At 57.3% G+C, this 136,245-nt stretch overlaps 7 protein-coding genes across 26 annotated transcripts in view; 4 read left to right on the top strand and 3 right to left on the bottom strand.

Annotated features, from left to right (window-relative positions):
- LOC115642969 (cdc42 effector protein 2-like) overlaps window positions 1–5,709 on the bottom strand; it is a 12,619-nt gene extending 6,910 nt beyond the window's left edge. The window contains exon 1 of one of the 3 annotated variants that reach the window (XM_030546694.1): window positions 5,648–5,709. The gene's annotated coding sequence lies outside the window, so the exon portion shown is untranslated. Of the gene's footprint in view, window positions 1–376; window positions 429–2,407; window positions 2,456–5,647 lie in introns of those variants that run through there. The other 2 variants (XM_030546695.1, XM_030546696.1) reach the window with 2 other exon arrangements.
- Window positions 5,710–7,978: 2,269 nt separating this feature from the next.
- ZC3H4 (zinc finger CCCH-type containing 4) lies at window positions 7,979–40,307 on the bottom strand. Of its 6 annotated transcripts, none has more exons than XR_003998263.1 (15): window positions 40,132–40,307; window positions 25,293–25,518; window positions 22,899–23,009; window positions 21,859–22,081; window positions 20,307–20,449; window positions 20,058–20,154; window positions 19,762–19,907; window positions 18,031–18,144; window positions 17,491–17,602; window positions 16,439–16,548; window positions 15,661–16,022; window positions 14,382–14,758; window positions 13,835–14,086; window positions 10,322–12,831; window positions 7,979–9,882 (listed from the first exon to the last, which is right to left on the bottom strand). XR_003998263.1 is itself a non-coding variant. In XM_030546644.1 (15 exons), exons 1-14 carry the CDS (start codon window positions 40,290–40,292, stop codon window positions 11,327–11,329), a joined length of 3,939 nt encoding a protein of 1,312 aa, XP_030402504.1. In that variant the 5' UTR covers window positions 40,293–40,307; the 3' UTR covers window positions 7,979–10,462; window positions 11,279–11,326. The 6 variants fall into 6 exon arrangements, 5 of the variants coding, with proteins under 5 accessions (XP_030402504.1, XP_030402505.1, XP_030402503.1 ...); XM_030546644.1 differs by having other exon boundaries at window positions 7,979–10,462; window positions 11,279–12,831; XM_030546645.1 differs by having other exon boundaries at window positions 11,279–12,831.
- A 4,121-nt stretch (window positions 40,308–44,428) lies between these two features.
- Window positions 44,429–69,025, top strand: SAE1 (SUMO1 activating enzyme subunit 1). 2 transcript variants are annotated; one of them, XM_030546666.1, is made up of 9 exons: window positions 44,429–44,551; window positions 52,469–52,580; window positions 54,194–54,367; window positions 55,736–55,878; window positions 56,511–56,610; window positions 60,516–60,621; window positions 63,838–63,982; window positions 65,862–65,931; window positions 67,338–67,525. In XM_030546666.1, exons 1-9 carry the CDS (start codon window positions 44,451–44,453, stop codon window positions 67,428–67,430), a joined length of 1,044 nt encoding a protein of 347 aa, XP_030402526.1. In that variant the 5' UTR covers window positions 44,429–44,450; the 3' UTR covers window positions 67,431–67,525. The 2 variants fall into 2 exon arrangements, with proteins under 2 accessions (XP_030402526.1, XP_030402525.1); XM_030546665.1 differs by lacking the exon at window positions 65,862–65,931 and having other exon boundaries at window positions 67,338–69,025.
- Window positions 68,452–74,332, bottom strand: LOC115642958 (predicted GPI-anchored protein 58). Its single transcript, XM_030546667.1, has 4 exons — window positions 72,852–74,332; window positions 72,028–72,289; window positions 70,064–70,242; window positions 68,452–69,330 (listed from the first exon to the last, which is right to left on the bottom strand). The coding sequence occupies exons 1-4, from the start codon at window positions 73,290–73,292 to the stop codon at window positions 69,211–69,213; spliced, it is 1,002 nt and encodes a 333-aa protein (XP_030402527.1). The 5' UTR covers window positions 73,293–74,332; the 3' UTR covers window positions 68,452–69,210.
- Window positions 74,333–88,727: 14,395 nt separating this feature from the next.
- On the top strand, window positions 88,728–100,971 carry CCDC9 (coiled-coil domain containing 9). 4 transcript variants are annotated; one of them, XM_030546698.1, is made up of 15 exons: window positions 88,728–88,937; window positions 89,538–89,567; window positions 89,930–90,034; window positions 91,352–91,498; window positions 91,904–92,170; window positions 92,887–92,970; window positions 96,214–96,390; window positions 96,661–96,848; window positions 97,091–97,143; window positions 97,617–97,728; window positions 98,030–98,108; window positions 98,313–98,709; window positions 98,928–99,056; window positions 99,367–99,440; window positions 100,058–100,971. In XM_030546698.1, exons 1-15 carry the CDS (start codon window positions 88,743–88,745, stop codon window positions 100,073–100,075), a joined length of 2,055 nt encoding a protein of 684 aa, XP_030402558.1. In that variant the 5' UTR covers window positions 88,728–88,742; the 3' UTR covers window positions 100,076–100,971. The 4 variants fall into 4 exon arrangements, with proteins under 4 accessions (XP_030402558.1, XP_030402559.1, XP_030402557.1 ...); XM_030546699.1 differs by having other exon boundaries at window positions 89,535–89,567; window positions 98,316–98,709; XM_030546697.1 differs by having other exon boundaries at window positions 89,535–89,567.
- A 4,881-nt stretch (window positions 100,972–105,852) lies between these two features.
- On the top strand, window positions 105,853–106,530 carry INAFM1 (InaF motif containing 1). The gene has a single exon (XM_030546653.1). It carries the CDS (start codon window positions 105,853–105,855, stop codon window positions 106,528–106,530), a length of 678 nt encoding a protein of 225 aa, XP_030402513.1.
- Window positions 106,531–119,351: 12,821 nt separating this feature from the next.
- C5AR1 (complement C5a receptor 1) lies at window positions 119,352–132,204 on the top strand. 9 transcript variants are annotated; one of them, XM_030546684.1, is made up of 3 exons: window positions 119,352–119,462; window positions 119,903–120,014; window positions 122,935–126,686. In XM_030546684.1, the coding sequence occupies exon 3, from the start codon at window positions 122,955–122,957 to the stop codon at window positions 124,026–124,028; it is 1,074 nt and encodes a 357-aa protein (XP_030402544.1). In that variant the 5' UTR covers window positions 119,352–119,462; window positions 119,903–120,014; window positions 122,935–122,954; the 3' UTR covers window positions 124,029–126,686. The 9 variants fall into 9 exon arrangements, 6 of the variants coding, with proteins under 6 accessions (XP_030402544.1, XP_030402547.1, XP_030402546.1 ...); XR_003998267.1 differs by lacking the exon at window positions 119,352–119,462 and adding an exon at window positions 128,913–128,999 and having other exon boundaries at window positions 119,741–120,014; window positions 122,935–125,938; XR_003998268.1 differs by lacking the exon at window positions 119,352–119,462 and adding an exon at window positions 128,913–128,971 and having other exon boundaries at window positions 119,741–120,014; window positions 122,935–124,083.
- The last annotated feature ends 4,041 nt before the right edge of the window (window positions 132,205–136,245 follow it).

The following is a 136,245-nucleotide window of genomic DNA, read 5'->3' as shown; positions in this document are numbered from 1 at the left end:
GCAAAATTACACCTTACTTCCTGGCTGAATTCATCTAGCTTCAAACTCCAGACAGCGGCTTGTCTGACCTCCCTCTGCGAGCCTGACGAGCCCGCCAGGAAACGTGTGTTCCCCTGTGGGCAGCGCCAGGCTGGGACCCCGGCACCCCTGAACCGTCCCTGTGCTCAGCTAAGCAGCTGGAGCTCTCGCCATCTATCACTCCCAGGAGCTTTCGAACCCGTCGGTCATTCTCCTGGCCACCCCAGTCGACCAGCGGGCCCCAGAAGCGGCCCCAGGCTCCCAGCAGCGTCGCACCAGGGCCAAACACAGGGGGAATCACCTCTCTGCTCCTGCGGGAGAGTCCCATTTCTCCATCCCAGGGTCTCTGATTACTCACCATGACCCCCAAACCTTTGTCAGGGTCCCTGCTGGCCAGGCAGCATCCCCTCCCCCGTCAGAACAGGCGGACGGAGGCTGTTCTCTGTTCCCAGCCATCCTCAGACACATTAAAACGCAGTGTTCGCCTGTGTGCAGATGGCCAGGAGATCCGCATGGCTCTGTGCCAGTCACCCAGGCTCTGCTTCGTTTCTCTCCCCTCGTTTTCGTGCCATGGGCAGTGACTTGCTCAGGAAGGGGCTGCAGCAGAGCTGGGACAGAATCCAGGTCGCCTGCCCCCCTGACAGACCCTTCACCACACAGCCACCCCCACGTCCCTGGCCCTCTCCTTCCTGCCTGGCCCAGCCTGCAGCTGCCATGAAAAGCCCCAGGGCTCATGACCCCCAGCCATGAGGTTCAGGGACCTGGGACCAGGGGCCAGCTGGAAGCTCCTAGCCCACTGTCACTCATAACCAATATATGGGGGGGGGGCCACTGCCCACCGAGACCCACCTGGCTCCCCCTCCGCCCAGCCTCCTTGGGGGGGTATGTTCCTGGCGGAGAAGAGCCAGTGCTCGGCGCTCCCCCCACCCACAGCCCCGCTGGGCCAGGGCAGCTTAACAGTGGGAGTGCCCCCCACCCCCGGGGTTATAAATAAACCGCACGCCCGGGAGCGGAGCCACCTTAACGCACGGGGGGGGAGCATGGGGGACAGAGTCCAGACTGGGGTCTAATCCTGCCCCCAGGGCAACACTCCCCCCCCGCGGTGTTCTGGGCTCTGGGGCGTGAAGGGAGCAAACAGAGACATGGGCCTGGGAATCTGCCCCTGGCAGCGTCTGGAGCTGCAGCCCCGTCCTCTGCCAGCCCCAGCCCCTGGCCTAGGTCAGCCCCCCTGCCCCGCCCCGAGAGACGGCGCAAGAAAGGGGTTCGTGGGTGCAAGCCCAGTGCGGGGGCACAGGCCAACACTCCCAGCTCACCCCCCAACCCAAACACACTAATACACCACACACTCCCACACAGCAACACACACATACACATATCCACAACCAAAGCCGGCTTACACGCACAACACACCACACTAATACACCACACACTCCCCCACAGCAACACACACATATACATATCCACAACCAAACCCGGCTCACACACACAACACACCACACTAATACACCACACACACCAACACACACATACACATATCCACAACCAAACCCGGCTCACACGCACAACACACCACACTAATACACCACACACTCCCACACACCAACACACACATACACATATCCATAACCAAACCTGGCTCACACACACAACACAACACACTAATACACCACACAGACTCCCACACACCAACACACACATATGCATATCCACAAACATGATTCACACACACAACACAACACACTCCCAAAAACTCTAACATGCACACACAGCACATAAAGGCACAACCAAACCCAGCTCTCTCTCTCTCTCTCTCACACACACACATACACACACACCACACCAATACACCACACATCCACAAACTCTAATACACACACACTTTAACACCATCACACATGCATATTCACACACACACACACACATCCTGACCCATCCCCATCCACCAACACATAAATACACATATCCACAAACCCGACTTGCACATACACAGCGCAACACACTAATACATCACATGCCCACAAACTCTAACACCAAAAACACACACACACACTATTGCATATCCACAAACTAAGTCCCTGCCGTGTTAACACACAAGCACAAAGATGCACTAATATGCATGCAGAGCACACACAGTGACATGCACCCACATGCAATGACATGCTCGTGCACACCCTGACACACACACACGCACAAACGCACACCCTAACAATACACACACAGAAACACACACCCTAACAATACACACACTGACACACACACACACAAATGCGCACTGACAGACATACACACCCCCCCCACTAACAACACACACACACACCCTGGCAGACACACACATTGACACACACCCTCACAGACACACACACACACACACACACACACACCCCCTCACAGTGCAGAGGCGGCGGCCGGACCCGCTGCGCTCCAGCCCGGGTGGCTCCCGCTCGGGGGTCCCGCGGCCCGGCGCAGAACCGGGCTGGCCCCGTTCAGCCCCCGGCGATCCGCCGCCCCTGGCCGGACCCGCGCGGGGTCCCCTCCGGCCGAGACCCCGCGGCACCCATGGGTGCTCGGCCTGTCGCTGGCGGGGTGGGGGCTGGAGCCGGACTTGCCTGGTGCTGCCGGGCGCTGCCCCGGATCCGGCTGCTGGCGCGTCCTGCGCGGGGCTGGCTCCGCAGCCTGGAGCCGGGCGGGTCTCGGAAGCGGAGCCGGGAGCCTGGAGCCGGGAGCCGCAGGGCGAGGGGCAGGAGCAGCCTCCGCCCCCCGCCCGGGATCGCCAAGCCACTGACGTAACGCCCCGAGCCTGGCTTAAATCCGCGCCCGCGGCCCCCCCCAAATCCTGGGCCTGGGGCTCAGTCCCCGAGAGTGACTCAGCCTGTGTGCGCGTGCAAATACGTGCGTGTAACCGCGCAACTGTGTGTGCACAAAGCCATTGCAAACCTGTAAGTGGAAGCATGTGTGCAAACACGAGTGTGCAACACTGGCCATGCAAGCACATGTAAGTGTGCACGCGTCTGTGCGGTCAAATGTGTGTGTGCAAACGTTTGTGCACGTGTGTGCAGATGGGAGAGGGTGCCCCCGTAAGTGTGCAACGCATGTGCAGATGAATGTACGATGTGTGCAAACGTGTGAGTGTACAGGCATGTGTGAGTGTGCCTGATTAGCAGTTGTGGGCAGGGCTTGGGAGGGACAGGCCGCAGGTAGGGGGGCTGTGAGGGGCACAGGCCGGTTCGGGAGGGGTCTGGGGGCAAAGAGTGGGGAGCTGTGTCTATGGGGGGGTCACACAGACCCATATATCTGCTGAACTTCCTCGTCCCCTCTACAGGGAAATGGCTCCCTCCTGAGTCTTCCCTCCCTGGGGCGCGGGTGAGTCAGGGACCGAGACTGTCTCACACATGGGTCCCCCCGCCCCCCCATAGATGGACAGACCCAGTCTGCTAATCATGGGCTAATAAGGCAGGGCACGTGGTCTAGTGTTGGGGCAGGGGCGGGGAGGCTGGGAGCCAGGACGCCTGGGTTCTCTCTCAGCTCTGGGAGGGGAGTGGGAACTGGGGGGGCTGGGAGCCAGGACTCCTGAGTTCTCTCCCTCTCCGGGAGGGGAGTGGGGTCTGGTGGTTGGGGGGGTCTGGGCAGCCCAGAATTCTGGGTTCTCTCCCCCGCTGTCACTCACTCGGTGGGCAATGATGAACATTCCTCTGCACCTCAGTTTCCCCATCTCCACGGAGTGCTGTGCCCGCCCCCCGCGGGCTGGGGGGATGTGTGGAGTGTGTTGCTGGGGCAGGGCAGCTCTTGGCCTCGCAGCCCCTGTGGAAGAGGCACCAAGCCCCCCGGCTGCGACAGAGTGTGAGGCCCTGGCACTTGGGGGAGGGGGGCGGCTGTTTGGACCCCACAGCGCAGAACAGGCCCTGGGCTACAGCGAGCTCTGACTGGCAGTGACCTGGGGGGTGCTGAGTGGGGCTGTGTGCGTGGGGTGCCCTTTGGGAGGAGCTGGGTGGGGTGTGGTGCTATGGGGCAGGGGCGGGGGAGACATTTGTTCTGGGAACTGCAGGATTTTCCCCTTTGGCTCCTGCAGAGGAATCCCAGGGATGGGAAGTGCCTCACGCCCATCACCCATTGGGGACAGGAGGGGGAGAGGAAGGAGGGGGCGGTTTCCTGACAACATAAAACAGGAAATTTCACAGGAAATTAAATTGCAGCTAAACAAAAATCCCTGATCCCAGCTCCCAGCACTGGCCAGACCCATCCCCCTGTCCCATTCAAACCCAACCAACCCCCTCAGCTCTGCCGGTCCCCTCACTCCCGACCCGCAGCCCCTGCTAGCCCAGCCCTGCCGGTCCCCTCACTCCCGACCCGCAGCCCCTGCTAGCCCAGCCCTGCCGGTGCCCCTCACTCCTGACCCTCAGCCCCTGCTAGCCCCCCTGCCCTCCCCAGCTCTGCCGGTGCCCCTCACTCCCAACCTGCAGCCCCCACTAGCCCAGCCCTGGGCTCCTCCCCCAGCCCTACCGGTGCCCCTCACTCCCAACCGGCAGCCCCTGCTAGCCCAGCCCTGGTATGCCCCCCACACCCATAGCTGCCCACGTTCCAATCTCAGCTGTCGGCAAAGAGTGTTTATGATTCCCAGCAGCTCTAGCTGCCCCCTGCCATGAGCCGTGTAGAGTCATGGGGGTCCACTCAACACGTGGTCTGTACTGCTGCCCTGCGCGATGCTCGATGCCCAGCCAGAGTGGGCACCTCCCCACAGCACACAGCAGCCCTGCTCACTATGGGAGTGATGCCGTTGGCTCAGATCGCTGTCTCAAGCCTCTTTCCCCAGCTGAGCCTTTGATTCTAACCCCATACACCAAATAGCACAATCCAGGCCCCTGAAATCACGGGACTTGCTTGAATCGTAACCAGCACTGGCACCTGCCTCTTTGCCTCCTGGTGACCATTGGGGGTCCCCTTTCCCAGCTTCTCTCCCCAACCCGCAGGGACAGAAACAAGCCCTGTCCAGTTAAAACCAAGATTCTTGCCTCATCCCAGGACTCCAGGAGCTGGGGCTTTCACAAAACACCAAACACGGTGAGAGTTGGGAACACCGCGGAGGGAGCAGCTACTAGAGCCCAGCCTGTGGGGAGCTGCACTGCAGCAGCGGCTGTTTAGTGTCCTGATCCCAGCTCGGGGACAGTGTGGGGCATGGGGGGGGCGGCCTGGAACCCTTCTATTCCCAGGGCAACACCCGCAGAAGTGACAGACACCCTCTGCATCCCGCGTCCCCGCTGGCCCCGTCCCCAGTCCAGGGATTAACCTGCTGCCCAGGGGAAGAACACATCAGTCTCCAGCCTGAGCCAGGGCACCCCCTACGCACACCTGCCCCAAGCGCTGCTCCCATCCCAATCTGCCCTGGAGTCCTGGGTCTGCTGGCATGGGCATGGTCACGACGGCTGAGTGGACAGAGACTGCGCCATGTGCTGGGGTGATTTAGAGGGCACTGGGGCCAGGGCCACGTCCCCCAGCAGCCTGGTCCCCCAGCGCTCCCTGGCCGTTGTGGGCTTGCACATCCTGGCTGCAGAGTGGCATGTTCCCAGCCTCCCCCGCAGTTAGAAAGATGGTTCTGGGCTTGTCCTGGCATCGTCCGCCCAGTGCTGCCCCTCACCTGCCATTCCCACGCGGCTGAGTCCAGGATGAAGGGCCATGGGGCCTGGTGAGATTACCCAGCGCTAGCTGCTGAGGCACTAATCCAGCACAGGTTTGGAGCTTCATTAGGTCCCTGATCCATTTTCCCTGTAAGCGGATGAGCGTCTATAGATAGCAGCCCCTCAGGCGGGGGCTGCATCAGCTCCCTCATGGGTCAATTAGTCTAATGAGATGGCCCACAAAGACTCTGATCCCAGCACACCAGGCACCAGGCCAGAATGAGATTAATTTCCCAGGGGGAGGGCAGACAATAGCCATCTCCAGTGCAGATTGTGGATCGACCCAGGGCTGAACGACCTGGGACATTCTGGGTGGGGGTGTCAGAGAACTCTGAGCTCCAGGGCCCGTGTGCTGGTCTGTTACATAATCGTCCCTGTGCAGTGACCTAACCAGGCAGGACTGTCTATGCAGCAAAGGGCTCCGTGACCTTGGAGGAGCATGACCTGGCTGGGTCAGACCCCGTCCATGCTCTGCACCCTAATGCACGAGTGTCCCTTTTGCACCTGCTCCTACAAATCCCCCCTACGCAGGGCACTGACCCAGGTCTGATGGGCCACTTGCCAGGATTCGGGCAAAACAGCCCTTTGCTTAATCTCACCCCACCCCTCCCGACTGCATTAGGCGCTGAAGCACCCGGGCAGACGCCATCAAACGAAGGCAAGTGAGGTGGGCCAGGTATGAGGTCATCACTCAGTATGAACAATCCACCCCGCGAGTGACACCGTTAACCTGACCCACCCGCTGACCCAGTGCAGACAGCACTAGGCGACCGGAGAAGTTCCCTGCCGACCCGGCTACCCCTCAGGGAGGCGGATTAGCCATGCAACAGGAGCAGGCCTAGGCAGTGTCTCCACTGAAGTGCTGCAGCAGTGCAGCTGTGGTGTTTGAAGCGTAGACGAGCTGTGACAGTCACAAAGCCCCGTGCAGCTCCACCTCTCTGCAGGCCCGGGCTCCTGTTGCTACCAGCCGGGCGTGTGCGTGTCAGGGAGCTCCCGGCCCCTCTCCCACCCAAGTCTAGGAGTAACTTAGGGCACATCTACACTGGAAACGCTGGAGCGCGGCCATGGCACCTCAGCGTCACACTGCCTATGCGTCCCGTGAGCTGTTCTCGCGCCCCCTCACACTCACCAGGCCCTGCTGCTGCCTGCACCATCTGGGACCCCCATTCTGGCCACTGTGGGTCAGATCCTGCTTGGCTATGGGGACATTAAAGCCCCAAGCGTCGGCCGGGTGGTGGTAGGGAGGGGTCACGGCACCATCTAGAGGGAGCTGGGATTAGAAGCAATACGCAGACACGAGGACGACTCTCTGGGTGTCCCACACCTTGCAGCTAAAGGTGGGTGTAAAAAGTTTCTGGGATCTGATTTCCTATTAGCTGAGACAAGATGGGACCAAGCTCTTCCTCAGGTCTGGGAAATGTCCTCAGTGTCACAGCTCAATTCCTCCTAGCTAGGCTGTTGAGAGGCGTGTTTCACTCTCCAGCGGCAGTGATTAGATTGCTTGCCAGCTCAGGAGAAATCCCACTTCCCTGCGCAAGGCTCCTGGGCCCTGTTCTCTGCTTCTCTACAGCGAGCGAGATTTTCAAGTGAAAGGAGTCTGAAGGCACCGGCAGCTCTCGTGGGCACCCTCCACGGAGGAGATCCACAACTCTGCCTGAAGTATTCAAAGATGCTAATGACCATCAGGACCCATCTAACCCTTCTGGAGGGGCCAGTGAAGGGCCACTCCCTACAGTCCATTCCCCATCCCTGGTGCGGCGATTCCCTGATACCGTGGAGATGATGCTCAGTGGGAGAGGTGTGAAGATCAAGTGCCTGGTTGTGAGGTGCTCAGGGCAGAGAGACATACAGGTGCTTGGACAGACAGCAAAGCCACCTCCTCCTAACAACTCTTTCCTGAGAACACGCTCCATCCCTTTAACCCTGCGGTTATTTGTGTGCCGTCAGCACTCCGATATTCACACCCAGGGTTACTGCTCTTCTCTAAACAATGTTACATGCCTGAGTAAGACTGGGTTAAAAATAGAGTGGGAACATGTCTACAAAGTGCATTCTCCCCCCCCGCCCCCCACAACTGTTAAACACAAAAACAGTGACCTGGGTTTAAACTCTTTCCCCCGTTCTTCACTCCATGGAACAGTCCTGCCCAAGAGTGTTGCAATGAGACAAGACGGGATTTTTTAACTCCCCCATGAAAGTGAAGGCTATAATTTGTTAAGGGCTATCAGGCAGGACTGCTAAACACACACAACTGTAGTTAACCCATGCTCGAGCCAAATGAACCAGAAACCTTTAAAATAACTGCATCCTTTAATGGCAGGAATACAATTATAGATTAAAGAGCTCACAGGAGAAATATAGATGACATTTTTGGAAGACAAATGTGCAATAAAAAAAGGAAAAAAACACAAAGCCATGCAATGAAACAGTCATTGTAAAAATACCAATACAGTATATACATATTTGCATCAACAACTTCAATTCTGAAATAGTATTTACAGTTTATTACAACCTCAGAGCATTATTTTTTCCTCTTAAAGCTCTGGCAGATGGAAAAATATTAATGGATTAAAGACTGGTGAGGTTTTATGTTATGGGGAATCTATTCCAAAGTAGAGCATCATCACTTTTCATATTCTGGACAGAGTTCAATCTGTTTTTTTTATTTCTGTTACAAATGTTTAGGGTTATGGTACAAATGCCACTGATTTTACATCCCTCTCCCTAAAAGCAATCTCACATGGCGGAACACGACACAAATGATTTATTTCACTTCTCTCTTTTTTGTTAGTGATACCAGCCAAACTCCAAAGCCAGGAGTTTGTATGTCCCACTTCACTGCAGGTTGGGAGCTGAGGCTACACCAAGAGAAGGCATGAGGTGAACGACTGCAGCAGTGCGCCAGCTACTACACACACACAGGCCAGACTGATTCACTGAAAACTAGCACACAAATTCAGGGAGAGATGCAAGCAGAAATTCGAATAGGTTCGATCTCCATTAGACATCCACTTATCGAAGAGATCAGCACAATCCATTGGCATCTGAGTTTTCTGGACTCCAGCTGGGTTAAGAGACATTGTTTTGAGTAAGTCTGATATAATCTTTTGCCTCAAATTAAAGCGGGGTGCAGGAAGAAGTAAAACAAATAGCGTCCAAAGGGAAGAAGACAAGTAATTAACACCAAACAAACAAAACAAAACTTCAGAGTCCAGACTGGATTTTTGTAATTGAAGAGTTATTTTGGCATTATTAATACTAATCTCACATGCACCATTAGCTGTAGAAGTTTTTCAAAACAAATTATAACGCTTACAGCAAAACTGAATGGGTTTTTAAGGAGCTGTCCCACTGTTGGGACAATTCATCCTAAAGCAGATTCGATGACGGCAGCCAGTGTACTGAGAAATGTTTTTCCTCTCACATTGCTCCTTATGCAAACACCAGCTCGATGACAAGCCACTGTGACATGATGCAATGGATGAATTCTCAAGGCAGAGAGGTACAGCCCCTTGGGATCTATTCTGCAATAGAACAGGACCCTCTCTTCTGGTGAAGGTGGGTCAGCTGGGATACCCTGGCACCGGATCCTCCTCTAAGCTGGTGTAGCACTCCCTGGTGCGAGGCTCTGGGGAAGGAGAGTTACGACGCGCACACTGTGCCTTTAAAACACTCACCATCACCAAATATTTGGGGTCTCTGACAAAAGTTCTGGCTTGTGCCTTGGTCAGAAGAAAGCGCTATATACTCAGTTCACACTCCATAGACATTTTCCTGATAGTACCACAGACACTGACCTGGCTGAAAGTGTAAAGAAGAACACACCTGGCTCAGCCATGTTTATAAAACTGTTTTTAAAATATTTAACTTTGTTTCCATTATTTCACAGGAATTGATACTGCATTTTGGTCATGTACATTGTACAGATCCATGTCTCAACATATGGCTAAAAAGGTGCAGGCATTTTAGCTTTTCCTTGGTTCAGTTTATGCTTTAAAGACACTTTGCCTAAAATGTCTTCATCTTCCAATACTTGTGAGCATGTTTGCTACAGGCTTTGCAGCCAAATACTTGGGAGTGTGGGGTACTACCAATATTCACGTGACGAACGGCGGAATCCAGTTAGCTCCACAGCGATACCACTATCGAAATACCAAGCAGTAGGGTATTTTGATAGACATAGAGTAACCAGAGGCTACCAAGGGGAGCATGGAAAGGAGGAAAAAAAAAAGTATTAGTACAAAGATCTAGCACGTTTGAGACAAGTGCGGGGCTGAGGGTTGATCAGGGAACCATAAACTACAGACTTGTCTCATCTGTTGGGAAAGTTTATAAACCTGTTACCCCCGTTACCCACTGAAACAGGTTGGAGCAAGAACACTGAGCCACAGAAAGGAGTCACCCTAGATCTTCCTTCCCTCAACAACCATTTTCATAACCACAGACTCTACTGTATCCCATTCATCTTTTGAAAATCTTGATTAGCTGTCACTCAGGTCCCTGCCCTGGTAGCTGCTTTTCCCTGCACACACTGAAAGCACAGTTCATTGTACTCAACACTTCCATCACCACATTTGTTTCTAAACACACAATGAATCAGAAAAAGTATTCAGCACCTAACATCGCTTTCCTACCTTTCCTAGAGAACAGCCTCTCTTCGTAGTGTGGCACTATTCGACAAAACTCTGCCTCCTAAATGCACAGCATGCAGAGTTCACCCGTCCCATCTGGAAGGAGATGGGTTTTACCCCTGGTGGGGATCATCTACTGAAAATCTTAGAACACAGATTTGTGTTTATGGAAAAACCGTCCATACGCAAAATACATACAAGTGAAATCTGATTGAGATTAATAATTTAATTTCAATAATACAACCTTTTTTTTTTGGTAGACTGCACAACTTTTTGGGATGCAAATATTCCATGGCCATCCACGGAAGGTCTCGAGAATGCGAGTCCTGTTACAACCCAGCTGGGTCTTACAATCAAACAACCTCCAGGAAATGGCATAAAATATTTACATAAAACAAAAGCAAACAAAACCCCCACAATTACAAAAATAATCCCACATGGTTATGTTTCCATGGTAATTCTGTTCACTGTACTAGAATTTTAAAAAAGACTATGATACAAATACTTCAGTTAGTTACATTTTAGAAGTGAACACATTCTACTAATCCGCATGGCTCACAGCTTTAATCTGCTAAAAAACACGTATGAACCACATTTCTTTGCCATCCAGTCTGTCACTACCCTTGTCCTGAATGTAGTACTGGGGAGATGATCGGCTACTGCAAAGAGAGAGGACAAAAGGGTGGCGTGACAGATCAGCCACAGCTTCCCAGGGAGATTTCAGACAATTAATTATTTTCCGAGAATGATTGCAATTGCATTTTGAAAGAAAGCTCTAAAACAAACTATGGGGGTAGTCAAACAAAATGCTGATTATTACTGCACAAGGATACTTTGATTAGTCATTTAAAATTAATCTTTGAGACTATCGGTTACAGCACTGACCAGAACCAAAACGATTTATATACATGTTCTATGGCTAAAGTGAGCACGAATGGAATAAAAAAAACAGTTACCAACCCTGCGCGCTGTTCTTCAATACATGGATGCAAGGTCAGTCCCTTAATACTACTGGCAGAATGGTGAAGCTGTGGGATCAAAGCCCTTAAAAACATCTTTCAGAGACCCAGCATCCTGCTGCTCACTGTCCTGGGCAGGACTGTTCCCTGCAAAGGGGCTGCCTGACCCAGGCTTTGTGGTCTGCTTAACCATGCCATAGACAGAGGGCACAGGGAGGTTATGAACCCCTGGCTGAGGTGCAGTCTCCTGGGCAGGTGTGGAGGAGGCTGTGGGGGTGGCGGAGGAGGCCTTGGGACGCGGCCTGTTATAACTATTGTATCTGTCTGTTGCAAGCTCAGCGCTTGCCTTCTCGGCCTCGGGCTGGTCCAGCGCAGACCTGCGCACAAACAGAGGCTCCTTGGCCTTGTTAGCGGTCTTGCTGGCCTCTGGGCCTTTCAACGATGCAGTCCCTTCGCTGGGAGACTCTGCGGCTTTGCCACCTGAACTGGGAGTCCTGGGGTCATACAGGCTAATCCCACTGAGCACACTGCTTTGGCTACTGCCTTTGCTTAGTCCGCCAGCCGTCAGCAGCCTGGGGTCGTAGGGAGCAATGGTGGGAGCTGTCTCGCTGCTGGGCGTGGTAGCAGCTGTTGGCTGAGCTGGCTCTGCAGGTTTAGCTGCTCTGGCAGCTGCTGGCTCTGCTGGTTTCTGTAACCTGGGATCGGCTGAGGCTTTGCGCATCCGAGGGTCACTCGGTTTATCGCTCTGCCCAGGCCCTGGACTGCCAGACGCATTCACAGTCTTTAATATTCTTGACAACAGCTCAAAGTCAGGGATGTTGGTGCCAGAACCGGTGGCAGGCTCTGCTTGGGCGGCTGCCCCTCGTTGTCTGGGGTCAGAAAGGCCTATATTTTGGGGCCTGTTGAGTCGTGGGTCAAGGGCAGGTAATGACTGGAGAGCAGCTGGGACAGGAACAAATTCTTGCTTTGGGACAGGCAGTGGAATCAGATCCTCAGGGCTCCACAGGACCATTCGGGCAAAGTTTGGCTTGTTCAGGATCACGTCTTTCTTTATGTGGCTGAACTGCTGCAGTTGAGACCTGGGGTCCCGCAGAGCGTGGGCTGGCAGTGCGTCTAAGGGGATATTGACTGGTTTGTCCCTTAGTGCTCTTTCCCCTTCCTCCTCCTCAGGAACCAAGGCAGCCTTCTGACTGGCAGCAGTGCTGGAATGAGGAGCATCCAATTTCAGGGCAGGCATGGGAATGTGTCGTGCTAGTCTCGGGTCAGTGGGCCCTGCCTCTCCAGTGCTAGATGGACCACAAGTATCAGCATTTCGAGACAGCCTGGGATCCCGCAGCACACGTGGATCCGCAGGCCGACTGCTCCCTGCTGGCTGGGCCTTCTGCAGGCGAGGGTCATTCACACCTGAGGATGGGCCGATACTGCCAATGGTTTCTCCATGGGATGCCTGGGCATGAGGCCTGCTTGAACTTTGCTGCCTTAGCGTTTTCAGTATGGAAGTGACGCTACTTCCACCATCATCCTCATCACTGGAATACCAGTTGCCAGGATCACCTGGGAACAAGGAGAAGAGAGTAAGCAAATACCACAGTGTGCGCAACTACAGCTAAGCGCAGGGTAACTGGTTCTGGGAGGGTCACACTAACACACAGCTCCCTCAGCTCCTTGGCAGCTCACATTTCTGCAATGCTGCAAAGGGGGATCCACAAACACTTAGCAGGCACCCGACCTCACCAAACCACATTGGCTTTGCTGGCTCTTTCAGCCAGCTGCTCTTATTTCTATAGCGTACTCTTCCCATTCTTCCTCTCACCTATTTCTTCCTTCATGACTTTCGGCGCTCACCCCAGGCCGTCCCTATGAAGGGAGTTTCTGAATCAGTGCTTGGGAGATTTACTGGGAAAAGACCCGAGTGCATGTTCTTCAGAAACCTCCAGTGCCCTTCACTACAAAACCGAGATGGCCACCTGCAGATAATACTTCCCTAGCTCCCATGCGGGGCCCACGCTGGCACCAGGCGCTGTCTGTTGAGATCACGATCTCTATCGCTCCTCTTTTTGTTTTAAGATTTGTCTCTTGTAAAATAAAAGCACAAACTCCATCGCCAGCCTGAGCTGTCGAGTATGTTCCAAGAGGAGCTGGGGACAGAAGGGATGGGATGCAGAATGACATTCCCACAGGGCTGCCATTTGGAAAACAGGGAGAATGTCTGTCCCCCAAGACACCTTAACCCTCATAGGGAGGGGCTGGGCAAAGACAGGTCTGGGATAGCATTCTTGTCTCTGTCACCGAGAGACCTGCAAGCATAGGAATGTTGCAAGCACAGCATGGAAATTCAGATGTGCCAGTGCCCACAGTCCACATGGAGGGGGAAGGCAGCAACCAACTCCAGTCAACCAGAAATGGAGCCACTGGACTCTGGGAGGAAACAGGCCAAAGGCCTAAGCCAGGGTAGCAGGTTAGGCGGGTGTGGAGCCCCTGGGGATAGGGTAGCTTGTGCAGGGGCATCCTTCACGGACACATCTTTGAACAAGTCCAGTGCTGCTCTGCCACTTGCCTTCCTCATTCTCTCGCTCCTGCTTACTGCTCTCGGCCAGTCTCCGAGCCCTCTCCTCCTCTTCCTGCTGCTTTTGCTGGATCCTTAGGTACAGGGCTCTCTGGGCTGATGGCAGGAAGTCAGGGATGTTGGCGGATGGTTTGTGTAACCCTGAAGCCCCTCCTTCACACAAGGAGTCAGGTTCCAAGGACTGGTCAGGGAAAAGATGCTCTCCCAGAGGCTCGTCCATATCCTCGTAATTCCCATAGTCCTCTGCCATGGAAGGAACAGGGCAAACATTCACAGTCACACGACACTGAAGTTATTTCTCATACAGCTGAATATAGCAGCCAACACTCAAGAAAGCAGTAAAGAGTGACTTATGCCCATAAAACCAGCCAATGTTTGAGTCTTGGCTGGTGCGAGTTCTGCCCAGCCACCCAGAGCAGCACGTTAAGTGCTCACAGGCAGCTAACATCGCATGTTCAGCCCTCCCTGCACCAGACCAACTCCTGTCAATCTTGGTAAACAGAGACAACCCAGGGGACAGCTAGTAAGAGGAACATACCTGGGTCACCCATCAAGCCAGGGTCCATCTCCAGGCCCTCTTGCTGTTGGTAGAAATTATCGTAGAAGCTTTGCGCAGGTGGGCCAGGGGGCATCATTCCAGAGTGTGGAGAATCGTCCGGGCCATATGGCATCATTGGGGGCCTGGGACCCATTGGAGGCCCAGGATTCATCCCAGGGCCCATAGGCATGTCCGGGTGCATGTCCGGGTGCATGTCGGGGTGCATGTCCAGATGCATGTCAGGATGCATATCTGGGTGCATGTCAGGATGCATATCCGGGTGCATGTCAGGATGCATATCCGGGTGCATGGGTCCTGGCATAGGCCCAGGTGGTCCACCAGGCCCAGGGAAGCGGGGAGGTGGTGGAACTGGGTGCCTGGAAGAGAACAGAGGGAAATTTAACTTTTAAAATGCAAACTTGAGATCAGTCTCTTTTCCCAACAAAAACCAGGGCTTGCAGGAGTATCCCCATCAGATGGGAAGGACAGGCATGGTGCTGCAGGGAATGCCCATTGCTGCATGCTCTGCTTCCTGCAGGAATAGATCATGTTGTTTTAATGCACCCACTGGCAGGAGCTGCCAGAAAAGCCTCATTTCCACACAAAAGGCACCTATTCCACATCTCTCAACTTCAACAGCCAGCTCTTTAATGTCGAGTTTCAGTAGCAGCAGGACTGTGTCCCCAGCCCTTCTCTACACTGCTATGAAATGGCAGCAGGATGTTGAATTCACACAGTGCAACCCCCTCCTGCCTAAACCACCATGCCATGGCACAGAGGTCTCTCTGGGCAAGGAAGACAGGCTAACCTTGTAGCAAACCAGATGTCAGGAGCAGAACCTTGGCTGGCCCCTTTCCGAGCCTACTCCGAGAGAGAGCAGGAAATACATAATGTTCAGATTACACTGTCTCAATGACTGCACTAAGGGGTCAGTAGCACGCTGTGTGCCGTGAAACCACACACAGGTTCCTATACACCCTGTACCATGTCTAAAGGATCCACGGAGTGTCCGAGACGCATGTAGGGAGAATTTTACTACTATGCAAATAACACAAAGAAATTCCATATATTAGCTACATTAAATAACGAGGCTGCAAGTGGGAATGTTTTGGTTGTGACTGAGAGGGGCTGTGGATGAATTTCATCCTGTAAAATTACTTTAAGAATATGAATCATGACCTACCAACAGCACACACAACCCTCCTTTCCTATTCCTGACTCTCCCACTGAGCATTATTCCTTTAGTACAGCCGTAAGTAGTTGGGAGGGTCATGCTTACCGCACGCCTAGTTTCTCCGCCAGCTGCCCCGTAGGCCGTACCACAATCTCAAACAGAGATGGGATCTTCTTATACATGTCCTGCTGCTGCTGAAGCTGCTGTGGTGAGAGAGGCTCATTCGGCGGTGGTGGCAGCTGTGGTGGCCCTGGTGGTGGAAGAGGGGGTGGCGGAGGAGGCGGTGGTCCTCCAGGAATTGGCCTGCTGTTGGGAGAAGTTGGAGCTGGCGGTCCAGGAGGACGAGGGGGTGTGGGCAGCAGGCCCACTCCAGGTGGAGGTTTCGGTAATGGATTGATGCCCTGTTTCTTTAGCTCTTCAACTTCCTTCTCATCTTCTGCACCTGCTTCTGCATCATCAGCCAGCATCTGAGGGGGAGAGAGAAATGAGAGGCAGTTAAAAGCAAGGCACTAAACAGCCCATGTTGGTATGAGTTTGCCAGGTTTTGGCACGGCTGGTTAGACCACAGCCTGGGCCCGTGTTTCTCCAGTGCTGAGGTTCCATATGAGAGTCTGCCAGCACAGGCTTGTCTCTTACTGTACATTAAACTAGTGTTCTAGCAAGCTGAAAATGTCCCAAATGATGGGGCTTCTGCTCTGCAGAGTCAGACCAGGCTCCCTGCACTTCCCTTTTCAGAATTCAATCTCGGAACTTCAGATGACACCGTCATTACCCCATCTTACAAACTCCTCTTTCCCTGCTGTGAAAGTCTCGCTTGGGCAGCAGAATCAGCCAAGGCAAGAGAGCCACTCGGAAAGGAACCTGCATTAACATTCCCTTTTACCTTGTCCAGCAGCTCCCGTGTTTCATCTGTGAGCGGCTCATGGGAAAACATGCAGTCGTCCCCATTGATACAGTTCCCAGTGGTGTGGAACAGTTTACAAGGAAAGTCTCGTACAAAGTGTTAAGGAAAATAAAACTCTTTTGAGTAATTTATAAGATAATCTGTCAATGGGCAGACAGGTTTTTTTAACAATGCTGCACCAATGGTACATTTTTACTAAGCATGTGATATCTCTACAGTCCCAACACTGAAAATAAAGCACAACTGCCCCACACTCCACATTCTCCTTTTCCAAAACTCATGCAAACCCACCTGCTCTGTGCAGCTCTGTGGCCTGAAGACCCCATTCCCTTGTGCTTACTCCATACTGTATTGTTCACAAGCTGAGCTCGCCTTCACTCGTGTCCCTGCAGCTGTCATACACTGTTAAAAGCCTACACATCTTAAGGTATACATCTTCCACACACTCATGGCTAGTCCTAGCCTCCATCCCCCCGGGGAAACATTAGTGTAGATCTTCATCATGGGATCCTCCCCTTCCTTTCTGACATGCTCCGGTGAGCAGTGAAATAATGAACATGCCATCACTGGCATCTGAGTCAGCACTCACCGAAATGAATGGGGCTGTTCACACCTCAGCATTCAGGCTCTCTGCAGGCTCATGCAGGCATAGGTTACACTCAGGGTAGTCTCTCCCCTCATTATTGTTTCAGGCTCTCTGCAAACTTAGGCAGACGTCTCTGCATCAGTTAACTCAGATCACAACATGAAAGATTTGTCTGTAATTCGAACAGCTAGCGATTGACTTTTTTTAAAACGAATGAGAGGTCTGTCTACACTGTCAGCTAGCCCTTCACGGTCCCCTCCCACAAGTGGGTGCACCTCACATTCTGGGAACCAGTATCACACGAGCACTTGCCTATAGATCGTAGGCTGCTTGGTGCAGGGACCTATTCTTCTGGCCCTTTTTTCCCTGTTGCACAGGGCTGCACACGACTGACTTAGCCACTGATCTCTGTGGTGAACATGCAGCGAACAAGAGGAAAGGATATCATGCATGTAAGGGCAATTCTCCGCCCTCGCACAGTAACCAGTGATGTAAAACTTGCACAGTTCCCGCTTCTTTGGTAGCTCGATATCATGGCTGAAATTGCAATGCTCCCCCTGTACAGAAAAAGTACAACACCCACACCGTTAATGGAACAATAAAGCATACATGATAACAGGGGGCAGCTAACACCTATAAGGCACTTGTAATGGAGCTGATTCTCTGCTAGAGTTCTGGTCCTGAAATCCTTGAAAACTGGGCTCTGTGTACCACCGTCATCTTGTGTTTTTAAAATCGGAGAATCAGAAAGCAGAAAGTAAAGCGTTTGACTCAGATTGGTGTTTGCACGCTTGATTTTCCTTACACTCGATGTAACGCTCCTAGTACTCAGCATATTATCACTTTCAAATGTATTCTAGACTCTATGTTCTAGACCAAGGATCACATACATCTCAGTTTATATCTTGTACAGACCTGGATGCATTTTAGGTACTAAAGAAATGCTTAACAGTAAAGTCAAAGCCACCATTAATTATTTCCTTACCCAGGTACACCTGCCTTCCACAAAGTATTTGCAGATAACTTTTCCTTTTTTGTCCGACTGCTGGTGGGGTTTATCATGGTCATTCCGCCTGTAATTTCCACCACCTCCTCCATCCTGCAGGAATTGTAAGGGCGTAGTTAACAAGGATGAGGAGACAAATCCTAGCCATGGAAAGAAATTAACCTACAATAACCTCCCTACAATATGCATTTTGAAGTGCACATGAAGGTCTTGCATGAAGGGGGCATAAGACTCGCAGCCTGACTGACTGTAGCTAGATGGAGAGACAGATTTCAACTTGGTTTGTCAGTCAGCCCATCCGAAACTGAAAAATTCATCCTGCCTAGAAAAGGGATTATTGTCACGAAGCCTGGACCAGTCCCATTTTTACTCTGATGGGAAATACACAAATATGAAGTCTAGACTTTAGGCTCATTTCAAGGTATTTCAGAGATCATCTTTTCGGTGGGTGGGGAATGGGGGTCATTTTTCTGACTGTAAGGTCAGTGCATACACTTAGTGACATGAATCCTAATAAGGGCTCCCTGAGATGCCGCCCTCTTTTTAGCATTAGTTGGTTCCAGTCAAACAGTGCTTGAGAGCACTTCTCAGCCCAGACAAAAACAGGCAGAGGAGCCCCTTGAAAGAAGGGAGAAAACCGATGCCCGGGGTTCAGAAATTGGGCTGCTTGGAAGCTTGACTGCCAAGCACAGGAGTATGTGACCGATCAGCAGCCTCCTGCCATCGAAGTGCAGCTCGGATGAGAAAAGTGACTAGATAAAAGGAGCCCTGTCCTCGTGGCAGGTCTGCTCTCTGTGCTGGTTCGGTGTCACTTTACTGAGCAAGATCAAGAGTTACTGGCTTTACTCCTAGGGGGCCCTGCAGAGCCAAACCTGGTGGGAAAGAGAGCTGGGATGTGCTCTGCTCTGTGCCTCATCATCAGGACTATTCATTATTTCTCAAGTTCTGTACTCCAATGGGGTTGCAGAAGGCCAAGGGCTGGATCTTTACTCTTGGCGATGATGAATGAGATAGAAGGAGGAGGGCTCTGAGCCTAGGGCAGTATGCAGCGCTGGCGGGCAGAAAAAGCCATCTTTATGTGCAAACTGACCACCTTTGTTCTGGGTGCACAGAACCCTGGGCGGGCTCAGAAAGTTCCGTATTTCAGAATTCAATACATCCAAGTGAAATTATTTCTGGGGAACCCTGTCTGGTATGTTGGAGAGAAACCCCTGGGCATCTTTTCACAGGTAACCCAAGTGCAGCTAGACCCTGTGGAAGTAGAGCAAGAACTGACAGGGATTTCAATGGGAACGGTCTCCTCTGCGAGCAAGAGTCAGGCTTACTGTAACCCTAATAACGCGAAATCTGTAGAAGTGAGGAGCGTGTGAGGCGAGTGGGAAAGAACTGTGTGAGAAGTTGTTGTGACCTTGTGTCGATAAATATGGAATGTAAACTAGAGTCTAAATAAGTAAAGAAATTAAGATATCAAGATGACCTATGTATAAACAAAATGCAGCTGTTGCTTATTATTGTATGTTAACAAAAGGTATAAATGCTGCTGGAATTGTTTACCTGGAGAGAGACCTGCCTAGGAGGGGGAAACTGCACTCTCTCCCTCTATGCAACTGCTCGAGAGAATAAAGTATCGGACTTTGCTGCACCCAACCAGAGAGTGAGAACTGTATTTTTCTCCGACAACCCCCAAGGAGACAAGGCAGAGCTGCTTACCCCTATGTCTTCATCATAGTAATCGTCATCCTCATTCATTCCGCCACCTTTCCCCATTCCACTTCTGCTCCCACCTCTTCCTCTTCCCCTGCCCATCCCCTTGCTTCCTCTCCCTCTGGGGCCACGTCCACGCCCCCGATTTAAACCTGAAATAGAGTAAAACAGCATCATTATTTATACTCCTCCCCTCAAATAAAACCTGACCATTATGATACCACAGGCTGGTTCTACTCTCCGGATTGCGCAGAGCCCACGAGCACCATCTAATTCACTCTGCTCTGGGCTCAGTCATGTACCTCGCCCTCTGCCCTCTTTGCTCCTCCGGTACTGGTTCAGCTCTTTCGAATAGTCGTCGTACTCCTCGTCACCCATTGGCTCTTCATTGTCACCATACTGCAATTCAGAAAGAACAGAGCGCTCAGGGCACCGGACTCTTGGCCCAAAACTGACGCTCACCCACCGCTTCTAATTCCAGAAAGGAATGTTCTCCCCCTTAACGCTCGCCACCTCTGGGGAACTCAGATACAGTCAGTAACAGGCCTTACTTCCATTTCTTCCTCATACATCTCCTCCTCCTCTTCCGGATGTTCGCCTCTCCCTCTCCCACGGCCTCCTCGGCCCATGCCTCGCCCTCTCATTCCACCTCTGCCTCCACGCCCTCGGTATCCTCGGCCTCGGCCTCGACTGCCTATAGAGCAAGCAAACAAGCGTCACTCTACTATCGCAGTACTTGAACACTCAGACAGCCACGTGGCACCACATCTGACGGTCTTTGGAGTAGGTACCAAGTCAGTTCATAGGAGTAACATGTAGTCTCACTTCCAGAGGACAATCAGATCAGCTTATGACAGAAAATGATCTCTCAGTTGCTGCTAGTGAGATCAATGAGTTTGCGAGGGCGTGCTGGGCTTTTTTAAGTCTACTAATACAACATAGGGTCACTTTCCTAAGGAACACAAACGTAAGCGCATACCTAATTGAAAGGAAAGTCAAAGGCATTCCAGTAAGGGTTACCCATCACATTTAAATAGTGAAGAATATGGAAAAGACAATACATGCCGGGTACAATATCTGTACCATGCTATCAATCTGTAACCAGAAACCATCAATCTGTGGTACTTACCTGCCCCCCATTACCACAGTATCTGAGCGCATCACAATCTCTGTGTTTATCCTCACCACACCACTATGAGGGAGGGTAGGGCTACTCTCCCCACTTTAGGGTTAAGGTTAGGGTTAGGGTTAGGAAAACAGAGCTTCAGAGAGACACAATAACCTGCTCAAGGTCCCACAAGAAATCTGTGGAAAAGCAGGGAACTGAACTCAGATCCTCCGAGTCCCAGGTTATCACCTCTACCACTCAGTGACCCTATCTATATATTACATACCAGGTTAGTAAAGACATCAAAACACTCGCCTCCTCCTTATAAGAGCAGGTTCTGTGTATTTTAGACTTTTGAAAGAATAAGTTTTGGTGCTATTTGACTTTAAGTGGGTTAATGCTTTTTAATATTCTGAAGCAATTACTCTTAAAGTGGCTAAGACGTAAACATTTTAAAGCAGCCATTGTGAATGCAGGGAAATTAGCGCACATAAAATTTCATCCCTCCTCCAAGATCAGCAACACGCTACACTTCAGAGTTTACTCTGAATGTACTTTAGCAGGATGAAATCAGACTTGCCGTGTTAGTCTGACTTTGTTTTCTTTGCACATAAAGGACACACTTTTTTTTTTTTAACCTCACCTGTATTTTAAAATCTATCTAGACATGAGAGAAAGAATGCATCTTTAAATATAAAGCTACAAAACTGGGATCTGGCCTTTGCCCTCACAGAGTAAAAGATGTAAAGAAATGGCTGTCTCTGGGTCTCACTATGCAGCACTAATGAATTATTTTGGCCTGGCCATTGCAATTGAAGCAGACCTCTGTTGTACCTGGGCTCAGAGTGGGCACAGCAGTCCACCTGCATGCAGCCAACTACAAGATCAGAGCCTTACGTGGTGACTGATCATCAACCTTAATAAGCAAACTGTTGTAACACGTTGATTAGAAAAGTGGCTTGGCCTGGGAAGCGTGTTGGCAACGGCAGCCATACCTCGCCCCCGATGTGTCCCTTCCTTAGCTCTCCGGTACTGGTTCAGCTCTTTTGTGAAGTCGTCATACTCTTCTTTCCCCATGTCTTCATCTTCATCCCCCTCGAATTCGCCATAGGCCTCATTCTCGTAATCCTCATACATGCTGTAATTCTTGCTCTCCATTTTGGAGTAGCTCTTCTTTGGCAAGGGGGCACTGTGAGAGGACTGATACTGCTGGTGAGACTGAAAAAAGTAGACAGACAGGAAGGGTTAACAATGAAGCAAAGACCAATCTGAAATAGCATGGTGATGGCTGACGCACAGCAGGTCCCTGGGGCATGTCCTCTTTCCAGACTTGCCAAGGAATTGTGGAAGTAAAGCAGTCTTTATTCCACAGCCCCCTCATGGTTTCATTTACTACCCACCATGCATCCCTTCCCTGGCAGCTTTCTCCCAGGGCCTTCAGAACTCTGTAGAGACAGACAAGCTCCTCATGAAGACTGTACATGCAAAGTGCGGTTACAAGGGGTGTAAAGGAGCCATCAGACAGAACTAGGAGACGACACTGAAAGGTGAACTCAGGTCATCTCCTTTCTCCCAGCCACTACTCTACAGGATTAAAGCCTGGGAATAGGTAGCTTCTTGAAGAGAGAATCACCAGTATTCGTCAGGGTCCTCTCTGGATTCAAAGGCCCACAGCCTCTGAAAGAAAACCACACCTGCTTCAGGCTGAGTTCCCAATATAACTGCATGCAGCACCTGCATTTATTTGCTCATTTCCTTCTGCTCTTTCCTGTCTCTGTTGGGAAGTGGTTGTTTCATGTTGACAAGCGAAGGCCAAAGGGGACATTGGATGTAATGATTTAATTTTTAAAAGACATGGGAAAAAATGAAAGATGGAAGGGGCTCAGCGTCTGGAGGCAAATCCAGGAGTCCATAAGACTGGCCTTCAGCCCCTGCATGCAGCAAGACAGGTCTCTATGTGCAAAGCCTGCAGCATTTCCAACCCAGTGCAAGAGAGAGCAGCTTTTTCCACAATTGGCTGATCGCAGATACTTACAAGAGGGTAAGGAGGGCTGTATTCCCGGTACTTTCTGTGCCCCTTCTCACCGGGGCTGAAATCAGAGTCCTCGCTATAGTCAGAGAAGTCTTCACTGGAAGATGCATGGCGCTGCAAGGCATGGCAAACATATTGTATGATTTTAGTACAGAGGCTCTTAAGCTCTAAGCTTGAATTCCAACTCTGTGGCCAGGCATCCGGACTGCCACACACAACATAAAAGAGTCTTTCTTAAGGAAACTCAGATTCTGGCTTGCAAAAATCTTGACAGTGTTCCTTGAACTGAACATTTATGATGCAAAAGACTTCTACTGTATTTCAAACTTCTCTGTAGATTCCGTCCCAGTTGGGAACGTTACCAGTTTGTTTCATCAGTTTCTAATGAAAGCAATTCATATTACACTGTCTGTTAGCCTGAGGGTCTCCTAAATGTCTTTGACTTTACAAGCCAGATATTTTAATTTACCATATACTAGTCTCTTGCAAGCACAGGTGTTCACAAAAAAGAGATTTAGTTTCCCAAATGAAACTTTTTTCCTTTCCATTCCACCCACAGATATAAGCAAACACAGAAAAAGAAGAGAGATTCCTTATTAGGGTATCTTCTACCTCCCCCCCCCCCGTTTGTTTACTTGTTACCTCCTGCTGGATGATGTCTAATTTAAACAGCAAGCTCATATTTCCTTGTAGGTGCGGTACAATGCGCCACCTGATGCCATAACGATGGACTATGTCCATACGGCAGGGCCTAAGGCAGGGAGACTCTGCCTAGGATACTACAGCTAATATGTTCTCTACAACAGTGGTTCTCAACCAGGAATCCGGGGTCCCCTGAGGGGCCACGAGCAGGTTTCAGGGGATCTGTCAAGCAGTGCCAGCATCCGACTCACTGGGACCCTGGGCAGAAAGCTGAAGCCCCACTGCATGGAGCTGAAACCCGAGGCCCTGGGCTGAAGCCAAAGCCTGAGCAGCTTATTCATAGATTAGATTCATAGACTCTAGGACTGGAAGGGACCTTGAGAGGTCATCGAGTCCAGTCCCCTGCCCTCATGGCAGGACCAAATACTGTCTAGACCATCCCTGATAGACATTTATCTAACCTACTCTTAAATATCTCCAGAGATTCCACAACCTCCCTAGGCAATTTATTCCAGTGTTTAACTACCTTGACAGTTAGGAACTTTTTCCTAATGTCCAACCTAAATCTCCCTTGCTGCAGTTTAAGCCCATTGCTTCTTGTTCTACCATTAGAGGCTAAGGTGAACAAGTTTTCTCCCTCCTCCTGATGACACCCTTTTAGAAACCTGAAAACTGCTGTCATGTCCCCTCTCAGTCTTCTCTTTTCCAAACTAAACAATCCCAATTCTTTCAGCCTTCCTTCATAAGTCATGTTCTCAAGACCTTTAATCATTCTTGTTGCTCTTCTCTGGACCCTCTCCAATTTTTCCACATCTTTCTTGAAATGCGGTGCCCAGAACTGGACACAATACTCCAGTTGAGGCCTAATCAGCGCAGAGTAGAGCAGAAGAATGACTTCTCGTGTCTTGTTTACAACACACATGTTAATGCATCCCAGAATCACGTTTGCTTTTTTTGCAACAATATCACACTGTTGACTCATATTTAGCTTGTGGTCTACTATGACCCCTAGATCTCTTTCTGCCATACTCCTTCCTAGACAGTCTCTTCCCATTCTGTATGTGTGAAACTGATTGTTCCTTCCTAAGTGGAGCACTTTGCATTTGTCTTTATTAAACTTCATCCAGTTTACCTCAGACCATTTCTTCAATTTGTCCAGATCATTTTGAATTTTGACCTTGTCCTCCAAAGCAGTTGCAATCCCTCCCAGTCTGGTATCGTCTGCAAACTTAATAAGCATACTTTCTATGCCAATATCTAAGTCGTTGATGAAGATATTGAACAGAGCCAGTCCCAAAACAGACCCCTGCGGAACCCCACTTGTTATACCTTTCCAGCAGGATTGGGAGCCATTAATAACTACTCTCTGAGTACGGTTATCCAGCCAGTTATGCACCCACCTTATAGTAGCCCCATCTAAATTGTATTTGCCTAGTTTATCAATAAGGATATCATGCGAGACCGTATAGCTTACCTTAATGGGGCTCCCTGTGGCATGGGGCCCCATGCAATTCCCGTTTGCTACCCCCTAACCCATGACTTTTATATGCAGAAAAGCAGCTGTTGTGACACAGGTGGGCTGTGGAGGTTTTACAGCATTCGGGGGGGTGGGCTGAGAACCCAAGCTCTAAAAGGTAAGTATGTAAATGCAGCCATTGGAATCACTAGATATGTAGCCTCTTGGAGGAGTGGAGTTGGGATCCCTATTACCATACCTGGCAGGAATAAGAAGACCCTGGAGGTTTGCTTACTCACTTTGTGCTTGGATTTCCTTTTCTTTTTTGCTCTTCTTTTCTCTTTCTCTCGCTCTCTTTCTTTCCTCCTCTTGCGCTTCATCCGCCGATGAGCCTTTTCTTCATCCGAGTCACTTCTGTGCTTCTCTCCCTTCTCTTTCCGGCCCCTCTCATGGGACTCAGATGCATTCTGGGGCTCCTCTCCCCCATCGTCCTCCAGCTCGCCTTCTTCCAGCTCCCCATCCTCCCTGCAAAGCAAACACCCACATTGGCATTTCACTCCTGACAAAATCACTCAAGGCACTCAAGCCAGCTGGACATCTTGGGGTTTCCTAAATCTAAAGGTAACACTAGTCCCAAATACCTTGGTTTGAGGACTTCAATAACTCAGACATAGGTTAGGGGTTTGTTGCAGGAGTGGGTGGGTAAGATTCTGTGGCCTGCGTTGTGCAGGAGGTCAAACTAGATGATCATAATGGTCCCTTCTGACCTTAAGTTTATGAGTCTATTTGACTTTATCAATCTGTGTCACTGGAACATACAAAGCATACAAAGAGCCTATTTAAATCTCTCTCTCTCACACACACACACGCGCGTGCTTCAGACCAAAGTTCCCAGTTAAATAAAAACAGGAGAGCTCTATTTAACTGATCACATCTATGCACATTTTTAAAAAAATGAAAGCCTATAAAATAATTCTACTGAATAACATATGATAGCAGAGACTGAAAAATTACAGCTTCAAATCTTAGAGAACATTATCACAAATTCAATCAGCCTTAGAATTAAAGTCAATATTTTTCCAGAAATCATGTGGTCCCACAGAAGATAAAAATAAAACAAATTATCAGAAACCCCATTCTTCCTGTTGTCTATCCTAATTATTATAGGAAATCCGACAAATCATGTACTGAAGAAGCATCTAGCTCCTCTTCCAGGGGTTTTACAAAGGCAACTTCTTCTTACCTAAAAAGCATGTGTGTGTATAAATTTAAACAAACAACATTTGGTTTCATCTATAATTATCCGGACTTTTGCCAGGAAAGAACAGCTATTTGAGTCCCCATTTCCAAGTGAGAATGCTGCCTTAAGAAAATTTAATTTGTCTCTTAATTTTGGAAACACACGCACTGCTGCTTCCTGATCTTTACACCACATTAGGGTTCACACATAACTACAGTCATCATGAGATGAGATAAAACAAACCAAGATCTTTAATGTCCTCAGAGGATTTTCCAGTCATATTCAGTTTAAGAATTACTGGGGTTTGTTTAAGTGAAGCTCTCTCTAAACTCACAATAAATTGAATTTACGAATCAAGTAAGAGTGCAAGCAGTACTTGAATTCTCTTTTTATACAGCTCACCCCTTCCCGAATCCTACAAATTCTCACATTCTTAATCTTGCTCTAATTTTCTCTCTCTTCTAGGCCATGTCTACATCTAAAATTTTGCAGCGCTGGTTGTTACAGCTGTATTAGTACAGCTGTATAGGGCCAGCGCTGCAGAGTGGCCACACTTACAGCAACCAGCGCTGCAAGTGGTGTTAGATGTGGCCACACTGCAGCGCTGTTGGGCGGCTTCAAGGGGGGTTCCGGGACGAGAGAGCAAACCGGGAAAGGAAACCAGCTTCGCCGCGGTTTGCTCTCTCGGTCCCGGAGCCAGCCAGCAAACCGCAGGGAAGGAGACCTGCTTGCTCGGGGTTCCGGGACCGAGAGAGCAAACCGGGAACGCCGCGGTTTGCTCTCTCGGTCCCGGAGCCACCCAGCAAACCGCAGGGAAGGAGACCTGCTTGCTCGGGGTTCCGGGACCGAGAGAGCAAACCCGGAACGCCGCGGTTTGCTCTCTCGGTCCCGGAGCCACCCAGCAAACCGCAGGGAAGGAGACCTGCTTGCTCGGGGTTCCGGGACCGAGAGAGCAAACCGGGAACGCCGCGGTTTGCTCTCTCGGTCCCGGAGCCAGCCAGCAAACCGCAGGGAAGGAGACCTGCTTGCTCGGGGTTCCGGGACCGAGAGAGCAAACTGGGAACGCCGCAGTTTGCTCTCTCGGTCCCGGAGCCACCCAGCAAACTGCAGGGAAGGAGACCTGCTTGCTCGGGGTTCCGGGACCGAGAGAGCAAACCGCGGCGAAGCTGGTTTCCTTTCCCGGTTTGCTCTCTCGGTCCCGGAACCCCGAGCAAGCAGGTCTCCTTCCCTGCGGTTTGCTGGGTGGCTCCGGGACCGAGAGAGCAAACCGGGAAAGGAAACCAGCTTGATTACCAGAGGCTTCCTCCTTCCACGGAGGTCAAGAAAAGCGCTGGTAACTGTCTACATTGGATTACCAGCGCTGGATCACCAGCGCTGGATCCTCTACACCCGAGACAAAACGGGAGTACGGCCAGCGCTGCAAACAGGGAGTTGCAGCGCTGGTGATGCCCTGCAGATGTGTACACCTTCAAAGTTGCAGCGCTGTAACTCCCTCACCAGCGCTGCAACTTTCTGATGTAGACAAGCCCCTACACTCTGACCAAAGCAGTACATACTTATCACTGTTCAATTCTTTATTTAAAATGATTTTGAGTACGATGCATGGATGGAATTTTATCCCTGAGTTTGGAGAACAGGATGTATATGTCACCAACTTAAGGGTAACCCTTTCCTCAAATGCTTTAGTAGCACGCAGTACCGCAGTGAAGGGAAACTTCCGAGGGAGGTTCCCCTTCTAACCCATCCCTTGTTGGGAACTCTAGATAGGGTATAGGGCACAGTGGCAATGCTGTCCCTCAAGTAGCTATCAGCATGTCTGCTTTCACAGGGATCTTTCTATGTTGTCTTCATTGTTATTTATTTGGCAGACGTGCCCAAGAGTAGCTTGGGGCTGTGCAGACATCTTGGAAGGCACTGTCCCCACCCCAGCGAGCGTTCAGTCTAAAATCCATTACAAGATCTCCCCCTCCTTTTCTGTTAAAGGCAAAGCACAACAATAATGGTGCCGTTACTACTTTTCAGTGGCAAGAATTCAAACAGAAACAGCTTTTAGGACAATCATCTTTGCCCCCTCTACAAAAACATCTCCTATTAATTTCACTGCTGTTGAAAGATGCGAAGATGGACAGCCCTAGAAACTGAAACCGAAACAGTGCCTTTAGCTGCAGATCAGGTACAGAAGCAATGGTACAAAGTTCCACTCTCTACATGGCCCCCTGCTAATGTGTCTCACCCCTTCCACAGAGAGACGAGCTCTGGGGAAAGAAGGGACTTCAGTCATTCCACCTCCATGCTGAGAGTCTGCCACCAAGGGGCCTGGTCTGTTTGTGATTTTGGGGAATGATTTATCTGGATTTTACAAATGGTAAAAGGGCATCCCCCCATCCTCCTCCAGGACTCTGGATGCCCTTGGTAATTTCTACATTACATAAATGAACAGAGTAATCAATACCACCAGATTAAATCAAATAACCCACTGATCATGTAAACAGAAATTAATCGACCCCCTGTTACCACAAGCCCTGCTCAACACCAATCTCCCCGCAAGGCCAGGGAGGACAGACAGTAGAGTGGCCATATTTCCCAAAGGGAAAATGGGACACCACACGGGGCTGGCTTGAGCCCTCTCCCCACCCCAGCACGGGGTTGGCCTGAGTGCCCCTCCCCCGCACAGGGATAGCACCAGCTGCTCCCTACCCCCCCCCCATGAGGCTGGGGTCACTGGTACCCCCGTCTGTCCTCTACCAACCCCCCCACAAGACGTTGGGGTTGCTGGAACCCTGCCTGCCCCCTGCACAAGCTGTGCCCCCCTGCAAGGGGCTGGCATCTCTGCTCATTCCCCCACATATTCCTCCCCACAGCACGCCACTTTTTTGACAAAAGTGGGCATCGGTCCAGTTTTCTCTTGCCAACTGATCAAGTTGGTAAAAGCAAAAGGGACAAACGCTCACTTTTGCCAAAAATGGGACAGCCGAGACAAGGTTTAAAAAAGGGACTGTCCTGGCCAAACAGGACTTATGGTCACCCTAACAGACAGGCACTGTAATACACCGTTAGGTTAATGGGGACCTCGGGAGGATGCCAGTTCTAAAGTCCCACGGCCTTAATAAAAAACATTCTGCCAACAAACCCCTCCAGCCTATACTGACGAGACTCCAGTTCAGGTGCCTCCTTTGACTGCAGCTATGACAGTGTCATGGGGAAGAGGCATTTCTTAGACAGGGAGATCCCAGACAATTTACAGCTGTATAAGTCAAAACTAACATTTTAAAATCAATCCCAAATTCAACATGCAACTACGGCAGGTCATGCATCACAGGTCTAATGTACTCCCAAAAATAAACACTGATTAACAAGCAAGCCGACAAATTCTGCACCAGCTGCAGTTTCCAAATAGATTTAAGAAGTATCTACATGTAGAGTACATGACAGTATCTGATTTCAGAGGCAGAGATGACAGTGGCAGAGTCTACATCTGAAAGGAACAGGAACAACTTCCTAGCTGCCAAAGCAGCTATAGCTGTTACCTGCTCCTCTAGCAGCAGGTAGGAATCTCATTAGACATCGCCATCCCCAGGTCAGGAACCAGGTCAACCACAGGTAGTCGCACACCTTGAAGGGACAGAAAGAATTCCTACCATCTCCTCTGGTAAACTCACCAATCCGACCAACATCACCACAGTCTTATCTGGTTGAATCTCAGCCACTTAGCCCTCATCCACACCCCAATGTCTCCCAGACAGCGAGCAATGCAGTTAACACTTCTGAAGTTATTTTGAATGGACTAAGGCCCTGCAACTCATTACACGGACAGCTGAACGGACATTAGAAAACAACATTTGGTCATCTTCCGCTAGGACTGAATGGAAACCAGCTCTAGCCGCTTAGAGACCAAACACCCCCGATCCCACCATTGCCAATTTCTCTGAGTCATCCATTCCCACTATAATCCAAAATTCCAATCCTGTTTTGGTTTGTATTTGCAACATTTGAACAACAGATTTGTTCAATTCACAATCAGCCTTGCTGCAGGTCTACCTGTTCCTGCAAGCATGTGGAATTTTGAAAGGCTCGCACCAGCTGAATAAACTTCAACTAGCCACTGAAAGTACTCACTGCCCATGCAAGGTTCATGTTCCACACATCCAAATGGCACAAAGTGAGAATGCCTGGATCTGGTGAATTCAGACTGTATACACATTTCAAATAATAAACGTATAAAGCCAATGAGAAAAAAAAGGTTAAATAACTGTCATTTCCCCTTGCAGTAGTCATTTTCCTTTGTCCCCACAACAATTACCTCAGACACTCCAGAATCTCAAAATAATGGTTCAGTACAATACCAGGTGCCTGACAATCCTTTCTCCATCCCACAACAAATTATGCTTCGCTACTAGTTAAAAACAAAAGCCCCTCTAAGGTCACCAAATCTCAGCAAGTTATGATTTCCAAGGAAACACTTCCAAAGTTTAACCGCACATGTAACAAATCAAAAACATACGAGACACTAGGAGTACACATAACATGGAAGATTTTCCTCCCTTTAGAGCAGTCAGAGAGAAGGCAAGAATCCCTGAGTTCCAACATTGTATTTGCCTTGGGAGTGGCTGGTTGGTTTTCATCTTCCTCTGTAGCACTGAGAAGGCACTCTGTTAGGATCAGCCAGGAGAATCCTCCATGACTGATTTTCTGCAATCACAAGGGACCCAGGACACTGGTGAATCTAACTCCTTCTAGAAAGTAGGAAAATCAATCCTGGACTAGATGAACCAACATTTTTCATGGAGTTGCAGCTAATTTAAAATGGCAGCTTCACAAAGAAATGAAACTGTGTTTAAACTTTTATACTTTTATAACAGGTGTGTTGTAAACAAGACATGAGAAGTCATTCTTCCGCTCTACTCTGTGCTGGTTAGGCCTCAACTGGTGTATTGTGTCCAGTTCTGGGCACCACATTTCAAAAAAGATGTGGAAAAATTGAAGAGGGTCCAGAGAAGAGCAACAAGAATGATTAAAGGTCTTGAGAACATGACTTATGAAGGAAGGCTGAAGGAACTGGGGTTATTTAGTTTGGAAAAGAGAAGACTGAGAGGGGACATGACAGCAGTTTTCAGGTATCTAAAAGGGTGTCATCAGGAGGAAGGAGAAAACTTGTTCACCTTAGCCTCTAAGGATAGAACAAGAAGCACTGGGCTTAAACTGCAGCAAGGGAGATTTAGGTTGGACTTTAGGAAAAAGTTTCTAACTGTCAGGGCAGTTAAACACTGGAATAAATTGCCTAGGGAGGTTGTGGAATCTCCATTTCTGGAGATATTTAAGAGTAGGTTAGATAAATGTCTATCAGGGATGGTCTAGACAGTATTTGGTCCTGCCATGAGGGCAGGGGACTGGACTCGATGACCTCTCGAGGTCCCTTCCAGTCCTAGAGTCTATGAATCTATGAATACTAGCATCCCAGAAACAACGGAAACCCCATTATTTCAGACATTTACATGCAGAAAAATAAAAAAACTAACAAGAACAATCGTGCACTGGGCTTCAAGAGACTCAGGGTATATCTACGCTAAAATGCTACTGTGGCACAGCTGCACCATTCTAGTGTAGACCCGTAGTAAATCCTTCTTATCAATAGGTGGTAGCTAGATTGACGGAATACTTCCATCAACCAAGCAGTGTCCAGCGTGTAGCTGGATACAGTACCAAAAAAACCCACACCAGCGCAGACTGTCTTGTGAGAAAAAACAAGCTGGGCAAGCTATTTAGAGTATTAATATGCTCCTATGGCAACTGCTGATGAGCCACTATTTTAAAGGCCTGCTGTGGTATGGAAAATTCATTCAACAAAGTATGTTTTGGCATGCATGCTATTATCCACAGGGAAAAATGACTATTCCCATTAGCACTGCTCTGCTTAAATCAGAATTACCTTCCCTGAAGCACCTGCCAACTGGGCATTGCAAGGCTGCTCTTCATTTCCTACCTTCCCTGTTGGCTTTAAACAGGAACAAGTGCTCCCATCAATATCAGGTTGCAATTACCCTAATTGCAATTCCCAGCAGTCAGAACAACTGTCATTTTTGTTGAGTAAAGTACACAGTTCTTCAGCTCCACTTTGAATTACTTTGACCTATGTACAGTTTGGAGAAAAGAATGTATCAGCCTGTTCTATCATGGCATTTGTGAATAACAAATGCCATGAAAAACAAGAGGCCAATCTGGAAGTAACTGTAAAAGCCTGTGGCTACTGCGAGGCAATTTGTGAAACACTTGCTGGGACTCTAAACAGAACTAATTCTGGTGAAACAAGTTACTTCATCATAGTACAAAAATTCAATAGAATAAAAGAGAGTCTAATAAATCACTTTGATACAAATGTTTAGATATCAAGCAAAATCTTGGGAGAAATGGCACAGCATAGCAACCACCATGGGGCCAGGAGCCATATATTCCTGAATTCCTTAACTTGGGTTCTGCCACCGACTCATTTTAGTAGCTTTGGTCCCATTATTTAATCTCTTAACCCAGCATTTCCATGCAACACTGGTGTCCTGCACGACGTGAATAAGTGTTCCGTGAAAGACCCTTGCACTTGATTTTTGTACTCCTTTATACGCGCTTTCCAGTTAGAAATTCTTAGTTCAAGTTATTTTAAATTTGTATTGTTGCTTTGTTTTGTAAAATAAAATATATTTGAGCATAAATAATGCAATTTTTTTACTTGAAAACCAAACGACTATAAAATAATATTATAAGTGTTCTATAATAGGCTAAAAAGTGTTCTGTGGCCAACAAAGTTTGGGAAACGCTATCTTAACCTCAATTTCCCAGTCTGTAAAATGGAGATTATAATACCTACCTCAGAGAGAGCGTGTGAGAGTTAATTCATTAGTGTTTGGGAAAGTGCTGTGAGCTTCTTGGACAGAAGGACTCTAGAGGGCTTAATATTATTTCACCATTAACTTTGGTTTTGGGTTTTCACACAAACAAAATAGAAAATAACATCAGAATCTGAAATCTGGCAAATTATAGTGGCACCTGAAAGTTAGGGTGAGTAAAACTATGAATTAAAAAGTTTGAATAAAAATGATTATAAAGTGCCAAGGCTGTGCTAATTTCATAAGCTAGTTCACCATTTGCATTCACTGTGGTTATATAGTAAAGAAGCCAAGTTGGTAAAATGGCTAACATATTTGTAGAGAAGAATGCTGACTGTGGGAAAATCCTTAGCTAAGTGTGTACCCATCCTGTGGCCTTCCTATAGTCTCTTCAGACTTCTTCTATCAAGGGCCGTCTCCAGTACAGAGCGTGCTGCTATCTTAGCAGAATGCTGAACTTTATCCATAGCACTACATCTATGACCTCACAATCATAGTAACGACCTAAACACAGTACTATGAACCAGCTGCCACCTCAAGCAGATACAGTGTTATAAAGGTGAACTCTCTCATATGACAGCAGCAGAGAAAACAAAAATATTCACACCAGCATAAATCCGAAAAAAAAAAGTGTGGCCTTTTGGAACACAATTTCAAGTTGTCTGTTTTCTTCTTTTTTAATCATTATATTGTAATCAATTTAAAAAGGGACACCAGGTGTTTACAAAGATTTTTTAAATTATAGGAATAAGTAGCAAAAATTATACATGGTTTTTATGTAAAAACAGGAAAATTGGAGTATGCTCAAGGTTTTTCACTGCCACATACTGTTAGAATTTACAGAAATGAGAATGTCACATTTATCCAAAGTATTTCAGAACTTTGACTGACTTTTTCTGATGAACTGAAGTTGAACAGGTGTTTAGTCGCACCAGGTGTGTTTGTATCTATGCACATCTGGAATGTTAAATCATCCCTTGGGATTATGGGGATTAAAGCGCTATAATGCAATATTATGCACAAAAGAGAGCTAAGAAAGAATTTTACTCAGAATAATCTTGCACTTGTGAGCTGAATACATCCCCTGCCCTTAAATATTCATTTTTTGCCCTCTGTTTTAACAATAATATCTGTTTCATGTGAATACAGGAAAAAACAACATGTTTTATGTAATAGCAGCATTTCTACTATGCAAAAGTGTCTACTAAAAACAATTCAGGTGCTTTTTAAAAATAATTCAAAATGGCTTAGAAAAATTAAGGGATAAATATTTACAAAGTTCTATTTCATGTAACTAAATACTTGGATGAACTTGGAAAAACTCGTATGAAACTGACAAATTATGAGAACATTTTGCACAGTGGACATAACTGACAGCTGTAACTGAGATAATTTACTAGTTATGCTAAAGATTTTATAATTATTTTCCTCATCACAGCTACAGAAGTTCGTCCAGAATAACATGCTCTCCCTCGTCTGCCAACTTCATGTGAAAACAAGTGGTTTTACTATCTATGGAAGCTGGAAATGGAAGAGAAGGAAGTTTGTCTGACTCAAGGGAAAGAAAAAATTGCTCTATAAACCCATCTGTTACAAAACACGGGAGTATCTTATTTACGTTATAAAAAACAGCTTTATCCAAAGTGTTGGTCCCAGGGGAGGAGAATTAGGATGGTGATTAATATCTGGGCTGCCAGACTACTATAGAAAACCTTCCTTTTTACAATAGTTATTTGCACAACAGGTGCAGTTGAGCATGAAATCCCATGTACAGTGTGATCTGTTTTAGTGGAATGGACCCACAGATTACAAAACCTGAACGTTAACATAGAAAGAAAAATGGCTACAAGGTAACTGAGGTCAACATAAAAGAATGCAAAAAATGTGGAGAAAATGCATCTTTTCAAAGCAATAGAAGGGGTGGCTTTGTTAGAAAATGAACCACAAACACAGGTTAACAGGAAGTTTACTGGACTGAAAAGTCTGCAAGATCTAATCTCACAATCATGAAATATTAATTTCTAATCTTGCATGAATTTAAGCAAAATATATGAAAACCTAGCTAGACTGCATAGCACATTTCCCTATTCTTGGGATAAATGTATTTCTTCTACCTCAAGAAAGGTATGATCAGGAGGGTTTAAGATGAATTTTGTTTTCTATTAATAATCTGATTTTTTTTTACAGCACATTCCATAAGGGAGGAAAAAAACTACACAACAAAATCAGCAAAAAGAAGAGCAGCTGAAAACTAGCAAGAAAGCCATTACACAAGCTGAATATGCAGGGAATAGAGAAAACTTCATGTGAGAGTGGGAAAAGACTATTCTAGTTGAGAACAAGTGTCCAGTCATGCAGTGGTACATTCATAGCATCTTTCTGAACAAGGTTTAAAAGGCTTTTTCCTGGTTTTGCAGTATGTACAGCAGGGTGGAGATCTTTTGTTGTTTTATGGTGCTTTGTGGCTCTTTCTAACGTGGGCAGTGGCACACTGTCTTAGGTTATTACTTGAGTTCTGTAAAGGCCATCGAAGGCCTGGATGGACAGGACATCTCTACATTAAAGATGGGATTTTCAAAGGAACCTAAGAGAATTACATGTCTATCTCAATATGATTTGAAGTCCTACCTCCCTCAATACAAATATTGGTTAATTTACTAAAACCCTGAGAGACTCGGTACAATCCTGAAGCAAAAACGGAACTGGCCAGAACCTGCCTCTTTTCTGCTCCTTCAGAGTGTTGCCATCTTGGATTTTTACCTCAAGATGGTAACAGTGTGAATAAGGTCAACTGAGAAACCAGGAGGATATTCACTTTGCAAACTGGTGTCGCCTCAAGAATAGAGTGTACTGTGTTGCCTACAGAACCACTCAGGTTGAAGCAGAAATTCCATCCCAAGTTTCTCAGCCTTTCTGCAAACTGCCTTCCATTCAATGCCTTTCTTCAATCTGAGACATCAACTGTGGGTTCTCCACAGGGAGTTCTACTAGACATTCCTCTCAACCCAAGGTAAAACACTCATGTCATTCCTGAACAGGGGTCTCACTCATAAATTCATGGAGGTTAAGTCCATTAATGGCTCTTAGCTGGGCTGGGTAAGGAATGGTGTCCCTAATCTCTGTTTGTCAGAGGGTGGAGATGGATGGCAGGAGAGAGATCACCTGATCATTACCTGTTAGGTTCACTCTCTCTGGGGCACCTGGTATTGGCCACTGTCGGTAGACAGGATACTGGGCTAGATGGACCTTTGATCTGACCCAGTGCAGCCGTTCTTATGCTTCTCTGCTTTTCTTTTCTATTTTGAAGGGACTTTTATACTGGGGAAAACTTTCACAAACTGCTTTAAAACATAATCCAGCTCTCACTTGGCATGTGTTTGCCCTGATTGCTAACTATTGAAGTCACTGAGTTTAGACAGTTGGCTCCTTCCCACCCGTTACTCGATCCTGCAGTGAAGTAATAATGTTCTTTTGATATTCTAGACACTGCTACTGCACTAGATGATGTCACAAACCCAGGAGTATAACAAGGCTATTGGAAATGACACTGTTCTGGGGTTTAGGATTTGCTTTAATCACTTCTCAACTGGTGCCATAAAGTACAGCTAGACCGAAGGACCAACACTAGTTTTTGCAAGGGCTGGTATCTTGTGAAGCAGCAGTTGAAAAATAAAATACCTTATACCCAAGCTTTCAACTTTCCAAAGGGGTACACATCACTTCTAATCCAACCGGTCACAGGATACCAGGTGATAAGACTAAATCATTCCAAATGCCATCTTGCTTCATCTATCTGCACTTCAATTCTCACCTGACATTATTAGTGACTAATTCAGGAACTGCTAAAACTAGAAATCTTTGCCTTAAACCATCTGGAAGAAACCAAGTAATCAAAAATATTAAAAAACATTTAGGCATGTGTTGAATTTACTACTAAAAGTAATTCCATTGATTTACTCATAGCAGTAAAGTTAAACCCATGCCTATACGTGTGATTGGGGCCAGAGTCTTGAGTGTTGGATTACAGTCATGACAGAACTGAAAATGCAAGATTGTAATCAGAAGAAAACGTTAAAAGATTGAGTGTCACTTCATTTACTAACATTTAAAAAACTCCAAAACTTGAATGTTCATTTTGTGAAATCTCTCAACAATTCCACAAAACTTGGCAGTTTAAGATTCTACTGCTTCTGATTTTACAACAAGTCCTATTTCCATGAAGAAGTGGCACATTAGCCCAATAAAGTGGAAATTAGTATAAGATTCTCCTCCACCAAATATCTAGTTTCTCAGCTGCATTTGGCCATTCTAGTTCCAATGACAGTGGATATAGAAACTCCTCATGACATCAGTCAATAGTAGATTAAGACTCAAAATTTCAGATTTTGCTTGGAAAAGGATCTACTACGGAGGCATAAAAATTAACTTTTATCTATATTTTGTGGAACAACTGAGAGGTTTAACATGAAGATTTTATAAAAATAATAATAATATGGCTTTAACAAATTAGGAGAAATCCATATTGTCAAGTCTCACTCCTCATGAACTGTCAGGGCTAGAAACACCTTAACCAGGTATGTAAACATTTTCCAGCTCTGACCCTGGCCCATTGATCAAAGAGACATTTCAATCCCTATGACATCATAGCATAAGTAAGCTGCCAGAGGTAGGATGTTAGGGAGAAAGGTCCTATTATAAAATACATCTAAAATAATAGCAAACGGAATAATACAAGTAAACTGCATTTTTACGCCCCCTCATTTTACTCAATTGTGAAAGTCCCCTTTACAATGCACCATTTGCAACAAAAATCCTCCACTAGCCTTTGACAACGGATTATGAATGTTTGTGCTGTTTTATAATTGACGTTTTCTAACAAATGTACACAAGTTTCTAATTTTTTTTTTGTTTTGCAGAGGAAGAAGAGTAAACAAGGGGGAAATGAAACAACACAATTCCACATAAATATACTTGTGCGTGCTTTTAAGAAACTAATTTTGTCTTTTTCACACAAAACGTAAACTGGATGGAATACTCCAGGACAATATGTGTGGTTTTGTTCAATATGAAGACAGAAGGAATGACTGAGGATTTTTTTGGGAGGGGGGGCAGTATATCGTACACTGAGGGAATACATGAGCTAATTTATTTCATGTAAGTATTGTGAGGAACAAACATATGAACTTTTCATAATACACTGGATAAACAAAGGGATCATGGAAACACAGGCAGAAGAGAAACTACGACATTGTAAAACAGATTCCTATAAACGGTGTGCTTATACTGTACATCACTACTTGTCCTCCTTAAACTTCTCCAGGTATCAACTATAATACTGTAAAAGGGGATTGGGGTGGGGCGGGGGGGGAGAGAATGTGTGATGACATTTGGGAAACAGTGATTTCTTTTGCCACAATTTTTTTTGCACACTTGTGAGTTGATCACCAAATATTTTTAACAGGACAGTCTGCCTGCTTTCAACATAATGGAATGAGGATGGAGTTCGCAAACAAAGTAATGGATCCACATCCTGTTTCTAGATGGAATCAAGGGGTTTGGGCTAGCTGACCTTTCACTCTGGTACCCGTGCCGTTTAAACGTCACAGCAGACCTATTTTTGGAGAAAACTGTGTGTTTTTGTGACTTTTTTTAGTTCACATCTGTGGGGTGCATAAATCTAAAAGTCAAGTCAACACAAAGGGGCAGAATCCCGCTTGGTTTGTATACATACTGTATTAACTCATTCCTTACATGAAATGTATCAAAGAATGGTCTCCGGACTTTTTTTTTGGTGGTGGGGAAAAGAAAGGAAAACGTATAATTGAATTATTCAATAAAAGAGAATACTTACCACCCCAACCCCTGCATCACATGAAATACAGAACTCCTTAGAGAGGAAGGCAGACTAATACATACAAGCAGCTCTCTGTACTACACAACTGCCTTCATAGGGGAGTGGGAAAGGGAGCATCTCTCTCTCTCTCTCTCACAAACATACATGATTAAACTGTTTATTTTTGTGCACTGCATACAATAATCTCTGGCTCTACCTTTTCAAATAACAGCAAGTGCTAATACTAACAAAAGGAGCAGTTGCACTTATGTTTCTTTGGCTGGGGAAAGGTGCTTCACATACATCTCTGAGAATAAAAGGAGAAAAGGTTTTCCTGGGGGACTATAAACCTTTCAGTACCTTGATAGACTGGGATCACTTGAGATTCCAGCTGTGGAAGGGAGTCTTTCTATATAAAGAGGGGAGGGGAACCAGGGGGTATTACTGCCCAACACATCCCATACCACTACACACTCCTCATTACACCCAGGTGCCTTTCTGCCCGCACTGCACTCCCTAAAGCCCCCCTGTCGCCTGCAGGGCTCCATGAAGCCACTGAGAACAAAGGGGACATTAATGAGGCCAGGACTGCCCAGCTGGGCTATGGGGTCCATGGCCTCATTAAGGAGTCCACAAAGCCCTCCCTCAACCCCTCCAAAAGCTGGAAAACCAGAAGAGCCCCCCCGCTCCCCCTCACTGCCCTGGCGCCAGCAGCTCAGCTCCCTGCCAGGCCTCAGGACCAACCCGCTGCCCCCCCCCCGCCCCTAACTGCGCACCCCTCAGCTAACCTCCGGCTCCCCCGCCCCCCAGGGTCCTGCTCCCGGGCTGATCTCGGGCCCTGGCCCCCAGCTCTCCCCTCTTCCTGTGACCCCTGGTGCTGCGCCCAAGGGAGCCCCATACACCGCCCCCCCCGATCTGGGCCCTGCCCCCAGGTCCCCCTGCTCCTGTGAGCCCTGGTGCTGCGCCCAAGGGAGCCCCGTACACCGCCCCCCCCGATCTCGGCCCTGCCCCCAGGTCCCCCTGCTCCTGACCCCGCTCGCAGGCCCTGCCCTGCCTCAGGCCCTGACCCCGGGGCCCCCCCGTCTCCCGGGGGCGCGCAGCTGGCTCCGCGGGGCCCCCCCAAACCTGGTCCGGCGGGCCGGACGGACACACGGACAGACAGAGGCGCTCGGGAGAGGCGGTTACTGGACCTTTCGTCCGGGCCGTGGTGGTGGTGGAGTTGTGGCGGCGGCCGGGGGAGGCCGCAGCTGCCGCTGTCGTGGTGGTGGCAGGACGGAGATGGGGGGGCGGAGTGCGGGCTGGGGGGGGAGGCGGCGGCGGCGGGGGGGACACTCGGGCTCTCCACGGCCATGGGGGGGCACACGGGGCACAGTCACTGTACGGGGGGGTCACTCGGCGCGGCCCCGCGCTCCGCGGCGAAGCACACAAAATGGCGCCCGCCGGGCACGCAGCCGCGCCGAGGCAGCGCCCCGCGCGGCCGGCGGAAACGGGCGGACGTTGCCGAAGCGGAGCCGAGCGGGGCCGGAGATGGCCGAAGCGGAGCCGAGCGGGGGCGGGGCCGCGCCGAAGGGGAGCGGGCGGCGGCGGAGATTGCCGAGGAAGGGGGAAGCCGGGGGAAGTCAAGCGAAGGGAGCGGCTGCCAGGGAGAGCTGGCCCCAGCGGGGGGGGGGTGACCTGTGTCTGGGCCACTGACCCCGCCAGGCACCCGGTGCCCCCCGCTGAGCTCCCTCCTCTGCACCATGCAGCCCCCATCTCTGGGTCATTGACCCCCCCCCGCTGAGTTCCCCCCTCTGCACCCCCCCATCTCTGGGTCACTGATCCCTGCTGAGCTCCCTCCTCTGCAGCCCCCATCTCTGGGTCGCTGACCCCCCCCCGCTGAGCTCCCTCCTCTGCACCCCCCATCTCTGGGTCGCTGACCCCCCCCCGCTGAGCTCCCTCCTCTGCACCCCCCATCTCTGGGTCGCTGACCTCCCCCCGTTACCTGGTGCCCCTGGGTCACTGACCCCCCTGCTGAGCTCCCCTTCTGCCCCTGCACACCCCATCTCTGGGTCACTGACCCCGCCAGGCACCCGGTGCCCCCCGCTGAGCTCCCTCCTCTGCACCATGCAGCCCCCATCTCTGGGTCGCTGACCTCCCCCCGTTACCTGGTGCCCCTGGGTCACTGACCCCCCTGCTGAGCTCCCCTTCTGCATCCTGCACACCCCATCTCTGGGTCACTGACCCTGCCACGCACCCATTGCCCCCCGCTGAGCTCCCTCCTCTGCACCCCCCATCTCTGGGTCACTGACCCTGCCACGCACCCAGTGCCCCCCGCTGAGCTCCCTCCTCTGCACCCCCCATCTCTGGGTCGCTGACCCCCCCCTGCTGAGTTCCCCCCTCTGCACCCCCCATCTCTGGGTCGCTGACCTCCCCCCGTTACCTGGTGCCCCTGGGTCACTGACCCCCGCTGAGCTCCCTCCTCTGCACCCAGCACCCCCCATCTCTGGGTCACTGACCCCCGCTGAGCTCCCTCCTGTGCACCCTGCATCTCTGGGTCGCTGACCCCCCCTGTTACCTGGTGCCCCTGGGTCACTGACCCCCCGCTGAGCTCCCTCCTCTGCACCCAGCACCCCCCATCTCTGGGTCACTGGCCCCCGCTGAGCTCCCTCCTCTGCACCCTGCATCTCTGGGTCGCTGACCCCCCCGTTACCTGGTGCCCCTGGGTCACTGACCCCCCGCTGAGCTCCCTCCTCTGCACCCAGCACCCCCCATCTCTGGGTCACTGACCCCCGCTGAGTACCCTCCTCTGCACCTCCCATCTCTGGGTCGCTGACCCCCCTGTTACCTGGTGCCCCTGGGTCACTGACCCCCCGCTGAGCTCCCTCCTCTGCACCCGGTACCCCCCATCTCTGGGTCACTGACCCCCGGTGAGCTCCCTCCTCTGCACCCCCCATCTCTGGGTCGGTGACCCCCCCCCTGCTGAGTTCCCTCCTCTGCACCCCCCATCTCTGGGTCACTGACCCCCGCTGAGCTCCCTCTTCTGCACCCCCCATCTCTGGGTCGCTGACCCCCCCTGTTACCTGGTGCCCCTGGGTCACTGACCCCCCGCTGAGCTCCCTCCTCTGCACCCCGCATGTCTGGGTCGCTGACCCCCCCGTTACCTGGTGCCCCTGGGTCACTGACCCCCCGCTGAGCTCCCTCCTCTGCACCCAGCACCCCCCATCTCTGGGTCACTGACCCCCGCTGAGTTCCCTCCTCTGCACCTCCCATCTCTGGGTCGCTGACCACCCTGTTACCTGGTGCCCCTGGGTCACTGACCCCCCGCTGAGCTCCCTCCTCTGCACCCAGCACACCCCATCTCTGGGTCACTGACCCCCAGCTGGGCACCCTCCTCTGCACCCCGCATCTCTGGGTCACTGACCTCCATTACCTGTTGCCCCCTGCTGAGCTCCCTCCTCTGCACCCAGCACCCCCCATCTCTGGGTCACTGACCCCCACCCCATGCACCTGGTGCCTCCTTGCTGAGCTCCCTCCTCTGCACCCCACCCCACCGGGCTGCTCTGCCAGTACTCAGGCCTGGAGGCCAAGCGGAAACCTGGGGCAGGGTATTGTTTAGCTGATGATGGCCGTAGCTGTGTCTGACACATCCCTGGAGGTCCGTGGACCTGTGCCTGGGATGATAGGACTGATCCCATCCGGATGCACTGAAATACTTGTGCTACTTGACACTAGCCTGCTCTTGCCCCCCATCTGTAATGGGCCCAACACTACACAGGCCCGGTCAGGATGGGAAGGGGACTCCATTCCTGTTGCAGGGTCGGGGGCTAGTTTCCCTGGGGGAAAGGCTGCCCTGGGCAATCGGACATTGCAATGTGCTGACATGAGGGGCAAGGGCTCCTTAAGGAGCTGCTGTCACTGGGCTATCTTCTATGGGGCAGCTGTGGGCATAGTCCCTGGGAGTCAGAGTCAGGGGGCAGGGGCTGCCCTGTGCCCTTGGTCCCAGGATCAGAGCATGAGGTGGAGGCTGCCCTGTGCGCTCAGCCCATGGGGGTGCGGGGGGGGGGCTGCCCTGTGCGCTCAGCCCATGGGGTGCGGGGGGGCTGTCCTATGTGCTCAGTCCATGGGGGTGCGGTGGGGGGGGCTGCCCTGTGTGCTCAGTCCATGGGGGTGTGGGGGGGGCTGACCTGTGCGCTCAGTCCATGGGGGTGCGGGGGGGCTGCCTTGTGCGCTCAGTCCATGGGGGTGCGGGGGGGGCTGCCCTGTGCGCTCAGCCCGTGGGGGTGGAGGGGGGGCTGCCCTGTGCGCTCTGTCCACAGCGGTGCGGGGGGGCTGCCCTGTGCGCTGTGTCCATGGGGGTTCAGGGGGGGCTGCCTTGTGCACTCAGCCCATGGGGGTGCGGGGGGGGGCTGCCCTGTGCGCTGTGTCCATGGGGGTGCGGGGGGGGGCTGCCCTGTGCACTGTGTCCATGGGGCTGCGGGGGGGGGGCTGCCCTGTGCGCTGTGTCCATTGGGGTGTGGGGGGAGGTGCCCTGTGCGCTCTGTCCATGGGGGTGCAAGGGGGGCTGCCTTGTGCGCTCAGTCCATGGGGGTGCGGGGGGGCTGCCCTGTGCACTCAGTCCACGGGGGTGCGGGGGGGGGCTGCCTTGTGCGCTCAGTCCATGGGGGTGCGGGGGGGGTGCCCTGTGCGCTCAGCCCTTAGCGGTGCGGGGGGGGCTGCCCTGTGCGCTGTGTCCATTGGGGTGCGGGGGGGTGCCCTGTGCGTTGTGTCCATGGGGGTGCCGGGGGGGGCTGCCCTGTGCACTCAGCCCATGGGGGTGCCGGGGGGGGGCTGCTTTCTGCGCTGTGTCCATGGGGGTGCGGGGGGGTGCCCTGTGTGCTGTGTCCATTGGGGTGCGGGGGGGTGCCCTGTGCGTTGTGTCCATGGGGGTGCGGGGGGGGTGCCCTGTGCGCTCAGCCCTTAGGGGTGCGGGGGGGTCTGCCCTGTGCGTTGTGTCCATGGGGGTGCCGGGGGGGGCTGCCCTGTGCTCAGCCCATGGGGGTGCTGGGGGGGGCTGCTTTCTGCGCTGTGTCCATGGGGGTGCGGGGGGGGGGGCCCTGTGCGCTCAGCCCTTAGGGGTGCGGGGCGGGCTGCCCTGTGCGTTGTGTCCATGGGCTGCTTTCTGCGCTGTGTCCATGCGGGTGCGGGGGGGCTGCCCTGTGCGCTGTGCCCATGGGGGTGCGGGGGGGGGCTGCTCTGTGCGCTATGTCCATTGGGGTGCGGGGGGGTGCCCTGTGCGCTCAGCCCTTAGGGTGCATGCCGCCCTCGCGCACCACAGCGCACGTAGCGGGGTTCTCAGCTGAGGGGCGGGGCCGGACCTGCCCTCTGGCGGCCGGGTGAGCGCATGCGCAGCATCGAACGCAGTGCTGCTACGCGAGCGGGCGGGGCTCATCCCCGTGTCACGTGACGCAGGAGCAGGCGGGGCGGCGCCCCCTGTCACGTGCTGGGGGCGGCGCGCGGGCCCGGCGCGGGTCAGGTGGCGCGCGGCGGCGGGATGGTGGAGCAGGAGGGTGGCGGCTCGGGCGGCATCAGCGAGGAGGAGGCGGCGCAGTATGACCGGCAGATCCGGCTGTGGGGGCTGGCGGCGCAGCGCCGGTGCGGGCCGAGCCTGGGGGGGAAGGGATGGGGATGGGGGAGTCGTGGGGCGGAGGGCAGCGCAGGAAGCGGGATGAGAAGGGGAGGGGGGGGAGAAGGGGTAGTATGACGGGGCGGGGTGAGGGTGGGGCAGGTGGGGAAGGGATGGGGATGGGGGGCAGTAGAGGGATCATAGGGCGCAGGTGGAGGGATGGAGGTGATGGGGGAGTCGTGGGGCGGAGGGCAGCGCAGGAAGCGGGGACGAGAAGGGAAGGGGAGGGGAGAAGGGGTAGTATGACGGGGCGGGGTGAGCGTGGGGAAGGGATGGGGATGGGGGGGCAGTAGAGGGATCATAGGGAGCAGGTGGAGGGAAGGAGGTGATGGTGGGAGTCGTGGGGCGGAGGGCAGCGCAGGAAGCGGGACGAGAAGGGAAGGGAGGGGAGAAGGGGTAGTATGACGGGGCGGGGTGAGGGTGGGGCAGGTGGGGAAGGGATGGGGATGGGGGGCAGTAGAGGGATCATAGGGCGCAGGTGGAGGGATGGAGGTGATGGGGGAGTCGTGGGGCGGAGGGCAGCGCAGGAAGCGGGGACTAGAAGGGAAGGGGGGGAGAAGGGGTAGTATGACGGGGCGGGGTGAGGGTGGGGCAGGTGGGGAAGGGATGGGGATGGGGGGGCAGTAGAGGGATCATAGGGAGCAGGCGGAGGGAAGGAGGTGATGGGGGAATCGTGGGGCGGAGGGCAGCGCAGGAAGCGGGACGAGAAGGAAGGGGGGGGAGAAGGGGTAGTATGACGGGGGCGGGGTGAGGGTGGGGCAGGTGGGGAAGGGATGGGGATGGGGGGCAGTAGAGGGATCATAGGGAGCAGGTGGAGGGAAGGAGGTGATGGGGGAGTCGTGGGGCGGAGGGCAGCGCAGGAAGCGGGATGAGAAGGGGAGGGGAGAAGGGGTAGTATGACGGGGCGGGGTGAGGGTGGGGCAGGTGGGGAAGGGATGGGGATGGGGGGGCAGTAGAGGGATCATAGGGAGCAGGTGGAGGGAAGGAGGTGATGGGGGAGTCGTGGGGCGGAGGGCAGCGCAGGAAGCGGGACGAGAAGGGAAGGGGAGGGGAGAAGGGGTAGTATGACGGGGGCGGGGTGAGGGTGGGGCAGGTGGGGAAGGGATGGGGATGGGGGGGCAGTAGAGGGATCATAGGGAGCAGGTGGAGGGAAGGAGGTGATGGGGGAGTCGTGGGGCGGAGCGCAGCGCAGGAAGCGGGACGAGAAGGAAGGGGAGGGGAGAAGGGGTAGTATGACGGGGCGGGGTGAGGGTGGGGCAGGTGGGGAAGGGATGGGGATGGGGGGGCAGTAGAGGGATCATAGGGAGCAGGTGGAGGGAAGGAGGTGATGGGGGAGTCGTGGGGCGGAGCGCAGCGCAGGAAGCGGGGACGAGAAGGGAAGGGGAGGGGAGAAGGGGTAGTATGACGGGGCGGGGTGAGGGTGGGGCAGGTGGGGAAGGGATGGGGATGGGGGGCAGTAGAGGGATCATAGGGAGCAGGTGGAGGGATGGAGGTGATGGGGGAGTCGTGGGGCGGAGGGCAGCGCAGGAAGCGGGACGAGAAGGAAGGGGGGGAGAAGGGGTAGTATGACGGGGGCGGGGTGAGGGTGGGGCAGGTGGGGAAGGGATGGGGATGGGGGGGCAGTAGAGGGATCATAGGGAGCAGGTGGAGGGATGGAGGTGATGGGGGAGTCGTGGGGCGGAGGGCAGCGCAGGAAGCGGGGACGAGAAGGGAAGGGGAGGGGAGAAGGGGTAGTATGACGGGGCGGGGTGAGGGTGGGGCAGGTGGGGAAGGGATGGGGATGGGGGGGCAGTAGAGGGATCATAGGGAGCAGGTGGAGGGAAGGAGGTGATGGGGGAGTCGTGGGGCGGAGGGCAGCGCAGGAAGCGGGACGAGAAGGGAAGGGGAGGGGAGAAGGGGTAGTATGACGGGGCGGGGTGAGGGTGGGGCAGGTGGGGAAGGGATGGGGATGAGGGGGCAGTAGAGGGATCATAGGGAGCAGGCGGAGGGAAGGAGGTGATGGGGGAGTCGTGGGGCGGAGGGCAGCGCAGGAAGCGGGACGAGAAGGGAAGGGGAGGGGAGAAGGGGTAGTATGACGGGGCGGGGTGAGGGTGGGGCAGGTGGGGAAGGGATGGGGATGGGGGGGCAGTAGAGGGATCATAGGGAGCAGGTGGAGGGAAGGAGGTGATGGGGGAGTCGTGGGGCGGAGGGCAGCGCAGGAAGCGGGACGAGAAGGGAAGGGGAGGGGAGAAGGGGTAGTATGACGGGGCGAGGGGAGGGTGGGGCAGGTGGGGAAGGGATGGAGATGGGGGGCAGTAGAGGGATCATAGGGAGCAGGTGGAGGGATGGAGGTGATGGGGGAGTCGTGGGGCGGAGGGCAGCGCAGGAAGCGGGACGAGAAGGGAAGGGGGGGGAGAAGGGGTAGTATGACGGGGCGGGGTGAGGGTGGGGCAGGTGGGGAAGGGATGGGGATGGGGGGGCAGTAGAGGGATCATAGGGAGCAGGTGGAGGGAAGGAGGTGATGGGGGAGTCGTGGGGCGGAGGGCAGCGCAGGAAGCGGGACGAGAAGGAAGGGGAGGGGAGAAGGGGTAGTATGACGGGGCGGGGTGAGGGTGGGGCAGGTGGGGAAGGGATGGGGATGGGGGGGCAGTAGAGGGTTCATAGGGAGCAGGTGGAGGGATGGAGGTGATGGGGGAGTCGTGGGGCGGAGGGCAGCGCAGGAAGCGGGACGAGAAGGGAAGGGGAGGGGAGAAGGGGTAGTATGACGGGGGCGGGGTGAGGGTGGGGCAGGTGGGGAAGGGATGGGGATGGGGGGCAGTAGAGGGATCATAGGGAGCAGGTGGAGGGAAGGAGGTGATGGGGGAGTCGTGGGGCGGAGGGCAGCGCAGGAAGCGGGACGAGAAGGAAGGGGAGGGGAGAAGGGGTAGTATGACGGGGCGGGGTGAGGGTGGGGCAGGTGGGGAAGGGATGGGGATGGGGGGGCAGTAGAGGGATCATAGGGAGCAGGTGGAGGGAAGGAGGTGATGGGGGAGTCGTGGGGCGGAGGGCAGCGCAGGAAGCGGGACGAGAAGGGAAGGGGGGGGAGAAGGGGTAGTATGACGGGGCGGGGTGAGGGTGGGGCAGGTGGGGAAGGGATGGAGATGGGGGCAGTAGAGGGATCATAGGGAGCAGGTGGAGGGATGGAGGTGATGGGGGAGTCGTGGGGCGGAGGGCAGCGCAGGAAGCGGGACGAGAAGGAAGGGGGGGAGAAGGGGTAGTATGACGGGGCGGGGTGAGGGTGGGGCAGGTGGGGAAGGGATGGGGATGGGGGGGCAGTAGAGGGATCATAGGGAGCAGGTGGAGGGAAGGAGGTGATGGGGGAGTCGTGGGGCGGAGGGCAGCGCAGGAAGCGGGGACGAGAAGGGAAGGGGAGGGGAGAAGGGGTAGTATAACGGGGCGGGGTGAGGGTGGGGCAGGTGGGGAAGGGATGGGGATGAGGGGGCAGTAGAGGGATCATAGGGAGCAGGTGGAGGGAAGGAGGTGATGGGGGAGTCGTGGGGCGGAGGGCAGCGCAGGAAGCGGGACGAGAAGGAAGGGGGGGGAGAAGGGGTAGTATGACGGGGGCGGGGTGAGGGTGGGGCAGGTGGGGAAGGGATGGGGATGGGGGGGCAGTAGAGGGATCATAGGGAGCAGGCGGAGGGAAGGAGGTGATGGGGGAGTCGTGGGGCGGAGGGCAGCGCAGGAAGCGGGACGAGAAGGGAAGGGGGGGAGAAGGGGTAGTATGACGGGGCGAGGTGAGGGTGGGGCAGGTGGGGAAGGGATGGAGATGGGGGGCAGTAGAGGGATCATAGGGAGCAGGTGGAGGGATGGAGGTGATGGGGGAGTCGTGGGGCGGAGGGCAGCGCAGGAAGCGGGACGAGAAGGAAGGGGAGGGGAGAAGGGGTAGTATGACGGGGGCGGGGTGAGGGTGGGGCAGGTGGGGAAGGGATGGGGATGGGGGGGCAGTAGAGGGATCATAGGGAGCAGGTGGAGGGAATGGAGGTGATGGGGGAGTCGTGGGGCGGAGGGCAGCGCAGGAAGCGGGACGAGAAGGAAGGGGAGGGGAGAAGGGGTAGTATGACGGGGCGGGGTGAGGGTGGGGCAGGTGGGGAAGGGATGGGGATGGGGGGGCAGTAGAGGGATCATAGGGAGCAGGTGGAGGGGAGGCAGGTGATGGGGAGTCGTGGGGCGGAGGGCAGCGCAGGAAGCGGGACGAGAAGGGAAGGGGAGGGGAGAAGGGGTAGTATGACGGGGCGGGGTGAGGGTGGGGCAGGTGGGGAAGGGATGGAGATGGGGGGCAGTAGAGGGATCATAGGGAGCAGGTGGAGGGAAGAAGGTGATGGGGGAGTCGTGGGGCGGAGGGCAGCGCAGGAAGCGGGGACGAGAAGGGAAGGGGAGGGGAGAAGGGGTAGTATGACGGGGCGGGGTGAGGGTGGGGCAGGTGGGGAAGGGATGGGGATGGGGGGCAGTAGAGGGATCATAGGGAGCAGGTGGAGGGATGGAGGTGATGGGGGAGTCGTGGGGCGGAGGGCAGCGCAGGAAGCGGGACGAGAAGGAAGGGGAGGGGAGAAGGGGTAGTATGACGGGGTGGGGTGAGGGTGGGGCAGGTGGGGAAGGGATGGGGATGGGGGGCAGTAGAGGGATCATAGGGAGGAGGTGGAGGGAAGAGGGTGATGGGGGAGTCGTGGGGCGGAGCGCAGCGCAGGAAGCGGGGACGAGAAGGGAAGGGGAGGGGAGAAGGGGTAGTATGACGGGGCGGGGTGAGGGTGGGGCAGGTGGGGAAGGGATGGGGATGGGGGGCAGTAGAGGGTTCATAGGGAGCAGGTGGAGGGATGGAGGTGATGGGGGAGTCGTGGGGCGGAGGGCAGCGCAGGAAGCGGGACGAGAAGGAAGGGGAGGGGAGAAGGGGTAGTATGACGGGGCGGGGTGAGGGTGGGGCAGGTGGGGAAGGGATGGAGATGGGGGGCAGTAGAGGGATCATAGGGAGCAGGTGGAGGGAAGGAGGTGATGGGGGGAGTCGTGGGGCGGAGGGCAGCGCAGGAAGCGGGACGAGAAGGGGAGGGGAGAAGGGGTAGTATGACGGGGCGGGGTGAGGGTGGGGCAGGTGGGGAAGGGATGGGGATGGGGGGGCAGTAGAGGGATCATAGGGAGCAGGCGGAGGGAAGGAGGTGATGGGGGAGTCGTGGGGCGGAGGGCAGCGCAGGAAGCGGGACGAGAAGGGAAGGGGGGGGAGAAGGGGTAGTATGACGGGGCGGGGTGGGGTGGGGCAGGTGGGGAAGGGATGGGGATGGGGGGGCAGTAGAGGGATCATAGGGAGCAGGTGGAGGGAAGGAGGTGATGGTGGGAGTCGTGGGGCGGAGGGCAGCGCAGGAAGCGGGACGAGAAGGAAGGGGGGGAGAAGGGGTAGTATGACGGGGCGGGGTGAGGGTGGGGCAGGTGGGGAAGGGATGGAGATGGGGGGCAGTAGAGGGATCATAGGGAGCAGGTGGAAGGAAGGAGGTGATGGGGGAGTCGTGGGGCGGAGGGCAGCGCAGGAAGCGGGACGAGAAGGGAAGGGGAGAAGGGGTAGTATGACGGGGCGGGGTGAGGGTGGGGCAGGTGGGGAAGGGATGGGGATGCGGGGGCAGTAGAGGGATCATAGGGAGCAGGTGGAGGGAAGCAGGTGATGGGGGAGTCATGGGGCGGAGGGCAGCGCAGGAAGCGGGACGAGAAGGGAAGGGGAGGGGAGAAGGGGTAGTATGACGGGGGCGGGGTGAGGGTGGGGCAGGTGGGGAAGGGATGGGGATGGGGGGGCAGTAGAGGGATCATAGGGAGCAGGTGGAGGGAAGAAGGGGATGGGGGAGTCGTGGGGCGGAGGGCAGCGCAGGAAGCGGGACGAGAAGGGAAGGGAGGGGAGAAGGGGTAGTATGACGGGGCGGGGTGAGGGTGGGGCAGGTGGGGAAGGGATGGGGATGGGGGGCAGTAGAGGGATCATAGGGAGCAGGTGGAGGGAAGAAGGTGATGGGGGAGTCGTGGGGCGGAGGGCAGCGCAGGAAGCGGGGACTAGAAGGGAAGGGGGGGAGAAGGGGTAGTATGACGGGGCGGGGTGAGCGTGGGGCAGGTGGGGAAGGGATGGGGATGGGGGGGCAGTAGAGGGATCATAGGGAGCAGGCGGAGGGAAGGAGGTGATGGGGGAGTCGTGGGGCGGAGGGCAGCGCAGGAAGCGGGACGAGAAGGAAGGGGGGGGAGAAGGGGTAGTATGACGGGGCGGGGTGAGGGTGGGGAAGGGATGGGGATGGGGGGGCAGTAGAGGGATCATAGGGAGCAGGTGGAGGGAAGGAGGTGATGGGGGGAGTCGTGGGGCGGAGGGCAGCGCAGGAAGCGGGACGAGAAGGGAAGGGGAGGGGAGAAGGGTTAGTATGACGGGGCGGGGTGAGGGTGGGGCAGGTGGGGAAGGGATGGAGATGGGGGGCAGTAGAGGGATCATAGGGAGCAGGTGGAGGGAAGGAGGTGATGGGGCAGTCGTGGGGCGGAGGGCAGCGCAGGAAGCGGGACGAGAAGGGAAGGAGGGGAGAAGGGGTAGTATGACGGGGCGGGGTGAGGGTGGGGCAGGTGGGGAAGGGATGGAGGTGGGGGGCAGTAGAGGGATCATAGGGAGCAGGCGGAGGGAAGGAGGTGATGGGGCAGTCGTGGGGCGGAGGGCAGTGCAGGAAGTGGGACGAGAAGGGAAGGGGGGGAGAAGGGGTAGTATGATGGGGACAGCGTGGGGCAGATGGGGGGAAGGCGGAGTGGGCGGGTGGGGGATGGGATGGAGATGGGCGGAGAGGACAGGTGGGAGGAAGGAGGTGACCACAGAGAGGAGGCGACGGCCCAGTTCAAGCTGTCGCCACTTAGCTGCCCCCCATTTAACGGCATAGTTCGAGGTAGTGCTGCCCAACAGCCACGGAGCCTTCTGGATCCAGTGTCTGGGTCTTTTCTGCTGTGTGAGGTGTCACCCCAGAAGTCCTCGCTGCCTCAGTTTAACTGTCGGGGTGTAGCCATCTTAGTCTGGATCTGTAAAAGCAGCAAAGAATCCTGTGGCACCTTATAGACTAACAGACGTTTTGGAGCATGAGCTTTCGTGGGTGAATAGCCACTTCCTCAGATGCATGTAGACATGTAAATGTGCATCTGTCGAAGTGGGTATTTCCCCGCAAAAGCTCATGCTCCAATACGTCTGTTAGTCTATAAGGTGCCACAGGATTCTTTGCTGCTTTTATTTACCTGCTTCCCCCCTCAAGTGCCATGGAACCATCTGGCTCTGCTGCTGCAGACGGTGCAGACCGGCGCGTTCCAGCTGGCACTGCCCTCTCTACCATGGATGTTAATGCGCTCTGCCCCAGAAACCTAAAGGGAAGGCAGCCTTTTCCGCCTGCATAGGAACGTTTCAAAGCTGTGCTGGGTTAATGTTCAGTTGTAAACTTTTGAAAGAGCCGTAACGTTATGATCAGACTTAAGAACAACCTCCATTCCCAGTTGTTTGCAGCTCTGAGATTCTGCTGTAGTTGAAGGCGTTCCTCACCCTGGCTGTGCTAAGGACTGGGCAGCAACTCCTCTGCCACGTTTGCTGTGTCCCCAGTCATTGGCGAGGCATTGTAACCCAGAGCCCACTTCACGGAGCAGAGGTAGGGGTGGCTAGCAGATCCTAGGGTTGGGCCTCTCTTGCCTGGAAGATGTCCCTGGTTGATTGGGGCAGTGCTAACTGCCTTTCCTCGCAGTGTTGGCCCTGTGAGGTGTTGGTTATCAGTATGCATTTCTCTCCTTGCTATCACGTGGCTGCGAACACAGAACTGTTGCCCTCACGCGCCGAGCTCCCTGAGTCTCAGCTGGTGCAGTCCATCCGTTTACACTGCCCATGCATCTCGTTGCAGGCTGCGAGCATCCCGGGTGCTGCTGGTTGGCATGAAGGGCCTGGGAGCAGAAGTGGCAAAGAACCTCATCTTGGCAGGGGTCAAAGGCCTGACCATGCTAGACCATCAGCAGGTAGGAGCCCTTGGCTTATCTCGCCTGGGATTTCTGAGCACACAGGTCCCTGCAGACTGCCCCCATGAGGCACGACCATGCTGGAGCAGAGCAGGAGGGTTTAGTTCTCACAGGTCCATTAGGACAGGCTCATTGCAGGATGGGGCAAGAAGTGCCTATCTGGGTGCTTCTCTAACCCCTGTCCCGGAGCTTCTTAGAGCCTCATGAACATGATGGATTCTGTCCCCACCCACTCCTGTATGCGCCTGGATCTCCTTTTGGGGAGCCACGAGGCAGAGATGAGTGACTCCCCAAGATCACACAGGAAGTGCCTGGTGGGCCTGGGAATTGAACCAAGGTCGTCTTCATCCAGCACCCAATCTCCCGACCCTCCCTCTCAATCTGTCCCTTGGACACCCAGCTGCTCGCCCAGCGGGGCCATGCTTCCTTGCTGCTGCATCATGCTTGCATCCTCCCATGTTTCTCCAACTACTTCCCAGTTCTGGATGTGCTGGTAGCCTAGCGGCGTGCCACTTCCACTTAGCTGGGATGGAAGGTGGATCAGGGCAAGTACCTGCCTTGATTGAGTGTTTGCATTCCTGGCCCCTCTGTGCCCCCGTTGTATAGCACGCTGAGGAGCTGACTTTCCTTCTGGGGCTGCAGCTGGCTGAGGTGACAGGACCCATTGTTCTCCCCCGGAGCTGTCCACTTTAGTAGTGCCAGAGTTTACGCACCCCAGGTTCACAGAGGTGGCTGCCGTGCCGACAGCTGCCCTCTACGACAGGCTGGCAGAGAGAGACCAGGGCGCCCCTGCGTGGTGTGTGGAGAAGTCAAACGGGCAGCGTGGCCTGGTAGCTAAGGGAACACTCACCCACAGCGGTGAAGTCGGCACCGAGAAGTATCTGTAAGGGACGCGGAGACCGCTGTCCATGTGAGCTCGGCGAGGCCTGGCGTGGCCGTGGCCGAATTCTCTCGCTCCCCGCGTGTGGAGCAGGATCACTCCTCTGGTCAGAATAGCAGCCGGGGTCTCCCTTGCTGCTCCTTGCTTGGCGTGTGATTCCTAGTGCAGGCGCTAGGCCGCAGTGCGGCTGTGACTCCACATTGGGCACCAGGTGGAGCTCTCAGCATTAGAGACGCTCGCTGGCAAGGCTCAGAGTGCCCGAGTGGAGGGAGAGCAGCGAAAGTTGCTGCGCCAGGGAAGCTTCCCCTTCTTCCTGCTGCGTGTTCCCTAGTGGGGCTGTCTTGGAGAGCACTGCAGTGGGTCTGTGCCGTTCTGAGCACAGCCGGGGTTCTGTGGTGCGACTGGGGGCACTGACTGGTAGGACGTGACACCCCCAGCTCTTGCTGTTTGACAGCTCCCACTCAGGCTGGCTGGAATTGCACCATTTAACTCCCAAACCAGCCCCCTTCTTCCTGCCCCACAACTGTCTCTCTTCTCCCTAGTGGCTTTAGCTGAGTGTTTTAGTTCCTGTGTGATGAGAACTGTGCTTTGCTAGCAGGGAAGTTGGCCCCATGCAGGCCCGTGTCTCCCGTGTTCCCACTTGTGATTAACGGCCCGTGGTGTCGCTGCCTCTCGGGGTCCTGCCACTGGCCAACCAGTCAGAGATGGGTTGGTTTTATTTCCCCCGCCCCAGGTATCGCAGCAGGACACTAGAGCTCAGTTCCTGATTCCCGTGGGCTCGCTGGGCCGCAACAGAGCCGAAGCCTCTTTGGAACGGGCTCAGAACCTCAACCCCATGGTAGACGTGAAAGCTGACCCGGAAAATATCGAAAACAAAGCCGAAGATTTCTTTACTCAGTTTGATGCTGTAAGTGGCAGGAGGGGTGTGTGGGGGATGGGGAGCATTGGGCAGAGGTGTCCTTGGGTGGTTAATTAAAGCTGGTTTAAAAACAGATGTAGTTAAACTAGTATGAACCCCTGTGTAGATGCTTTTAACTCGATCTAAAGCTGGTTCTGTCAGTTTAGCTTTCACCCATGCATTTCCAGACAGAAGCTAAACCAACAGGCCAGGTTTAAACCGATTTAAGCACAACCCTGCAGGGATTCACACCCGTTTAACTAAACTGATTTAAAATAGTATCTTTAATTAACCTGATGCACCTTTGTGTGTAGCCAGGGCTGTGAGTTGGCATGGATGGGGGAGGATCTTGATACCATGTTTCCCATTTGCATGTCCTCTGTTTCGGACAGGTTTGCTTCGTTTTCTGGCTCCCCTGGGCTGGCAGCTTGTGAGGCCGTTGAGTTTCCAGCACTGCTGGAAAATTTTCAGATAAAAACTTCCAATGAAATCTTGAAAATGCAAATCTGTTACCATCACACAGTTAAGCATTGTGACTGGGGCTTCCTTAGTCCATTTTCCCGATTTTTATATCATTTCCTTCAACCCCCCCCCCCCAAAACAAAAACAAAAACACAAACCAAAAAAAAAACCCAGTAAAATCAATTCCTGCCCAACCTGACTTTTGGGCATAAGTTAATGGAGAAAGTCCCTTTAAATCCTGTGTCATGTGGCTTCTGCAGAATGGCTGCACGTCTGGTTTGGCAAGCTGAATATCTGTTTGTAAACAGCATCTGCTTCCGTTCTGGCCTGTCTCAAGTCTCCAAAGCTGGAAGATGGAGAGGAGAGGAGAGAAGAAGCCCTTACTTAGCCAGGAGACTTGACCGGAGCGGCTGTTACGGCACGCGCTGGACGCTGTCTGCTCTGGAATGTGTCTCCACTCAGGGACTGACTCCAGAGTAGCCATGCTGGTCCATTGCCCTGTGTGGACAAGCCGTGCGTTGAAATCAGATGAAAAGTGTCTGTCTTTGGCTTTGTTGCCAGGAGCCAGCTGGGCTCTGCCACCTCTAAACTCCTGATTCTCCCTGGAGAGGGGCCTGTTGGAATGAGCCGCCACAACTTAGTGTTCTGCTGCCAGGATAGTACTGCATGTAAAGCACCATTCTTTGTCTGGTTGTGAATGGAGGGCTGCCCTGTCCTGCCCAAGACCCCTGCCACTGCCCAGGATGGGCGAGGGGGTTCACACCCTCCTGGGGAACAGTAATCCCCCCGGGGCCTGTTTATCTGACCCTAGTCTCAGAAGGGGGAGCGGGGGGGGCAGGTTTGTAAATGTGCAGCTTCTGCTGCTCCTGTCCATGGTGGGGAGAGGATAACTCTGCTGCTTCTGCTTCCTCCCAGGTGTGCCTGACGTGCTGCTCCCGCTGCGTCATGGTGAAGGTCGATCAGATCTGCCACAGAAACAGCATCAAGTTCTTCACCGGAGACATCTTTGGCTACTATGGCTACATGTTCGCCAACCTGGGGGCACACGAGTTCGTGGAGTAAGTCTGGCTGTGGGGGAGGAGAGCAGCCATCCCCCGAACGCCCCCCTGCTCAGGTGCACTGACATCTGTGGTACCAGCACAAGCATGTTGGTAGCATGCCAGGCAGCACCTGGTATGTACAAAGGAAGCAGCCCATGAAACTACAGGCCAACGTGTGCAGCTGGCAGCTGTGCATGCTGGGACCTCACCCTTGTTGGCCATCCTCCCATTTTAGGGAAGTTACCATGAAGGCCTAACGGGCGGGGGAAGCTAAGTAACCAAAGGGGGGCGGTCTGTGCCCAGTGCTGGGGGGCAGGGGGAGAGGGGCTGTAGATGGGTGTAACTGTGGCCACGTGGTTTTGTGTGACAGTTCAGGCATTGAGGCTCTTCTGTGAGCCAGGGGATTTTCTTCCACAGATCATCTGCTTCAGGGCATATGGGGTTCCTCCCCATAGCACACAGCTTTGCACGGAAGCCCCCCACCGACAGGCTCGGCGCATCGCAAAGCTGAGACCTAGTGTACCGTGTCCAGGACTCGTAGGCGCAGGGCCTGCCGTCTTTTTCATGATAATGTGAAATATGACAGGTTCTGATTCCGGCCTCCCTCAGCCAGGGACTGCCGTGGTAAATCTCTCTCCGTCTCTCTGCAGAGAGAAGACCAAGGTCACCAAAGCCAGCCAGGGAGTGGAAGACGGGCCTGACACCAAAAAAGCCAAGCTTGATTCAACAGAGACAACCATGGTGAAAAAGGTGTGTGTCAGTGCCCCTGTCGGCCACCAAAGAGCATCCACGTTACAGGGAAACCTCAAGTCTGTGTCTAGGTAGCTTCCCCCAGCAGAGGCGCTGGGTCTGTCTGGTGGCATGTGGTACACAGGATGCAGTTGTTAAGGCAGCAGCTTCAGGGTATGCATGGAGAGCCATGGGTGGGATGATCGCTGGGTTACACTCCTTGGGAAGGCGTCCTGGAGTTCTCGGCTTTGCTTCTGTCTGCTGGTGGTGAGCCATGTGGCCTGGGTCTGCACCCCCTGCCTTCTTTAACTGTGTGAGCTCAGTGTCATGAGAACGTTTCCCCCTCCCTTTGAAATGAGGGGCTGTGACGGCGGATTACCTATCCTGGATTGACAGCGCCTTGTCTGTAGCGGGACCTGTTCTCTGCAGGAACATCTCCTTATCCTGAGATCTCTGCTGTCATCCAGAACTCTGGTCTTTTCTTTGTAGTCAGAACCTAGATCCTCTGGGGGGCGCTATATGGAGCCCTAAGCGTGGTCCAGTGATAACGTAAGGCAGCCCAAGTTGGCCAGAGCCACGGGTGGATGCCATGGGTAATGTACGTGCAGATGATCTTGGGAGGTGTTTGCGAGTGAAGGAAGTGTAAGGTGGCTGCAGAGTTTTCTTCCCCACGAGAAAATGGCCCCGAGCCAGAAACTTGCTGTGGAATTTCCCAGCTGTGTGTTCGTGTTTGTTCTGTCAGGCTGGGCTATTGAGAAGCCAGTCTCAGTGTGTGATAAATGAGGCTCGTTGGCCTCGGCCCAGGTCAGCGGCCGCGCCCCTTGAATGGCAGGGTCCCTGAGTTGGTGTCTAAAATGTTGCTTCTGGATCCAGCCGCCTGGAATAGCGTGTTGGGGGAGTTAGGTCCCAATTGCTCCCCCACTTTGGTTGGGGAGGGATTTTCACCCGTTCGGGAACAGTCCTTAGCATGGATACCACTGTACTGCAATAGGTCATTCCCCTTCCCGTCTGGGAACAGCTGTGTGGGTGGAAGGCACCGCTGCGCCCTGCTGTAACTAGACTGGTACCCCAAGCCTTCTGCTCCCACCCTAACGCCAGGGCCAGAAGCTGCCTTGTTGCTGCTGTCAGCTGATTGCTAAGCCCCTGTGTAATCGGGAGGGTGGCTTGGGAGGAAGGGGGTGGGGGAGGGCAGAGCCTTTCACATGTAAAAGCCTGGGGCCTGGCCATTGTTAGGGACTTGCAGCTGGAAGTGGAAATCCCCCAGCTTTATCTGGCTATGGGGAGAATGCAAGCAGCTTAATGGCCTTTTGTGTCCCTTTCTCTCGCTTGTCAGTCGGGGGGCGTGTAGTGCACCTCGCCCCAGCTGGGCCAGATCGGGAGATCTGGGAGTATTCCCCAGATGCCACTGCTAGCCAGCTGTCGTCCTCCCCCAATCGAGCTGGGATTCCGATCCGTGTCAGATCAGTGTTAGGATGCAGCGGATTCCTTTAGAGAGTGTCCAGCATGCCGATGCCTGGGACGAGTCTCCTCCGGGGAATATGGATCTGAAGGCCTGCGGGGGAACCCGGTGCTTCCTGCACCTTCTCTGGTGGCTTTGCTGCAAATTCCCAAGCCTGCAGTGCGCCAGCAGCAGCCTGGAGGGTGACTGCGGGGGCAGTTTCCCCCAGTGACAAAACATGGCAAGCTGGGTTTAGGGCTGCTTGGCGAGGCGAGGCCTCCTCTCTTGTTTGGAGGGTCGTCTCTCCTCTGCGTTTCTTGTGATCTGGCTGGTGTTGCTTTGAGGGTCATGTGCCCTCCGATGGAGCGGGGATGGGGTCACCTCACAGTCACTCCACCGCCCGTTTCTCTCCCCTGCCGCAAGTCTGAATGCAGCCAGGGCCTGGGAGGGTGGGAGTCTGCAGTGCTGCGCTCGGCCGCTGGGGTGCCAGAGAAACGGGAGCTCCTTGGCATCGCATTTCCTTTGTGTAACCAGATGTGCTGTGCAGGGAGGCGCAAGGCAGCTTGCACGTGTGTTCTCCTGCAGTTAGGCAAAAACAGGGAGGTGGGGAATGAAGTGTTGGAACCAGTGTTCTGGGGGCATGGGGGCCCTTTGAGCTCGTACACCAAGACTGGGCGTCTCTGTCTGGAAGACCCTCTCTAGCTCAGCCAGATGTTCTGGCTGGGACGCAGAAGCCTCTGGCCTGTGTTTGCAGGAGCTCAGACTCGAGGATCACAATGGTCCCCTAGAATCTCTGAAGGAGGATGATAATAAAATTCCTCAGTAACTACCAGCCTCCCTTGAGCTCTGAGAATGGGGCTGGATACCCCTGCCCTCTCCTTCCAGGCATGAGCTGTTCTCCTGAGAATTAATCCGACCACGTGAGGCAGATGCTCTCTGGGACACTAGTGGCCTGAGCCCTGGGGCTCTGCTCCCCGTTTATACACTGCATCCCAGGAGCTGGGCGCAGTGGGTGGGATTTTCTGGAGCTCTTCGCACTGGCCTAACTCTGAGGCTGGGAGTTTGTCCAGTGATTCTAGCGGGAGCAGTTAGGCAGACGGGCATTAAAGCTCTACTCCCAAGGCTTGGCTTGAAACCTCCCCCTTGTCCCAGCCTGACAGACTGCCCAGTCCCTGGGCTCTGGGGGCGACTGTGGGGGCTGGTACATTGCAGCATTGTGCTGAGGCATGAGAGCTGCAGAGAGAGACTGCCTGGGAGGCTCCCCCGCAAGTGACTTGTCCCGTTCCCAGGGTCAGAGCTAATTCCTGGACAGCATCCCTCCCCCGGGTTAGGCTGTGCATTCAGTCCCGCTGTGAGTAGTAGCTCAGCCTGTAACACTCAGTGCTGCATCTTGCATCCGGCTGTGAGTGCAGTGGTGGTCCCTCTGGTGCTCAGCGCTGCATGTAGCCCCCGGTGCTTCTCTGGGCCACTTCCGTGCGGGGCTGCAGCCTGCGTCGCATCTGCGCGTGCATGAGACTGTCCAGCTGGAGCAGATTGCGCGCCACAGCTGGCCAGAGTGAAAGGTTGGGCTTTCGGAGACCCCAAGAGGTCTGTAGCGAGGTTCCTGTCCGGCTGTGGCCCTGCTCTCTGGAACTGGGGCGAGAGAGAGCCCCGCGTAGGTCTCTTAGCATCCCGGACGTGCGTGATCGGGAGTGGTGGTGATTGGCAGAAGCCCCTGCAGACTTTACTCACTTAACCCCTTCATAGCTCTTCCCCGCCTCTTGCCCCTGCAGCAGGCTTTGGACCAGGCACTCGGCTCCCTGCGCTGGCTGTCTAGCTCACTTCTGCCTCCATCGCCTGATCTTCTGTGGTCCCTCCACCTCACACTGAACACGGGGCCGGCGTGGCCGGGCTGCTCGCCCAGCCTGGGCGGGAAGCTCGGGGGTCGGGCCGGCCTGCTGGCTAGGCAGTGGCAGCCCAGCACGAACAAGCAGCAGCATCTCCTCCCCTGGCCTGACACAAGGGAGAAGAAAATGGCCTTTGTTCCCCTCCCCTGCGCTGCCCTTGGCCAGGGTTCGATTTGCTGTCTCTGAGCCCCATAGGCTGAGCATCCTCGTGGCGAGACCCAGGCCCACCAGCGAATCCTCGCCCCACCATGGAACGTCTTCCTAGCAACAGCCAGCCGGATACCCAGGCCCAGCACGGCGTCCTGCTGCAGAAGACCCGCGCACCGTGCTCGTCTTGCCTGGAGGGTGCCCGCTCCACCCTGGGGCCTAGGGGAGGGAGAGGTGTATGGGGCTTGGCTAGATGACCTTCAGTCTGGGGGGCAAGGCCAGATTCTCAGTGGTGTAAAGTCCCCCAACCTCAGTGGGGCTGCGTGGGCAAACGCCGGTGAGGATCTGTCCTGGTGTTTGTTCCCTGTTTGTTCCGCTCTCCGGAGGCGGGATGCCGTGGGGGGAACGTTGCAGGGGGGCTCCCTGCCCCTCTCATGCTGGCTTTCCCATTGCAGCGGGTGGTTTTCTGCCAGCTGAAGGAAGCACTGGCAGTCGACTGGAGCAGTGAGAAGGCAAAGGCAGCCCTGAAGCGCACCGCCCCGGACTACTTCCTGCTCCAGGGTAAGGGACACCTGGGAGAGGGGTTGGGCTGGGGAGCAGGATGCTTCCCCATTCTGTGCCTCGATTTCCCCATCCTTGCAGTGAAGAGCCCACAGGCCCAGCTCCCACGGGGTGCGTAGTGGGCAAGGCTCTGAGGCTTTATTCTCCCACACACGCACCCCGGCGTTGGCTGGGCTGGCGTGAGCTCTCTGAATGCTGCGTTCTCCTCCTGGGGGGACGGCTGTTCCCAGAGAGAGTTGCTTCTGTCCCGCTCTTGGCTTGCTCGGGCCTCGGCATCCGGCTGGGAGTGGGATCTGCCCTGCAGGGGTGTGTCTGCTCGTTCCTGCCCAGCGCAGGCCTGGCAAGCATGCCTGTCAGCGCCAGAGTCTGCCGAGGAAGCGCCAGGCCCCGCTCAGCTGAGCGAGCACGCGGCACTTCCTGTGGTAGGAGCTGGCTTTGATTTGTTGGCTTTGAGGTTAATGCAAGTTTACCATAACAGCAGTGAGCTAAAAATACCCGGGCAAGCGTGGAAACAGTCACGCTCCCCAGAGCGGAAGCGCCCTGCCAGCTGAGAGGGACTGGCCCGGCCCCAGCGTGTGGTTTGCCCGCTGCCCTCTCCCTCCAGCGCGCCATGCTCAGGTGCTGGTGCCCACACGGGCTGCAGTCTCGGTGAAGCCACGGCCCCAGGCACGGTTTTCCAGTGACGTGAGCCAGCGCTGGCTCCCAGATTAATAGCCTGCACCGCTTCTGCCCCAGAGCCGGGGCTGTGAGCTCCTGCCCACGCCTGGCAGCGCCTGCTTCCCCCCCCGCACAGCAGGGCGCCCAGAGGGTAAAGACAGGGCTGGGGCTCGCTGCAGGCGTAGGACACGCCTGCCTCTCCTGGCTTCTCAGAGGTATCCAGGCCTCCCGTCCCCTCCCGGCTGCCTGGCTAGGATTCCTGCTGCTGAGTCAGGCTCTGGGGGAGGTGTTCGAGTTGCAGGGCTCTAAGCCTCGTGCTGTCCCCAGTGTTGGCCTGTTCCCTCCAGAGCTGCATTGGCTGCTGCTGTGGCCAAAGAGCCAGCGCTGCCTGCCTGCCTGCCCGACGCTGGGCGGTCGGCTTAGGCTGCCGCTGAGTCTGGGAGGGACTTGCCCTGTCCGTCGCAGGAGACTGTTTTCCTGCTGGCTGTCAGGCAGCACTCGGCCTCTGACTGGTGCTGCTCATCCGTGTTCAGTCCCCAAAACACCTCAAACAATAGGAGAACATGGCTGTCATTGGCAAATTGTCTCAGGGCTCGCAGGCCAGGATAGGACGGGAATGGATTATGCCGCATTTGTATTCCTTTGTTCTGGCAGGGCGCAGACTGAGAGGGGCACCGTGGGGCCAGGGGCTGCACAGGCAGAGAATGAGTGAGAGTTCCTGCCCCAGAGAGCTCGGTCTCAACCCACAAGGGAGACAGTGGGCAGGGACTGAGGCACTGAGAGAGGCAGTGACCATTGTTAGTCAACTGGTGAGTGGCAGAGCTGAGAATAGACTCTTGGATCCCTGAGTTCCAGTCCCATCAATCTCCCCATTAGGCCACGCTGCCTGGTACATGGTGCTTCTGTATTGGCCTAGGTATTCAGCACTCACTGGAGCTGTTCCCGGCTCTGCAGGGTGCTGGCTCCCGGTGGGGGATTAGTGATGGCTGGGGCCCCTGTTCCTGGCTCTGCCTGGTGCTGGCTCCTGGTGGGGGGTTAATGGTGTCCAGGGCGCTGGCTCCCGGTGGGGGGTTTGTGGGGGCCGGGGCCCCTGTTCCCGGCTCTGCCTGGCGCTGGCTCTCGGTGGGGGGTTAGTGGTGGCTGGGGCCCCTGTTCCCAGCTCTGCGGGCGCTGGCTCCCGGTGGGGGGTTAGTGGTGGCTGGGACCCCTGTTCCCGGCTCTGCTGGGTGCTGGCTCCCCGTAAGGGGTTAGTGGTGGCTGGGCCCTGGCTCGCTCTTGGGGTTTTCTTCTCTGCTGGTCTTTAGTGAGCTGCAAAGTGCTGACGCTCCCAGAAGATGAGTTAAAATCGCTGCTCCTGTTTGCTTTACCATAAGTCATTGCAGACATGCTGGGCCTCTTGGCTGCTTTCCTAGCAGCCCCCAGGATCCCGTCAGATGTGGCAGGGGAGGTAGCCGCCCGGTGCCAGCCTGCCCCCTCGTTAGCGCCTGAGCAGACTGCACAGATGGCAGGCAGACAGCCCAGATAAACACCAGGCTGAGAAGCTGCCCATGCTCTCTGCCCTTCCTGGATCTGCTGATGTGATTTGTGCTGGGCTGGGAGTCGCTCCCTTGGCTCCGGGAAGATGGCTGGCTGGGCCTATACTGACCCCTCGGCTCTATTGCCTGCTGAGCCAACAGCTCAAAATAAACGAGCGGACCAGACCTAAGGGCTTTGGCCTGGGGGGTGGCTGTGAACAGCAACGAGCCGGGTGAGGAGAGAACCAGCCTTCAGAGAATGCTGGGAAGCGCCCCAGAGCTGCCCTGTGGCAGTGACCGTGGCGCTCTGGCACCGATGTGCTGGGAGGGGGTTGGGCGGGGAGCACGGCTGCTGAATGGTTTTGTTCCAGGGCAGCATCGAGCCAGGTGAAGCTGCGGCTCTAATGAGAACCTGTCCGGCTGGCGGCGCTGCCTTCCCAAAGCTCTCTGCGTAGCTCTTCTGCTTGGGGGACCCCGGCGGACAGTGAGCGTGTCCCTGTTTTACAGATAGGGCATGCAGCAAGCCAGCGAGGGGAGAGTCATGCCCCAGCCCTGTGCTCAGGTCACTAGGCCTGGCCTCTTGCCATGTCTCCCCTGAGTTATTTGCTACTGGCAGTGCCCCTGCCATCCGAGATCAGGGCACCGTGTGCCCAGCATGACACAGGCAGCCAATCCTCTCTTGCCAACCAAACAGGTCTGATGAGGAAGGTGTCTGGGAATAGGTCCTGTCCCTCCTGACCACCAGGCCAGAGCTCTGTCCACTGGTCCAGGCTGCCTTCACCTGTCATGAACCGTGTGCATGTGTCTCTCTGGCCAGGCACGGGGCGGCTGTGCCAATGTGCTCGAGTGTGCACAGGATCTGTAGCAGCAGGTTTTACTGCAAGTGGAGTGTGCTCTAGATTCTCCCATTAGCGCTTTTCTCGGCCCCAGTGCAGTAAAGGTCTCCCCAGCCAGAAGCTCACTGAGGAATCTCGTTGGTTACCGGCGAGGGTAACGAGCACGGCCCCAGGGATCGGGATTGTGACCTCCGCCTCTTTCCCCCCAGTGCTGCTGAAGTTCCGGGCGGATAAAGGGAGGGACCCGTTGCCAGAGAGCTATGCCGAAGACGCCGAGCTTCTGCTGCAGATGCGAAATGAGGTGCTGGACTCCCTGGGCGTCGGTGCGGGCCTGCTGCCCGATGACTTCGTCAGGTGCGCTGGTTTCCCTGCAGTCTGGTGTTGAGCTGGGATTGGGCCTGGGGCCCAGCACGTGCTTCAGTCCCAGCCTTGGGAGAGAACTTTCCCTTGGCCAGGGACCACTGTCCACGCTGGGGGCTCCTCGCTGCCCACGTGTGAACAGGAGCAAAGCGGGTCCCAAAGAAAGTGTCTGTCCAATGGGCCTGTCTGCCAGACACCCCCACACACCCCATGTGTCCCCGCTGCATCCCCGGGGGGCTGCCCTGCGTCAGGCACTGGAGCTTGCATGTGCCCACAGGTACTAGACTGAAAACTGGAGTCTGTGAAGCACCTGGGGGCTGTGTCTGGCCTGTGAGTAGCTGCCTGGCTCCAGAGGATGTCTTGGCCTCTCTCTTCCGTGGGCGCAGGGATTTCTGGGGGATGAAATTGCCTTTCCTGTACCAGCTCTGCCGGGGTTCAGAGCCTCCTCGCTGTGCTGTGAGGGGGATGCTTGCTGCAGACCAGCCCTCCCATGGTCTGGGCCCAGCATGGGGCCATGCCGCTGTCTGCAGTGCTGCGCAAGCCCCACAGCGAGGAGCTTGTCGCAGGATCATTAACCTGGCTCTGATCCCCTCTGGGCAGCCGCAGTTCTGCATTAGCAGTGACCTGAGCCGTCTGGCTGCGTCGCCCTGTGGGTGAGCACAGAGCCTCCCGACCGCGCCTGGTTGGGCTCCGCTCCCTTGCCCGGGTCGTCTCGTGCGCTGCCTGTCCTGCCCTGCTTGGCTGCGTCGGTCTGACAGGGATGGATGGGCTGCTGGGAAGGCTCGGCTCCTCCCTGCTCTCCTGGGCTGCCTGCGACCCTATCTCTGCAGCTCCAGGGAGACCCCAGCACCAGCCGGACGAGGGCTGGACACGTCCCAGACGTCCTAACCCAGGGAACTGCCCCATTGGGCGGAGGGGCCCCGGGGCAGTGACGCCATGGGCTGAGATGGCCCAGCTGAAGCTTTGGAGCTGGGGCAGAGATGGCCCCAGTCAGCCTTGAGCACATGGGAGAGACTCGGGTACCTGGGCCGGGCGGAGACTGATGGGCTGGACCAGTGGGGATGTGGGGGCTAGGGCAGATGCTGCAGGGGGATGGGGGGGCACGACTCCCACCCCCTGACCCTGCCGTCCCTTCATGTGTGGGCTGGAAGGACCCTCCCTGCGCCCCCGGATTCATTTCAGACTGAAAATCCCACCGCGCCTGCATGTTGCCACACGCTGGCCTGGAAGGCACAGGCTGCTGTGCACCGGCAGGAATGGCGAGAATGTGCCCGGGCACACGGCAGATATGTCTGGCCCTATTTTTAGAAGGGTTGCGTGCAGCATGTGAGGGGCTGGGACAAGACACCCGTGTGGCTGATGAGCTCCTGGCAGTGATGGCTGCTCATTGCTCCCCCCCTGAAGGCCCTGGACCCCCCAGGCCTGGTCGCATTGGGGTGTATCTTGGGCCCACTACTCAACCCCTCTGGCTATGGCCCGTCTCACTGCACCCCTGCCCACCATTCCCATCTCTCAGGGCCCCTCCCAGATCTGGGGGTTGGGCCGGTTGATGCTTCCCCCTTAGCTCAGTCCTCGCTCTGGTTCTCTGCTCCAGCCTAGGGGTGTTCACTGCTGGATCTACCAGATATGCTCTCTGCAGACCTCCGGCGTTCCCTCTGCCTGGCAGGGTCACCCATCGCCTCCCTTGCACTGGGCTCCGTGCCTGGGCCACTGACCCTCAGGCCGGGCTGTCAGTGCCAGGGCTGGAAGTCTGGGTGGCTGGTCTGGTCACTCCCTGGGCATGGGGCAGCTGGTGCCACGTTGGCACTGGGACTCAGGGTGCTGAGCCAGCCGAGCGCCTCAGGCACTAACCTGCTGTGTGTGCTTCTCCCAGCTATTCCTTCTCTGAAATGGCTCCTGTCTGTGCAGTGCTTGGAGGGGTCCTGGGACAGGAGGTCGTCAAGGTAATGGGTGTGCGGCTAGGCCCAGCTGTCTGACAGAGGTAGTATAGCCATGGCAGGGGAGGAATTTACCCTCCATCACACAGGAAGCTAGTGGCAGAGTCAGCATAGAACCCAGGGGTCCTGGCTCCCTGCTCTAACCACTACACCCCACTCCCTTCTCAGAGCTGGAATAGAACCCAGGTGTCTTGGCTCCCAGCCCCCCCCCGCTCTAACCATTACACCCTCCTCCCCTCCCAGAGCTGGGGATAGAACCCAAGAGTCCTGGCTCCCAGCCCCCCCCCTGCTGTAACCACTAGGCCCCAGTCCCCTGCCAGCGCAGGGGATGGAACCCAGGAGTCCTGGCTCCCAGCCCTCCCATTTCCCCTGCTTGTGCAGACAGAACTGGTGGGGACCAGGAAAGGCTGTTGCGCGGAGGTGGCCCTCTCCCACTGTGGGCCGTGTGGAGGCTCTGTGCCCCAGCGCCCCCTCCCAGCTGCCTGGCACAGCTGCTGGGCAGCAGCCTGCTGCTCGGGCCTGGGAGCCATGAGCATTCCTGGGGCTGGGTGTGTCTGGAATCCCCGCCCAGCCCAGCTTGCTTGGAAGCTTGCTGCCCTCACCCTGCACGAGGCACGGCCAGTTGGGGGCCCTCCCTCTGGGCCCCTGGGTGCTGCTGTCTTCCAGCAGCCTTGGCTGTGACTGTCCTGTCTGAGCTCCAGCTGCACTGCTCTGCTGGGACCAGGGGCCTGGCTGGCAGCTCGGGGGAGGGGATTCCTCTTCCTGCCCCCTCTGCTCCGGTCAGTCGGCTGGGAGGGGTGCAGGGAGGCTGGGGGTCAGGACTGCTGGGTGAGTCCCAGCCTGCCACCAACTTGCTGTGTCCTCGGCTCCCTGCCTCTCCTGGGGGCTGCCTGTGGGCCTGTGCTTGGGAGGAAGGGGGGCCCTGTCTCCAAACTCCCCTGGCTGAGAGCCGCTCTGCAGCGGGATTAGTGCTGCTTCAGCTGCTGGGCCCCTGCCCGACCTCCTGGCCCCTGTGCAGGGGCTGCTCCCTGCTGCGCTCGCCCCCACGCTCTGCCCCCCCCCACAGGGTGCTCAGCTGTCCATGGGTTCTGGACATGGGTATTGCTGGCTGCAGGGCCCCCTCCACTGCTGCTCTGGCTTCCCTGTTACCCTGTCCTGGAACAGCCTCTGCTCCTGGGGCCAGGTGAAAAGCAGCGTGAGCGGGCACGTGCCCCCAGTTCACCTGCTGGCTGTGATTGGGGGCATGTGCCCCAGGTGAAGCTTCTCCCCCCCTCCCCCCCAGGAGCTGCCCGTGTGTGGTGAGGGACTTGCCCATAGAAGCTTCTGGCGAGGGGGGTGCGGGGGTTCCTGGAGCTGGGATTTTGGCACTAGCCAGGCTGTAACAACGCCCTTCCCCCCCACCCTACCCCCAGGCCCTCTCCCAGCGGGATCCACCCCACAACAACTTCTTCTTCTTCGATGGCATCAAAGGGAACGGGGTCGTTGAATGCCTGGGTCCCCACTGAGCCTGGAGCCAGCGTGTCGGCCTTCAGCTTCAGTTCACCACCCGGTGCCCCTGGAGCCTCCCTGCAGTGCCTGGCCAGCCGTGGCGTGGTGCCGCTGGAGCCTGCTTGCACCACATTCCCCTCCAGCCACCACAGGCATGGCCCCCACGCGTGCTGCGGGGCGCAGCCCTGTGCCAGGGCAGTGGGATGGGGATATAGCAATCCCTCTGTGTGTTCTCCTGGGCTCTCGAATAAACTCTCTTCTTCCCAGGCTGGCTCTTTTCCTTCCAGGGCGGGAGCCCCCTCTCCCTGGCTGCGCTGCTGTAAGCGGTGGCAGGCGGCTTGTCACACCAAGCTGCCCAGTGCTGCTGGGCCCAGGCCCCCTCGGTCTTAGCGGCTGCTGGCATGGGTCCTGCTTTGCCCTGCTGCGGGGGAAACTGCCTCTGTGCATCCACTCTGAGCCACTGCTCAGGGGAAAGGGCACAACCAGGCCGGTGCAGGGCAGGCTGCCCAGCCTCCTGGTGTGGGGCTGGGGGGTGCAGGGGAAGCACTTAAGACTGAAATAGCTCAGCTAAGTGGCACTTCCCTGGGAGTGGGCTGGGCTCACTTGTGCCAGGACTGGCCATGCTGTGGAGATCCTGGGCTGCCAGGGGGCCGAGGGCAGGGGTGGCACTGCTGCTTTCCACATGCCCCCCCACTTGTGTCGTGCTGCTGGACAGGAGCTCGGACAGAGCCCACTGGCCCTGTGGGGGCCTGTTGTTCCCTGGCCCTCGTGAGGTGGGGTCAGGCATGGAGTGGAGGTGGCTGGGTTGCTCTGGTGGGCAGGGGTGCAGCACTGCAGGAATGGTGCCAGAGGCCCCTGGCAGCTGTTCCCTTTCCACACCCAGCTCTGGCTCTGTGGGCAGGGGCCCTGGGTGGGCCAAGTCAGCCTCTGGCTTCCTGTTCTAAAATTGGCCTTGACTTAGCTCTGAAATAGCCTCTGCGAGCGGCCAGTCCGAGGGCGCCGGGGATCTCCTGTGGTTGGGAGTGACACAGAGGCCTCTTTGCTTAAATCCAGTTTTATTGAAAAGGAAACGTAGAAAACCAAAGTCACTGCTCATGTACAGCAAGCGTGTCCCCGTATGTACAGTGTCCCCCTATGTACAGCACGGCCCGGTACCGGTCTGTATATACAACACCTCTCCCTGTACAGTGTCACTATGTACAGTATTTACAGTGCTCCTGCCGCCCCTGCCAAGGCCCCCCCTGCTCTGGGCGCAGCGCCGGGCTCAGGGCTGGCCATGCCCGGAGCCACAGCAGCAAGCTGTGCGTGGGGAGGCAACGGGACAGGCGGGGCCCCCCCCACTCCTCAGGCTGCCCACGGCATGGGGAGGAAGCAGCAGGACGGCTGGCTGAGCCCACTTCAGAGTTTGCCCTCCCTGCCACTGCCGGAGCCCAGCTCTTCCCGCTGTCCTGAGGGGAGTCGGGGGTGAGGCAGAGGCAATGCCTGCGGCCGTCACATGCATGTCCGCCCCCTGTCACAATTGCGTGGCGCTCCCTGAGGAACAGTGGGGGGAGCCTGCGGGGGCCGCTCCCCGCTATGGGGCCCTGCACTGTGGGGCTCCCAGTCAGTACTCGAAAATAAATAAATAAATAGACAGTGGGTGCCCGGGGGGGCAGCAGCCTGGGGCCCAGCCTGCAGGGGCCATGGCTTGCCGGGGTGGTGGGGGTGCTATGAGCTCTGGAAGTTGCTACATTTTGCCAAGCGGCTCCGCAGTCCACGCGGGGGGGGCCTCCCCCCCGGCTCCAGCCCCACAAGGAGCTAGTTGGGCTGCAGCTCCGGCATCACGTCCATGGGCATGTTGTAGAAGGCGCCCAGCAGCTGAGAGACGAAGTGGCAGAAACGGGCCCAGAGCGCTCCCTGCCACTGCCGCTCCTGCCACTGCGGGACGGAGAGAGGCCAAGTTAGAGCCGCGGGAGGACCCCCCCCCGCCTCCACCCAGGGCTCAGCCCTCTGGCACGGCCACCAGGCTCCAGCAGGGCTGGCTGCCTCTTTCCTAAATCCCTGGGGTGCCCAGGCTGGCAGGAGCCCCCTGCGTGAGCAGCACCCAGCCCCGCCGCTGCCCGGGGGCGGTCAGGGCGCCCTGCCACAGGGCGCGCGGCGGGGGTGGCTACGCTGGGCTGCCTGTCCCTGCCCGCTGAGCTCCCGCCTCGCTCCATGGCCTTATATACCCAGGGCTATTTATAGCGCGTGACTCAGCCGCTCGCTTGCCCAACCGCCCGGCCCAGCCTCCCCTTCTGCACAGGGGTATGTGTGTGTGTGTGTGTGTGTGAGATTCCCATGCCTGGGGCGGGATCAGCGCAAGCCTGCGGGGTGAGGGGGGGTCCGAGCCCTGGCTCTGGGAGGGGACTCCTGGGTTCTATTACTGCATCTATTTCCCTGGGAGAGCCATTAACCCTTTCCAGCCCCCCCCCCCCCCCGGCAAGGGGCATCCCGGGCTGACCCTGCCCTCGCCAGGAGCACGTGACTCCAACAGAAGCTGGGCCCCTCTGCCCTGAGCTCACAGCCCCAGCCGCAAGGCCAGAGCCCCCCCCAGGCTGGACAAATTCCCTTCAAGGGTCCCCACCCCCAGCCCAGGCTCCCCCCACACCCAGGTCTCTTCACTGGGACTCACCTGCCTCTCATGGGCCTGGTGGAAGGCATCGCCCATGCACCGCAGCTGGGCCCCCAGTGCATGCTCCGGGTGCAGGGGCTCCCCAGGGAGGCCACTGTTGGACACTGTGCCCTCTGGGGCTGGCTCGGTGGGGGGATGCTCCCTGTTGGGGCCCTCATCCTGCATGGGCTGGAGCTCTCCTGTGGGGGGGCAGAGCTGAGTGGTCGGGGGGGGAGGCAGGCTGCAGGGCAGGTGCCCCAACAGCCCCTCCCAGGAAAGACGTGAGCCCAGCACCCACCCAAGCTCCCTCCCCCAGGCAGGACCTTCCCCAGAAGGTTGGGGGGGGGGGGCTCTGACCCTTGCCCATGGGGACAGCAGGGCTGGCAGCGGAGCCCGGCCAGTGCATGGTTGCTGAGGTCTCACTTCCAGTGCTGGCGTGGGGCCCAGAGGGGTCGGGCCAGGATACGGCTCCCGACAGACACAGGCCCCAGTGCTTGTCAACAGGAAAGCCCAGAACAATTCCCATGGACGGGGGGGTGGGGGCAGCCCCCGGCCAGGGGCTCAGTAGCCCTATCTCCTGGCTGATCTGCGGGATGCATATTTCGAACGACCCCTGGCCCAAGCTCAGCAACGGGCACGTGTGGCTGCCCTGGCCGTGTCTCCCCCCCTCGGTCACTGCTCAGGGACCCTGGCACCTGTAGTGCCAAGCTTGGGGACGGGGTCACAGACCTGCCCCATGCCCAGCCTAGAGCGGCACTGCCCACGGAGACTCACCCGGGGGAGCCCTGCAGAGAATCAAACTCTGCCCGGCTGGGACATGCCCGAGCTTGTCTACCCAACTGAGCTGCCCGGGTCAATCTCCCCGTCCCCACGATCACACTCTGCCATCTGCCTGCCCGGCTCCTTGCCTCCTGCCTGCTAACGAGCAGCCCCTCGTTAGCCAAGCGAGCCTGCTGGCTCCTGCAGGGAGGAGAGCCATGAGTCAGCAGTGCGGTCCGCGGCCCTGCACTGTTTACTCATACACGAGGTGTCTCAGCTCCATGCCAGCGGGGAGCCGGAGGTCCAGCCGGATGGTGACACAGAGCCGGCCAGGCTGGGGCAGCGCAGCGACTCGGAGCCGCCTCGGGAAGTTCTCCGGCAGGGGCTAGCAGGGCCACAGCGAATGGTCTGCGGCAGCTGGGGGTGCAGGGGGAGCTGCCCTGCAGGAAAATCCAGGGACCAGCGCAGGACAAGGGAGCATGCTCCCCCCCCGCCCCCGGCTCTGCTAGTGCATCAGCCTGCACGACGGGTGACAATGGACCTCTCCCTTTGGGGCTCGTGAAACTGTACTGGGGCGGAAGGGGGGGACTGGCTGGGGGTATCTGGGTTGCCCCCCCCCCCAAGCTCAGCAGCGCTGCATGGGTGAGTCAGACCATTCTCCCAGGCTGCCCTCATCCTGGGGTTGGCGGGTCAGGGCCTGGCGCTTGCCCTGCCTGTGACCTTGCAGGGCTCCCAAGGGTCCGTGTCTAGGGAGGAGACAACCAGAGCTGGTGCCTCTGAGAACGAGCCGCCCGCCACAACGGGTCTGGGCAGCCGTGTGCCCAGCTCGCCGTGCCAGGGACACGCGCAGCCCTCCCAGAACCACTGCCCGGACCCAGCCTGCGCTGGCCACAGGCTGTGTACAGCACCCACTGGCACCTGCAAATGGGGGGCAGGATGCGGCTGCACCCGCAGCCACACGGTGCAGCTGTCCCCTCCCCCAGGGAGAAGGGGTGGGAACCCGCAGATGCTAGGGCTATAAAGGGGGGGGCCCTAAGGACAGGAGCTGACCTCTAGGGACTGGGGACAGGAGGTCAGGTGCCCAGGGCAGGACATCCCCTAGTTGCTGGGTTTCCTGCCCCTTCCCCCACAGCATCTGGCCATGCTGGTGCCCCCCATGGGTGCTGGGGGGCACCGTCTAGTGCGAGATGCCCGGTCGGGCAGGGGGCTCTGGCAGGGAGACTCACCATGTGTCCTGCCAGCCTCGGGGGCGTCCCAGCGCCGGGGGGGCTCCGGCCCCCGGACACAGCGGTAGAGCGAGCAGGGAGCGGGGCCGTTGGGGCACAGGCTGCAGTTCAGCCGGGGTGGCAGGGCGAGGCTGCCCGGGCAGACGGCGGGCGGCACGGCCACCGCCCCCCCCAGCAGGAAGGCTGGGTCCCCGGGCAGGGCGGCTGTCGGCTGAGCGCGGCTCCCCTCCTGCGGTGCTCTGGCCATGGCGCTCGGTGAGCTCTGCGGGCAAGGGACGGGACGGTCAGGGGGGCAGCGGGAGGGACCCAGGCAGGGGGACCGCGGCCGCCCCCTCCGGGGCGCAGGGACCCGCGCTCCCCACCAGGGGTCGCCGCAGAGCTGGCTGGGGGGGGGAAAGCAATGTTTGTAAACAAACCCGAGCAGCCCCGACGGGACCCGTCCCCCCTCCCGCCGGCAGGTCCCGGCCCGGCTCAGTCCAGCGGGTTTGGGGGCAACCAGGGGAGGCTGCAAAATCCCGTTTTCCAGGAGAGATCTGGGGGTGGCGAGGGAGGCTGGGCACCTGCCCCCCCCATCCACAGGCACCGGCCCCCAGGCACTGCCCCCCGAGTCCCAGCTCTGCTATCAATCCCTGCCCCGCGGCCCCCCAACACCGCCCCACGCCCCGGCCACTGCCCCCTCCCCAGGACTGAGCCAAGACACCGGGCCCCGCCCCGGCTGCGTCCCCGGCCGGCACCAAACAATCGCCATGTGCCGCGGGCACCTGCCTCCGCCTCCCGCGCCTCGCCGCCTCCGGACCCTGCTCAACTGCCCCGGCCTCACTTACTGCAGCTGCATGAACCCTCCCGGCGCGGCTCGGGGGTCGCTGGGTCCCGCGGAGGCTCCGACTGTGCGCGGCGAGCTCAGCTGCACCGGGACAAGCAAAAGCCACAACAAGTCGCGCGCGGACTCCAGCCGCTCCCGGGGCTCGAGGCTCGCGCCGCCCCCTGGGCCGTGACGTCAGCGCCGCCCCGCCCCCGCGCGGACAAGTTCGGGCTTGTGCGGGCGTCTGCGGCGAGCGGGGATCCCCGGGGGGAGGGGTGTGTGCAGGGGTCCGAAGGGGGAGGGGGTATGAGGTCTGGGGGTGCCCTGGGGCGTGGGGGTACGTAGCTAGGGAGGAGGATGGAGGTGCAGGCTGCATGCACTGGGCTGTGGGGGTGCATGCAGAGGAATTGGGGTGCTGGGGGTGTGCTGAGGGTATGGGGGAGTTGGTGCATGAATGGAGCATGGGGGTGCACAGTGAGGAATGGGGCTACATGGAGTGAGGACGTGGGGCTTAGGATGGGGGGGGCTGCTGGATCCATGAGAAGGAAATGGGGCCCTGGGGTGTCTGGGGCCTAGCACTGCGTGGGATTGTGGGGGAGTGGGGTGCGTGGGATTCGGGACCGTGCAGAACTGGGGTGGAGGGGGCTTGGTTGGGAAGTGAGAGGAAGTTAGTCTGAGCCCTGCTGGGGAGAAGAAACCCCCCCACTCAAGTCAGGCTGGGCTTGTGCCCTCGTGTGACTCCTGTGGTTCCCAGTCGCTGCCTGAGGGAGGAGGAGGAAATGGGGGGGAGTGCTACAATTGGCCTTCACAGCCCGTCCCATCACCCCATGGGTGGCTTCAGGTGCCTCTGTTACCAGGGCCCTGAGAGGATATTTAGAGTCTGCCACCCCCCAGTGCAGCCATAACATGCCCCCCCGGGTCCTCCCCCCTTGCACTAGTGCCATGTGAACCTCCCCCTCTCCCAGCACTGGGTAAAGCAGCTCTTGCACCGGTGCAATGGGAAAGGTGAGTAAATGGCACAATTCACGGCAAACCCCCTTCATGCAGCCAGGCCCTATAGCTGAGATGCTGACTGCTCCAGGGCCCAGGCTTAGCACAAGGGTGGGGGTGTTGCAGTGACACCAAACCAGTCGCACTGTCACCGCGCACTTCGTGGTGCAGATTAAATGAGACACTGAGGGCACCATGGTGACAGACACCCCCTATCCTTATAACTTCTATGAGAATAACCTTAGCTCTGACCCCAAACATCCCCTGGGGCAAATAACACATCACGCTGCCTCCTCACAAACCCGAACTATGTGCCTGGCCTCTGAGCCCATGGTCCTGTGCCATGTACCGTTAGCACCATTGTGATTTGTTGTCTGTGCTGCAACTGTGCCTAAAGATCAGAGTCCTCATCGGGCCGGGCGCCACCCAGACCGTGGCCGGGATCAGGGCGCTGAGCGCTGCCCAGACCCCGGCTGAGATCAGGGCCCTGTCGTGCTGGGCGCTGCCCAGATCCCGGCCGAGATCAGGGCCCTGTCGTGCCGGGCGCTGCCCAGACCCCGGCTGAGATCAGGGCCCTGTCGTGCTGGGCGTTGCCCAGACCCCGGCTGAGATCAGGGCCCTGTCGTGCTGGGCGTTGCCCAGATCCCGGCCGAGATCAGGGCCCTGTCGTGCCGGGCGCTGCCCAGACCCTGGCCAAGATCAGGGCCCTGTTGTGCCGGGCGCTGCTGAGACCCCAACCAAGGTCAGGGCCCTGTCGCGCTGGGTGCTGCCCGGACCCTGGCTGACATCAGGGCCCTGTCGTGCCAGGCATTGCCCAGACCCCGGCCGAGATCAGGACCCTGTCGTGCCGGGCGCTGCCCAGACCCCGGCTGAGATCAGGGCCTTGTCGTGTCGGGCGCTGCACAGACCAAGAACAGCACAGTCTCTGCCTCAAAGAGCTCACAAATACACATGAATCTTGCATGAGTTCAGGCACCAATTACAGGCACTTGGAGCACCTGGGCAACCCGAGCTGGGTGTTACAGGTGACAGCAAGTGGGAAGATGGACAGATACAGACCCTAAGACGTCCCTACCCAACTGCACACGAACACACACACGCTCTCCAGGGAGAAGCAGGCTCCAGGGGGCTCCGGGACCCAGGGTGAGTGGCTGGGGTGGCAGGAAGCACCGGCTCCCAAAGCCGCTGGGGCGTGTGACTCAGAGGTGACTTTCATCAGCTTTGTGTTTCCGTCACTGAAGGCTGCAGTGGGGGAAGAGCTGCGCTGCGGCGATGTGGCTCAGGATGTGCCGTCCAGCCTGCGGGCGCAGGAGTTGCCGTGAGGGGCCAGAACTGGGGCGTTCTGGGGGCAGAGGCAGCATGGGGTGAAAGAGCTCGCCTAGGAGAGCTGGATTCTAGTTCCTGCAAGTCTCTGCCTCTCAGCCTTCAGCTCCCCTCTCCGCCATGGGGAGAATGTGCCAGGCTCTGCTGTTATGCCCTTCGTGCACCGCACCAAGGGCCGTGCGTCGCACCAGGGGCCACACATCATGACTGCAGCATGCTCAGGGCTGCGACTCGCAGTGGGCTCGGAGTTCAATGAGGCGACTCTGGATTTGCCCTGCTGTAACACAGCGAAAGCTGAGAAAGTCCTTTGCTGTTAAAACCCACCTCCCATGGGCCGACACAGACACACACAACTAGTGAGGGGCTCACAGGAATCCTGGGGGGCAGCAGCACTGGCCTAACACCAACTGCCAGTGTTGGGGGCTGCATTTCTGAGGTGTGTGGGAGGGGGACTAATGGTCAGAACAGAGGGTCTGGCAGCCAGGACTCCTGGGTTCTCTTCCAGCTCTGGGAGGGGAGTGGGGTCTAGTGGTCAGAATGAAGGGCTGGTAGCCAAGACTGCTGGGTTCTATCCTGGCTCTGGGAGGGGAGTGGGGACCAGTGGTTAGAGTAGGGAGGCTGGGAGCCAGGACTCCTGTGGGCTCTGGGATGGGCATAGGGACTAGTGGTTAGAGCGGGGGGGCTGGGAGCCAGGACTCCTTGGTTCTCTCCTGGCTCTGGGAGGGGAGTAGGGGCTGGTGGTTAGAGGAGGGGGCTGGGAGCCAGGACTCCTAGGTTCTCTGCGGGCTCTGGGACGGGATAGGCATAGGGACTAGTGGTTAAAGTGGGGGGCTGGGAACCAGGACTCCTGGGTTCTTTCCCCAGTACTGGGAGAGGAGTGGGGGCTGGTGGTTAGAGCCGGGGGGCTGGGAGCCAGGACTCCTGGGTTCTCTCCCGGCTCTAGGATGCCCTGGGCGGAGACATTTCACACGCAGCCCCGGAGCTGGGCGCGGTGGGGCCGGGGTGGGGCTTAGGCCGGTTCGGGACCAGCCCGCTCGGGCCGGCCCAGCCATTCAGCGCGGCGGCTCGGGGCAGGCGCAGCAGCGCGGCCGGTTTCCAGGCGAAGTTGCGGCGGCAGAAGCCGCGTCCCCCGGTAACAGCGGCCGGGCCAACCAGGGAGCCGCGCCGGGCGGCGAATCGGTGCGACCCGCCCGCGGGCGGCGATAGCTGGGGCCGCCCGCTGCTGCCCCCACCTGCCCCCCCGTCTGTCTCTGTCTGCTCCCCTGTCTGTCCGACCCCCCCAGCCTACCCCCATCCCTGTCTGTCTGTCCGTCCGCCTGCTCCCCGTCTGTCTGTCCATTCATCTGCCCCCGCCCATCTGTCTGTCCCCTGGCCTGCCTGCCCCCAGTCTGTCTGTCAGTCCACCCCACCTCGGCTGTCTGCCTGCCCCCCGGTCCGTCTGTCTGTCCTGTGCCTGCCCCGCGCCTGTCTGTCCCCTCCACCTTCCCCCGTCTGTCTGTCTGCCTCCTCCTCCCGACCCCCCGAATGGCTGTTTGGATGTGTCCCCATGTGGCATTTGGGGCAGGGCCAGGCCAGCCAGGAGCAGCCACTGGCCCCCCTGTCCCCAACCTCCCCAGGGGCAGGATCGGGCCCAGAGACACCAGCAGCTCCCTCCCACAATGCACCTGCCCGGTCCCACAGCAGGGTCTGTCCCTCTGGGGGGGCGTGGGGGTTGTACTAACCAGGCACCTCTCACCCCCTCCACTGCATCTGCCTCTCAGAACAAGTGGGGAAGGGGACAGGGCAGCTGCCCCAGCCCAGGACCCCCCGGTCAGTGTCCCCTAGCTCTGCAGGCCACCCCTCGGCTCCCCCTCCTGGCAACACGGTCAGCGTCTGTGGGGACTGGGAAGGACACATGGCCTCACACGAGACCACAATTGTGTTGTGAACAGCGGAAGAGGGGCCGGGCTGGGGCTAGTCTCATGGCTGGGGTCAGGCCCCATGGGGAAGGTAGGTCCACGTGCCACTTGGAGTATTGGACACCTGCCTGGAGGGCAGGGAGCAGAGAGAGCATCCCCCCCATGTGTGTGTCTTTCTCTACACACTAATGCACAGATACATGCACACACAGACAGGTGTATATGTACACACACTAGTGCACACGCAGAGACAGGTGTACACATGAACGCACGCTAACGTGCAGACAGGCATACAACATATGAATGTGCATGCACACAGGTGAAAACACACACACTAAGGCACAAGCACAGACAGGCATACATGTGAACACGTACACTAGTGCACAGACACAGGTGTACACATGAACACACTAGTGCTCGCACACACTAGTGCACAGACATACAGACAGGCGTACATGTGAACACACACTAGTGCTCACACACTAATGCACAGGCAGAGACAGATGAACACCACAGAGCCGCTCTGTGGCTCTCCCCAGGCATGGCCCAGCCAGGCCCTGGTCTCCCAGCACCCCCCTTGCAGCGCCTGATGTGTCGCCCATGCGGTGCACACATGACACACACACCCCCGGGTCCGGCACAGACACTCACAGACCCTGGAACAGAGGGGGATTGTGCAGGGCTTGAATCCCCCACCCATCTGGGCTCCCTGAGCCGCCCCCTCCCTCCTGGCACCGAGCTGCCTCCAGGAGCCACCTTCATCTGCCAGACCGGCCCAGCTCACAGGGCCCTCCCTGCACAGTGCCCCCTCCCCACACACAGCCCTGGGCTCCCCCCAGCTCTGCCGGTGCCCCTCACTCCCAACCCACAGCTCCTGCTAGCCCAGCCCTGGGCTCCCCCTCCAGCCCTGCAGGTGCCCCTCACTCCTGACCCACAGCCCCTGCTAGCCCAGCCCTGGGTTCCCCCCAACAGCCCTGCAGGTGCCCCTCACTCCTGACCTGCAGCTCCTGCTAGCCCAGCCCTGGGCTCCCCCCAGCTCTTCCGGTGCCCCTCACTCCTGACCCACAGCCCCTGCTCGCCCAGCCCTGGGTTGCCCCCCCCCAACCCTGCAGGTGCCCCTCACTCCTGACCCGCAGCCTCTGCTACCCCAGCCCTGGGCTCCCCCTCCAGCCCTGCAGGTGCTCCTCACTCCCGACCCACAGCCCCTGCTAGCCCAGCCCTGGGCTCCCCCTCCCACTACAGTTCTGGTGCCCCTCAGTCTGGACCTGGGGCCTCTGACTTTGTCCAGGGCTGCAGCCTGGGGATTGTCCAGGCTGTGGGGAATTCCCACCATGGGGCTAAGGGAGGGGAATTCCCGCTTTGGTGGGCAGGGCAGGGGCTGCCTTGCAGCTGCGGGAGGCTGAATCCTCTCTCCCCACACCATGTGCCTAGAACAGGGTCAGAGCTGGGGAATGCTCCTCGATGTCCCCCCTGCCCCACAGGGACCCCTCTCAACGGGAGCTTGGTCTCCCGGGCCCCAGGTCTGCGGCTGCAATAACAAGGATAGTTAGTGCTGCTGAATTGGGGCCCCCTGTCCCCTGGGAACGGAGACTCAGCAAACTCATGGCATGTTCACCGCTTTGCATGCTCCGTGCATTCACGCACTGCATTGCACACCAATATTGCACGCTTCTCCCGGTCAGATGGTGTGGGCCGCTGCCCCCTGCAGGGCTGTGGGGGGCAGGCGCTTCCTCCCCCTTATGCCCCTGGGGCAGCCTGCTATGGGGCCCGTGGGAAAGCAGCAGGACGTGTGGGACGGGGACTCCCCCAGAGCAGCTGGGAATGCAGCTCCCCCATCCCAGGTCTCCTCAGGTCACCTCGCTGGAAACCCCAGATGTACCTGGAGCGTTTCCCTGCAGTGCCTGCCCCGGAGCCAGCCCTGGTGGTGCCCCTCAGTCCCGCCCCCCATTATTCCCGTGGCTAATCATCCCGGCCAGTGGGAACCAGCTGGTGCCGCAGCTCTGCTGAGCCCCAGCCAACTCGTGCGGGTGACCTAGATCAGGGGGTGTGAACCCGGGCGGGCGGGGGCCCCGGGATGATGACCGGCTCTCCGGATGCGCCCCGAGGCGGGACACGGAGCCGAGCCGGGGACGGGCTGTGGGAGGCCGGTTGCGAAGGCTGGGCGGGCAGGAGCCAATGGCAGCGTCCCGTGGCGGCCGGGCCCCGGGGAGCCGCGTTACTCTGACATCAGGGCCTGTTTATTCCCCCCCCCCCGCCGGTTCCCCGGGGGCCGCACATGCGCCAGGCGCCCCCCAATGAGTCATGCTGCTGCCAAGGTGAGTTTACCCAGAGACAGCCCCGGCCATTCAGCAGCGTCCCGGCTCGCATGATGCAATGCAGGCGGGGGTGCGTGTGTGTGAGTGTGTGTATGCAATGCAGGCGGGTGTGTGTGTGTGTGAGTGTGTGTATGCAATGCAGGCGTGTGTGTGTGTGTGTTGATGCAATGCAGGCGCGGGGTGTGTGTGTGTGTTGATGCAATGCAGGTGGTGTGTGTGTGTGAGTGTATGTTGATGCAGTGCAGGCGCGGTGTGTGTGTGTGTTGATGCAGTGCAGGTGGTGTGTGTGTGTGAGTGTATGTTGATGCAGTGCAGGCGGTGTGTGTGTGTGTGTGTTGATGCAGTGCAGGCGGTGTGTGTGTGTGTGCGCGCGCGCTACAAACACACACACACGCCTCCCCCCGCCCACGGTCACTCAGACCGCGACTGGAGCTGCTGCCTGAACTGGGGCGGGTCCGGCTTAGCTGGCGGGCGGGCGCTTGTGTCCCCAGACAGACAGTTTCTTTGGATGAACAAGGTCCCACTCGGCTGATGGGATGGGGGAGCTGCATTCTCAGCTGGTGCAGACTCTGCCAGGATCAGCCCCCCACTTCCCCAGTCATGCCGGGCAGCCCCTCCCCCTGCAAAGGGCTCGTTTTAAAATGCACCAGTGGCTGCAAATGGCCCTGGCCGCTGGGACCCCCGGGCGAGTCTGACTTGTACCTTCAGTGCCTTGCATCAGCACATGCTGTGGGGCCCGATTCTCCCTAGACCCGCAGCCTGGGCCCAATGCTGCCCTGCCCAGAGTGGGAGCATTTACACCTGGTTTGTGCTGGCCCCAGACCTGGGCACAATGGGTGTGAAATTCTCTGGGCCAGCAGAGAATCCTGTTCCGGCAGCACTTTGCACAGGTGTCGGCAACACCCGAGGTGTCAGGCAGAGAGTAGCCAGAGTCAGGTGCCTGTTCCAACAGGGGGTCTTCAGCCAAGATCAGGGCCCCTTTGTGCCAGGCCCTGCCCAGACCCTGGCTGAGATCAGGGCCCTGTCGTGCTGGGCACCGCCCAGACCCCAGCCGAGATCAGGACCCCGTTGGGCCGGGCGCCGCCCAGACCCCAGCCGAGATCAGGGCCCCGTTGGGCCGGGCGCCGCCCAGACCCCGGCCAAGATACATTCCCCACCCCAAAGAACTTTCAGTCTAAATGGACAAAGGGTGGGTGGGGAAACCGAGGCACAGAGCAGCGACGTGAGTTGCATAAGGTCCCCCAGCTGATCGGGGCAAGACACTGCCCTCTCGGCTCCCGTCCTGGAGCCCGTAACTGTCCCCTTGGCCAGGTCCTTCGACGCCGGCTGGGCAGCATTCACCTCCGCTGCAGAGTGAGGCCCTGATGTCACCTCCGCGGTGATGACACCCGCCTCCCGCTGTCACCGGAGCGCCCACAGCCCTCCAGAAAGCCCCTGACAATGAGCTCACTGGGCACGTGGGGAAACCACCTGCTGATTCAACTTCCTCCCAGGCTGTGGCTGGGGGCCGGCGGCCGCGCACCCGTGGCTGAGAGCAGAACGTGGCAACAGCCTGGAGCCAATGTGTCCAGGGTCAGAGTGGGAGTTTGGGGGCACCAGCCCCGGGGGGGGTCCTTGGGGGCAGGGAACAGGAGATGTAGTTTATAACTGAGGCTCCCCAACAGGTACGGGGGCCCCTCCCCCACTGACCCTCCCCTTAGCCCCAGCCCAAGGGCCCTGCACCCCCATTGACACCAGGCCCCCAATCTAGCCACTGGCCCCCACTCCCCTCCCAGAGCCGGAAGAGAACCCAGGAGTTCTGGTTCCCAGCCCCAACCACCAGCCCCCACTCCCCTCCCAGAGCCGGAAGAGAACCCAGGAGTTCTGGTTCCCAGCCCCAACCACCAGCCCCCACTCCCCTCAGAGCCGGGAGAGAACTCAGGAGTCCTGGCTTCCAGGCCCACCCCGCAACTCCCCTGCTCTAACCCAATAAACCTCCCTCCCCTCCCAGAGCCGGGAAAGAACCCAGAGTCCTGGCTCCCAGCCAGGCCCCCCCCAACCACTAGACCCCACTCCCCTCCCAGAGCCGGGGAGAGAACCCAGGAGTCCCGGCTCCCATCCTCCCTGCTCTAACCACTAACCCTCACTCCCCTCCCAGAGCCAGGGAGAGAACCCAGGAGTCCTGGCTCCCAGCCCCATCTCCCACCCCCGCTCTGTGCCCCGAACCCCGCTCTGCCCCATCCCCCACCCCTGACCTTGGCCCTTTCTGCACTCCTGACCCGGCCCCCACCCCCACTCTGACCTCTGACCCCACTCTGACCCACCCCCCCCGCTCTCTGATTAACACCGCCGGTTCCACTTGGCCGCGCTCCCCCCCCAGCAGCTGAGACTGCCCCCCCAGCCGGGCTCCCATTGGTGCGAGCTGCGCCCGGCGCAGCCAATCAGCAACCAGCAAGAGCCTGTCACCAAAGGAACAAGGACCACGTGCGTCTGCTCCGAATCCCCCCCAGCCTGAGAGCGGGGGGGGGGGCTGCATCCCTCCTTTCCCCCATTGCACCCCCAGAGACCACCAGCCTGAGAGCAGGGGGGGCTGCATCCCACCCCCACCCCCATTGCACCCCCAGTGCCCCTCTGCCTTAGAGCGGGGGTGGGTGCATCCCTCCCCTCCCCCATTGCACCCCCAGAGGCCCCCAGCCTGAGAGCAGGGGGGGTTGCATCCCACCCCCTCACCCATTGCACCCCCAGAGCCCCTAGCCTTACAGCGGGGGGGCTGCATCCCTCCTCTCCCCCATTGCACCCCCAGAGACCACCAGCCTGAGAGCAGGGGGGGCTGCATCCCACCCCCACCCCCATTGCACCCCCAGCGCCCCTCTGCCTTAGAGCGGGGGGGCTGCATCCCTCCCCTCCCCCATTGCACCCCCAGAGGCCCCCAGCCTGAGAGCAGGGGGGGTTGCATCCCACCCTCTCACCCATTGCACCCCCAGAGCCTCCTAGCCTTAGAGTGGGGGGCTGCATCCCTCCTCTCCCCCATTGCACCCCCAGAGACCACCAGCCTGAGAGCAGGGGGGGCTGCATCCCTCCCCCTCAGCCATTGCACCCCCAGAGGCTCCCAGCCTTAGAGCGGGGGGACTGCATCCCTCCCCTCCCCCATTGCACCCCCCAGAGGCCCCCAACCTCAGAGCAGGGGGGCTGCATCCCTCCCCCATTGCACCCCCTGGGGTTGGTATGGAAGGGGGCTGGGTCGCTGCCCTGCCCGGGTCATGAGCAGGGCTGCAGAGGCGTGAAGGGCTGGGGCAGGCAGGACAGCCTGGTATCCCAGATTATCCTGGCCTCCCTCCAGCACCAGGCCCAGCTGGGGGCAGCAGCTGTTTGTCTTGCACATCTGGCAGCCCTGGTGTCCGGGAGTCAAGCCCACCTGGCGGCAGGACAAGCCCGGTTCATGGGTGGCTGTGGCTAATCCCCTGGCTCTGCATAGCAGGGCAGAGGGAGCCTCACCCCACTGAGTCAGCAGCCAGAGCCCCCGGGGTGGGGGGGCAGGGACCGGGGAAGGGGGCTTTCGTTTATCAGGAAAAGCCCCTGCTCTCTGCTGTCCCATCTTGGGGTCTATGGGGGGGCGGGGGGGGGTAGAGCAGGCTGAGCCTGATGCCGCTGCTGGGAGATTCTCTATCGCTTCCCTGGGGTCTTTCCCCCCAGGGATCTGTAGGGGCCCCACCTTGGCACATCCAAGGCTCTTGGTGCTGATGCAGCCAAGCACCACATGCATAGCACCCGCCACTGACATGCAGCCTCCTCTGGGGTGAAGCACCCCGCTTATAACAGCTGCACAAGGACCCCTCACCTGGTGCTGAGATGCAGCCACCTCTGGGGTGAGGCACAGGGGCTGTTTATACAGGGACCCCTCGCCTGGTGCTGAGATGTGGCTGCCTCTGACCCTGTCCCAGGCAGCCCCATTCGGTGCCCCGGTTTGGAAGTCAGCCAAGGCCCAATTGGTGGCTACCCAAAGGGAGCGATACCTGGGTTCCCAGAGCGGGCTCTGAACTGGTCACCTGGCAAAGGTGGCAGATGGGAGCCTAGACTTCCGTTCGCAGGACACCTGGGGTCTGTGCCTGGTTCTCGCTGCATGAGCTCATCTCTCTGGGCTGCAGAGCCCCACTTGTAATGGGGGCTGTAAGCCTGTGGTGCAGGGCCCCTTGTCCCACAGGGTCTGTGCAGTGCCTGGCACCTGGGGCTCCAATCTTCATGGGGCAAGGAGAAAACAGCTGATGGGGAAAGGAGAGGCAGGTCCTGGTGCCTGGGTGAGCTGCTGCCGAGGTCTCAGAGACCCCTTGGCCTGGCCGTGCCACGCAGCCCTGTTCTCTTTCCCGGGTGTGAGTGGAGCTCAGGTGGGACGGGGCCTGCAGCCCCCATTCCTGCTTTTGGGCAGTGGGGACTCAAGCTAGACACTGTGCTCCTTTGCCCAGGCAGCTGCTATGCTCGCTACGACGGCAGGAGGGGCCGGTGGGTGTCCTGGGCAGGGCGCAGGGGGAGACGGGCTGGCCCTTGCACCAGGGCACATGAGGGTTTACCTTGCTTGGGTGGGGTGCACTCAGCCCTCCCTTTGGGGCCTGCTGCTCCTGCCCTTCCACCCTGGGTGCATCTTCCCCCCTATAAATAAGTGACTCTGCCTCCCACTCCCCTCCTGCCGGTCCAGTCTTCTCCTCCATCTGTGTTGCCTAGGCAGCGGTGGCCAATCAGCGCCCATGAGCCCAGCAGGAAGAGCAGCTGCCATGGAAACAAGGGCTGGATGCTGTGCAGGATGAAGCCGGCAACACCCTTGTGGGGCTGGCAGGGGCGGGCAGCTCGCTGCAGCGGGACTCTGGGGATACTTGACTCCACATCACTCAGGCCTCCCGGGCCACCAGAAGGGACAAAAAGGTCCCCAGAAGACCCGAACCCCTCACATAGGGAGCGATACACAGGGGGACTCCATGCAGGGGCTGCAGGTCGGGAGTGAGGGGCACCAGCAGAGCTGGGGTGTGTGTGCAGGGCTGGGACATCAGGGGGCTGCGGGCCCTTACGCTGGCTTTAAACTGCAGCAAAGGCGGCTTAGGTTGGACATTAGGAAAAACTTCCCATCAGGGTGGTTAAGTGTGGGAATAACTTGCCCAGGGAGGTTGTAGAATTTCCGTCCCTGGAGGTTTTTGAGAGCAGGTTGGATAAACCCCTGTGAGGCATGGTCTGGATAATCCTTACGAGTGAAGGGCACCAGCAGAGCTGTGGGGAGCCTGGGGCTGGGACAACAGGAGCTGCAGGTTGGGGGTGGGGGTGGGGGTGGGGAGCTCAGGGCTGGGATAGCAGGCAAGGCCGGATTAATGCAGGGGCTTCAGGGGCTGTGGCCTGGGAAGGGAGGCACCATGGGCCGGATGCAGCCCCGCTGCTTCTTTTCACCCGTCCTGCAGCAAGTACCTGCGCTGCTGCCCAGACACCAGTCCCTGAGCCTCAGCGCCCATCCTGGGCCTGGAACTGCGAGCGCCAGCTCACCGATGTTCCCCTGTGGCCCCTAGGTGAGGGGCATTCAGAGAATATCTGCACGCTGTCCCCGTCGCTAGTGCTGGCTCCGCAGCTCCCATTGGCTGGGTACTGCGGCCAATGGGAGCTGCGGGGTGGCTCCTGCCTGCATGGGTAATGTGTACCGCACAGAGCGGCTTGGCCCCTCTGCCTAGGGGCCAGACACGTTGTCCACCTCGGGGAGCAGAGCAGCATGGAGCCAGGGCAGGCGGGGATCATGCCTTAGCCCTGCTGTGCTGCCAACCGGGAGCCGCCCAAGGTAAGCACCTCCCAGAGAGCGCCTGCACCCCCAACCCCTCCTGCATCCAACCCCCTACCCCAGCCAGGAGCCCCCACCTGCACCCAAACTCCCACCCAGAGCCTGCATCCCACACCCCAATCCCGTGCCCCACTCCGGAGCCCACTCCCTCACTCCAAACCCCAGGGCCCCCACAAAATCTAATAGCCCCAGGTCCACAGGAGCAGTAATCCAGCCCTGATAGTAGGAGGCCGTGGGTTGGGACTGAGGGGCACTGGCAGAGCTGTGTGGGGTGGGGAGATCAGAGCTGGGGCAGCAGGGGCTGCAGGTCAGGACTGAGAGGCACCAGCAGGGGTATGTGGGGTGGGGAGCTCAGGGCTGGGGCAGCAGGGGCTGCGGGTCGGGAGTGAGGGGCACTGGCAGAGCTGGTGGGGTTAGGGTAAAGCCCAGCACTTGTTCCTTTTGGGGGCCCCTTTTCACTATTTAACTCCAGATGCCCGTTTAGGGCCGAGCGCGGCTGCCGGGCTCCCACCTGAGCACTGAGCTGGGCCTGGGCCCTGGCACTTCTGCGGGATGCTGCTCAGGGCCCCAGCTCAGACCTGCTCTCAGCTGGAGCCAGGAGCAGCACCAGGGTTTTTGGCGCCCTAAGTGGGGGTCCTTCCATGCTCCCGGTCGTTGGTGGCAATTCTGCAGCGGGGGGGTCCTTCCGCGCTCCCGGTCTTCGGGGCACTTTGGCGGCGGGTCCCGGAACAAGTGAAAGACCCACCGCAGAATTGCTGACGATGACTCAGAGCGCGGAGGACCCCTGCCGCCGAATTGCCGCCAAAGGCTGCAAAATGCCGCCCTCCCAAATCCTGGTGCCCTAGCGGTCGCCTAAATGGAAGCGCCGGCCCTGGCTGGAGCATCCCGCATCCCTCCCTGCTGTAGCGCCTCCCGCCAGCCCCCGGCTGCCTTCACTCGCCCCCAGCCCTGGCCCACGGGCTCCATCTAGCGGGCTCAGTAGGAGCCGGCAGGGCCGCAAACATCCTTCTGGGCTGTATTAGCAGGAGCGTTGTAGGCCAGACACGAGCAGTGATTCTGCCGCTCTGCTCCGCACTGATTAGCCCTCAGCTGGAGTGTTGTGTCCAGTTCTGGGCGCCACATTGCAGGAAAGATGTGGATAAACTGGAGCCAGTCCAGGGAAGAGCAACAGGAATGATGAAAGGTCTAGAAAACATGACCTGCGGGGGAAGATTGATAGCACTGGGTTTGTTAGTCTGGAGAAAACTCAGAGGGGACATGAGAACAGTTTTCAAATACATAAAAGCTTGTTACAAGGAGGAGGGATAAAAATTGTTCTGCTTAACCTCTGAGGACAGGACGAGAAGCAATGGGTTTAAATTGCAGCAAGGGCGGTTTAGGTTGGACATTAGGAAAAAATTCCCAACTGACTGTCAGGGTGGTTAAGCACTGGAATAAATGGCCTAGGGAGGTTGTGGAATCTCCATCACTGGGGATTTTTTAAGAGCAGGTTGGACAAACATCTGTCAGGGATGGTCTAGATAATTAGTCCTGCCATGAGTGCAGGGGACTGGACTAGATGACCTCTTGAGGTCCCTTCCAGTCCTCCGATTCTATGGAGGGATGGACAGATGGATGGACAGACAGATGGATGGACAGACAGATGGAGGGATGGACAGATGGATGAACGGACTGCTGGATGGATGGAGGGATGGCTGGATAGCTGGATGGATAGAAGGATGGAGGGACAGATGGACAGATAGAGGGACAGATGGAGGAATGGATGGATGGCGGGATGGAGGGACAGACCGACGGATGGATGGACAGGTGGAAGGATGGATGGAGAGACAGATGGATGGAGGGACAGACAGAGGGACGGATGGAGGGAAAGACGGAGGGATGGCTGGACAGATAGATTGCGGGATGGATGGATGGAGAGATGGAGGGATGGATGGTGAGACAGACAGATGGCTAGATGGATGGACAGATGGATGGAGGGATGGTTGGAGGGACAGACAGAGGGATGGATGGATGGAGGGACAGACGGAGGGAGGGATGGATGGACAGATAGATTGAGGGATGGATGGAGGGACAGATGGACAGACGGGCGGATGGATGGACAGACAGAGGGACGGACAAATGGATGGAGGGACAGACGGAGGGATGGATGGACAGATAGATTGAGGGACAGATGGATGGAGGGACAGATGGACAGACGGGCGGATGGATGGACAGACAGAGGGACAGATGGATGGATGGAGGGACAGATAGATTGAGGGATGGATGGAGGGACAGATGGACAGACAGGCGGATGGATGGACAGACAGATGGAAGGACAGATGGATGGATGGACAGATAGATTGAGGGATGGATGGAGGGACAGATGGACAGACAGGTGGATGAATGGACAGACAGATGGAAGGACAGATGGATGGATGGTCAGACGGAGGGATGGATGGACAGATTGAGGGATGGATGGAGGGACAGATGGACAGACGGGCGGATGGATGGACAGACAGAGGTAAGGACAGATGGATGGAGGGACAGACAGAGGGATGGATGGACAGATAGATTGAGGGACAGATGGATGGAGGGACAGATGGACAGACGGGTGGATGGATGGACAGACAGAGGGACGGATGGATGGATGGATGGTCAGACGGAGGGATGGATGGACAGATTGAGGGATGGATGGAGGGACAGATGGAGAGACAGGCGGATGGATGGACAGACAGATGGAAGGACAGATGGATGGATGGTCAGACAGAGGGATGGATGGACAGATTGAGGGATGGATGGAGGGACAGATGGACAGACAGGCGGATGGATGGACAGACAGATGGAAGGACAGATGGATGGATGGTCAGACGGAGGGACGGATGGACAGACAGGCGGATGGAGGGACAGACAGATGGAAGGACAGATGGATGGAGGGACAGATGGACAGACAGGCGGATGAATGGACAGACAGATGGAAGGACAGATGGATGGATGGTCAGACGGAGGGATGGATGGACAGATAGATTGAGGGACAGATGGATGGAGGGACAGATGGACAGACAGGCGGATGGAGGGACAGACAGAGGTAAGGACAGATGGATGGGTGGACAGATAGATTGAGGGATGGATGGAGGGACAGATGGACAGACAGGCGGATGAATGGACAGACAGATGGAAGGACAGATGGATGGATGGTCAGACGGAGGGACGGATGGACAGACAGGCGGAGGGACAGATGGACAGACAGGCGGATGGAGGGACAGACAGATGGATGGTGGGACAGATGGACAGACAGGCGGATGAATGGACAGACAGATGGAAGGACAGATGGATGGATGGTCAGACGGAGGGATGGATGGACAGATAGATTGAGGGACAGATGGATGGAGGGACAGATGGACAGACAGGCGGATGGAGGGACAGACAGATGGATGGAGGGACAGATGGACAGACAGGCGGATGAATGGACAGACAGATGGAAGGACAGATGGATGGATGGTCAGACGGAGGGATGGATGGACAGATAGATTGAGGGACAGATGGATGGAGGGACAGATGGACAGACAGGCGGATGGAGGGACAGACAGATGGAAGGACAGATAGATTGAGGGACAGAGGGACAGATGGAGAGGGGCCCGGGACCCCCGGCGCTAACTCTGATTGGGGGCGTGGCTCAGACCCGCGGTTCGCGGGGGGCCCACAGACAGACGGGATGTCGTGGCCCTTTTAAGGCCCCCCCCCACAAGCAAGGAAGCGGATGTGGGGCCCAGCCACGTGGTGCGGTGGGAGGAGCGCGGCAGGGGGAGCAGCGGGGACAGGTGGGGCGGGGGGCTGGTTGGGGGGAGTTGGGGGGGGCGGGGGTGTGGGGGGCTGAGAGGTTGGGAGGGGGATGTGGGGGGTGTGGGGCTGGGAGGGTTGGGGCTGGGAGGGGCGGGTGGGGGGAGTTGAGCGGTGGGGGGATGTGGGGGGCGGGGTTGTGGGGGGCTGAGGGGCTGGGAGGGGGATGGGGGGGTGTGGGGCTGGGGTGGGGGGAGTTGAGCGGTTGGGGGGCTGGGTGGTGGGGTGTGGGGGGCTGAGAGGTTGGGAGGGGGTTGGGGCTGGGAGGGGCTGGGGTGGGGGGAGTTGAGCGGTTGGGGGGCTGGGTGGTGGGATGTGGGGGGCGGGGGTGTGGGGGGCTGAGAGGTTGGGAGGGGGATGGGGGTGGGGGCTGGGGGGGTTGGGAGGTGAGAGTGGCTGGGGGGGCTGTGTTGTGGGGCTGGGGGGGGCGCTGGGGGTCTCCCCCGTCGGTCTCTCCGCCCATGGCGCTTTGCGTGCCCCGGGGCGCCCCCCAGCTCTGTGCAGGGGGGGTCACGGCCTGGCCCCTGCCCCACACGCGAGGGGCCAGGCCCGGGACTCACCCCCGGTGTCTTTTGCAGCAGAGCCGCCCGGCCCGCCCCGCCCCGGAGATGGTGAGTCTGCGGGGGTGGGGGCTGCATTCCCAGCTCTGGCCCCAGCCCGCCCCTCGGGTTGGGGTTCCCTGGCAAAGTGGGGTGGAGCAGGAGCCCTTGGGTCACGGTGCTGCTGGCAGCTCCAGGGTTCCCCACAATTGTGTCCCCCAGTTCCTCTGACCCAGCACAGAGTTGGGGGGACCCTTCCCAGCCCGTGTCAGCCCCCGAGGTGCAAGGCGTCAGGCTCCAGCCGGGCCCCTCTGGGGGGTGGGGAGGGTCGTGCGGTCCATCTGCCCCGCTCCTGAGTGGGGCGGGGGGGTCCTGCCCCAGCCCCTGCCCCGGCTCGGCCCGTGGGCCCCCAGCTCTCCCCGCTCTCTCCCCAGTCGGCCACGCTGGACCTGAAGTCGAAGGAGGAGAAGGACGCGGAGCTGGACAAGCGCATCGAGGCGCTGCGCAAGAAGAACCAGGCGCTCATCAAGCGCTACCAGGTGCGAGCCGGGCCGGTGCAGGCCCCAGGGGGCTGGGGGTTTGGGCTGCTGCCCCAGAAAGGGCTGGGCAGTAGGACAGCCCCAGTGAGTTCCCATCCCACCGCCGACTCCTCCCCCGCGGTGCCAGCCCCCCCATCCCAATGGTGATTCCTCCACTGCAATGCCAGCCCCCCCCATCCCACCACTGACTCCTCCCCTATGGTGCCAGCTCCCCCATTCCACTGCTGACCCCTTCCCTGCAGTGCCAGCCCCTCCATCCTGGTGCCAGCCTCCCATCTCATCGCCGACCCCTCACCTACGGTGCCAGCCCCCCCATCCTGGTGCCAGTCCCCCTACCACCACTGATCCCTCTCTTATGGTGCCAGCCCCCCATCCCACTGCTGACCCCTTCCCTGCAGTGCCAGACCGCCATCCTGGTGCCAGCCTCCCATCCCATCGCCGACCCCTCACCTACGGTGCCAGCCCCCCCATCCTGGTGCCAGTCCCCCTACCACCACCGACCCCTCCCTTATGGTGCCAGCCCCCCATCCCACTGCTGACCCCTTCCCTGCAGTGCCAGACCCCCATCCCGGTGCCAGCTCCCACCACTCACTTCTCCCCTACAGTGCCAGCCCCCCTATCCTGGTGCCCACTCCCCCATCCTACTGCCGATCCCTCCCCTGCAGTGCCAGTCCCCCTATCCCACCACTGACCCCTCCCCTATGGTGCCAGCCCCCCATCCCGGTGCCAGCCTCCCATCCCCCTGCTCACCTGTCCGCTGCAATGCTAATCCCCCTTCCAGTGTCAGTCCCACCACTGACCCCTCCCCTGCAGTGCCAGCCCCCCATCCCGGTGCCGACCAGTGCAGCGGGTTCCACCCCATAGTGTCAGACGTGCCCTAAGGCGCCAAGGAGCCGTGTAATCCAGCTCGGGGGAGACAAACGTCCAGCAGCAGCTTAGTGCCGTAGGTGGTTTATGTAACACCAGGCTGGAAGGGGGTCAGGTCCTAGAGTCTCTGGGGGTCCCCTAAACAGGGACGTGGGGGGAGAAGGTTATTTTTGCTGAATCCCATGCATCTGGTGCTGTTGGGGTGGAGGGGGGCGTGTTCTGGGCCTGATGGCCAGATCTGGGGCAGTGGGGAAGGCGTTCGGTACCAGTCCAGATGGGTGCACTGGAGTGGGGATGCCAGGCTCCGGGGCAAGACGAGGTGCACACACTGGGGAGTCCTGGCTTTCGGCTCTGGGGATCAAGGTCGGGGGTGAGGAGGTACCAGCCCAGATGGGCCCCGCATCCCCTGCTCAGCCCAGGAGCCCGTCACATCCCTGCCACTCCCTGCAGGAGATCGAAGAGGATCGGAAGAAGGCCGAGCAGGAAGGCATCGCGGTGACGGGCTCGCGCCGGCCGCGCCACTCCGAGGGTGAGCCTGAGAGGAAGCGAGTGGACAAGGACGTCTCCATCACTGTCCAGGTCTCGCTGTCCCCCGGGGTGAGCGCTGGGGCTGGCAGGATGGGGGTGAAAGGGACGGGGCAGCCGCCGAGTGCATGAGGGGGGCAAGGTAGAGGAGCACTGATAAGTGGGGAGGGTGGCATGGCTGCTGTGGGGATGGTAGCCATTGATGGAGTGGGGGTGTGTAAACTGGGGGGGGGGGCACAGCTGCTGTGGAGGGGGAGCAGCTGTAGGGAGGGTCAGTGGGAGGAGTGGGGGTGGGCATGGCTGTTGGGGAGTGAGGGGTACGGTGATAAGGGGGGGCACAGCTCCTGTGGGGGGCTGAGGGGGACACAAAGTTGGGGTGCTGCGGGGGAGGAGGGTGGGGAGCAGCTGTGGCCTGGCCCTGGTGTTGCATGCGCCCGGCCCTGGTGCCTCACCCTCTGCTTCTCTTCCCTGCCCCAGGAGAAGCGCGTGGTCAGTGGCAGGAAGTCCCCCGGTGCGCCCAAGGCTGGCCGTGGCCCACCGCCCCGGGGCGCAGGGCGGGTCGGACCATACCCCTCCAGCCGGTCGCCACGGACAGATCAGCCTGACCTGCTGGCCTGGGAAGGGGCAGGAGGCGGCAGAGGGGATGGACCGTCTCCGGGCGGGCGAGGGCGCAGGCCGCGGGGCCGAGGAGGGGCCGGCACGGTCACGGGGTCAGGAGACGGAGGCCCTGACAGGAAATCCAAGGTGCGTCACGTCTTGCAGGCAGTTTGCCGGGCTGGGCCTAGTTCAGCAATAGTGTATTGCACGTGCGTTCACACTTGCTGCACTAGTGCTGGTGTTGCATGTTGCTTTCTGGTGGGGCAGGGGGTGAAGGCTCGTAGCAGGAGTCTCCCAGACCAGTTCTCCGGTGGTCCTGGCAGCCCCTCCTCCCGGGCGTCGTGCACAGACCTGATGAGTGGACTCTGTTATCCACGTCACTAAGGACAATATTGACTGGTACCAGTCCCAGGGCTGGCCCCTGTGGAACCCCTCTGGATCTGCCCTCCCAGTTTGACAGCGCCCCATTGATAACTCCTCGTTGAGTGGCGTATTCAGCCAGCCAGGCACCCGCCTTAGAGTAACGTTATCTAGGCCACGTTTCCCTGCTTTGCTTATGAAAACGTCCCATGGGGCTGTGCCAGAAACCTCCTGCAATCAGGATACGTCTCCTCGTCCGCTCAGTCAGTAATGCTCTGCCGTAGAAGGAAATTAGGTTTGATTTGGCATGATTGATCCGTGCTGACTATTCCTCGTAACCCTGGGGCCTTTCCACTTTAGGGGGTGCTGGCTCCGATCCAGCCCCAGGGCATTGGCTGGCTGGGGGTGGAGGGGAGGGAATGGGATATGGGTCGTCCCCCCTGGGTGGTGCCGGTGTCCCCTGGACTTGCTGTGCCCTTTCACTCTTCCCCTTCCCACACCAGGAGTGGGAGGAGCGAAGGCGGCAGAACATCGAGAAGATGAACGAGGAAATGGAGAAGATTGCGGAGTATGAGCGGAACCAGCGGGTGAGTGGGGGGGTAGGAGGGGGGGCTGTTACCTGGGGTTATAGACTCATAGACTCATAGACTCTAGGACTGGAAGGGACCTCGAGAGGTCATCGAGTCCAGTCCCCTGCCCTCATGGCAGGACCAAATACTGTCTAGACCATCCCCAATAGACATTTATCTAACCTACTCTTAAATATCTCCAGCGATGGAGATTCCACAACTTCCCTAGGCAATCTATTCCAGTGTTTAACTACCCTGACAGTTAGGAACTTTTTCCTAATGTCCAGCCTAAATCTCCCTTGCTGCAGTTTAAGCCCATTGCTTCTTGTTCTATCATTGGAGGCTAAGGTGAACAAGTTTTCTCCCTCCTCCTGATGACACCCTTTTAGATACCTGAAAACTGCTATCAGGTCCCCTCTCAGTCTTCTCTTTTCCAAACTAAACAAACCCAATTCCTTCAGCCTTCCTTCGTAGGTCATGTTCTCAAGACCTTCAGTCATTCTTGTTGCTCTTCTCTGGACCCTCTCCAATTTCTCCACATCTTTCTTGAAATGCGGTGCCCAGAACTGGACACAATACTCCAGTTGAGGCCTAACCAGCGCAGAGTAAAGCGGAAGAATGACTTCTCGTGTCTTGTTTACAACACACCTGTTAATGCATCCCAGAATCACGTTTGCTTTTTTTGCAACAGTATCACACTGTTCACTCATATTAAGCTTGTGGTCCACTATGACCCCTAGATCTCTTTCTGCCATACTCCTTCCTAGACAGTCTCTTCCCATTCTGTATGTGTGAAACTGATTGTTCCTTCCTAAGTGGAGCACTTTGCATTTATTTTTATTGAACTTCATCCTGTTTACCTCAGACCATTTCTCCAATTTGTCCAGATCGTTTTGAATTTTGACCCTGTCCTCCAGAGCAGTTGCAATCCCTCCCAGTTTGGTATCGTCCGCAAACTTAATAAGCGTACTTTCTATGCCAACATCTAAATCGTTGATGAAGATATTGAACAGAACCGGTCCCAAAACAGACCCCTGCGGAACCCCACTTGTTATACCTTTCCAGCAGGATTGGGAGCCATTAACAACTACTCTCTGAGTACGGTTATCCAGCCAGTTATGCACCCACCTTATAGTAGCCCCATCTAAATTGTACTTTCCTAGCTTATCTATAAGAATATCATGCCAAACTGTATCAAATGCCTTACTAAAGTCTAGGTATATCACATCCACCGCTTCTCCCTTATCCACAAGGCTCGTTATCCTATCAAAGAAAGCTATCAGATTAGTTTGACATGATTTGTTCTTTACAAATCCATGCTGGCTATTCCCTATCACCTTACCACCTTCCAAGTGTTTGCAGATGATTTCTTTGATTACCTGCTCCATTATCTTCCCTGGCACAGAAGTTAAACTAACTGGTCTGTAGTTTCCCGGGTTGTTTTTATTTCCCTTTTTATAGATGGGCACTATATTTGCCCCCTTCCAGTCTTCTGGAATCTCCCCCGTCTCCCATGATTTCCCAAAGATAATAGCTAGAGGCTCAGATACCTCTTCTATTAACTCCTTGAGTATTCTAGGATGCATTTCATCAGGCCCTGGTGACTTGCAGGCATCTAACTTTTCTAAGTGATTTTTTACTTGCTCTTTCCTTATTTTCTCTTCTAAACCTACCCTCTTCCCGTAAGTATTCACTATACTAGACATTCCTTCAGACTTCTCAGTGAAGACCGAAACAAAGAAGTCATTAAGCATCTCTGCCATTTCCAAGTCTCCCGTTACTGTTTCCTCCTCCTCATTGAGCAGTGGGCCTACCCTGTCCTTGGTCTTCCTCTTGCTTCTAATGTATTGATAAAAAGTCTTCTTGTTTCCCTTTATTCCCATAGCTAGTTTGAGTTCATTTTGTGCCTTTGCTTTTCTAATCTTGCCTCTGCATTCCTGTGTTATTTGCCTATATTCATCCTTCGTGATCTGACCTAGTTTCCATTTTTTATATGACGCCTTTTTATTTTGTAGGTCATGCAAGATCTCAAGGGTAAGCCAAGGTGGTCTTTTGCCACATTTTCTATCTTTCCTAACCATCGGAATAACTTGCTTTTGGGCCCTTAATAGCGTCCCTTTGAAAAACTGCCAACTTTCCTCAGTTGTTTTTCCCCTCAGTTTTAATTCCCATGGGACCTTACCTATCAGCTCTCTGAGCTTACCAAAATCCGCCTTCCTGAAATCCATTGTCTCTATTCTGCTGTACTCCCTTCTACCTTTCCTTAGAATTGCAAATTCTATGAATTCATGATCACTTTCACCCAAGCTTCCTTCTACTTTTAAATTCTCAACAAGTTCTTTGGGTTCTTTCAACCCAAAGCTCTTGGTAACTTTTACTCTGTGTGAGGAGGTATCAGGAAGCAAATCGGGAGACGCGGCCATCCCACCGATCGATGGCTGGGACAAACAGGACCACACGAGACTGCTTTCACTTAAAGCTAAACTTTACTAGTCTCAAGCACTGCCACACGGCCGCAACAAGTTAGTAACACACCCCCAAGCCTCGATAATCACCGAGCAGAGTGTGGCTCTGGAGTGGCACAGCAGCAGTCCGTCTGCCGCTGGGGAACACAAGATACATCCCGAGGGAGAGACCAGTCCTGAAGAGTCCCCCCATCTCAAGCTTTTCCCCCTTATTTATACACTAGTGATATAGTGACACGTCCCTTAAAGAAAACTTGTCAAGCAAACCCTTCCAATGGGCAAGCAGGAGGCTCCTTCTGATTATTGAGTAACCAGGTGTGGGTTTTTCCAGAGTCTGCAGCCTTGAGACCCCAATGGACATTCCTGGGGCATATCAGCAACTTCAACACAATTCTTATCAGGAAGGACGTGGGGTCAAGCTGCCCTTTCTGTGGCACCCTAAACTCCCTCTCCTCCTGCCTTGGACAAGCTGAGTTTGCTGAGTGGCCAATTTACAGCTGGCTGACTAGGCCGCCTTTAACAATAAGTCATAGTGGTTTCAAGCACTTTCCTGGTTTGCCAAAGTCTCCCGGTACACTACACGGCCAGCTCGGAAAAACCCGTCTCTCCCCCTGCCCCCCGTTTTGCTACCATTACTGGGAGGTGCAGGGAGATGGTGGGTTTTCCCCCTCCCCGCAGGGCCTCTGGGCCCCCTGTGCTGAGCTGTCTGCACCACAGTGCCCTCCCTGCAGTGGGGCTGGGCGAGACGGTGGGGGAGCCATGGCTCTGAGCTGCCCCTGCCCCTGCCTCTCTGCAGGACGGGCTGCAGGAGAAGAACCCGGTGCGGAATTTCCTGGATGACCCGCGGCGCAGCGGCTCCTTCCAGGAGGCCGACCGCAAGGAGGGGAGCCGGCGGCACGTCCGCAACTGGGGCGGGCCCGACTTCGACAAGGTCAAGACAGGCATGGAGCAGGAGAAGGAGTGGCACGCCCTGGTACGTACCCCTGGGAGGGGGAGCCAAGGGGGCCCTGTGTGGGGAAGGGCCTTGGGGTGGGTGTCTGAGGGAGGTGGCGTGTGTGTGTGGGGGGGTGTATCCCAGCCCCCTGCCCCTTGTACCATGGCCAGCCGGCGGGGCTGGGACCCCTCAGGGCAGGGGCTGTGCCTGGGTGGGAGCGTGTGCGGCGGGGTGGGGGTCCCGCTCCAGGGCCCTGTGAGATGCCCGTTCCTGGCTACGAGCTGAGTGTGTCTCTCCTCGTCCCCGCAGGGCCGCCGGCCAGGCCCCAAGAGCGGGGGGCCGCTGGACATGACGCTGTCCATGACGGGCCGGGAGCGGGCCGAGTACGTGCGCTGGAAGAAGGAGCGGGAGCAGATAGACCAGGAGCGGCTGGCGCGGCACCGCAAGCCCACGGGCCAGTGGTGCCGGGAGTGGGACGCCGAGAAGACGGACACCATGTAGGAGGGTGGTGGAGCAGTGGGGTTTCCGGGGCGAGTGGGGAAGGCCCCGGGGCTGCGCTGGCTCTCAGGACCTGAGCTGGGTCACTTGGTTGGAGTGAGGAGGGGGATCGGGGCAGATAGAGGCCCAGCCTGAGGAGCGGGGTTGGGGGCTGGTCAGTGGGGGGTGTGGGTGTCTCTGGGCTCACACCCAGCTCGGGAGTGTTGCCTGTGGCTATGCTGACCCAGCATGCGTCTTTCAGGTTTAAGGAGGGCTGTGGCACGGTGCCGGGACCGGACCCGGGCGCCAGGCGTGGTAAGTGACCCTGGCAGCGCCAGGACCTGGTGGAGACTGGGGGGGCTCCCCCTGCCATTGCCTATCCCCGTGGGTAGGGGGATGCCGACATCCTGGCGGAGGATCCTAGGGGAGGATGTCTGTCTTGGGGGTGTTCAGTCCGTGTGGGACAGCCCCGGGTCCAGGCACAAGGAAGCGGGAGGGGTCCCTGCTGGACAGCATGGGGGTAGTGGGTGGGTGGGGGAAGCTGTGCCCTGGGGGCAGTACCCCTGTGGCGGGAGGTCTGTTCCTGTGTCCCAGAGCAGACTGCTGGCTCCCCACGGGTTGGACTGGAATTGTAATCCCAGCAAGGACAGACCCTGGGGTGATCCGGAGGCTTCTGCTCCTGGGAAGCGTCGTCTGGCCCTGGCCTGCTTTCCCCACAGCCATGGGGAGGGGACGGGGCAGCTCTGCTGTGAGCAGACTGTTAACTCCCTGCTGCCCTCTCCTCTCAGACGAGAACAAGCACCCCCCCAGGCCGCCCACCTTTGGGGAGTTCCTGTCCGAGCACCGGGCTGAGCGCAGGAGGAAGGGCCGGGGCCGACCCGTGACTGCCAAGCCCTACAGGTGAGTTCTCCCTTGCCCTGCTGTGCGAGGGCCGAGGGCCAGACTCCTGGGTTCCGTTCCTGGCTCTGGGTGGAGGGAGTGGGGTCTGGTCAGTTAGAGCACTGGGCGGTGTGGGGGCCGGGAGCCAAGACTCCTGGTTCTAGTTCTATTTAGCCACTAATTCCCTGCGTGATGAAGGGGAGGGGGGCTCTCACTGCACCTCAGTTTCCCCTGGGCTGGGCTCTGCAGTGCTGGGTGGGGCGGGTGCCAAATGGGGTCTGGTGGGTTGGGCCCTCCTGATGCCTGTTCCTCCCCAACCCAGCATGCACGACAACCGGTGGGAGGAGAAGGACGAGGGGCTGGTGGCTGAGGAGCCTGACCCCCACCATGAGGAGCCGCAGGTAAGGGGACAGGGTCCTCTCCACGTGTAGCTCAGCCTGCAGGTCTGCCCCATGTCTCCCCACTTCCCCTACAGCCCTGTGTCTCCTACAGCCCCCCCACATCCTTTCGTGGGAACTCACCCATGCAGGATAAGGCCCTGTCTCACTGTCCCCCCTGGGTCCCGCTGCCCCTCGCTGTCTGAACATCCCTGCCTTGTGTGCCAGCAGGCAGAGGGGCTGGCCACCCAGCTGCCCCCCGAGCCCCGGCAGCCTCCTGATGAGGATGAGGACCAGTGGGAGGATGTCGAGGAGGAGGAGGAGGAGGAGGATGAAGGCCACCTCAGCTCTTCGGGCGAGGAGGAGGAGGAGGCAGAGCCCCTGGTTGAGTCTCCGAAAGCCCCGCGGGCCCTGAAGGTTGGGCGGGGCCCAGCCCCCAAGCTGGACATGCCCCCACCGGGAGCCCATGGAGGACAGGGCAAAACCCTCAGCCCCTTCTCCCCAACTGAGGGCTACCAGCCTGTCTCAGACTGGGGCGAGGAGATGGAGCTGAACTCGCCCCGGGGCAGTGTGGGGGACAGTCCCTGCCAGGCACAGCGGGCAGGGCCCCCTGGAGAGACTGCAGGTAAGGGGCACTGGCCGGGCTCTGCCGGTGGGAGGGGAGGAGAGCCTGTGGGGTCGGGGGGAAGGTATCTGGTCTGGCTTGGGGCGTGTGCCCTGTTTGGGCAATGGAGAGGGCCCTGGTGTGGGGCTTGGGGTGCGGTCCCAAAGGGGAGGGGTCAGAGGGCGGGAGTACCGGGGGGGCATCACCCCAGAAAATAATGGCTCCCAATCTCCCCCCAGCTGCGGAGCCGGGCAGGCGGGGCACGGCCGAGGCCACACGGCAGGAGGAGCCGGTGGGGGGATCGATGGCTCTAGCAGCCCCTGGCGGCACAGAGAGGACTGAGGAGCTGGGGGTCCCTGCGACGCAAGGTGCTGGGGGTGGGCGGGGTCTGTGCTGAGCATGGCAGGGGGAGGTCTGGAGATGGGGGTTGAGGGGGGCAAGAGCCAGGGACTTGCTTGGAACCCCTGGGGTGGGGTAGGGGGAGGAGGCTCCCTTTCGGCCTCTGGAGAACGTTGGTGGGGGAGGGGGCTGGCTGGGCTGCATGCCAGGCTCATTGCCCCAGGGGTGCTCCCCCTCAGCCAGGAGAGAACCATGTGCAGCTGGGCGGGGATGATGGGCTGTAGGTGTGGGAGTTTGCCTGCAGCCCCCAGGTGCTGATGCTCTCCCTCCTCTCCCCAGGAGCCACAGAGACCTCGAGCCAGCTGGAGGCAAAGCCGGCGCCGGGCGTGGTGCAAATCACGGACGTCGAGCAGGTGTGTTTCCGTAAGAGCTCGGCCTTGCCCGCCGGCCACTAGTGGGACTTGCCCCTTCTCTTTGCCCCTCTGCTTCTTCGTGGCCCCGCTGGCAGGGGCACTCCAGCAGCGGACTGACCCGCCTGGCGCGATGGGCTCTGCGCTGGGGATAGGCAGATCCCTAACGGGGAAACCGGCCGGTGCCTGGCTCGGGGCTGCCGCGTGTTCCTGTCCTGGTGGCTGTGCCAAGCAAGGGCGAGACAGGCCCCTTCGTGCATCCCGGGGGGCAGCTAACCCAGCAGGCTCAGGCCCTGGCAGTGGGGTGGGGTGGAGCAGGCTCGGGTGGGGTCTGGCCTGAGGATGTGGCAAAGCAGCAGCTGCCGCTGGGTCACCAAGGGGCGAGCGGTTGAGTGGCTTTAGCTGCTGGGCCCCCCCTGCCGGGAGCTCTCCGCTAGCTGCTTGTGTAGCAGGACCCAGATCCCCGCTCATGGCCCCACAGGAACTGGGGTCAGAAGTGCAGCAGAGGTGCGGGTCAGCGCTGCCTGCTGGGATGTGGGGTGACGTGTCTCTGTCAGCTGCACCGACAGAATCTGTGGCCAGGATTCGAACTCACGGCACGTTCTCTCTTTGTTTGACAGGATAAGGGAGAGCCCTGATGCCCCAGAGCCACCCCCATGAGGCTGCTGGAGCAAAGGCCAGGCGGCTCCCTCTGTGACATGCACAGATTGACAGAGTCTCTTTCTGGAGCCGTGCGGGCAGGACGTGCTTTGAGGCTCAGCTGTGTGGATGTTGTCTGGGTTAACCTCCACAGGGTCCCAGCCTGGGGGTTCAGGGGTGTGTGTGGGTGGGTGGCCTTGAGGGTTTATTCTGGTGGGAATTGCATGACACCGAGCAGGGTGAGGAGGTCGTTTCAGCAAGCAGCGCAAAATGTCTAGGATCCCACGTGCGTCTGTCCACAATTAACCTCCCCTGCTGAAGTCCAGGAGGGGCCGTGGCTAGATTGTGTGTCCCCCTAATGGGATTAGGGAGTGACCTAAATCCCCGTGTAAAGACTGTTTGATCCAGGGCCCTTCGTGCGTGCGACTGCCCCTGGCTCGCCCTGCCCTGCTAGCTCCCAAGTCCAGGTGAGAGCTGTGTGTGGCTGGGGACCATAGCTAGCCCTGTCCAAGCACTGCTAGCCAAGGCCTCCTGTGCAGGGAGGGCTGGAGCCAGCCATGCTTCGCCCCTTCTCAGCTGTAACCATTGCAGGGGACTGTTCTCGGGCCGGCTGGATGTGTCCCCGTCCTCCTGGTCTGCGCTCCCGGGCAGCTGGTTCCACCCGCTGCTGTGCAGCCTGTGAATCCTTTCCACAGGGGGTAGAACTCCCCCTCCCGCTCGTGGGGGGCGGGGGCAGGAGCTTGGGGTTAGAGGTGTTTTCACTCCCCGGTGCTGCCCTGGGATGCTTGGTTGTCCTGCCCAGGTCTCCCATGCTGTCCGGCCGCTTACGATCATGTAAAAGCAATGCCAGTGTACCTGACTTTCTTCCAATAAAACCTTCACAAAGCCGCTGGGACTGGCTGTGTCGGGCTCTTCCTGGCAGGGAGGGGATGGGATGGGATGGCAGCTTGGGTGCTGCGTGCACAGCATGGCTCTGAGACTGCAGCTTAAAGGGACGGGGGCATGTGCCTTGACAAATCTCTTATCGGGGCAGCCTGTGCTCCTGGGTGCTGCTGTGGGGATGGGCAGCCTTACAGGTGCCCCTTCACTCGGGCACATGCTCCCTGTGGAATCCCTCTGGGCTTAGCCATCAGGGCTGTCCCTGTGAGACAGAAATCTAGGCAGCTGGTGCTTTCTGTACCTGTTAAACCCAGGGGCCTGGCCAGATTCCAGCCTTGCTAATTAATCCCCTGTCCTAAGCCACCCTCCCCCAGACCATTTAAAGCAGCTGTGACTCCATCTCAACCAATGGTGTAGCGTTGCTGTGTGCTGTTACGGCTTCCACCCCAGAGATGGCTGCACTACAGTGGGTGATCGCTGTGTAAATTCCAGTAGGGTCCCAGCGGTGACGGGCACTGGGTAAATGTAGCTGGATTGGTGGAACCAGCAGGAGTACTGCGGTAACGTGGTTGCGTGGCTGCCTACCGGCCAAACTTAGGTGCTAAGCCGAGTTTCAAATCAGCGAATAGGTTTAAGCTGGACATCACCCCCCAGTGGGGACCAGAAGAGCTCAGCAGGTTGGGTGCAGAACTGGCCCTGGAGCCCTTCTAACAGAGCCAAACCTCCCCAGTCCCATTCGGCTTGCGGGTGCTTTGGGGGCTCCCTGGGGTTGGCAGCTCCTGCAATCAGCACAGCTGGTCTGTGCACCGGGTGCTCAGCGCTCGGCTCCTGGTGACACGGAGCAGTCGCTCTTTGTCCAAGGGGCAGGATTGTGGAAGCTACAAATGGGACCTCACAGAACTGTGGGCAGCACCCCAAGGGAAAGGGGTGCTGGGGTCTGGGGGGGACATGGGGCCTGAGGCAGGCGAGACACTGGCCAGTAGGGGGCGCTCCAAGGCTGGGAAGCTAATTCCCAGACTGACCAGCAAGAGGTTCCGATCTGCTACACCCCATCTCAAAAAAGATCTATTGAGTTTGGAAAAGGTTCATGAAAGGGCAACAACAATGATTAGCGGAATGGAACGGCTGCTGTGTGAGGAGCGATTAATCAGACGGGGACTGTTCAGCTTGGAAAAGAGACAACTGGGGTGGAGTGGGGATATGCTAGAGGTCTATCAAACCATGACTGCAGTGGAGAAAGTAAACAAGTGTTGTTTACTCCTCATAACACAAGGACTAGGGGTCACCCAATGAAATTAACAGGCAGCAGGTTTAAAACAAACCAAAGGAAGTTACCAAAGGAGGGTCCAGAGAAGAGCAACAAGAATGATTAAAGGTCTTGAGAACATGACCTATGAAGGAAGGCTGAAGGAATTGGGTTTGTTTAGTTTGGAAAAGCAAAGACTGAGGGCTTGTCTACATCAGAAAGTTGCAGCGCTGGTGAGGGAGTTACAGCGCTGCAACTTAGGAGGTGTACACATCTGCAGGGCACCACCAGCGCTGCAACTCCCTGTTTGCAGCGCTGGCCGTACTCCCGTTTTGTCTCGGGTGTAGAGGATCCAGCGCTGGTGATCCAGCGCTGGTAATCCAATGTAGACAGTTACCAGCGCTTTTCTTGACCTCCGTGGAAGGAGGAAGCCTCTGGTAATCAAGCTGGTTTCCTTTCCCGGTTTGCTCTCTCGGTCCCGGAGCCACCCAGCAAACCGCAGGGAAGGAGACCTGCTTGCTCGGGGTTCCGGGACCGAGAGAGCAAACCGGGAAAGGAGACTAGCTTCGCCGCGGTTTGCTCTCGCGTTCCCGGAGCCAGCCAGCAAACCGCAGGGAAGGAGACCTGCTTGCTCGGGGTTCCGGGACCGAGAGAGCAAACCGGGAACGCCGCGGTTTGCTCTCTCGGTCCCGGAGCCAGCCAGCAAACCGCAGGGAAGGAGACCTGCTTGCTCGGGGTTCCGGGACCGAGAGAGCAAACCGCGGCGAAGCTGGTTTCCTTTCCCGGTTTGCTCTCTCGGTCCCGGAACCCCGAGCAAGCAGGTCTCCTTCCCTGCGGTTTGCTGGCTGGCTCCGGGACCGAGAGAGCAAACCGCGGCGTTCCCGGTTTGCTCTCTCGGTCCCGGAACCCCGAGCAAGCAGGTCTCCTTCCCTGCGGTTTGCTGGCTGGCTCCGGGACCGAGAGAGCAAACCGCGGCGTTCCCGGTTTGCTCTCTCGGTCCCGGAACCCCGAGCAAGCAGGTCTCCTTCCCTGCGGTTTGCTGGCTGGCTCCGGGACCGAGAGAGCAAACCGCGGCGTTCCCGGTTTGCTCTCTCGGTCCCGGAACCCCGAGCAAGCAGGTCTCCTTCCCTGCGGTTTGCTGGGTGGCTCCGGGACCGAGAGAGCAAACCGCGGCGAAGCTGGTTTCCTTTCCCGGTTTGCTCTCTTGTCCCGGAACCCCCCTTGAAGCCGCCCAACAGCGCTGCAGTGTGGCCACATCTAACACCACTTGCAGCGCTGGTTGCTGTAAGTGTGGCCACTCTGCAGCGCTGGCCCTATACAGCTGTACTAATACAGCTGTAACAACCAGCGCTGCAAAATTTTAGATGTAGACATGGCCTGAGAGGGGACATGATAGCAGTTTTCAGGTATCTAAAAGGGTGTCGTAAGGAGGAGGGAGAAAACTTGTTCACCTTAGCCTCCAATGATAGAACAAGAAGCAATGGGCTTAAACTGCAGCAAGGGAGATTTAGGTTGGACATTAGGAAAAAATTTCTAACTATCAGGGTGGTTAAACACTGGAATAGATTGCCTAGGGAAGTTGTGGAATCTCCATCTCTGGAGATATTTAAGAGTAGGTTAGATAAATGTCTATCGGGGATGGTCTAGACAGTATTTGGTCCTGCCATGAGGGCAGGGGACTGGACTTGATGACCTCTCGAGGTCCCTTCCAGTCCTAGAGTCTATGAAGTCACAGTTATCCTGTGGAACTCCTTGCCAGAGGATGTTCTGAAGGCCAAGGCTATCAACAGGGTTCAAAAAGAACTAGATACATTCATGGAGGTCAGGTCCATCAATGGCTATTAGCCAGGATGGGCAGAGACGGTGTCCCCAGCCTCTGTTTGCCAGGAACTGGGAATGGGCGACTGGATGGATCACCCGACGATTCCCTGTTCTGTTGATTCCCTCTGGGGCACCTGGCACTGGCCACTGTCAGAGGACAGGACACTGGGCTAGATGGACCTTTGGTCTGACCCGGTCTGGCTGCTCTTAGGAAGCCTCCTGTGCACAGAGCCTGCAGTGAGCCCTTGGCCTGTGGTGTGGACACAGCACAGCCTCTTGGAGGCTAATGCAATCCCTGCCCACGCTGCACGCACCACCTAGCCCCACCCTGCCCGTTAATCCATGGAGCCGGCATGTTTCTTAGCTGTAGGGGGACAGGGAGGTGTTAGAAATCCGACGCAGAAGCCAGCAGACGTGGGCAGGAAATCTGGCTTCGTTAAGACCACAAGGCCAGAGCTTGAGGTATAGATGCCTCTCTGCAAGCCACTCTTCTGCCCCCAGACGTGTCTCTCAAACGGGTACAGGCTGGAGTGTTTGTTGCAATCATTAAGGCTGTGACTTTCTATGACTTCTGCAGCAGCTGGTGTGGCTGACTTCAGGGTCAGCTACTTGGGTGCCCCACAGCCAGCCACTGGCTGCTTTTGGAGGGACCTGGAGCCAGCTGCTCTGGTGGTCCTGGGCCACCCTCACCAGCCACTGCTTGGGACGCTCTGGGCAGCAGTCATGGGGGAAGCCTCAGGGAGCGCCGGGACAGCTGGAGCAGTGGCCCCAGGGGCATCCAGAGAGCAATCCTGGGAGCAGAAACTGGGGGGCAGTCAACCCCCAGCACTGGAGCAGTGGGGCTCCAGAAGTAGAGATTTAGATGGGTATTTTTGGTCAAAGTCCTGGACAGGTCACAGGTAATAAATAAAAATTCACCACCCTGGGACCTGTCCAGTACTTTTACCAAACACCCCTGACTACATCTTGGCCTTGGCACTAATGCGCAGAGCTGTGCGGTGACTGGGTGACTGCACAGAGCTGGGAGGCAGGAGAGCTGAGTTCTATTCCCACCTCTGCCACAGCGCTGCTGGAGGACCTTGGGGCAGTCCCTTCTCCCTGTGCCTTAGCTCCCTAGCTGTGAAGGGGATTGACTGGTGTGACAGGCTGGTCAGGCAGAGCCCTAGAGCCCCCAGCCGCTGCCTGCTGGTGATACCTGGAGAGGGGGAGGCTACTGCTGTGCTGTGGTAGCCCCAGGAAGGTGCTATGGGGCCAGGCACTGCGCCTACACTAGGCCCCGAGTCACTCCATGCCCCATGCCCTGCAGCCCCCCTGCTGCTGCTGGGACTCTCCAGGGAGGATTGGTGGGGTGAGTGAGGTCCCTGGGGCCTGGCGTGTGTGGAACCCCCCTGCCAAGGGGACTGTGCACCCATGTGGAGTCTGCCCACGTGGGATTCGGGGCTGGAAGGGGCAAAGCTGCGGGTGGCAGTCGCTGACTGCTCAGGGATGGGATTGGGGGTGAGGGTCTCCAGGCGCCACAGAGTGGGGAATGGGGTGGGCAGTGCTCTCTTCTCCAGCCCAAGCTCCCTGTGTGGGGGTGGTGGGGTACTTGTGCCAGGAGGGGTGTGTGGCAGAGGGTCCTTGCAGACCCCAGAGCTCAGTGGGTGCTTCCTAATCCTGGGGGCTGCATCGCTGTCTCCCCCTTCTTTTCTGGGCAGCCAGGCTTGGGGGAGGCAGATTCCTTGAAGGCTGAGAATAGGAAATGCCCACCCCCTCAGCCTCAGACTAACCGTGTGTGTGAGGGGTACAGGCTCTGCGGTCCAAGCCCTGAGACTCCCCCACCCTCCCAGCATGAAGGGGGCGCAGGGAGCCAAGCTCTGTCTCCTGGGGACCGGGTGGGTGCTGAGCCGGCAAGGCGGAGGGAGGGGGCAGTCTGGGGCCCAGAGGCTGGCACAGCGAGGCAGGGGGGGCGGGTCTGGCACGGGAGGGGGCGGAGGGAGAGGCGAGGCTGCCCGACCGGGCCGGACAGGAGGTTCCCGAGCGCCCCGGGCCGTGCCAGCCTCCCCCGTGCGCCCTGGGCCGTGCCAGCCTCCCCCGAGCGCCCTGGGCGCAGCCGGCATGAAGCAGCGAGAGGGCGACGGGCCCGGGCAGCCGGTGCCCCCCAGATACGCCGGCGATCGGCCGCGGGGGGGCGGGAAGCTGCTGCTGGGGGGCGGCCGGGCCCCCCCGCGCTGGCTGCGCGTCGCCACAGTCTGCGCCTATTTCCTCTGCGTCTCGCTGGCCGCGCTGCTGCTGGTGATTTACTACGGGCTGGTGTGGGCGCCGCGGGGCCCCGGCGCGGAGAACAGCACCGAGCCCGGCCCGCGGGCCCCGCGCCTCTGCAACCACAGCGGCCCGGGGCCGGGGCAGCGGGAGGCGGCGGCCGAGGGGGCCCTGGACGGCGGCCCGCGGCCCCCGGCGGAGGAGCGGAGCGGGCGGCAGGGCCCCGCGGGGCGCACGGCCTGGAGAGGCCGCGACGGGACCCACTGAGGCGCCGGAGGATGGAGCCGCCCCTGGGGGCTCCCCGCGTGGGACCGAGCCTGGCCAGGAGGGATGAGACCAGGACGAAGCTGGGGCCCGCGGCCTGGGCGTGAAGGGCTCCCCAGGCATCGCTCGGGGCGCGCAGCGGGGCCCCCCCGGACAGTGAAAGCCCCAAAGCCAGAGCGGGCGGGGGGCAGGTCCCCCCTCTGCTTCCGGGGAGGCGCCCAGAAAAGTCTGAACAGCCTCAGGAGGTGGCCAAGGACCAGCGGGGGGAGCCGCCACCTCTCCAGGCCCGGGGGGGCCGCGTGGGCTGGCTGAGCGGGGAGGGGGGCTGGCCGATGCCAGGGTCGGAGGGCACCAGGCTAACCTAGCAGCATAGGCTCCCCGAGCCCCACAAGGCACCGTGTGCTGTCGCCAGGAGCCTGGGTGGTGGGTGTCAAGGCCATAATGGACTCAGGCTCCCAGGGACTTGGGGACTCAGCAAATCCTGTATCCTTCTCTCTGTCTGTCCAATAAACCAGGCACTGCTCCTGCCCCAGCCTCTGTCCCGTGTCACGCCACAAACCTACCCATGGAGGCGGGTGGGGGCATGGGGGTGGGGTGGGGGTTGCAGGGAGTGGGGGGGGTTGCAGAGAGCAGGGGGTGGGTTGGGGGTTGCAGGGAGCAGGGCCCGGAGGTTTGCAGGGAGCAGGGGGTGTTGCAGGGGGGTTGCAGGGAGCGGGGGGGGGTTGTAGGGAGCAGAGTGAGGAGTGGGGGTTGCAGAGAGCAGGGGGGTTGCAGGGTGAGGACTTGGGTGAACAGGGGGGTTGCAGGGAGCAGGGTGAGGGGTGGGGGTTGCAGGGAGCAGTGGGGGTTGCAAGGTGAAGGAGAGACCGTGTCACTTTAGCCCATTCCCATCTGTGAGAGTCGTTGCATCCCGACTGGCTGTCAGCAGATACCCTCCAGTCTCCCATATTCCAATCAGCGTCACCCCCCCCCCCAAATTGATGCAGAAAGGGGTGTCCCTAGGCACTGCTGAAGGCATCACAGGAATTTTTCATTCAGTATCGTGACAGGTTGGATCACAGAAACCCCATTGGGACTGCCACCTGATGTGCCTAGACTACTACCTCAGAGCCCGTTTTCCCTGCCAGCTTGGAACTCCAGTACCCTGCCTGGTTGAGCCAGACGCTTGCCTGCTGCAACACAGACCCAGGTCTGAACGACGTGACCCACAAGCTGCAGAGTTAACTGAAAACAGCTTAAGAAGTGCCCCTGTCTCCAGCACCCAGGGACCCAGCTCCCAATGGGGTCCAAACCCCAAATAAATCCTTTTTAACCTGTATAAAGCCTATACAGGGTAAACTCAGAAATTGTTCATCCTCTATACCACTGGTAGAGAGATACGCACAGCTGTTTACCTCCCCCCACAGGTATTAATACATACTAGGGGTTAATTAATAAGTAAAAAGTGATTTTATTAAATACAAAAAGTAGGATTTAGGTGGTTCCAAGTAATAGACAGAACAAACTGAATTACCAAGCAAAATAAAATAAAACACGCACATCTAAGCCTAATACAGTAAGAAAACTGAATACAGATACAATCTTGCCCTCAGAGATGTCGCAGACTGGATGCCTTCCTAGTCTGGGCCCAGCCCTTTCCCCTGGGACAGTCTTTGTTCCAGCTCAGGTGCTAGCTAGGGGATGGCTCATGATGGCTCCCCCTTTGTTCTGTTCCACCCCCTTATATATCTTTTGTGGAAACCCTTTGTCCCTCTCTGGGTTCCCACCCCTCCTAAATGGAAAAGCAGCAGGTTAAAGATGGATTCCTGTTCAGGTGACATGGTCACATGTCACTGTAAGACGTACCCACTTGCCAGCACACATGGATACAGGAAGACTTACAGGTAAACAGAGTCACCGACAGTCAATTGTCCTAGTCAGTGGGTGCCATCAAGATTCCAAGCCACCGTTAATTGCCCACCCTTTGCATAATTACAATAGGCTTCAGAGTTATATTTCATATTCCTAGTTTCAGATACAAGAGTGATACATTCATACAAATAGGATGACCACACTCAGTAGATTATAAGCTTTGTAATGATACCTTGCAAGAGACCTTTAGCATGAAGCATATTCCAGTTACAAATTATATTCACGCTCATTAGCATATTTTCATAAAATAATACAGACTGCAACATCACAAGGATTATTACACTTTTCAGTTTAACATCAACATTATCAGTGGGTAACAGCAATGGTTTATCAAAATCAGGTTTGACTAGAAGAGGCTTTTTTTGGTAAGGTTTATCATGGAAATAACATGTTACTGAATCCCTTTGCGAACCCGTGGTAATATTTGAATAGGTCAATAGTAGATTGGACCTTTTGTGATCTTCCCAGGAGTTCTTGAAAATATCCCTATAAGCTCTGACCTGTTGTATCTTCTGTGCCAACAACTGTAGGCAAATCTTCCCCCGCCCTTGTCAGACAGATAATTTGCGTCAACACTGACTCTAGTTTTCAAATTCTCATCATTGTGCATACCACACAATTTCATTTCCCTTCTTAGAGTTGACTCATTCTTCCCATCAGCAGGCTCGGGTCCTTTCCCCCTCACCTTTCTCCTAGAGGGTTGAGATCTGAACCTCCCTGCTTAAAAGAATCCCTTGGCTGGCTGGGTGTGTCCACCAACTGCAGCCCCTCTGGGCTCTGAGCATCTACACAGACACCCTCTTGCATTCTTGCTTCAATTGCACCTTTGTTCTTTTCTTTTGGGGTGGACTCTTCTCACTTTGTCAGGGCTGTTGTCTGCATCTCCAGCCCTGGGTGTTATCAGGAGGGGCTGATGCTGGAGGTTGATTTAATTATCCACGCACCCTTCATTCACACACCTGACATGCCTCTCTGAGTGGACGTCTTTGTCCGGCCTGGGAGGCAGTGGGAAGTCCTGCCACTGACTGGGAGCCCATAAGTACTAGCTAGCTGCTCCTGAGCAGCACCTTGGACGTCTATGCCGGGGAGCTGGAGACCGTGTTTCTCTTTGACAATTTAAACCTGGCCGGGTGCCTTTGTACCTTACTAGAGTCTGTGGTCATTGGGGGTTCTCTCGGGGTTTGCTGTGTCGGTGATCTGCAGAGCCGGGGCAGCACACAGAGGGAACACGCATGTAGCCAATTGGTATCAACGCTGAACAGAGCAGGGCCCCACACCCGGGAGCATGTGACAACACTGGTGACCCCGACCACTGATCTGGTGAGTAAGTGAGCTGTCCGCTGTAGGTACAGCGATCTAACATGGCAGAAAACCTCGAGCTAGGGAACCCCCTGATCCCCTCCGTTTATAGACCCACAGAGTTTGATAACTTGTGGACCCGCTGGATTGCCAGTAAGGGGGGTCAGTATGAATTTTAAAAAAGTGGGGAAATATGGACTGGTCTATGTAGAGCGATGGTAGAAACCGAGGCTCTAAAAAATAATAAAAGTAAAAAAGCGAGAATTCTGCAACGAATGTCTATGGCAGTGAGAATGTTGAAACAGCACACCACAAATTTGGCAGAGCAACTAACAGTAACAAAGAAAGAGTTAAAAGGATCCAAAGAAGCTACACAGCCCTGGAATGCTCCCACTGCCCTTGCAGGGTGGCAAGCAGCCCGAGACAACCAGCCATTGGCGTGGGTCAGCCTGTTCCTTGTTATCCGTGTGGGGAGTGTCCAATATGCGAATGTTCTGCTGTCTGGTGTCCAGCACCTTTTAGGTGTGTCTCTGTCTGCAGCATCAGCCCTTTCCTTGCCAGCCCCTGTGAGCCGGGCCTGCCTCTGGCTCACACCTTCTCTTCACTTTATGTGACAAAGTCCTGACCCATGATTTTAGCCCAGGCCTCAGGCCTCACACCGAGCCTCTGACAAGGGTTTATGTTTCAGGGCCTCCTCTTACTACACCCGGAGCCCTGTTGCTCTGACCACTCGCCCCTGATGCTCTAAATCATTAGATCCTCTGCCTACCGCTGGGGCTAGGACCCCAGAGTCCTGGGTCCCAGTGGGGGGTCAGGGAGGTGGGACACCAGGTGCCTAATGAAGAGACGGCCCAGGTGCCCGTTTTCACTCACAGGTGCAATCGTGGAGTTTCTCAGGTAGGAATGCAGTGGCAGAATCAGGCCTGAAGTGGGCCCCTGCCTCGCCCCCCCGCCCCCCCCCCCCCGCAGCAAGCAAAGGCCTCTCAGCTGGGAGGGCTGCAGGTAGCTACCCCAGAGGGGTCCCGTGTTCCTGCCCCAGCTCTGGGAGGGGGCTACAGTCTGACGTCCCTCTGCTTCCCTCTCTCCTGGGTGGAAGGAGAGGGAGGTAGGGCTGGTTCCTACCCAGCCTCCCATAGCTACCTGCCCTTGCTGCAGCCTCAGCAGAGGAGAAGTCTGAATGGGCCCTGGTGTTGGTGTCACAAAGCATAACCCTAAGTAACTTAAAAAGGTAAAAGGCAATAAGGAGATGGAATCTCCCTGTTTAGGCCTCAGATGAGCAAAAGTCCCTCCATGTTTAAACTCTAATTGACCTAACAGGCCAATAAATAGAAAAGGCCAGGTGCAACGTCCGTTATCAGTTGCCATACAGCTCAAACCAGTATAAGGCAGAACTAATGAGGCCTGCATACTTTTGGCCGAGGGAGAGGAGATAACGGTTCACAAAGAAGAAAGGACAAGGTCGTAATTCAAAGGAGTGAACCTAACAAGATAGACTTGTAGTCTCCAGCCTTGATTAACTGTTTAGTGTAACTGCTACGAGGGGGAAAAAGGGGAGGGAGGAAAGAAGGGACGGGCTTAGCTAAAAGTAAAGTATAAAAAAGGTAAACTGCTTGTATTAGATGTGCTGGATCTGAGGCGTGCCAAGTCTCCCAGCACCGCTTTGAGATCTCAAATAAACTTATGTTTTGCTTCTCCACCCTGGTGTGTTTATTGGCGCTAAGCACTCCGGGCCCGAACCACTGTTGCTTGCCTCGGGCAGCTTCTGTGCCTGCAACAGTTTTTGGCGTCCCTGGGTGGGCCATCGAGGCTAAAATCAGCCTTGCCCGGACCCCTCTCGGCGGCCGACGGATCGCAACGACGACCGATGCCCAGCGTGCACCGGTGACTTCATCGGGGGCCTCGGCGAAGACGCGGTTTGATCGACCCCGGAGGGCACAACGGTGCAACGCGCTCGGACAGTGGAGAAGCAGCTGCGGGTGACGGTGCAGAACCGGTCCCTCGGATAAGGTAGGAACAGTCCAGTTGTCTGGATTTTTCCTTTTGCCTGTTAGGATCTGGGGACGCCCAGTGTCACCCTAGGATATGGGGCAGGGACAGAGTACAGGCAGGGCACGGTGTACACCCTTAGAATGCATTCTAGCCAATTGGGAAGTGTTTGGATCAGATCCACTAACTAAAAGCAAACTAAAAAAATTCTGTACAGTAGACTGGCCTCAATATCAACTGGAAGGTCAGGAGAGGTGGCCACCGGAGGGATCACTTAATTACAACACAATCCTTCAGTTACTTTTGTTTTGTCAGCGTACCGGTAAATGGAACGAACATATGTATGCACAGCTGTTTAGGTTGTTAAGAGATAGATCAGATCTTTTGCAAAAGTGTAATCTGACTCCGGCAGGTCCGGCTATTGCTACTGGTATTCCCCAGAACTCCCCTCCGATTGTAATGACAGATTCGGTGTCCCCTTCGGCTGTAACACCCCCACCATATAACGAGAAGGTGCCTAAAGCCCCAGGGAGTGCCCCCCCAGTGGGACTCTATCAGTTAGTTACAAATGCCAGGTTAGCACGTGTGCCAGAGGGAGATGATGAAGAGGCTACTATCCTGCAAGTTTACAACCATGTCCCTTTTAGCCCCGTGGAACTGGCAGCCTTTAAAGCACAGGCTGGGGAATTTTCAACGAACCCAAGCCAGTTTATCTCAGTTTTTGAGGGGTGCCTAGCTAGTCACAAGCCTGATTGGAATGACTGTCAAGTCCTTCTAAGAACCCTGTTGTCTGAAGTGGAGCGGAATCAGGTTACAGCTAAGGCAAGGGAGGAAGCACAACGGAGACATCAGCATAACCCACATGCCCCCCATCCTGATGTGGCAGTCCCCCGGGCTGATCCCGGGTGGGACCCTAATGCTGCCCCGCAATTCACCCTCCTCACTTCCTATAAGGATTTGATTTTACATGGTCTCTGGCACTCAGTGGTTAGACGCAATAACTGGGCCAAGCCCTATGAAATTGTGCAGGAGTCAAAGGAAAGTCCCGTTGCCTTTTTGCAGCGTATTCGGGATGCAATCCGGCAACATACTAACACAGACCCTGATGACCAGGCAACTGAGGCAATTGTCAAGGGCATCTTTACTAGCCGTGCAGCCCCTGATATTAAAAGGAAATTACAGAAAAAGGAGGATTTAATGGGCATGACCATGGCACAAATTCTGGAAACGGCCAATAAGGCTTATAGCCTTAGAGAAGCAGAGAAGGAAAAGAGACAAGTGAAAATGATGGTTGCAGCAGTACAGGCTGGTGGCAGGAGAAAGTTTCAGGAAGGTGGTAGGGGCCGAGGAATGAGAGGTCGTGGGCGTGGACGCCCTGGTTCGCAGGAGAGGCGTCTGGGTCGCAACCAGTGTGCTATATGCAGACAGGAAGGACACTGGAAAAATGAGTGCCCTGAGAGGGAAAGTACCTCTATGATGGCAGCAGGAAATCAAGACTAGGGGTGTCAGGGGGGACGGACCATCCTGCCCCCGGAGCCCCGAGTAAAAATGCGGGTGGGAAATTCAGAAATAGACTTTCTAATAGATTCTGGAGCAGCACGAACTGCTGTAAACCAACCCCTTCAGCTGCCAGTGGCAGATTCTCTCATAGTAGTCGGTGCTACAGGAAAAGGAGCTGAGTGTCCAGTGTATGCCCCAGCGGAATGTGCCTTGGGAAACAGAACTATATCTCACAAGCTGGTCTACCTCCCTGATTGCCCAACACCCCTGCTAGGACGGGATCTGCTTTGTCGCTTAGGAGCCACCCTGCATTTTACCCAAGACGAAATAACCCTTACCTAACCCCCTGAGAATGCCTGGGTAATGGCCCTTGCAATTAAGCCTTCAGCTCTGCAAGCCCCAGAGTGGAGCCAGTGGAAGGACCAGGTGTACCCCCTGGTTTGGGCATCAGGGGTCCCAGGAAAGGCTACCCATCAAACCCCCATTAATGTTCAGCTCCTGCCAGGGAAAGGTCCGGTGTGAATCAAGCAGTATCCAATCAAGAGGGAAGCCAGAGAGGGTCTGCAGGGAACTATAGACTGCTTTCTACAGTGTGGTGTGCTTCGAGAATGTCAGTCAGCTTGGAACACCCCCATCCTGCCTGTGCAGAAGCCCGATGGCACGTACCGGCTAGTGCAGGACCTGAGGGCAGTTAATGAACGAGTTAAGACTCTGCACCCCCTGGTCCCGAACCCCTATATACTGTTGGCCTCTGTAGGGGGACAGTACACCCTTTTTTCAGTTCTTGATTTGAAAGACGCCTTCTTCACAATTCCAGTTGATACTGCATCTCAGGAGATTTTCTCCTTCGAGTGGGAGGACAAAAAAAGGGTTAAAAAGCAGCTCTGCTGGACAGTGCTAGCCCAGGGGTTTTAGAATTCCCCCACCCTTTTCGGTCAAGCCCTGGCTAGAGACTTGGAGGAGTGGAACAATGAGGATAAAATTATCCTCCTGCAATATGTAGATAACCTGTTAATTGCTGCTGTGGGTCTCACCCTGTACCTTAAAGCAACTGTGAGTCTTTTGAACTTTGTTGGACTCCGGGGATATCGGGTAGCAAAAAGCAAGGCTCAAATTGCTCTCACAGAAGTGCGGTACTTAGGATTTCACCTAAGGCAGGGGGAGCGTCAGCTTTCAAACGAAAGGAAGGAAGCTATCTGTCAAGTGCCTGTCCCAAACAATCGTAAACGGCTCAGGGCGTTTCTGGGAATGGCAGGCTTCTGCAGAATATGGATCCCTGAATTCGGACTGTGGGCAAAACCATTGTACGAGTGTGTTAAGGGAGCAGATCACGACCCCTTTCACTGGTCCCCAGAAGCTGACAGGGCATTTAAAATTCTAAAGAGAAAACTGATGGAAGCCCCAGCCCTGGGTCTGCTGGATCTCTCTAAACCGTTTCAGCTGTATGTGCATGAAAGGAAAGGGGTGGCTCTGGGAGTGCTTACTCAGTTGTTGGGCACCTGGAAACATCCCATGACTTACTTTTCCAAACAACTGGATCAGGTTGCCAAGGGGTGGCCGGCGTGTCTACGAGCAGTCGCTGCAACTGCCCTAGTCCTTGAGGAAGCTGAAAAGCTAACTCTGGGAGGGGCTGTGCAGGTCTACACTCCTCACATGATTCAAACCCTGCTGGATGCCAAAGGTGGTCTCTGGCTCACACAGGCTCGGGTGCCTCGGTATCAGGCTAAGCTTTTGGAAAACCCTGAAGTCACCCTGCAGGCTTGCCCCTCCCTTAACCCAGCCACCCTGCTGCCAGAAACAGAGCCGCAGGACCATGACTGTTTAGATGTCATAGATTCCCAATACTCCAGCCGCCCGGACTTAAAAGCTCAACCACTCCCAAATGCAGATTATGAGTGGTACACCGACGGCAGTAGCATTGTTACAAACGGACACAGGCGGGCGCGTTATGCTGTTGTAACTCTCCACGAGACAGTGGAAGCAGAAAGCTTGCCTGCTGGGACATCAGCCCAGCTGGCTGAGTTAGTAGCCTTAACCCGTGCGCGTGAACTGTCAAAAGGGAAAAGAGTTAACATTGTCACTGATTCCAGATACACCTTTGGAGTGCTGCACGCTCATGCAGGTCTGTGGGAGCAGAGGGGAACGCTGACAGTCCAGGGCTCTCCAGTCAAGCAGGGACCCCAGATTCTCCGGCTTCTGGAAGCAGTACAGCTCCCCTCAGCGGTAGCAGTGATACACTGCAAGGCTCACCAAAAAGACCATGATGTAAACAGGGGCAACGCCAGAGCGGATAAGGAGGCCAAGCGAGCTGCTACCCTGGAACCACTGGAAACTGAGGATGCCCAGATGCATGCCCTCATCCCATCTGTAGGGGAGCTCCCAGCCCCTCAGTATTCTCATGAGGAAAGAAACCTGGCCGACACACTTGGGCTCCAGGAAAAGGAGGGATGGCTTCACTCCACAGAAGGAAAAATCCTCCTACCAAAGAACCTAATGCGGCCAGTGCTGCAGAGACTGCATCAAGCCACTCACGCTGGCAGAGTGTCTCTAATCCAGCTCGTGAATAAATATTTCCTGACCTCTGGACTCAGACCTCTGGTCTCCCAGGTGCAGGCCAAATGCTTAATCTGCCAAAAGAACAACCCCAGACCAGGACTTTCAGTGCCACCTGCTACTGTGGAACCCACCCCGGGTCCAGGACTGGTCTGGCAAATAGATTTTACTGAGTTCCCTCGAACTCAAGGGTACAGATACCTCCTCGCCTTAGTAAACCGATTCAGCGGATGGCCCGAAGCCTTCCCATGCCGAAATAATACTGCCAGAACAGTGGCTTTGAAGTTGTCAAGGAAATCATTCCTCGATTCGGACTTCCCCAGTGGATGGAATCCGACAATGGACCACACTTCACATCAAAGATCATTCAGAGTATCTCAGATGTCCTACAGCTCACTTGAAAACTCCACACTCCATGGCCACCTCAGGCCAGGGGAGTAGTGGAACACACCAATCAGACACTCAAGCGACATCTCTCAAAGGTCTGCCAGGAGGCCTCTCTTCGGTGGCCTGATGCACTGCCCCTTGTTTTACTCCATGTCCGTGCTCTCCCAAAGGGTAGATTAGGGCTTAGTCCCTTCGAGATTATGTTTGGAAGGGCATGGCCTATGAATGGTACACCGGTTCTGTTAGGGCAGTGGGAAGTGGGGTGTGGTTTCTTGTCTCAGTACATGTGCTCTCTGTCTGCTGTTCTCTGTTCTCTTCACAGTACACCAAAGATTTGCAGCCTCTCCCGCTGGATGAACCTACCCACTCCCTGCAGCCAGGTGACTCTGTCCTCGTTCGTACCTGGAAGGACGAGCCTCTCCAAGAGAAGTGGAAAGGACCCCACACTGTCCTGCTGACCTCCCACACAGTGGCCAAGGTTGAGGGACATAAGAACTGGATCCACCACTCTAGACTGAAAAGAATGCCAGCTCCTGAGCAGTGGACCGTCCAGCCAGCACCAGAGACTACCAGCGACGATCTGGGACTTAAACTGTTGTTTAAAAGACATAAGGGCCAAGCCTCACCCTCTCCAATCTCTTAGGCCTTATATGGGTGGAAGCCCTTTAGTGTGGTCTCACATCCCTCCTATTTGTCGACCACAATATTGCTCTCTTCACCAGCGGTGGACAGTGGACGTATTGGTACACGCAGTACACAGGGCCCCAGCCAAAGGGTTCACGGGTTCTTATCACCCTGCTTACCTCCTGTGGGTCCCACCTGGGTACAGGTTCGTGGGCAGCCCCGCTATTATTTCCACCCTACTGGTACGGAATAATAGATGCAGTGTTTCCCCTTTGGGCGCCCTAATTCCCTTCCCCGGGAAAACCCTGAAACCTGGTTATGTTTCTTTTCAGAGGGTCGGCCTAACTTGTTGGCCTGGTCCCTCCTGTTCTTAATTTGCCTACTATTGGTAATTGTTATTTTGTGGATATTTGGGGAATTGTAGTTGTTAGGCCCTAAGGTCACCTACTCGGTATGGATCCAGGTCCAAAGTCTGCCATAATGTTACTTTTTGCCATGGGGGCACTTTTCCTGTTAGTCCCCGCTTCCCTCCCAGCCCATGCAGGGTGGAGAGGAAATCTCACTAACCTGGAAACAAACACCTATGAAGCCTTAAAGGTTGCCTTTGCCCAAGAGTTTAACCTTTCTAACTGCTGGATATGCTCCCAAATCCCGCACCACGTGGGAGGATTGCCATGGAGAGCAGTTCCCCAAAATTGGTCGGATATTTGCCAGGTATGGCAGAGCATTAATGGCTTTCAATATCCCCCACCCATCCCAAGAATTGCCCCTGGATGGCCTACTCTAGCTGCAAACTGTTCCAAGGAAGCCCAGTTTAGCCTCACCAATTATCCTTGAAAGCCCATCTGAAACAGCGCTGTTATCCCTTAGCCCATCAGGCTTCGTGCTGTTCCCCCTGGCCTCCTCTGTCGTGCACAAAATAGGATGGCCAAGCACACATGGTTTGCAGGTAATAGCACCTGTCAATATTATTTAACCCTGACTGCTAACGTGTCCATTCCGGTTTATAACAGCTCCGGACAGGACTCTGGGGAAGGGTTTGCATATTGGACCCCTGCAAAGACTGCACAAATGGCTTGGGGATATAATGGTTTGTTGGGCAATGGCCTGCTCTATCACATATGTGGTCAGAACGCCTATAAGTGGCTCCCTCATGGGTGGTATGGAAGCTGTTACCTGGGATTCCTTGCCCCTCCGTTGCGGGTCCTGGCCCAAGCCCCATATGGCCGGCCCAGACGGCGTAGATCTCTGTACGCCACCCCAGAGCCCATTAGTGAGGGAGACAGGCTTGGTATGATCCTCCTTCCATCATATGGGGTGGGACGACTGGCCCAACTCTACTGGAGGCTTTCTGTGTTCCTCGCCAAGTTTGCCAATGACACCCTGGCTATAGAAAAATGCATCAGCTCTGAGCTTTATCAGCTCTGACTGCTGGCCCTGCAAAACCGCCAGGCCCTAGATTATGTTTTGGCTTCACAGGGCGGAGTGTGTGCCCTTATTGGAGATGAATGCTGTACTTATGTCCCAGAAAATCCCCAGGACATTAACAAACATATCCTGTCAGCAGAACAAGCTTTAAAGCAATGGAAGGGCCAAGAAAGGGAACCTGTCACATTTGACTTCCTCTGGAGTTGGTTGCCCAACCTAGCAGGAATAGGAGGGGGCCTCATGCGGCTCCTCCTCACTGGGGTGCTGCTGTGCCTGGTCACCCTCATCCTGATTGCTTGTTTTAAGATGCTCCCCCGTAAGCTTTGTGCCCCCTGTACCCCAGAACTCCCGATGTACCCCCTTATTGATAACCCCAGCTCCATGGCATTTAATCATATATTGTCCGCAGAGTATGAGAAAACTCAGCCAAAAGCTTGTTGAGTATTCTCAAGGGAGGGAATTGTTGGTGTCACAAAGCATAACCCTAAGTAACTTAAAAAGGTAAAAGGCAATAAGGAGATGGAATCTCCCTGTTTAGGCCTCAGATGAGCAAAAGTCCCTCCATGTTTAAACTCTAATTGACCTAACAGGCCAATAAATAGAAAAGACCAGGTGCAACGTCCGTTATCAGTTGCCATACAGCTCAAACCAGTATAAGGCAGAACTAATGAGGCCTGCATACTTTTGGCCGAGGGAGAGGAGATAACGGTTCACAAAGAAGAAAGGACAAGGTCGTAATTCAAAGGAGTGAACCTAACAAGATAGACTTGTAGTCTCCAGCCTTGATTAACTGTTTAGTGTAACTGCTACGAGGGGGAAAATTGGAGGGAGGAAAGAAGGGACGGGCTTAGCTAAAAGTAAAGTATAAAAAAGGTAAACTGCTTGTATTAGATGTGCTGGATCTGAGGCGTGCCAAGTCTCCCAGCACCGCTTTGAGATCTCAAATAAACTTGTGTTTTGCTTCTCCACCCTGGTGTGTTTATTGGCGCTAAGCACTCCCGGCCCGAACCACTGTTGCTTGCCTCGGGCAGCTTCTGTGCCTGCAACACTGGGATGGAGTCCCCACCAGAGGGTCCCTCAGGGGCAGGGCCGAGGTGCACCAGGGGGGTTGGGTTCTGTGGGTAGCGCCCAAGATGCAGACAGCTGGGAGGCCCCATGGCAAGGAGCTCAGAGCCTGACGTGGAGGCGGGGCACTCGCCCACTCTGGCGCTGCAGCAGGAAGCAGGTTGAGATGAGGTTTTTGCTGAGTGAGTTAATCTCCCCAGGATGCAATTCTGCTCCAAACAACCCCGTTGCGATCTCCTGGGCCCGACTCGTTTGTCTGCGCAGGGTCTCTCTGCCTTCACCGCCTCCGTCCTGAGCAGGCGTGTGTTTGCACCGGCCTGGAGGTCAGACGGGGAGCTGAGACTGTACCTTACACTGTCATTTACCCCATGGGAAAGTGTAGCTGTTCTGACCTGGGGGGCGTTTCATGGGTGTAAACACCTGCATGAAGTGCTGGGGGGACGGAGAACGGGGCCCCAAGCCCAGAGCGGTTTAGGGGAGGGTGGCAGCACTGGGAATCAAACGCAGAGCTCCAGGAATGGGGGTGGAAGCCTCCACCACGGCCAGGTTCCTTTCTGGGCTGCCACCCCACCTCTGACCCTCTCCCTGCTTCTAAGGGCTGAACTAGGCAATTTCTCTGCAGAGCCCTGGAACTTCCTGTTTGCGGCATTTTAAAACCTCAGCCTTCGCTGCCTGTCCACACTTGCGAAAATCGCCTGCAGCACGGACGCAGCCTGAGGGTCTGGGTACACGGGGTGAGTGCTTGCTTAGCTCTGTGCCTCGGGCCCGGAGCCATCTCTTCTCGGGAACGTTGTGGGGCCTTCCAGGCGGGAACAGCCAAGCCCATGGGGCAAATGCCGATGTCATCCTGCCTGCACTTTGCGGGCAGCTCCTGGCATTGTCATTATCTCAGACAGGCACAAGTTGTTATGGACAGTCTGGGTTAGGCCTCGAAGCTTGTTGTTAAGCCAGTTGGGGCATTGCTGAAAGTGGCCTGATCAAAGGAGGGCGTCTATCAGAATCCAGCTGAGACGGTGCCGCCCACGTTAAGTGCTGGCTCTGGGCTGGTGCTCCTAGATCATTTGCTTTTCCTCCGGTCCCCTGGGCTTGCTCTGATAGTCTGCCCACAGATCACCCCACGCCGGCTGTGCCTGCTCCCCGACCAGTCGTGTCCCAGGTCAGGATTTGCCTGTCGCGGTGCTGCATTTGGGATGGAGCTTTAGATAGGCTGTGGGTCAGCATGTGAGTTGTTGGAACGGTCTCGGGGTTTGTCCGTGGTGTGGCAAGCCTGTTCCGTTTGATGCTGACAGCTCAATCCCTGGCACCCACGTCCTCTTTTCTCTAATGGACAACTGTTCACTGCCGTAAAACAGGTCTTGGGCTGCCTTTGCACAGGTGAGCCTTTTGGTGTAACTAAGGTATGAATGGAAAGTGGTGCAGTTATACTGGTGTCGTGCCCATGTAGACACTCTTATTCCGCATCAGGGCAGCAGCTTCCAGTGTAGTTGAGGTTGCTTGGGAAGGAGTTCGAGCTAACCGGAAAAAGCCCCTCTGATACGGGACTCAATGCCCCCTCAGCGGCATATCCCAGCTTAACTCGACTGGTGGAACTGATCACACTTTCCTTTGTGGACCAGGCTTGAGATTTTCCCCTGCACCAGGGTTTTTTTCCTGGTTCCATTCTCTAGTTCAGTTAAAATATTTTAAGTCAACACTAGGGGCTTGGGCTGTGTTTAACCCAGCCTGGTTGGATCGATGTACAACCACACTGCTCCAGCAACTAGCTCCGATACGTGTCTGGTGCCAGGGCACCCCCATGCCCTGAGCTGTCCGTCCCCCAATAGTTATGACCACGCAGCCTGCTTCGAGCCCTCGCAGGAGGGCTCCTGTGTTTACGAAACTCTTTCTTTGGGAAATTGGATTGCTTTGCGGCTAGAAATGCTGCAGCATTGGAGCTGCCATCTGCCTTGGGCTAAAGAGCCTCATTTCTGCATGTTTAGCTTTGTTAGCAACTGTACGTGCTGACGCGCCATCACTTGCTCTGGCCACCAGACCCCACCGCCCTCCCAGGGCTGGGAATAGAACCCAGGAGTCCTGGCTCCCAGCAGCCCCTGGGTAACCAATAGCTCCCGCTCCCCTCCCAGAGCTGGGGAGAGAAGCCGTGAATCTGAGGCTGTGCTGTTGCACGATCACATTATTCTTGTCACCAGCCTAAAGCAGGGGGAGAGGCTGAGCTCAGGCACTTACTGCTACCCACATGGGCCCAGCTCAGCGCAGCAACCTGCACCAATCAGATAGAGGGTTTCACTGAGGGCCCAGTCCTGTAGGCATTGCTGCCCATGCCTCCCGGATTGGGGCCCTCGCCCGAAGAGAGTGCTTTATAAACAGCAGTTCCTTTCTCCTTCCTGCCCCAATTACACGGCTTTGCTCTTTCATCACGGGAAGGACGCGATGTTGGGCAACTGGCTTCACAGTGCAGAGTCGTCCTGTGACTGGGCAGCCCGGGCACAGAATGCAGAGACGCTCGGGCCCAGGTCCTTAGCCTCCAATGGGCATTCGCTGGCCTGTGCAAAAGGCACTGGGGCCTCAGCCCAGCTCCCAAGAGGGCAGGCATGCATCCACTCATTGGTACCGTCTGGGCCCCTGCCAGGTAGGTGCAGCAGAGAGGCCAAGGACTGAAGTCTTGTCTGCTCTGGGGGTCCCAGCTACCCCTGTGCAAACGCCGCTGTGCGCTGTGATTTGCTTTCCAAGCAGCGTTCAGCCGGAGCAGTGGAGACAATGGCGTAGCAGCGGGTGTGCAGCGGGGCAGGCACTGGAATCGGGGCAAATTGCCAGTGCAGCCAATGCCTGGGTGGGCTGTGGGACTTGGTCCCATCTCATCCTGGAGGGGGTGCGGCCGGGAGGGCCCCAGGGATGGTGCCTGGGGGAAGCTGTCCTGGTAGCACCTAGGCAGCAGATTCACTTTATCCAGCACCAAATTAACGCATGCTAATTCCTGCAGATTAAAATTAAAAACAAACCTGTGAGTGATTCCAGCTGTTCCGAGTCCCGTCTCCACCCGCTTCCCAGCAGTTCGGGGCCCTGAGGTGCCCCCAGACCAGGAGGCTGCTAGCTGGGAGTGGGGGTTTGGTTTAAAACCAGGAACATTCTCAAGGGCAGGTTTTTTTTGGGGGGGGAGTTAAGGATAGGAATGGGAGATGAACCCTAATAATTCGTGGCCAGTAAGCTGAGGTCTGGCTGCATGCTCCCCAGCTGTGAGATTGATGGGAACCATCACTCTTCCCTCCCAGTGTGGATGAGGCCAGGGCCCGTCTAGCATGGTATCCCGTCTGCGACAATGCCTAGCACTATCTCACTCAGAGAAAGGTGTAAAAATCCTCTGAGCTCTGCAGCAGCCTGTCCACAGGGGAAGGTCCCCCCCACAACACCTGTCAGGCAGTTTAGATTCCAGCCACACTTCCTGAGTCCTTCCCAGCGGGATGCCAGGTGGTCCCATGAGTACAAATGTTCAGTTCTCTTTAAAAATCCTGGTAAGCTCCTGGCCTCACAGAGGTATGTCGGTGAGTTCCACAGGCCAATCTGGATCTGTGTTTTAATAAAACAATGTGGTTACGGTGCCATTCCCACAGAGCAGCAGGAAGTGACTGGCATTTCTATTTGATTGTTTGTTTACAGGATACAGAGCCTACTGCAGAATGAGCATCAGCGAGGTGTCTGATGACTACGATCCTTTCTCGTACGGTAACTTCACTGCGCCCAGCTTCGACACGCCGACTCCGCAGACTTTCCAGCTGACCCCCATCCTGTGGGTGTCTCTGGTTCTCTACTCCCTCGTCTTCCTGCTGGGCGTGCCTGGGAACGCGGCTGTCATCTGGGTGACGGGCTTTGGGATGAAGCGCACGGTGAACACCGTCTGGTTCCTCAACCTGGCGGTGGCCGACCTCCTGTGCTGCCTGGCACTGCCATTCCTGGCCGTGCCCGTGGCCCGCGGCAACCGCTGGGAGCTGGGTGACTTCGCCTGCAAGCTGCTCCCATCCCTCACCATCCTGAACATGTTTGCCAGCGTCCTGCTCCTGATGGCCATCAGCGTGGACCGCTGCGCCCTAGTGACCAGGCCCATCTGGTGCCAGAACCACCGCACGACCCGGCTGGCCTGGGGCCTGAGCGGGGCAGCCTGGCTCCTGGCTCTGCTCATGACCCTCCCAACCCTCATCTTCCGGACGACGCACAAGGAGATCTCAGGCAAAGTGATGTGCGTCCTGGAGTACGCTCAAGTGGCCAGATACCAGACCACCGTTGAGGTGTCCGTTGCTACCTTCCGCTTCGCTGCCGGCTTCCTGGTCCCCTTCATGGTGATCGCCACCTGCTACAGCCTGGTCCTGGCCCGCGTCCACAGGAGCCGTTTCACCCGCTCGCGCAAGACCATTAAGGTCATTCTTGTGGTGATCATCGGCTTCTTTGTGTGCTGGCTCCCCTACCACGTGGTGGGGCTGATCATTGCTGCCCACAAGCCCACCACAAGCATCTATAAAGGTGCCGCTGAGACCGACCCCCTGATTGTGGGTCTGGCTTACGTCAACAGCTGCCTCAACCCCGTCATCTACGTCATCATGGGCCAGGACTTCAAAGACCGGTTCCAGCGCTCGCTGAAGACCATCCTCCGCAACGTGCTGAACGAGGATTCGCTCTCCATGGGTGACGGCAGGAAGAAGACCAGATCCACGCAGGAGACCAAGTCCACGATGGAGGACCAAAGCATCGGGGTGTGAGCTGAGGAACGGGCCCACGGCAGCCCCACCGCGGGCCGGGCTTGTGACATATCAGGTGATGACTGCCTCCCCTTTGCTCACTGTCGTTATCCTGGGGGATCCGTGCAGGGCGCACAGCTGTACAGCCATCGCCCCTCGCATACCCCAGGCCCCTGCAGGCTGTGGGACGGGGCAGATGGCGATATAATGCACATAGTGCCACCTCTATATTTGCATATCTGAATATTCATGATTTCATTCTCCTATTTCCCCATCATCCAACCCTTTGGCACCTCACTCCCCTTCCTATCCTCCCAGCTCCCGCCTTGATTCCCCCCAATCTCCAGTTCCCCATGTCCCCCTTCCACAAATTCCTTCTCCAGCCCTTTCCCCCAGTCTGGCCCCACCCCCAACAACCCCTCTGCCATAGAGACAGGACTGGAGCAACATCTGGAATCGCTCTACAACCACATCTCCATGGCTACAGGCCACACTCTGGGTGGGTCTCCTCTCTGGCTAGGGTCCTCTCTGTGGTTGGAGACCTCCATGCAGTGGGGTCTCCTCTACGGCTGGGGTCCTCTGAGAGAGAACCAGCCTCTAGGAGGCTAACTATGGAGATGTGCCATATGGAGCCTCACCCTTTGCTCTGCAGCTGTCCCAGGCAGGATCCCTGCATTGGGTGCTAGTGGCCCTCGGCCCAAGCTCCTCTCTCCCAAGCTATGGGGGGTAACTCCTCTGCCGGGCAGCAATAGTAGCCTGTTACCCTCTTACGCAAATCAGCCACGAGAGGGTGACAGAGACCTGACCTCCCTAGCTTACAGAGACCCAGGGCCGCAGGGCGTGACTTTCCCTGCCCGTCATGCAGTCGTCGGCACCAGCCCAGGGAGTGAAGCACAGGTCGGAACGGGGCAGCGTTTGGGCACACACTCTGCATGGGTGCGGCCGAGCACCTCAGAGCCAGTTGCCAATGTGCATCTGTGCAAGCAGCCCCCGTGCAAGCTGCTGCAAGCAGCATCCACGGGGGGGAAGATTATGGGAGCGTTTCTAGCTTCCTGCCCCTATTGCCAGAGGCTCAGAATTTTCTGTAACTTCCCCCTTTTAGGGCTGGGATTTTGGGGATTAGGTTTTTGGATCCAACCGCCTCCCACCCCCTCCAGCACCCTGCAGGGGCACCATCCCGGAAATGTTGATGTTTTGGGTTTTGTGTCATGGGAGAGGACGACTGGCAGGAAATCACTGCCTTCCTGCTCCAGGGCATGAGCCAGCCCCTGACTGACTGGGCCAGAGAGAGACTTCCCAGGAGGTTACAGGTCTGAGTGCACCTCTGCCATGCCCAGGCCTGGGACGCAGCACCCGGTGTAGCAGCCATGCTGACCCATGGGATCTGAGTGAGTCCTGGCACCTCTGGGCTTCCCTTTGGGAGCCTGTGCCCAGCAAGCCACAGTACTGTTTGTTTTAACAATAGGAACAAAGCATTTGGGGGAAAGGGCTTTAGAAACACAGTCTGCAACCTTTTCTCTCCTACCCAAAACCATTCTGCGATGAGGATCTAGACAGGGCCGGCATCTGCAGTTGCCCCAGCAGCTCCTGCATGTCACCCTGGCCCTGCAAACAGCCTCTCTCTCCCCCACCCCCCAGGAGATGCTTGTTACAAACTGCTCGAGTCCCTTTGCTCGCTGGTGTGGACAGCCCTTGCACTATCTCCTACCAGCACTCAGGCATTTGCTGAGCAGTGGCTTATCTTGACCTGTCCTGCGTCCTTCCTGCTGGTTTGTGCAGCCAGACACCAATTGAACTGAACCAACAGCTTCTTCCTGCAACGTTCACAGACAGCGGCCATCCCTTGCCAGGGCTTGGCTCCAGCTCCGTGACCCGTCGAGTCTCGTCCCTGCACAGCGGCCTCTGGAGCAGCTGGGACTGGCTGGGCAGAGGTAGAGTGAGTCCTGCCCTGATCTGTGGGACCGAACCCCCTCAGGAGGTCTCACCATGACCATCCCTGCAGCCCAGTGTGATTGTGCATTACTCCTTCGGGGCCTGGCAGCCCCGGTCCCAGCGGCTCCCCTCACCCTCGGCTGAGATCCCCCTGCCCCAGCAGATAAACAGGTGGATCTGTGGCCTGATCCTTGGTGCTATGCCTTCCTCCATTAGGCTGTATGGGGCTCTGCTGCCACATACCCCGGGCGAGGCCCCTCCATTGCCTGCTGGGGCAGCGCCAATGTGTTCCTATCGGTATTTCCAGGTTTGCCCTTAAGACAGACGTGGCTGCTGCCGTGTCTCTCTTGAGCCTTGCTGTGACAATGAGTGTGCGGGGCCACGGGGGCGGGGGCATGAAGCCACCTGTTTATTTGCCAGGGTGGGGGGACCTCAGCCCAGGGACAAGGCACCCGAGGGGCTGGGAATGGGGCTGCCACGCCCTGAAGGGAGCATGGGTGGGGGTTACATTTAGCGCTTTATGGTGCTGTCCACAAGTCTGGGCTTTTCGGGGCGCTGGTTCTGCACACACTGTCCGGGGGTCCCTCTTTGCCAGGGTCCCTGCCAGCAGGGCCTACGCAGACCAATTCACGCACCACACAGCGGGGCTCTTTAGGAATCCCGCCCTTCCAGCGCGCCGTGCTGCTCCCAGGAGACCCGAGTAACCACTCCCTGTGTTCGGTGAATAAACATGCCTCTTTGTCACTGCGTTTGAGTTTGTGTCGGGATGTTGGGCTGGTGCTGATGGGTTAAAAACTGAAAAGCAGAAGCCCTGTTCATAGCTGAGCTCATCAGCTCTGGCATTTTCCTGGGCGGCGGCCATGGGATGTGGCTAGGGACAGCTGCATGCGGTGCCATGGGGCAGGGGCAGGCCATGAAAGTAGCGTGTCGGAAAGGAGCCACAGGCTGGGTGCCTGGTGGAGTCTGGGGTCCGATGAGCTGGGGGTCTGAGGGGCTTCCCTCTGCCTCGCTCCATGGCCCTCAAGCTCACCAAGTCGGGTGCTTCCCGGCAGACGTGGAGCGCAATGTTCCCTGGCCCCAGGACTCTGATCCCACGTTCAGATCCGGTCCAGTGCAGGGGTGTCACGACCCAAGGAGCCCAGGCACTGGGGGCTTTTTGATGTGCCACAAGCGAAGGGAGCGGGCAGCAGCAGAGGCAGCACACGCTGGCTGGGAAGGTGCAAGCAGAAACATCCCCAGTGAGTCTGTGAATTATGTACGTTCCATTCTCTGCATCCGATGAAGTGGGTTCTAGCGCACGAAAGCTTATGCCCAAATAAATGTGTTAGTCTCTAAGGTGCCACAAGGACCCTGTTCTTTTTGTGGATATGGACTAACATGGCTGCTACTCTGAAACCTGTGAATTATGGTCGCACCTAAAGGCCCCAATCCTGGCCCGGCCCCTCTTGCCTTAGGGGCTGTAGAGGACAGGCCCTGCCCACACCGTTAACAAAGCCAGAGCCCAGCTGAAAGGTGGCTGGTTTGGTTACACGCCTGACCCTGGGGCCAGCAGGCTCCTGGCGGGCGGAGTGGGAGGGCGTTTGGCAGTTGTGCCCAGGCCTTTCCCCCACCCCCCAGGGCAGTAGCAAGCCACTAACCCTAGTTCTCGTTTCCAGTGTTTATTTGGAGGCTGGTCACAGGACAGCTGGGGAATATTCTTGCTGCCCTAAGCAAACCGGCAGCTGCTGACGCAACTGGCCCCCGCACCCCTGCCCAGCGAGGCAGCTGTCCTAGCTCCTACTCGGCTGTCGGGGGTGGGGGGTAGCTGTAGGAGTTAGAAATGCAGAAATGCCGGGGCTTGTGCAAGAGGCTGCGGGCTGTTACAGATGTTCTGGGTGCAATTCTTAGCACACCAGCCTCTCAGGAAGTGGCCCCCACCTCCGCCCAGTGGAGGGCTATCAGTCCCCCCGCTTCGGGGCCAGAGCTGACCCCTTGCTGGGCAGGGGTGGGGCGGAGGGCACGTTCCTTGGAGCCAGGTTATCCCATCACCAGCTCTGCAGCAGTGGGCGATGGCCTCTATTGAAGACTGGGCCAGAGGGAGCCTGGGCTGGTGCAGTCTGGCCACGCGCACGATGCTGGGCATTGTGAGTTTGGCAGGTCTCTGCGAGCACCGCTACCCACCTCCCTCCTGCCTCTGGGGGACCTGGGTTCTTGGCCGGTGTTGGGTGGGAGTGGGAGCTGCCCTGGCTGCCCTGTGGGATGCTGGGACGAGCCCGCTCCAGCCCCATCTGTGATACTGCAGAGCAGCCAGGCACCGAGTGTGGAGTCTCTCACCAGCACATTTTGACAGGGCCCCCAGCCAGCCCTGCTCTGAGGAGCAGCCGGCAGTGACCCACACCGTGCTCCTGGGGGAGGGACTCAAAGGCTGGGGCTAGTTTGTTTGCTTCGCTCTGTGCCATCTGCCGGGGACTGGTGCAGGTCCGTGTGGTCGGCCCTGCTTCATAAACAGATTGAATAGAAAGGACTAATCAAGGGTTCACCGCTGGAGTCCGGCCGGCAGCTCGGAACCATCCCTGGCACAGAACCTGTGTCCGCGACACGCGTTGTTCACATGTGTGACAGCTGAGTGAGTAACCCCCTCTACACCGGCCCCGACAGCCTGTGCTCGTGTCCTCCCTGCAGGGGCTGGGGCATTGACGGGCGAGCCCCGGGCTGGGACGGCGTGGCAAACACAGGGTGTCCCATTACCCCACCCTCACGCCCCCGCAGCCCTCCCAGCCGCGCGTCCGGCCCGTTCTGCTGCCGCTGCAGAATTCCCAGCTTCCCCATTGTCTGCAGCTTTGTGTCTGCCTCGCGGCAGCCAGGCCCCATTGCCCAATGCTCTGGTGTGATGCAAAGGAAACCGCAGGGCCAGATCCAGCTGGCCCTGGGTCTTTTCAGGGAGGGGCATGTGGGGCAGGGGGTCCTGTTAACTCTTCAGTGCCCTTTATGCAGCAGGGAAGCAGCGACGACTCCCACCCACAGAGCGCAGCAGCAGCCAGCCCACGCCTGGGTGGGGACAGTTTGGAGCCGAAGCCCCAGCAGAGGAGGGTGAGCCAGTGGGAAGGCAGTGGGCTGGGACTCAGGAGATCGGGCTCCAACTCAGCTCTGCCACAGACGCCTGCTGTGACCTGGGGTGAGTAACTCTATCTCTCCGACCTCGGCCCCCCCGCTGCCATGTGGGGAGACCGAGCCCTCTTCTGTCCGTTTGCATTGCTGGCTCTTTGGGGCAGAGCCTGTCTCTCACTCTGCATGCAGCCCCTGGCACAACAGGGCCCCAGTCTCAAGCTGGGCACACGGAGTGTGACTGTGTCAGTTGGGGGGGGTCGCTCCCCCACCGTTGCAGGCCAGGGTGACGTCAGAGCAGGGCCCTGTCCCATGCCAAGGAGGTCGTGGTGGCAAGAATTAGCCCTTCATAGAATATCAGGGTTGGAAGGGACCTCAGGAGGTAACTAGTCCAAACCCCTGCTCAAAGCAGGACCAATCCCCAGGCAGATTTTTGCCCCAGATCCCTCAAGGATTGAGCTCACAGCCCTGGGTTTAGCAGGCCAAGGCTCAAGCTGGTGTGTGTGTGGGGGGCCTTACTGCACCCACTGAGCCGTAGGCAGAGAATCCTGCAGCAGGGTCCCCCCAGCTGGGATGTGGCTGCGGCATGTACACGGTGTGGGGGGATTTTATCCAGCAGGCAGGAGTCCCGGCTGCAGCTCTGGGTGTCTCTAACCCACAGAGAAATCATGGGGCCTGGAACTGCTGAGTCGGGGGCTGGTTGGTGAAATCATGCATGTGGCCTTGTCAGGCTCTCATGGCTCCTCCAAGCGTGGGACCAGCCTCTGGCGCAGCTGCTGGGGGTGGGACACCAGCACGGGAAGGGGCTGCGGTGCCTACAGGGGGACCCCCCCCCAGGTCTATTCAACGATACATCCAGGCCTGGCAGGCTCCTTCAGTGAGCACTGGGGCTTGGGCAGATGGTGCCATTTCAGAGCAGAAAAGGAAGAGAATTTTACTCAACCCGTGTGACAATGCGGTTCTGGTGGGACCCAACTGAGAGTGCCAATTCAGGACCAATTGCTTAAACAGGGCAGTTACAGCCCTAGGCTCAGGTTTTTCCACCTCTAAGGCAAACCAAACCAGCCACACAAAAATGACTTCGGTTTCACTCCACTGGCTAACCACAAGTCACACAAGCAATTTCCTTAGACACTCCAGCCTCCCAGTATCACCACCAGTGCCACCCGTCCTGGGGATGAATGGTTATGAAAACCAACACCCCAGTAAAAGAAAAAGGTTCTCTCGATCCCAAAGGACCAAGCTCCAGACCCAGGTCAATATACACATCAGATCTTACCCACAAATCACGCTGTTGCCAATCCTTTAGAATCTAAAATCTAAAGGTTTATTCATAAAGGGGAAAAGGTAGAGATGAGAGCTAGAATTGGTTAAATGGAATCAATTACATGCAGTAATGACAAAGTTCTTAGTTCAGGCTTGTAGCAGTGATGGAGTAAACTGCAGGTTCAAATCAAGTCTCTGGAGAACATCCCCTGCTGGGATGGGTCATCAGTCCCTTGTGTAGAGCTTCAGCTTATAGCAAAGTCCCTCCAGAGGTAAGAAGCAGGACTGAAGACAAGATGGAGATGAGGCATCAGCCTTATATAGGCTCTTCCAGGTGTAAGAACCTCTTTGTTCTTACTGTGGAAAATTACAGCAAAATGGAGTCTGGAGTCACTTGGGCCAGTTCCTGCACACCCTGCTGAGTTACAAGGCATATCTGCTTCCTCTCAATGGGTCAGTTGTGTAGCTGATGGTCCTTAATGGGCCATCAAGCAGGCTAGGCAGAGCTAACACCAACTTGTCTGGGTTGTCACCCAGAACTACAGCACCAATTTGAAATACAAACAGTATAGAGTCAATACTTATAACTTCAACTACAAAATGATACAGACATACAGACAGCATCATCCTAACCAGTAACCCATAACCTGGTCTTAGACACCTTATATGACCCCCTTTACATAAGATTTGGTGCCACTACAGGACCTTGATTGCAAACCATGTTCTATACGGTCCCAGTTTATACCAATAACGTCACAACCTGAATTTGGTTTTTAGGGGGCGGATCCTGCTGCAGAATGAGCGTCACCGAGCTGTATGATGACTACGATCCTGACTCGTACCCTAACTTCACTGTGCCCATCTTCGACATGACGGATCCACAACTGACCCCCATCCTGTGGGTGTCTCTGGTTCTGTACTCCCTCGTCTTCCTGCTGGGCGTGCCGGGGAACGCGGCTGTCATCTGGGTGACGGGCTTCGGGATGAAGCGCACGGTGAACACCGTCTGGTTCCTCAACCTGGCGGTGGCCGACCTCCTGTGCTGCCTGGCACTGCCGTTCCTGGCCGTGCCCGTGGCCCGCGGCAACCGCTGGGAGCTGGGTGACTTCGCCTGCAAGCTGCTCCCATCCCTCACCATCCTGAACATGTTTGCCAGCGTCCTGCTCCTGATGGCCATCAGCGTGGACCGCTGCGCCCTGGTGACCAGACCCATCTGGTGCCAGAACCACCGCACGACCCGGCTGGCCTGGGGCCTGAGCGGGGCAGCCTGGCTCCTGGCTCTGCTCATGACCCTCCCAACCCTCATCTTCCGGACGACGCACAAGGAGATCTCAGGCAAAGTGATGTGCGTCCTGGAGTACGCTCAAGTGGCCAGTTACCAGACCACTGTGGAGGTGTCCGTCGCTACCTTCCGCTTCGCTGCCGGCTTCCTGGTCCCCTTCGTGGTGATCGCCACCTGCTACGGCCTGGTCCTGGCCCGTGTCTGGGGTAGCTGCCTGGTCCGATGGCACAGGCCCACGGTGGTCGTACTGGTAGTGATTGTCAGCTTCTTCGTGTGCTGGCTTCCCTACCACGTGGTGGGGCTGATCCTGGCCTCCCATGCCCCCAGCGCCCGTCTGTACAAGTTGGCAGACACCACCCAGCCCCTCGTCGTCAGCCTGGCCTACGTCAACAGCTGCCTCAACCCCATCATCTACGTGGGGATGGGCCGGGGCTTCTGGGGCTTGGTGCAAAGCCGCCTGGCTGATGTCCTCCAGGAGGAGGGGGCAGCCCTAGGGGGTGAGGCCCAGGCTCAGCTCACCTCCACGAGCAGTGGGCAGGCCACGGAGGTTTAGGTCCATGGGGGCAGGGCCACCCGGAGGATTCTGGGGGCCTGGGGTCTTGCCGCCGAAGACCTGACATTTTGGCAGTGGGTTCCGGGGTGGAAGGACCCCCAGCCATGGGTCTTTGGGGCACTTCGGCAGCAGATCCCGGAGCAGAAGGACCCCCGCTGCCGTATTGCCGTGGAAGATGCTCCAGGAGCCCAGGCCTCGCGAGAGTTTTCCGGGGCCCCCGTAGCGAGTGAAGGACCCTGTTCTAGGGGCCCTGAAAAACTCTCATGGGGGCTCCTGCAGGGCCCAGGGCCTGCGGCAAATTGCCCCACTTGCCCCCCCTCTGGGTGGCCCTGCATGGGGGTCCCCCAGCTCGGGCGGGACCAAGAGAGCAGGGGACTGGACTGACCAGATGAGATGCTCGCACCCCAGCTGCGGTGTATTGTGGGATGCTGAGATGCGGTGCCCTGCGAGTACCACGTCTGTGCCTTGCGTGGTCGCTGAGCCTGGCTGGTGCTGTGACGTGTGGGGAGCTGAGTCTCTGCAGAGCTGGCTGGAGGGAGCAGTAAGATCTGCTGCCCCCCAAACATCCTGTAGCCCCTGAGCAAAGGGGCCAGCTCCGGATTACCACTGAACTGCTCTGACTGGAAGCTCTGGGGGCAGGGACTGTCTCTGTTCTGCATGTGTATGGTGCGGCTGCGATACAGATCATTCATAAATCACAGCCTTCTGGCGAACCCTCTCCTGCCCCTTTCTTGGCTGACCTATGAGAGCCCGGAGCATAGGGCTGTACGTGCCTGGCCCCGATCCCTGCCCCAGCAGAGCTCTAAAGCAGAGCTAGGCAAACTACGGGCCTGCAGGACTCTCCTGCCCAGCCCCTGAGCTCCTGGCCTGGGAGGCTGCCCCCAGCCCCTCCCCTGCTGTTCCCCCTGCCCTGCAGCCTCAGCTCGCCGTGGTGCCAGCGCAATGCTCTGGGCGGCGGGGCTGCGAGCTCCTGGGCAGTGCAGCTGCAGAGCTGGGCCCTGACCCGGTCTCTGTGCTGTGTGGCGGTGTGGCTGGCTCCAGCTGGGCGGCGTGGCTGCCTGACCTGGTCTCTGTGCTGCGCGGTGGTGTGGTTGCTCCAGCCGGGCAGTGCAGCTGCCTGACCCGGTCTGTGTGCTGCGTGGTGGCGTGACCGGCTCCAGACCGGCGGTGCAGCTCCCTGACCCGGTCTCTGTGCTGCGTGGCGGTGTGGCTGGCTCCAGCTGGGCAGTGCAGTTGCCTGACCCGGTCTCTGTGCTGCGCGGCGGCGTGGCTGGCTCCAGACCGGCGGTGCAGCTCCCTGACCCGGTCTCTGTGCTGCACGGTGGCGTGGTGGCTCCAGCCCGGCGGTGCAGCTGCCTGACCCGGTCTCTGTGCTGCGCGGCGGTGTGGCTGGCTCCAGCTGGGCAGCATGGCTGCCTGACCCGGTCTCTGTGCTGCGCGGCGGTGTGGCTGGTTCCAGCTGGGCGGCGTGGCTGGCTGACCCGGTCTCTGTGCTGCGCGGCGGCGTGGCTGGCTCCAGCTGGGCGGCGTGGCTGCCTGACCCGATCTCTGTGCTGCACGGTGGCGTGGTGGCTCCAGCCCGCGGTGCAGCTGCCTGACCCGGTCTCTGTGCTGCGCGGCGGTGTGGCTGGTTCCAGCTGGGCGGCGTGGCTGCCTGACCCGGTCTCTGTGCTGCGCGGCGACGTGGCTGGCTCCAGCTGGGCAGCATGGCTGCCTGACCCGGTCTCTGTGCTGCGCGGCGGTGTGGCTGGTTCCAGCTGGGCGGCGTGGCTGCCTGACCCGGTCTCTGTGCTGCGCGGCGGCGTGGCTGGCTCCAGCTGGGCAGCATGGCTGCCTGGCCCGGTCTCTGTGCTGCGCGGCGGTGTGGCTGGTTCCAGCTGGGCGGCGTGGCTGCCTGACCCGGTCTCTGTGCTGCACGGCGGCGTGGCTGGCTCCAGCTGGGCAGCATGGCTGCCTGACCCGGTCTCTGTGCTGCGCGGCGGTGTGGCTGGTTCCAGCTGGGCGGCGTGGCTGCCTGACCCGGTCTCTGTGCTGCGCCGCGGCGTGGCTGGCTCCAGCTGGGCAGCATGGCTGCCTGACCCAGTCTCTGTGCTGCGCGGGGGGTGTGGCTGGTTCCAGCTGGGCGGCGTGGCTGCCTGACCCGGTCTCTGTGCTGCACGGCGGCGTGGCTGGCTCCAGCTGGGCAGCATGGCTGCCTGACCCGGTCTCTGTGCTGCGCGGTGGTGTGGCTGGTTCCAGCTGGGCGGCGTGGCTGCCTGACCCGATCTCTGTGCTGCACGGTGGCATGGTGGCTCCAGCCCGATGGTGCAGCTGCCTGACCCAGTCTCTGTGCTGCGTGGCGGTGTGGCTGGTTCCATCTGGGCAGCATGGCTGCCTGACCCGGTCTCTGTGCTGCACGGCGGCGTGGCTGGCTCCAGCCAGGTGGCACCTGACCCGGTCTCTGTGCTGCGCGGTGGCGTGGTGCAGCTGCCTGACCCGGTCTCTGTGCCGCGCGGCGATATGGTGGCTCCAGCCAGGCGGCACCTGACCCGGTCTCTGTGCTGCACGGCGGCGTGGCTGGCTCCAGCCGGGCAGCACCTGACCCGGTCTCTGTGCTGCACGGCGGCGTGGCTGGCTCCAGCCGGGTGGCACCTGACCCAGTCTCTGTGCTGCGCGGTGGCATGGTGGCTCCAGCCTGGCGGTGCAGCTGCTTGACCCGGTCTCTGTGCTGCGTGGCGGCGTGGCTGGCTCCAGCTGGGTGGCACCTGACCCGGTCTCTGTGCTGCGCGGTGGCGTGGTGGCTCCAGCCCGACGGTGCAGCTGCCTGACCCGGTCTCTGTGCTGCGCGGCGATATGGTGGCTCCAGCCGGGCGGCACCTGACCCGGTCTCTGTGCTGCACGGCGGCGTGGTGGCTCCAGCCTGGCGGTGCAGCTGCCTGACCCGGTCTCTGTGCTGCGTGGCGATATGGTGGCTCCAGCTGGGCGGCACCTGACCCGGTCTCTGTGCTGCACGGCGGCGTGGTGGCTCCAGCCTGGCGGTGCAGCTGCCTGACCCGGTCTCTGTGCTGCGTGGCGGCGTGGCTGGCTCCAGCCAGGTGACGCGGCTGCCTGTCCTGGTGCTCTGGGCGGCACAGCGGTAGCTACCGGTGCTCCAAGCAGTCCAGTAAGGAGGCAGGGAGCGGGGGGGTTGAATAGAGGGCAGAGGAGTTCAGAGGGGGGTGGACAGGGGTCAGGGTGGTCAGAAAGCAGGGAACAGGGTTGAATGGGGGCACAGGTCCCCAGGGGGCACTCAAGGAGGGGGGGATTGGATGAGGCGGTGGGGGGCAGTCAGGGGCAGGGGTTCTGAGGGTGGTCAGGGAACAGGGAGTGGTGGATGGGGTAGGGGTCCTGGGGGGCCCATCAGGGGACAGGGAAGAGGGTGGGTTGGATGGGGCAGGAGTCCCAGGGGGGCTCTCTCAGGGGGTGAGAAGCGGGAGGTGGGGGGGGGGTCGGGAACCAGACCACGCATCAGCCCTCCATACAATTTCAGAAACTTGATGTGGCCCTCAGGCCAAAAAGTTTGCCTGCCCCTGCACTAAAACCCTGTCTCCCGGAGCAGAGAGGGGAGTGACTCCGGTTGGAAGCTGGAAACAAAGCTGGGGGCTCGGCTGCAGGGCGGATGAAGGGTGCCCGTGTCCCAGACTCAGCTGCTCAGGGGCAGTGGGACCCCCAGAACCCGACAGATCTCTCCTCCAAACTCTGTGCTGTGCAGCCCTGATGGGCGGGGCGGGGGATGCACTGGTCCCCTGCAGGGAGGGGATTCCCCCCCCCACCAATGTAACGGGGGAGCCCCAGCCCCCCCGTGCAGGGGGAACATGTACCAGTCCCAGCTCCTGCAGGGAGGGGCTCCCCCAAGCACCCCCCACTGGGAGCAGATCCCCTCCCATGCAGCAGGGGGGTTGCACCGGCCCCAGGAGGGAGGGGATCCCCGAGCCCCCCAATGCGGGGGGGGGTGCACCGGTCCCAGATGGGAGGGGATCCCTGAGCCCCCAATGCAGCGGGGGGGAGTGCACCGGCCCCAGTTGGAAGGGGATCCCAGAGCCCCCAATGCAGCGGGGGGGGGGGTTTGCACCGGCCCCAGTTGGAAGGGGATCCCCCAGCCC

Source organism: Gopherus evgoodei, unplaced genomic scaffold, assembly GCF_007399415.2.
Source record: "Gopherus evgoodei ecotype Sinaloan lineage unplaced genomic scaffold, rGopEvg1_v1.p scaffold_48_arrow_ctg1, whole genome shotgun sequence".
NCBI lineage: Eukaryota > Metazoa > Chordata > Testudines > Testudinidae > Gopherus > Gopherus evgoodei.
The sequence above is the reverse complement of the archived record's forward strand: the minus strand, read 5'-3'. Positions and strand labels throughout refer to the sequence as shown.

What these genes read in the sequence shown, in the direction of transcription:
- ZC3H4 (XM_030546643.1), bottom strand. Translation starts at nt 40,292, where the DNA reads ATGGCCGTGGAGAGCCCGAGTGTCCCCCCCGCCGCCGCCGCCTCCCCC. An exon ending in ACAGCCCTCCTTACCCTCTT is followed by an intron (nt 22,082 to 22,898) that starts GTAAGTATCTGC and finishes TACTTTTTTCAG; the next exon opens with TCTCACCAGCAGTATCAGTC. An exon ending in ACTATGATGAAGACATAGGG is followed by an intron (nt 18,145 to 19,761) that starts GTAAGCAGCTCT and finishes CAATTCCTGCAG; the next exon opens with GATGGAGGAGGTGGTGGAAA.
- SAE1 (XM_030546665.1), top strand. Translation starts at nt 44,451, where the DNA reads ATGGTGGAGCAGGAGGGTGGCGGCTCGGGCGGCATCAGCGAGGAGGAG. An exon ending in TCTTTACTCAGTTTGATGCT is followed by an intron (nt 54,368 to 55,735) that starts GTAAGTGGCAGG and finishes GCTTCCTCCCAG; the next exon opens with GTGTGCCTGACGTGCTGCTC. An exon ending in CTGCCCGATGACTTCGTCAG is followed by an intron (nt 63,983 to 67,337) that starts GTGCGCTGGTTT and finishes CCCTACCCCCAG; the next exon opens with GCCCTCTCCCAGCGGGATCC.
- INAFM1 (XM_030546653.1), top strand. Translation starts at nt 105,853, where the DNA reads ATGAAGGGGGCGCAGGGAGCCAAGCTCTGTCTCCTGGGGACCGGGTGG.
- CCDC9 (XM_030546697.1), top strand. Translation starts at nt 88,743, where the DNA reads ATGGAGAGGGGCCCGGGACCCCCGGCGCTAACTCTGATTGGGGGCGTG. An exon ending in GCCGAGAAGACGGACACCAT is followed by an intron (nt 96,849 to 97,090) that starts GTAGGAGGGTGG and finishes TGCGTCTTTCAG; the next exon opens with GTTTAAGGAGGGCTGTGGCA. An exon ending in GCCCCCTGGAGAGACTGCAG is followed by an intron (nt 98,710 to 98,927) that starts GTAAGGGGCACT and finishes ATCTCCCCCCAG; the next exon opens with CTGCGGAGCCGGGCAGGCGG.
- C5AR1 (XM_030546683.1), top strand. Translation starts at nt 128,796, where the DNA reads ATGCTCTGGTGTGATGCAAAGGAAACCGCAGGGCCAGATCCAGCTGGC. An exon ending in GACGCCTGCTGTGACCTGGG is followed by an intron (nt 129,094 to 131,066) that starts GTGAGTAACTCT and finishes TTTGGTTTTTAG; the next exon opens with GGGGCGGATCCTGCTGCAGA.
- LOC115642958 (XM_030546667.1), bottom strand. Translation starts at nt 73,292, where the DNA reads ATGCTCCATTCATGCACCAACTCCCCCATACCCTCAGCACACCCCCAG. An exon ending in GGAGGGTTCATGCAGCTGCA is followed by an intron (nt 72,290 to 72,851) that starts GTAAGTGAGGCC and finishes CCTTGCCCGCAG; the next exon opens with AGCTCACCGAGCGCCATGGC. An exon ending in CGAGGCTGGCAGGACACATG is followed by an intron (nt 70,243 to 72,027) that starts GTGAGTCTCCCT and finishes GCCCCCCCACAG; the next exon opens with GAGAGCTCCAGCCCATGCAG.